Source organism: Hibiscus syriacus, unplaced genomic scaffold, assembly GCF_006381635.1.
Source record: "Hibiscus syriacus cultivar Baekdansim isolate YM2019G1 unplaced genomic scaffold, ASM638163v2 tig00111758_pilon, whole genome shotgun sequence".
In the NCBI taxonomy this organism is placed as follows: domain Eukaryota; kingdom Viridiplantae; phylum Streptophyta; class Magnoliopsida; order Malvales; family Malvaceae; genus Hibiscus; species Hibiscus syriacus.
In genome coordinates this window covers 2,343,013-2,471,005 of record NW_024063170.1, presented here as the reverse complement: position 1 = coordinate 2,471,005, position 127,993 = coordinate 2,343,013, and the positions used below count along the sequence as shown (strand labels likewise).

The following is a 127,993-nucleotide window of genomic DNA, read 5'->3' as shown; positions in this document are numbered from 1 at the left end:
GTTCTGTGGAAATTGAATTCGATGATGAAGTTTGAGCTTTAATTCTCTTATCATCTCTACCAGACAGTTGGAATGCTACTGTTACAGAAGTTAGCAGCTCGTCGGGAAATAGTAAATTGAAATTCGACGATGTTCGGGATCTGGTACTGAGCGAAGAAATTCGATAGAGAGAATCGGGTGAAGCATCAACCTCCTCAGCCTTGCACACAGAGTCCAAAGGGAGAAATTCAGAAAGAAATTCAAATCGTGGCAGATCCAAATCCAGAATGGGAAAGAAAGGTTTTACCTGTTATAACTGCGGCAAGAAGAGTCACTTTAAAAGAGATTGTTGAGCACAGAAGAAAAATACCGGCGCACAGGAATCTACCAACGTGACAGAGGAGACAGGTGATGCCATGATTCTAAGCGTTAACAGTCTGATTGAATCATGGATCTTGGATTCAGGGGCATCTTTCCACTCCACCCCATGCCGAGAAATCATGGAGAACTATGTCAGTGGTGATTTTGGGAAGGTTCATCTAGCTGATGATGAAACCTTGAAGATCGTCGGAAAAGGAGACATCCGACTAAAGCTGCCAAACCAGACCACCTGGAAGCTGACAGAAGTGAGACATATTGCTGACCTCAAAAGAAATCTGATTTCTGTAGGACAACTTGATGGACAAGGTTATAGTACAACATTTTCAGGCTGTGAATGGAAGATTACCAAAGGAGCACTCGTCATTGCTCGTGGTAAGAAGATTGGTACTCTCTATGTAACCTCAAACTTAGAAAATATCATTACTACAACAGATGCTGATGGAAAATCAAACCTATGGAACCAAAGGCTTGGTCATATGAGCGAGAAATGGATGAAGACATTTTTGTCAAAAGGGAAGCTGACGGATCTAAAGAATGTAGATGTCAGACTATGCGAGGAATGCATCTTTGGAAAACAAAAGAAAGTCAACTTTGCAAAGATTGGTAAGACACCCAAGGTTGAAAAGTTAGAGTTGGTTCATACTGATGTATGGGGACCATCTCTAGTTCTATCTCTTGCAGGCTCATTATATTATGTCACCTTCATCGATGATTCTACAAGGAAGGTGTGGGTTTATTTTCTGAAGAAGAAATCAGAAGTCTTTGATACCTTCAGAAAATGGAAGGTCATGGTAGAAAACGAGACTGGTTTGAAAGTCAAGCGGTTGAGGTCTGATAATGGAGGAGAGTACAGAAATAGTAGATTCAGAGAATTTTGCGCAAACAATGGGATCAAGATTGAGATAACAGTTCCCATGACACCGCAGCAGAATGGCGTAGCAGAGCGCATGAACAGAACTCTGAATGAATGTGCCAGAAGCATGAGGATATACGCCGGCTTGCCCAAATTGCTATGGGCTGAAGCTATCAACACTGCAGCTTACCTGATCAACCGTGGGCCCTCAGTTCCCTTGGATGGCGGAATACCAGAGGAAGTTTGGAGCAAGAAAGAAATAAACCTTTCACACTTAAGAGTGTTTGGTTGTATTTCTTATGTACACATAGACTCTGCTGAAAGAAGTAAACTTGATGCTAAGTCTAACAAATGTGCCTTTGTTGGTTATGGCGGTGATGAGTTTGGTTATCGGTTTTGGGATTACGAAAATCGAAAGATCATCAGAAGCAGAGATGTCATTTTCAATGAGAATGTGATGTACAAAGACAAGTCAATTGTAGAATCAAGTAGCTCCAATACCGAAGCTAAAATAAAGGAATTTGTTGAGTTTAAGGAGATTTTTGGAAATGATGTTCAGATCAATCCTGAAGTAGTTCAAGAAGAACCACACACACCAGAACTGAGACGCTCCTCCAGAATTCCTAAACCAACCCAACGGTATTCTCCTTCTTTGCACTACTTGTTGTTGACTGACAATGGGGAACCAGAGTGCTATGATGAAGCAATGCAAGTGGAGGATTTATTCAAGTGGAAGTCTTCCATGAAAGATGAGATGGACTCACTTATGTCCAATCAGACATGGGAATTAGCTGAATTACCACCAGACAAGAAAACACACCACAACAAGTGGATTTACAGGATCAAAGAAGAGCACGATGGGAGCAAACGCTACAAAGCGAGATTGGTTGTCAAAGGTTTTCAACAAAAAGAAGGTATTGACTACAATGAAATTTTCTCTCCAGTCGTGAAATTGTCTACAATCAGACTGGTGTTGAAAATTGTAATTGCAGAAAATCTACATCTTGAGTAGTTAGATGTAAAGACAGTTTTCCTTCATGGTGATTTGGAGGAAGAAATCTATATGAAGCAGCCAGAAGGCTTCATAGAGGTAGGCAAGAAAAACTTGGTATGCAGGTTGAAGAAGAGCTTGTATGGTTTAAAACAAGCTCATAGACAGTGGTACAAGAAGTTCGATAGCTTCATGAGTAGTAGTGGTTTTACCAGATGCCAAGCAGATCATTGTTGCTACATCAAGAAGTTCGACAACAACTTCATTATTTTATTATTGTACGTTGATGACATGCTTGTTGTAGGCTCAAACATGCAAGAGATTATACACTTGAAGCAAAAATTGTCGAAACAGTTTGTTATGAAGGATCTGGGAGCTGTAAAGCAGATTCTTGGGATGAGGATCAAGAGAGACACAAAGTCAGGGACTTTGATGTTATCACAGGCTGAGTACATCAACAAAGTACTCTCCATGTTCAACATGCAAGATACTAAACCTGTAAGTACACCTTTAGGTATTCATTTTAGACTCTCCAAAGAACAGTCACCAAAGACGGAGGAAGAACGTGCACACATGGTGAAGGTGTTGTATGCCTCAGTAATTGGAAGTCTGATGTATGTCATGGTTTGTACCAGACCAGATATTGCTCAAGCAGTGGGAGCTGTTAGCAGGTACATGACTAATCTGGGCAAGGTACACTGGGAAGAAGTCAAATGGATCCTCAAATATCTGCGGGGTACCACAAACAAAGCACTTTGTTTCAAATGTTGAGATACGATACTGACAGACTATGTAGATGCTGACTTAGCTGGAAATGTTGACATCAAAAGAAGTACTACAGGGTATGTATATACTCTAGGAGGAATCGTAATGAGTTGGGTTTCTCAACTACAGAAGATAGTTGCTCTCTCCACAACTGAAGCAGAATATGTCGCTGTTACGGAAGCCAGCAAGGAAATGGTTTGGCTCCAAAGTTTCTTGAAAGAGTTAGGCAAGAAACAAGAAAACAATATCTTGTATTGCGATAGTCCAAGTGCTATCCATCTAGCAAAGAATCCGTCTTTTCATTCCAGGATGAAGTACATACAATTAAGATATCATTTTATCCGGTCTCTTCTGGAAGATGGGATTTTGAAGCTTGAAAAGATTAGTGGAGCTCAAAATCCGACAGACATGTTAACAAAGACGGTGACTATGGACAAACTGAAGTTGTGTTCAGCTTCAGTTGGCTTGCTAAAATAACAAGATCAAAATGATGCTGCATTGATCGAGGTGTGAAGACATATTAAAATCGATCTTCAAGTGGGAGATTGTTGAAAATTCAATGCATGAGAGTGGAAATTAAAAGCATATGGGCGGCTGTTTTCTAAATCAACAAGTGGGGCGGCTAAATAATTTTGGTGCATGGGCTGCTAAATTTTTTATTATTTTGTAATAGGGATAATTACAAAATTGAGTCATTGAACTTTAGGGTATTTTTCAAAGATTAGTCCCTAAACTTCAACTATAAATACCCTAGCTCATTTAGCTTCAAAATCATCCCAAATCATTTCTTTCTCCCAATACTAGAGAGTTTCTTGTGAGTAGTGAGTGTTTTGTAAACACCTGTAAATTTTCTCTCTTAGTAAAAGATCTGCAGCAGTCTGGAGACGTAGGCAAAATTGGCTAAACTCCGTTATCAATTTCGGGTATTATTTTTCCGCTTTTATTTCGCATTCTCACTAATCTAGTTATAGAGAAATTACTCGTTACTCGATTTATTTCCCAACAGCGTGTTTGCGAATCAAACAACATATTTTTATTTCCCATTAATGAGATTATAAATGGTAAGAAATATCCCTTTATTTCTATCAAATTTCCCATACCATTTTGAATAGAGTTAATTCTATTATACATTAGATAGATACTCATTTTATCCGAATTTAAAAAAAAAATATTAATTATTACCTACCCTACTTACTATCCATCACTATCCAATATCATAACCTAATCCAACCCATCGAATTATCTTATCCACTACCAATCACACAAAAAAAACCCTAATTCAACCATAAATGAGGGAGACATTCGGTGAACCTGAGGAAAAAAAAGAAAGAGGGAAGAAAAAAACAAGTTTGATTTTTGTTTTCCGTCTCTGGACTGTGTTTTTCTTTTTCTTTATACAATTTTTTTATATTTTGTTGAAATTTCTCTCTTTTGTGTACAAGACTTGCATCTCCGTATTCAACAATGCATGATCTTCCGATCCAATAACTAATGTTGGAGGCAATGGAGAGTTCCTTAAACGGCGGCGGTGGTTTCTCTCAGTTACAGAGTTGCGGAGACAGTAACGAAGAAGAGTTCTCGGTGTTACCATGTCATACCGAAGTGGTTGTCACCGGGAATAACCGTACTAAATTGTTTCTCGTTGTTCTTCATGGCGTGGTCAAGAAGGTTGTCGGACTTGGCGGGTGGCATTGGCTGGTTCTTACTAATGGCATAGAAGTGAAGCTACAAAGCAATGCACTCAGCGTAATTGAAGCACCTACTGGTAATGAAGAGGACGACGATCTTGAATTCGGAAACATGCAGTGTAATGGATCAGACATGGTTAGTTGTTTTCTTTCGAAATTCTCAGCAGTGGAAAAGATATTTTGTTTGCTTGTGTCGTCGAGTACTCGAGCAGTGCTGTGTGTTAGACCTCTCTGCCTCGGATGGTGGTGCTATGCTTATCATCGTTAATGGCTTTTGATCTCTAGATATACTTAATTTTGTGATCAACCATTCAAGCGTATGATTTTGGATGATAATTTATTTGCAGTGAAATGTGGTTGAGCCTGGAACCTAGGATCCTCTGTGTCTTCACTTACTTTTGCTATTTCAAAAAACTTCAATGTTTCATTGCTTTTATCTTTCTATCGGTCCCATCATGCTTTTGCTTTTATCTTTGATATTTATTTGCTAGTTTCGAGTCAAACATGCATGTTCTGTTTTATTTTATTTTGGTCTCTTGTTATATTATTTGTTTGTTTCGAATTGTTCCTTCAATCTTTATTATTTTTATTTAGGTCACTGATTTTGTGTGTTATGATATTTTCCTTAATGTTCGAATTTGGCTACAACATTTATAAATATTTTATTTTAGTCATCTAAGTTTCTGTTTTTGCTATTTTTGTCCTTTAAATTTCTGTTTTCTCTATTTTAGCCTTTTAATTTTCTGTTTTTGCCATTTTAATCCTTTAAGTTCATGTTTTGCTAGATCTCTTATCGAGTAAAAAGATTTTCTTTTAAACAAATAACTCGAAGCAAGTTAATTAATATTCAATAAACGGATCATATTTTAACTTGATATTTGATTCAGGATTTCCACCATTACGATAGCGTATAAGCGACACAACACCAATTTTAGGCGCTTTGGGGTGCTAACCCTTCCCCACTCATAACCGACTCCCAAACCCGTTTTAATCAAATCTTTGGTAAACGTAGACCAACTTTTGTCTTAAAAATGATTTTTCTTAAAATTGTTTTTTAAAAGACGTTTTTAGGTATTCGGCTTACCTAACCCAAAGGCCGATGGTGACTCTTTTCAATTTAATTCAAATTAATCCAAAATCACTCAATTTTCCAAAATAAAAGTCGTAACTGTTTTTAAAATAATATTTAATTGTTTCACCCTAAAAATGGTTACGACACATTCTTAAATTGTAAACCTAGATTTAAATTAATCTCTCAAATTTTAAATATTTAATTTCATCCTCATATTATGATTTTCATTCTAAATTAATTTTTTAATTGTTAGATATTTCAATTTTATCTCCAAACTATGCCATTTATTCTAAGCTGACCCTTAAACTTTTGAACATTTCCATTTCATACTAAACTGTAGGTATATGCTAATTATATCCCTTGTTAATAAAATTGTTAGACATAATTATATTATTATACATTTGAAAAAAATAAAATTAAAGTTAAACTATGACTGAGATTAATTATATATTTGAATGAAATTCAGGATGAAAATGAAAGATTAAAAAATTCAAAGATCAATTTACAATAAAAATCATAATTTTGGAGATGAAATTAGAATATTCAAAAGTTTAAAGACCAACTTTAATAAGTCATAGTTTGAAGATGGAAAATACCTCAAATTTGAGGAGTAATTGAAAATGAGAGTCGTAATTGAGAACAATTGATGCAATTAACCTTTTTCAAATAAATTATGAATCTATGATATAAAATTCCACTTTTACTGTCATCGTTGATTAAGAAGAAAAACAAAGAAACTGTGTATAAACCAAGTTAGAACACAATCATGTAAAAGGTCATGACAAGGAAAAGAAATTTATTGGCAAAAAGAGCTGATGTAGTTGTAGCTTGCATAGAAACAAACCATAAAAGAAAAGACATGCACAGACGTGTTTTGGTTTATTCATGAAACAGATCTTAAAGAAATCTACAACCTCAAACAGGCTCTTCTCCTCTTTTCGCTCCCCACCGTCTACGACGGAGCATGGTCCGAGCTTTCTATTTAAGATGAGTTTTTCAGAACCCATTCCACCAGAGTTGAGATCCCAAATCCAGTTGCTACATATTTCTTATCATTCAAGACAGGGCCAGCCATGTCGATGTGCAGCCACTGCACCTTTTCATCCACAAACTGCAACACCATAGTTCCAACAACGATGAAATTCCGCAACATGGTCTTATCTGAGTGTGAAAACAAATATACAGATGGTAAAAATTCACGTACTTGTTTCAAGAACAGAGCTGCATTGATAGCGCCGCCTTGACGACCACCGGTATTTACCATATCGGCAACGCCTGATTTCATTGACTCCCAATAGCTTTCCTCTAATGGCATCCTCCAAATTTCTCACCACTCACCTCTGAAGCTTCCAATACCTCCTTTGCTAGATCATCACTGGGTGTGAAGACACCTGAAAGAAAAGTTTCCAATGCATTGACGGTGGTGAGATAGTCCATATATGCCCTTTGGGTTCGATTATCGAATAACAACCAATGAAAATGATTAAACACAATGTCCTTTTGAAGAGACTGAATAAGAAAAGCGCTTGAATGTTGAGATTAAAATTGTTACATTAAAGTTTCGATTTGAAACGTTTACAAGGCAAATGCAGAATTTCATTCATGTATGTGTGTTAAACATTAAGATATCCTCTCGTTTCTCCAAACGTGATTGCCATCCAGAAAATGAGCGTATACTTGCTTCCGAAACTAACCAAAGATAAGCTCAGAAAACTATATTCCGGGAATTGTAAAATTCATATGTATACCTGCAATTGAGGGACCAAGAGCAACAACACAAGCTCCAGTTAGCGTGGCCAGATCGACTATCTGCAAAGTTTGTTAACAAGTAGTCAAAAATGTAATTTTGATCCTCTATAGAAAATAAGCAATCCAAAGTATCAGGTTTACGATCCTTATAAAAAATCACAATGCCAAGTGTCTGGCTTTACCTTCTCAACACCTTGGTTGCAAGCATAAACCAGAGCATCAGCTAGCGTAAGCCTACCTTCTGCATCGGTGTTATTAACCTGCAATTCACACAGAGAGAAGAAAGTTATTTATTAAAGACAAGGAAGAAAGTACCCTATTACAAATGTCACAATAACTTAAGTTCATGTATACCTCGATTTTGTTTTCTGGTACTAAAATAAAACACACTATACCTCGATTGTCTTTCCATTTGAAGCTGTGACAATATCTCCTGGCCTCATACCTGTTCCGCTTATCATGTTTTCACAAGACGCAACAATAAAATGAACCTGCATATTTGGAAAATTTTATAAAGTGAGAGACTTGATTCAATGCAGAAATAAGAAAAAGCCAGCAAATATAAACCGATATGAACACGATAAGAAAAGAATACACGTCCTTTCCCCAGCATTGAAATATAATCTTGAAAAAGAGAGCAACCAAATGGATTACCTCTACTCCAGGAGGTTTGATCTGTCCAAGGGCTTTTGCTGCACCAAAAACAGCTGCAGAACCTCCCATGTCCACTTTCATGGTTTCAATCGAGCAACCAGGTCCAGTCTTGATGTTGTAGCCACCACTAAGAACACATAAGACAAGTATTCAAAATCAGAAAAACACAATGCCGGGTATTTCCTACGCTAACTGAATCATAAAATATATTCCTGCTAGAATACGACAATGCAAGTATTTATGAAATTACCTGTCGAAAGTCAATCCTTTTCCAACTAATGCTAACTTGGTTTTAATAGGTCCACTCGAGGGTTTGTAGCACAGATGGATGAAATGAGGAGGATTTGCAGATGCTGCAGCAACTCCAAGATAAGATCCCATCTTCAACTCCCTGCATTGCTCTTCTGTCAAGATGTTTGCAGACAGAACATCGCTGTATGTAGAAGCAATCTTTGAAGCCTCTGCTGCTAGTGCAGCTGCAGGCATGAAAACTCACATTAGTTCAAATTTCCTCATCCTTTTATTGCCCCATTGAAACGATATACTCACTGTTACTAATAAGTTAGAATTCAACCTTCTAATTACACCTTCAGGCATAAAACTAAACAACAATCATCCTCACAAATAACTGCAAAAAGAAAGGATCATCTAAAAGGAAAAAAAGAATACAAGAATAATGCTTGTACGAACCAGGGTAAGCACATTGGCCGGTGAATTCACAAGCTCTCTTCCAAATAGTATAGCATAAGACACAACTTCAGCATACTTGAGCTTCTTCTCAATCTCAGGTCCAGTTCCAAGACCAATAATATCCACAGAATTAAGCTGTGATTTCTTTGACTCGGATTTGTATCTATTATCTTCACATGTTCCCATCACAGTCCCTATCAAAATGCAAACCAATTCAACTAAGATAAACTCCAATCTTCAGAATAAGAACATAGATCATGATACTAAGGAATCAAAAGAGCATTACCAGATGTGATGGCCGAAGCAGTACTGCACTTAGACTCGGTGGAGAGACCTTCGGAAGAGGCAAGGACGACGGCAACACTACTGGCATGAGCAATCTTTGCAGCTGCAGCAACAGCCTCACCAAGCCCACGAAAAGCAGCCGGAGATGAAGCTGATCGTCCAAGGCCAAACAAACCAACCCTTTTGGAGCCAAGACCTGGAAGTCTATGAACCATTGACTGGCCTGTTTTCCCGGTGAAATCCTCCTCGACAGAGGCTTCAGCTAAGAGACCACCCAACAAGCCATCTAATTTTTTCAAAAGTGAGTTCTGAAACTTGGAGTTTTCATCCTTGATCATGTCTTTCTCAGTGACCCCAACTGCAAGTAGGTCCCCTTTCCATTCTACCACATCGATCTCTTTTGCAGCTAAAGAGACCTTTCAAGCATTTTACAAACATTAGACTAACAAAAAAAAGCTAATTTTTCCACCATTAATTTCATAATAATCCCGTTCTCGTCGATCCAATGATATGCACATCAAAATATCAACTTTTGTAAACCCTTATAAAGAATCAATCTATGATCAAAGTTCAATTCCTTAAAAAAAGGAAAAAATACAAATGAATCCCAAACAACTAGCAAAAGAAGATCACTTTTTCGAGGGGAAAAATTTTCAATCTAAAACCCATTAAGTCGATAAAAAAAAAGGGATCTTTACCTTGGGGTGCTCGATGTTTGCCGGCTGAGTAAGGCCAAGAGTGTGTGCCATGATTCGAACACAAAAAGAACAAGCGGGGATAAAAAAAATCTAGGCCCAGATGAAGACTGTAAGTAGCTGAAAATAAAAGATATATGAAAGAGAAAATTGAGAAACCAGATTAAGCTAAGAAACTAAGTATAAACGAAACTTGTCAAAAAGCTAAAGTATTGTAAGCTGACTATGATAATGATCGGTGCATCGACAAATCATCATTTCTATGGGCTTAATAAAACTTCTTTAGCCAATAAAATATTTTTCCTTATTTTTATATCTAATATTTTAAACGTCATATTTTTAGATATTCAAATATTATTTAATCATCGTTAAATATTCTCATTAATTACATATGTCACATAATTTTTAAAATCTTTTTAAAAATTAAAAAAAAATATCTTTAAAAAAAACACGTGACAGTAGTCCCGTGTGTTCCCTCTCCCTGCTCCCTGCCTCTTTCAATAGGTAATCGGGTGACCGGCAGTAACCATCACCGACACCATCATCAGCACCAACGTCGATCCCCGATCAAACTCTCATTGATCTTCGTTATAACATGTCACTGTTTACCTTAGAGAAACATCCAAAGTTTCATCAATTTATGCTACCATCTTCATTTTTTCTCGATTCCGATTGATTCTTACATCCACAAGTTACACCGGTGCAACCATTCGAATCACCGTGCAATTCTGATAAAAACTATTTTGATATCAGTGACCATTTAACTATAACTTTTTTTATTTGTTTACTATTTTTAAAATTTTATTAATCAGATCACTAACTATTTAAATATATTTAATTAAGACACATGAGGATAGTCTCGATTTGCTAGCTAGTCTCTTCTTTATACATTTGTTCACCAATATATATATAATGTGTAATCCATTTTAAACCAAGAGATTAACTAGCCCAGTGTGGAGCTCCTCTTTTCTCACCCAAGGGACTTTGGTTTGAATCCTATGGTTCCCCTTCTACCTTTGTCATTTTCTTTCCGCTGATTGATAATAGAAATTAAATATACTAAATTGATAGAATATATAAGTATAATTGACTAAATGTGTAATATATTAATTTATTAATTGTCATATCAATATTTTCGTTAAATATTAACGATTGATTGTTTAATTGAATGTATTTAAACAGTTGAGTGACACAATGACAAAATTTCAAAAATTAGAGTCAAATGAAAAAAAATACTATAGTTAGATGGCCAATGATATAATTTACCTTTAATTTTCTAATGTTTCAATTCCATCAATCGAGCTTGACGAGAAGTTATTAATATTATTTCCTTGTTATTCTTTCATGAGATACAATAATGCGACCTAAAAGTGATATACAATATGATAAAAATGTTTCATGGAAAAGTTTATTAAAAGAAAAAAAAGTATTTTGAGAGATAAAAAACCATCAACTACTATAAATTGACCTAACATTGGCAGTCAAAATCAACAGAAAATTTCCCAGGAAACTTGCATTAGTTTCAAGAATGGGTCGCCATACAAGTGAAGTATACTGTATAAAACTGGAATAATATTACCTGATTTCACCCAAAAGTGAAGGCTGCTAACAGATCAAGAAGACCCGAGAGTCAATGTACCCCAAAATTGTTGAAAAGGAAGATCTAAGCATAACCAGGCATCTCTGAAACGTTATCGGATAAGCTTCTTCTGGTACAAGTTCATCGAACCCGATGTCATTTTGCTGCTTGTTGTAAACATGGCACACCCTCATTATCGTCTTCATCGATCGCCAATTCCATATAACTTCGTTCAGATAATGTCACGAACACGAACACGTAAGAGAGCACACATGTTATCATCCGTTCATAAATGACCATACTTGTCTTCACTCTTTTGACTTCAATGGGTCTGAACTTGTCCACATCAAAGTGACATTTCAGCCTATGCATTGAGCACGCATATGTCAAATCAATAAGGGAAGTGAAATGTGAGTAAAAATAAAATGAACATCCATATCAGTGAGCTATGGACATCCGAGGCCGAAACCGAAATCGAAACCGAAATGTATATTAGTGGTAGAAAGGCTATCTAAAATATAATAAATATATAAAATTTTCGATTAAACGCAATTAAAATATTATTTTTTTAATAGTTTCAATTGAATCAAAAAATATACAGTCGTATCCCCAATTACTCATATATTTGCTTACTCTCGCCGGCCATTTTTTGTACAGTTACACGTTGCTTGTATATTGACAGTATTTCACAATCAACTGGGTTTATTTTCAAAAATTAAGAATTAGTTTAACTAAAATATTTAACCTTTGTGAACATAATAAGAATTTTTAAATTTTTAAATAAATTAAATTAAAATTTTAATCTTTTAAAATTAAATATTTTCTCAAAATTTAAGAAATTGTAATCTCTAAATCATATATTTAATATAGGTACCTAAAATATTCTTTACACGTTTGTAAAAAAAATATTACTATCCCTCCACTTCTGCATGAATAGCATGATTTATGCACATTTTCCATGCTCCACCAAACACTAATGTTTGACTGACCAATAATTAACCAATTCAGTGTAGCTTTAACATCAATAATTGATCAATTTTTTTTCTCAATATTTTTGTACCGTAGTCTTTTCTTTTTCTTGCTTTTTAGCTTTTTTAGCCGTCAATAATTTTTTTTTAATTTTTTCACTTTTAAATAAAAATCTCTGTTTTTTACACGATTTTACTACTCTTGTGACACGTTTTTTCTCTGCTCTTGTGGTTTTCGATAAGTTTTTCGCATACTTTTATAGTCGTGTTGGTGCTTCCACAAAGATACTCACAGCATTTGTTTTCATATTGGCTTGTCGATGATCACATATTGTCAGATCCCCTCTTTTGTAAATGGTTGTTTGCCGATATAATCAGAATTGTAGCGAATCAGTCTGCCAAATTGTTTGGTTCGCTCATCATTCCTTTATCACATCGTAAAGCGTATCATTTGTAGAGAAAACGAATTTTAAGAAGGTTACTGGATTGTTTTGATGCTTGAAATGTTTCAATATCTTCATATATTTGAGTTTAATATTTTTATTTTATGTATGAGTTTTTGGTAACTATTGTCTCTAATTTCTCTTTGGATGTGTTAATTTTGATTCCTCCGTTTTAATTAATGAATTTCAGGTGTCATTGTTAAAAAAAATCAAAAGCAATTAACGCATATACACGTGCTAGAAATTTAAAATTTAACTCGAAATTGGGCTTCGATTTGAAATAATTGGGTTGGAGTCGTCACCGACCACTTTAAAACGAATTTAGGTGGGTCGAACACCATCTTACCTGATCTGCGTTGTATCATAAACGTGTCGGGCTCGGGAGTCAGTACGGTCAAGGAAGGATTAGCACCCATGAACCGCCCTTTCGGTACCAATTAATTCGACGGTTGTCTTAATCGCGAAAATTAAAATTTGAAAATTCGATTCAAATTAATTACATTTGATTGGTTGAAAATATCCCTAAAAAGTCAAAAATATTACATAATAAATAATAAATAAATATTAAATAAATTAAAGAAAAAAAAAAAAAAATTAATATTTTAAAAGTAATAAAATAAACGAAAAAAAAAACCTACGAAAATACAAAAATATTAGTGAAAATAGAATAATAATTAAATAAAAATATTAAATCAAATCATATAAATAAATCAGTGGTTAGATTAAATTCTGGGTAATGTTTATAGACTGAAAGTTAAAATCTATAAAAATTAGTGGCTTTGGGTGTAATTCACCCAGAAAATCCATAAAACCAAATTTGTGAAATTCCCATTCATTTGCGCGTGCTTTATGGCCCTTTTTCTTTCTTTCTTTCTTTGCACAGCATTTTGAAATAGCTTTCGAGCTTCCCCATAAATGCCCAACACTTCAGTTAATCAACCAACAATTTCCTCTGATGTAGTCCCAGGTACAGGTTTTGAATATATCCTCAAGGAATTCTCATAATAGAATTTGGATTCCCTTACCTTGCCTCATCAAATACAAGAGCCATAAGCTGGTGGTCAGCTGCGTCTTCAAGAGATGTCAGTGCACAGTGCTCATTGTGGATTTCATGGGCCTTCTTGCGTAGATTTTGAGCTTCGTCGAATTGCGTCACTTGAACATTGGCCTCGGCTAAATACCTGCAAGTCTCAGCAACTCTAGGATCCAAATCCCCGTCAGCTTCAATCTGGATCCTCCAGACAGAGTCATAGAACTTACTGGTTTGGTCAAATTGACCCAAAATGGAGTACTTGTCCCCTAAATGCATACACCCGGAAAACTTCGCCAGCGCATGATCCAACCCATTTCTGAAATCGGCACCTCGATGGACACCTCCAAGAACAGAACCGCTTCCTCAAACCTCCCCAAACTAGTATAAATCACCGCCAGAACGTGAAAGCTCATAGCCAGCTCCAAATCTGGACCCGAACACTTCTCGATCTGTGGCGGTCGTCTTTCGATTATATGATTCTGCGAAAGAATGAGAAAAATGGGGTCGAGGAACTGTAAAAGCGGTTGAAAAGAAGTATATATCGTCTCATTTATTATATTTTCGAGATGTTTACAAGATTTTCGAATCGAGTATCAAATAGCTCGTTTTGACTCGTTAAAGACTCGAGTCGAGTCCATTCAATTCAAATATTTATCAAATCTTAATCGAATCGATATTAAATAATTCACCATCTATATCGTCTCATTTACGTCCTTATTCTTATGCAAAGCTAGCTTTCAAAAAGCTGAGCGAAATTGATAAACATAACATCAGATCACCACCGAATTTCCAGAAGCAAAGGACATCCAATTCAAATCATATTAGGAAAAAATGAATTAAACCATTTGTTTCTAAACTTCTCAACTGTTAATAATGGCTATATTGGGGGCATTTGTCAATCGTGTTTTACAAGATAATCGTTTCATAAAACTAAATGAAAAAATAAAATTAAAAAAAAACAAAAATAGGATAAAATGTTGTAGTATATGTCATTAAAGGGTGACATTATGGCTTCTCTCTTACTTGTCAGCTGCAAAGTTGAAGCCTTGATAGAATTTACAATGCCCTTTCAACAAACTCCTTATTTCAAGACAAAGTCTGTTTTTTTTTCTTTCTGTTTTTTGTTTCCTCTTTTACCTTTCTTTTTTTGTTTTAGTGATTTTGTTATCTGGGTTTCAACTTTCAAGGAATCTGGAGCTAAGGCATGGGTTTGTTTCGTAAACTCTTCTACAAGAAGCCACCTGAGGGCCTCCTGGAGATCTGTGAACGTGTTCATGGTGGTTTTTCTCTTCTTGCCTTTGCTTTAATTCGTGCTCTTTCCTCTTTTTTATGTATATAATTGGGATTTAGGTTTGCTGAAAATAGAAATTCAATGATTATATTGAAATCTCTCAACTTTTTTGAAATATGGAAAGATTGGTCCCTTTGGAAATGAATAGTATTGGGGTGGTTAAAGAATTTTGAAAAGATTGCTGTTTTTTAGGTTCTGGGTTCTGTTTGGTTGGTTAGAAAATTTGAGAAGAATGGAAAGTTTACATTTTAAATTGGGTTTAAAGTATAGGTAGGAGCAAAGAGTATAAAAACAGAATTTAGGTAGATGAATTATAGTTTATTTCTTTTAGGGTAATTGTATCACTCGAAAAAGTAAGTGCCTGACAAATTGTGTGCTATGATGGAAAATAGTTTTGATTGATGCTTCTCTATTGATTCTTGGGAAGAAGAAACCTACAAAGTCCACTTGAAGGGAATATTAGTATTCTTTCAAATCACTTCCATGAGGCTTCGTTTTGGTCTTTAATTTCCGCGAGGGCGACAAGAGAAGCTATATGACAGAATTACTCTCCGAGTATGATATGAAAATAATGGATTACCCCTGTCATTATGAAGGGTGTCCGTTAATCACAATGGAGGTGCTCAACCTTTTCATGAGATCATGCGAAAGTTGGCTCTCACTTGATCAGAATAATTTTACTAATGCATTGCGAGCGGGTGGTTGGCCAGTCATGGCTTTCGTGCTGGCTGCATTGCTGCTATATAGGAAGCATTACAGTGGAGAGCATAAGACATTGGATATATATACAGGCAAGCTCCGAATGAGTGTTTGCAAGTGTTGTTATCCCTGAATCCTATACCTTCACAATTGAGGTATCTACGGTATATATCGAGGAGGAATGTGGTCGCAGAATGGCCTCCTTTGGATCAAGCTCTCACCTTGGGTTGCATCATTCTTAGACACATTCCAAACATTGATGGAGAGGGAGGGTGTCGTCCGATATTTAGAATACATGGACAGGATCCTTCCCTTGCTGCTGATAAAACTCCAAACTGTTATACTCAAGCCTTAAAAGTAGCAACTGTGTCTGTATTATAAGCAGGTAATATCACATCTCTCTAATATATGTATTGTTCTGTTAATCTACATGCTACGTGTGGATGCATGCCAACATCTTGTTTTATATGCTTCCTCATATTTTTATATCTTATATGTGTGTGTTTGATTGGGTAACATCTTGTTGTTTCTAGTGCAGAAAGAATGTGCACTTGCTAAAATTGACATAAACTGCCATGTTCAAGGTGATGTTGTGGTTGAGTGTGTCAACTTGAATGACAAGGAAGGAGAGAAGATATTCAGGACTGTGTTTAACACAGCTTTTATTAGATCAAACATTCTAATATTCAGTCGAGATGAACTTGATAATTGTGGGATGCTAAGGAGCACTTTCCCAAAAAATTTAGATCTGAGGTTATATATATAAATTCATGTATATTTGATTGTAAGTATTTTCTTTTCGGGTGTGTGTGTTTTCTTCTAATAGAAGTTACCTTGTGGGTGAAGATTCTTTTCTCAGAAATGGATGTTGCTTCTTCCGTTACTCCCACGGATCCTTTTTGCTATGAAGAGAAAGAATGAGTTCCTGTAGAAGCATTTTCCAAAGTTCAAGAAATGTTTAGTAATCTTGACTGGTTGGATTCCAAGTCAGATGCCACATATAACATGCTTCAACAAATAGGTGCATTAAATATTTCCCAAGAGAACTCCGATAGTGACTCGAATAACAGTGTTGACAACCCTCAGCGAGGGAGAACTAGTCCTAGAACACTTTTGGAAGAAAAACTACTAGCGGCATTACCAAGTAGCCCAATGAGTCGCACAACTATGGCTTTGAAGACTCTGGTTGTGCCCTCAAACAAGTCACCTATAAGTAAGGAGGCTAAGCCCCAAGACTCTCAAATTGAACCATTCAATCAGTCTGCGGTTTCACATCAACAAAATAACCAGTCTGCTGCATTAGCCAAAGATCACCCTTCCAAGGCTTCCTCTTCTGTGTACTCTCCAGCTTCTACACAGCTTCACCTGTGACATCTCTTTAACACCATTTGGCAAGGAGGACCATGCTACTAGACAAACCCCTCCTATTAAATCTCCACCTCCTAAAATACCAACTGCCAAGGAGGACCTTACGGTCAAAGTGACCACACCTGCTACACCACCTCCGAAAACACCACCTGTTAAAGAGAATCAAATTATTAGTGGCATGCCTCCAGAAATGTCTCAATTTTTGAAGGATGCTTTAGCTGAGTTAATGACAACTCCAGTACCAATACCTCCTACAATGCCACCTTTAAGGAAATGCAACTTCCACACCGCACTTCCTGCACTTTCACTACCTCCTATTCATTCCATTCAAGAAGTAAGTTCAACTACTCCATTATCAACATCACCACCCCCACCCCACCATCACCCACAGATGGTACATTATCAAACCCCCCACCAAACACTATCACCATTATCACCTATAACTGGTCCAACTGTTTCATTATCATCAGTCGCATCACCCCAACCAGAAGCCCCAATATTTCCTCATCAGCATCTGCACCACCCCCACCTCGAGCCCCAACTGTATCATCATCAGCACCCACACCACCCCCACAACAAGCCCTAATTATATCATTAAGCACTGCACCACGCCCACCACAAGCCCCAACTGTATCATCATCAGCACCACCCACACCACCTCCCCCAACTGTTCATCATCTACACCCCCTACCACCTCCAACTGTATCATCATCAGCACCTACACCTCCCCACTACCAACCCCAATGTTCATCATCAGCACTCCCACCACCACCATCAATTGTTCATTGTCTGCACCCCACCACCACCACCCCCAACTGTTACATCATCTGCATTCCCACCACCATCACCAACTATATCATCAGCACCAGCCCCACCACCCCCACCCACAACTGGTCATTAACAACACCCTCACCCCCACCTCCACCCACAACAACTGGTTCATCAACAACACCCTCACCACCCGCCACCCCCTGTTCCTTTTGGTAAGAAGGCAAGTAGGACCTTCAACTCCTGCACCACCACCTTTTATTTCATCCACAAATGCAAAGAACAGACTTTGTCACGTGGTGATTCAAAGAACGACCAGAACAAGAAAAAGCCATTGCATTGGTTGAAGTTGTCTAGAGCCGTACAGGGAAGCTTATGGGCTGAAGCACAAAAAACAAGTGAAGCTTCCAAGTACACGTTGCTCTGCTAAGTTTGGATTTTTTTAAAAAAATAAATAAATTATGTGTCCTTTTAAGTCTTATGGAACGGTAACACTCGTTGTAGGGCTCCTGAGATCGACATATCAGAGCTTGAGAATCTATTCTCAGCAGCAGCTCCTAAAACAAATCGTAGTAAATCAAGTTCTCGTGCAGCAAAAGGGCCAAAAACTGAAAAGGTGCAACTGGTAATGCATTTTAAGATTCATTAAGGTTCATTTGCTTGATTCTTAGATGTTAACATCAATCTTCAGTTTTAAGGTTACGTACTAAGCAATTAACCCTTGTCTTCGTTTATTAAATACTGAATACAGTTTTTATCCTGCTTGTCAGTGCTTATCAGCTCATTGCCGTAGAAAATACAAAGCATTTTAATGCTCCAATTGGAAAGTTGGTGCAGATAAGCAATGACAGATACTCATACATGAATTGGAAACTTGGAATGGTGAGTTTAAAATGCAGACTTTCAGTCTGATTCATACTCACGCATGAACTAAGACTTCATACCATGTGTGCTTTATGATGATTGCCAAATGATGAACCTTATTATATATAGTATGCCTTTGTTTTAGTACCATTCCTTCTTGCAGATTGACCTTAGACTCGCGTATAATTGTGAAATCATGCTTTCAAAAGTGAAAGTGTCGTTGCCTGAATTAATGGTAGGTTGAATGTTATTATTTACAGCATGCAATCATTTACTTATCTAAAATTGTTGCTTGAAAACCTTTTTTGGGATAATTTTAACCCACAAATCAACTGCAAACTCATCCCGGTGGACTGGTTTTGTCTTTTTTCCAATTTGTTGCATATTCATGTTAGCACCTTTCTATTTCTTTTTAACAAATATACATGTAAGAACTCTGTCCTTCATCTACCCATCATTTTAGACTGTTTAAAAGTGGAACTAAGTTTTAATGGACAGGGAAAAGCTTAGTTATATGATCCTTAAGGAGAAAAGGTTGCTGTAATTTCAGGATACCAAGGGAACTGCTGTTACTACTAGTGTAGGGGACTCGAACAATTTTATTATTAAAAACTTGGTCAGAATCTGTAGTCGTACAGAGAACCAAAACATGCATAATGAATTCCCAATCTTGATTCTTATGTATACCTGGATATCAAAAAGTAATATTTCTTATCATTTGACAATGTATGTGCTATCAAATGATAGTCTAGATATTGGAGTCAATAAGCACAAATATCAATTTCACTAACAATCCATTCAATCCGATTCTGCTTGCTGTTAGCTTTATGCTATTTTCTAAACTTGCAGAGTTCGGTTCTCGCCTTGGAGGAATCAGCATTAGATGTTGACCAAGTTGATAACCTTATAAAATTTTGTCCTACCAAAGGGAGATGGAGCTAGCTGAAGGTGAAATGAGTTCTTGTTCAGGGCTACACTGGAGACAAGGATAAGTTGGGAAAATGTGAACTGGTATGTAGGATTTATAACTGTTTCCTTATACATTGTTTATTTTATTGCTAGATCCCGTCATCAACCGGAAAGGAAAATTAGGACTAGACAATCCCATATTGCGTGTTCACACAATTGGCTGATTATTCATATGGTATTTATCCAAGATATTGAATTTTAATTTATCTGCTTACAAGATATTGATGGCAAACTGCATAATCACCTTGGTTCAGCTTCCAAAGTAGTTCATTGCTGAGAATGGAAGTTTTACTTGATATCTTCTTTTAGCATCATATGGATCAGTATGTTTCTGGGACCTCTGAAACAGTTCTTCTTGGAGCTAATGAAAGTCCCCGAGTTGAATCAAGCTTAGGGTATTCTCTTTCAAGATTCAGTTTCGCTCCCAGGTTTGATCTGAATTCGTATCGAAATTCCAGGGTTGCTAAATGTTCTTCTCTTTCATTGTTATTTATGTGGCCTTGAACTGTCCTTAGGTTTCTGACCTCAGAGGTAGCCTTAATATTGTAAACTCTATAGTGGAGGAGGCAAGTTATTCAGTTTTTTGCTTGTATTCTTTTTACGGAAAGTTTTCATTATCCAATGATTGACGTCACATTATGTTAAAACTTCTTTATCAGATCAGAAATTCTGTCAAATTGAAGAGATTAATGCAGACAATCTTTCATTAGGAAATGCTTTGAATCAGGGAACTGCAAGGGGTGAGTTAACTATGATTTAGCTGGTAAAGGAACAATGCTAATGCACTATCATACTTCTTATCATCAGTATTAGAAGGCACGGAAATCGATAAGTTTATCATGGGTCTCCAAATGTGCACTCGTTAGCACTAATACCATTTGCTAATGCGACTTGCTATGAACTATATGATAAATGCCCTTAAAATACCGTTTCCTACTTTCTTTACTTTCTTTGAACCACCGACAATTTATTTGTCTTTTTTTTCTTCATTTTGTCATTCTATTTCTCGTTGATGCAGCTTAAGATGCATTCAAGTATTGAGCTTCATCGGGTTTCAGTTGGCTGCATATGATCTATTAGATTTAGCTTTACAGTCTTCATTTTTTCCTTGTTTAATGATGTTATTTTGCACTTTTTGTTCTATGTCGATGCGTTTGCTTTAGGTTCTGCTGTCGGATTTAGATTGGACAGCCTTCTTAAACTGACAGATACACGTGCACGGAACATAAGATGACTCTCATGCATTACCTTTGTAAGGTATTAACGGTGATCAATTTTTTGTATTTTTGTGACTATTATTGTCTTCTTTAAAGCTTTTGAAACCTATAGTAATTTTAAAGCATATATTATTTAATCCTTTGACTATCTCTAAAAATTTAAACATATTGAATTGATTATAGTAATTCTGGATAAAAATTCTAGGTACTTGCTGATAAGCTTCCAGTTGTACTAGAATTTCAAAAGATATTTCAAGTTTAGAACCGGCATCAAAGGTATGTTGTTCTTAACACAAATAATTTCGAGTTAGAGCTAGCATCTTACCACTAACGTGGGTCCCATCTAGATACAACTGAAATTTTTGGCAGAGGAAATGCAAGCCGTAAGCAAAGGATTGGAGGAAGTCGTTCAAGAACTGTCGAGTTCTGAAAATGATGGACCTGTGTCACAAAACTTTCGCGAGGTATGAAAGAAATAACCGTATTATGGATGTAACCACATAATCATATACCTATAAGCACATATATGCATATTTCTTTTCAATGTTTTCTTTTGTTTTCCGAAATAAAGGAGTTCCTTTTTTGCTGAAGCTGAAGTGAGATCCCTGGCTTCATTATACTCCGGGGTGGTATGTCTCTGCTTTTGTTGCAAACGGTGGCGTTCTTACGACCGTTCACCATGTTAAACCATCATTATCTGGGTTCTATTTCGACAGGGTAGAAACGTAGATGCATTGATTATTTATTCGGAGATCCAGCTAAATGTTCCTTTGAACAAGGTATTGATGTAAAAAGTAAAACCTTCAACTTTAAGCTAGTACGAAAACCACACTAGACATTGAACATAAACGAAGAAAAAAAGGAAATGCTTTTACTATCTCCCTTTGTTCATTAGCTTCTGAGGCTTCAAATGTGATGAAGATCTATTTCCAGCTAGCACTCATCAGTAACCTGTGTTTATCCCTTTGTTTTGGAACTCATTTACTTGTATATTCACTTTAATGGACGGTCTATATTATTTCATGTTACTTTTCTAAACTACTGTTGTCTATTGTAGTTACATCAACTCTGCTCAATTTTGTGAGGTTGTTTAACAAAGCTCATGATGAGAACTGCAAGCAGCTTGAGCAAGAAATGAAAAAGGCGGAAAACGAGAAGTTGCAGGGGAACCCTTTGTAGAATGAATCATAAAACATATTACAAACTTCTACGAAAGCAACAATGTTTATTGATTCTGATATCAACAAAAACTCCCTCCTCCACCGGGAAGAGAGGCTAGAGGTGCCCGACAACTACCCGAATTGGCGAGAAAAACACGGTGGGGGAGTCGGTTGAGAACCAATACACCAGAAGTGACATGTAAAATCAAAGTGCTGCATTTCATCCCAAACTCAATGCTTCTCGAAGGAAAGCCCTTTACAAACTCAAGCTGATTCATTTTACTGCCGTTTCCCAATTTTAAGTTTGCTCTTTGTTGAAGCAGAGGTGGGAGGTAAACTAGTCAGTTACTGTAGGCAACTTGTAAACTAGTCAATCGGTGAACTTGTAAGTAGCTTTCAAGAAAACCTGGAGATTTTTTTATTCTCCTTTTTTCCCTCATCAAAAAATTTTATTTATTAATTGTAGAAACTGTATACGACTATCTGCTATATATATATATAATGGGGCTCTTTCCCACAAGAAAAATCTCAAATTTCAGCTTTGATGTTAAAAGTTGTATACGTATAATTTGGTAGAAATTTGTGCATTCACATTATTTTCAGCGTTGCTTCTTTTTCTGGGGAAAAACCATAACTTTCTCTGAAAAGGTTTAGCTGACAATCTTTTAAGTCTATTTCATTTCATGGTTTGCTGTCAACTGTATGTACCCATGTGAAAGTAGTGGAAAACAACGAACTTCGTTTGGACCTAGAAGGTAATTGTACTAGAAAAATGGGGAGAATAGGATCTAATTCAGATACTTTCAAAAAGTTGAAGGACCTAAAAAATAATTAGAAAAAAATTAAGAAAAATATTTAATTTATCAAAAGTATAAGGACATGAGATAACAAACAAAGCTTTTTAAGAATTTTGACATTTCAATTCTACTTTTATCAAGTGTGATAATATGAGATATATTTTGAGTAGTAGTCTGACTATATAATCCTATGGCTGTCCCTTGTTCCCATATGTAATGGGGTAAGGGGAGGTAAGATAGTAGGCTGCCCCCAACACTAGGTTGAGAGCAGCTTCCGTAGGAGACCTTCAAATTATGAAATGCCTTCCATGAGACTCGATCCCACGACCTCAAGGTAAAGAACCTTATGCTAATTATTTATGTGTGTATTGTCCGCTATTGTGATTGTATTTATATTTATAAATTTTAGAAAAATAAATAAAGATAAAATTATAAAATTTCGACTCGATTCAAGTCTAAACTTAAACTAATTCGAGCTGGTCACTTTATTAATTGGGAAATTTGAAATTGACGTACCAAAAAAACAACACGAAACAAATTAAGAATAAAGCTTCAAAAGTTTAATCCCACTGATCATTGATCATATTAATTAAGGATATAAAAAAAGAAGCTTTTGATGTTGCATTATTAGATATTTGGCTCTGTCCTTAACCAATTTGAGTCAATACATTCAGCATATATTGGCTCATAGCTAACTTAAAAGTGTACAACCTAAGCATCCTATGTTTCTTATCCCGTGCATCCTACGTAGAGATGACAACGGGTCGGGATGGGTCGAGTTTTTGGTCAATTCGATTCGACCCGAAAATATGTATCATTCATCAGAATTTGACTAGAACCGAAAAATTATGTATCTTTTATTCAACTTGATTCGACCCAACCCGAAAATATATATCCTCAACTTTGATCTGACCTGACCTAATCTAATATAAAATAAGAACTTAATCAAAATAATAATATTTTTTAAAATAAATTACATTATTATCTCCTGGTCGGGTCGATTAGAGTTTTTTTTTTCAGCCTCCACTCGAACTCCACCAAACCCGACCGCACTCCCATAAAATATCTGACTCGACCTCAATTTTTTTTAAATCCAATGTTATCATATCATGTTGGTTCAGAACCACCAAAATTTCAAATTAAATTGTGATCCCTAATCTTACATTATATTACATTCAAAATTGGTCTAAATTCTCTCTAAACAAACTCACTCTTTGACAAAACGATGATAAAATAAAATTGTATTATGCATTTTTTACCTTTTACTGTACATTAGTATTTAATGTTTGTGATTTTTTTATAATATTATTTTTAAATTTTGAATGTGTTTTTTAAATATATAATCACTGAATAAATATTTATAAAATTATATATAAATTTGCGTTATATTGAAATTTAAACATAAAACCTCAAAATTTCTAAATAAAATCCGATACACATGCAAAAATTCCAGTGGAACCATGAACATATTCCATATAAATATGTCCAAAATCTAAACCCAATATTTGGTGTAAAAACTGGTATAATTAGGGGTGTTCATTCTATTAAAACGGTGTCCGACCGAACCAAATTACCATTAACCGAATTAATCGAATTTTTTTCTTTAACAGTTAATCGAACTGAACTTTTTTTGAAAATATTAACCGAACCGAATAAATTTTGGTTAATTCGGTTAATTTTAAATTAACGAAATTTTTTAAAATTCTCTAATTTATATAAAATTGAATATTTTTTAATTCAAAAAAACAATTTACAATTAATTTAAATAATATATAATTATAAAATAAAAATTTTATATGAATTTTTAATTAATTAATATTTGATTTAAGTTTAAAAGTTATTGGATCTTAAATTATTAATTGAGTTTTAAATGGTTTGGGCTAAGTCTATATGTTATATATAATATATTTAAAATTTAATTTCGGTTAATTAACTGATTTCGAATCGAATTAACCGTTAACCGAATTCTAAAAATTTATTGACCGTTCTCCGACCGAACTAATTCGGTGGCCGACCAAATTAATCAAACTAATTTTATTCGATCGATTAATTCAGTTAAAACTGAAAAATAAACACCCCTAAATATAAAGCAGATATATATGATATGGATACTAACAAATTCGACACTATTTGGTTGTCTTTGTTTTGGAATCTGATGGACATATGGAAGAATAGGATTACATATTGAAAATAGTTAATAAAAAATAGAAATTTATTAAATATTTATTTTTTTAAAACAATAAAATATCAATACACCTGCCGTTTAACGGCTCCGTCTCAGATTATAGGCACTCAAGATCTGATGACCTGCCTATAATATGTATTATTAACATTTTCTAAACAGATCTATATTAAAAGTATAGACATTGTACAAAAATAAAATTTAAATAAATAAATGAGTTATATTTAATTAAAATTTATAACCCACAAATATATAATTCTTTAACTCACAGTAAAATAATTTGTTAGGGTTAGAGTTTAAGATTTAAGATTTAAGATCTAAATTTTAAGGTTTAGGGTTTATAGTTTAGTGATTAGGGTTTGATATTTTGGATTTAGGGGGTGTTTGGTTCAAGGATTGTGGGATTCCCATGGGATGGGAATCATACATTCCCATGTTTGGTTGGCCGGGAATCTCATTCCCGATAATGTTTTATTACCAATAGTAGATTTTTTGGGTATATTACCGGGAATGTCATTACCTCCCTTCACTTAGGTATTGTAACATTACCGGCGTTTTAGACTAAAATGCCCTTAAATTTTTATTTTTTTTCTCTCAAAAATATCATTCTTTTGTCATTGAATAATAAAAATTCTACGAAGGTTAAATTACAAATTTATCCTTAAATTATTTTAGATTTACAAAAAAATCTATAATTAAAATTTTTATGAAGTTCAGTGGTTAAAAAAAATTTACCCTTTCATTAAACATTTTTTATATTTTTAATTTTGTAAAAAAAATTATATAAATATTATAAATTTAATTTTTTAAAGAAAATATATAAATATTTTACAATTTGTAATATTATACAAATATATAATAAGGACAATTTGGTCAAATATACATTCCAATAATTTTTTATTCCTTTAACCAAACACGGTAATCTTACATTCATGCTAAACCAACCAAACACAAAATACAATATTCTCAGTAATCATATTCCCTGGTAATCTTTTATTCCCACTGGTAATCTTACATTCCGTGAACCAAACGCACCCTTAGGGTAAAAAAATATTGTTTTACTGTTAGTTTAAAAATATTTATTTATGGGTTATAAATTTTAGTAAAATCTAAGAGTCCGTTTGGTTTTAGAAAATATAGTCTATTTTTATTTTCTTAGAAAATAGAATATGTTTAAGAAAATGTGTTTGGTTGTAAAATTGGAAAATGATTTTTGAAAAATAAAAATAAAAATAAGTTATTTTCATTAAAATTATTTTGAAAATTTGAAAAATAGGAAACAAAATATCTACATTTTAACTTACCTTACATAAGTTCAAATCATTCTAACAACAATTTTTTTTGATTGAATGGTATCGAAAACCCTCAAACTAAATTTTATAAGAATATCAATGTGGTCCCTAAATTTTTTTATACTCAATATGATCCTTAAATTGAATTTTTTAATAGTTTAATTTTGTATTATTTTCTATATTTAATGTATGAAGATCTTAATAATTGTTAATGTTTTATGTTTTAAATTTTATTTAAATAAATAAATAAAATCCTCAAACTTTTTTAAAAATCAATTAGACCCTTACACTTGGCAAAAAAATCAATTAAGTTAATATATCATATCATCGTGCATCGGTACTATCCCAGCAATATCGTGAACTGTCTATTATTGTAGATCATATAAGCTTTGTGAACTATCATATAAGCGTTATGACAATCAACGTTTGATTCCGTTGATCAAAATGTTAGATAGATTTTTTTTAGATTAAGGGTCATGTTTAGGACCTTAAATATTACTAAACAATTTTTTATTTTAATGAAATTTTTGTGTGTCATGTTAAAAAATAATATTTTTATGTATTTTTTTAATTTAATTGATATCCAATAAGATAATGTAATACTAGTACTTGTTAAAAATCGTCCGATCCAACAAAACTACATAATAGACAATGTAGACAAGTGTGGATTCTGGAAGACGAGAGAAGAAGAAAACAACAAACACTACAGTAAGGTTCAGAAAAAAACTTGTGGATAGACTCACTCGCACCCATAAATTATCGCCACAATTTCCAATCTTTCCTTCATATTCTCACTGCCAAAATTAAAATAATTTTACATGATTTCTACATTTAATATTTATGATTGAGTACTTTTTTGTATACATAAATGGTATAAATTAAGAGAAAACAACTTCAGTGACCGAAAATGCCTTATAATATACGATTTTAATCAAATTTTTTTGGATTTGTCAAAATGACCAACAAATTCGTAACGCGAACTCTAATTTCGCAACCCAGTTTCCAATTTCGCAACGCGAATATGTAAATCGCATTGCAATTTTCTAAATTCGCGTTGCGAATTTGTAAATCGCAACACAGAAGTCAAATTCGCAATGCGATAGTCAAATCCGCAACACAAAAGTCAAATTCGCAACGCGATAGTCAAATTCGCAACACTGAATTTCAAATTCGCAATGCGAAACACAATATTAATTTCGCAACACAAATGTAAATAGTATTATCGCAAATCATAACCTAAAACCCTAAATCACAACTCAGTCTCATCTCCATCTCTCACTCTCTACGACGACATCCGTCCCCATCTCCGACGAAATATGTCCTCATCTCCGGCGAAATCCGTCTATCTCCATCTCTCAGAGCAACCCTCACAACCATTCACGATCAGAAATGGAAAATCAACCACTGAGGGTTAGTTTTTTAATCTCTTATTTTTATTTTGAAATTTTTGTATTATTATTAGATTTTTCTTATATTGATGATAAATTTACTGGTAATTTCAATATATATAAAGATTAACCATTTCACTGATATTGCTTAGTAAATTCATTCGGTTGCTGCCAATATTGCTAAACTGTTTAGTCTTTAACCCTGTGAAGTTAATATTTGTCTTTATTTTATCTTTTTGTTGAAGAAATGCAATTCATTCAAGTTTCAATTTGCAGAAGAATAGTTTTTGAAACTTAAATTCGCAACATCAAAATGAAAATCGCAACACCAAAATCGTAACGCGAAAATGAAAATCGCAACGCGATTTTAGTTTCGCGTTGCGATTTTCATTTTCTCGTTGCGATTTTCATTTTCGCGTTGCGAATTTAAGTTTCAAAAACTACTCTTATTCTACAAATTGAAACTTGAATGAATTGCATTACTTCAACAAAAAAACAAAACAAAGACAAATACTAACTTTACAATGTTGTTAATTTAAGTTTCAAGAATAAACTACTACTCTTTATGTTGTCCTTGAACCTGCACTAAACCTATATGTTGTACTTTTAAATGTTTATATAAGTGCTTACTTTTGGAATGTTATTTTAAATGTTTATCAATAAAAGTCCTAACTTGAAACATTTCGTAATCTTTTATCCTCTTTGCAATTATACGCCACGTACAGTTTTTGTCAATCATACACTTTGTTTCGAAACGATCTTTGCTTGATTTGTTAACTTTTAGTTGATAGCCATCTTCCACACATTTCGTATACAAAGCTATCTTCAAGTCTTCCTTTGTATCAAAACAATCATATTTCTTGATACGAATAACTTTTGTGTAACAATCAACTGCTATCTTTACCAACTCTTCTTCCGGTATCTGTAGTAATTCTGGCATATTCCAGTTATACTCCCGTGGCATGTTCTTCTTTTTCTTTTCTTCGGGGACTTCTTCTTCTTCTTTTTCTTCTTCAGGGTTATATGAATTACAGAATGGATGTTCAACATGTTCATTCACAGTCGTAACTTCCTCCTCGTTATCATCAACAACATCTTCCTCGGCAGCGGCTGTTTCATCATCAAAATTCGGGTATTGACCAATATCAAAATCATTACATGCAGGGTCTGTTTCTTCTTCCATTACATCATCAAAATCCGAGTATTGACCAAGGTCAAAGTCTGGGTATTGACCAAGATCAAATTTCGAATACTGACTAGTACTCATAATTTTTTCTGTTGGCTCATAATCGTCTAACTGGTCAATACGAAAACCGTAATTTGGTGCTGAAAGTTGATTGGGATTTGGATTAGGAAAAGATTGTGGGTTTTGAGAATGTGTTTGATATTGTGTTTGGTATTGGAAATATGGTGAAACAAAATTTTCTTGGTGATGAAATTGTGGTGGAACCATTATATTTTGAGGTTGATAACAACGTTGTACATTGTGAGCACCATAAACTGGAGTTGAAGAACTTAGTTGATTACTACCCGCTACTGACTCAACTTCACTACTTCTAGGTTCAACAACATACAATGTAACATCATCTTCTCGCGAAACACTAATGTAAGCAATGAATCGTTCAACATCTTCATTGTCGGTTAACAAATAAACTTTACATTTTCTCTGATAAGATAGCCTAAATCCACTTAGAGGCTCTAAATTCAATTTCTTTGCAACACGTAACATTAGAGTTTCATAAGTTAACTTTTTTAATGACAGTTTTAGTTGAAGATTCATGGGTAAAGGCACATATTGTAAAATACCATGAACATTCTCCCATGACCCTCCAAAACATAAATCTATCCAAACATGATCAATATTAGATGATTTCATTCTACAAATTGTAAATTAATTTACTAAACAAACAAGCTATAAATTAGATATCATCACTAACTTAGAGAAAAACATACAATTATTAAGTTGATAGTTGATAATTTGGGAGAGAAATCATTGAAAAATTATATAGAAATAAAATTATGTAAAAAAAATTAGAGATGGGGAAGGATGTAGTTGGATATAGGAACGGATGTCGCCGGAGAGAGTGATAGATGGAGATGGAATGAGTTGCGATTTAGGGATTTAGGTTATGAGTTGATGCTGCTGCGTTGTTATATACCCAAAACATTTGTGTTGCGAAACTAAAACCTGTTGCGAAATTAAATTCGTGTTGCGAATTCGAAAATCTAGTTGCGAATTTGAAATTCTGCGTTGCGAATTTGACTTTTGTGTTGCGAATTTGACTATAGCGTTACGAATTTGACTTCTGTGTTGCGATTTACAAATTCGCGTTGCGAATTTGACTATCGCGTTGCGAATTTGACTTTTGTGTTGCGAATTTGACTTTTGTGTTGTGAATTTGACTATCGCGTTGCGAATTTGACTTATGTGTTGCGATTTACAAATTTGCGTTGCGAATTTGAAAACTAGGTTGCGAAATTGGAGTTCAAGTTGCGAAATTGTTGGTCATTTTGGCAAATCCAAAAAAAGTTGGTTAAAATCATATATTATAAGACATTTTCGGTCACTGAGGTTATTTTCTCATAAATTAAAATTAACTTATACTACTGCTTGTTTATGTAAGTTTATATAATTACAAATATTGGATAAAACACACATCATTAAAATAAATAAATTTATATAACTTGTATATTAAATATTTTGTAACTTAATAAGATTATATTTTAAATATGAACATTGATAACATTTAAATAAGAGAAAACGAACCAACTTATTTTAGTTGTTAAAGGAATTGATGTTATTCTTAGGGGTCACGGTTTTGAGCACCAACGACTACAATAAGGTGATTAATGTTCATTGTCAAATGGTTGATAGTATTTAGAACTTATACTAATTTGTAATCACTTTAGTTTGATAAAAAAACAATAAGAAGTTTTAGCAGAAAAACGATGGATAAAGAATACATATATTTTTCCGATTATAAGATAATGTTTTATTGAGTCATTTGATTATTAAAAGTTATAAAATGATTCACGATTATGGGGTATTACTTTATTGAATCCCTAGACTATTAAAAGTTATAAAATGATCATCCAACTATTCATATGTTCTAAATCGATCCTCTTTCGTTAAAAAAATGATGTCGATTTGAGTTGAATGTTAACTTGTTGGCTGAGATATGATAGTCATTTGAGATTTTGCTATAAAATTTTATTATATTATAATCAGCAGATTAATATTAAGCTCAGACTGTCGTCGAATTTTTAATAGAAAAAATTGAGTTTATAAAATATGAATAGTCATATGATTATTTTATAATTTTTAATAGCCAAAGTATTAAACAAAAATAATATCTTATAATCAATCGATCAATTTATAATTTTTTATATTCAATAACTCAATAAATTAATATCAGATAGTCGTTTAACAATTTTTATACTTTAGCAAAAACGAAAGAGTTGATTCTTACAACTTGAGTTGGGAAAAAAGATAAAATAAGTGGAACTTTGTGAACGTGACCGTCGATTCCATTTAATGTATAAAAATAAGGCTTAAATATATAAAAATTACTCTAATATATGCTCATTTTTTTCAGTTTAGTTCTAACATTTTATTCCGTTACTTAAAATGGGTCACGCCGTGACGGAGCGTTAGTTTTCTCTTTTAAGTGACACATGTCACAATCTAGTAATTTTAAATTTTCTTTTTAAAAATAAATATTAAAAATATTATTATATTTATAAAAAACCCTTATTTCTTTTAAATTATAAAAAAATCCAAATCCTAACATCGAAGCTTACTCACGACGGCGGACGACGACTACGACGTGACTCACTAGTTGGGTTTTTAGCGGACGGCGACGAGGAAACTAAATATAGTGGCGGTGAGGCGAATGGAGGTCCGAGGCGGCCGGAATCGTCCAAAATCTGAGGCGTCGGGGTGGGTTTTCGGCGAAACTTCAAGGGTTCGATTCCGTCGAACGGCGACGGCTATCCACGAATTGTTTTGGGGCTTTGATCATGGCGGCGAGGCGCTTCGATTGGGCTGGGCGGTGACAGGAACGGACGAGCTACGGTGGCGGTTGGCGTGGGTTTAGGGGTTGAAACGAAGGTTTTCAAAGTTTTAGGATTATTTCGAAAGTAATGTGTTTTTTATTTTAAAAAATATATAATTTTTGGATTTTTCTCATTCTGACCAACATTCTCGTTGTTCTGAGCAGCATTTTCATTTAAACTTGAATTGTTATTATCATTGGTGTTGCTCTGATTGTCACTGCTGTTGTCTCTCCCATTTACATTTGCGTCATTGCAGGTATCGTCGCCACTCTCATTCTGACCAGAACCGACATTATCATTAGTGTTCAAGGATGATGTCCTCCCTTTGGCAAATGAAGAATCAAAAGAATGAACTTCTTCACTCTGGTCAGTATTTGAACTCCCAATTGTGTTTAACGAAATAAGTTTTTCTCGTGTACCCTCTACTCCAGAGTTATTGTTGGATTCAGCAATCTGAACTCCATTTTGGCTTGTAACTGAAGATGGAAGAATCGCTGTCCGATCCTCTCTGTGCATCAAAGTTCTCAATCTGCCCATTTGATTCAACGGATTCAGAGTTACTGGTAAAGGTTGCAGAACCTCTGTTAGCTCCATTCATGTGCTCAATCAAAGCATCAATTGCATTTAAATCTAACCGTCCGCCATCACCACCTGATTTGGATTTCTCCAATTGCTGATCATTTTCATTCTGAGAATGCTGGTTAGAATGAGAATAATCCAAAAAATTATATATTTTTTAAAATAAAAAACACGTTAATTTTGAAATAATCCCAAAACTTGTAAAACATTCATTTCAACCCCTAAGCCCACGCCGACTGCCGTCGTCGCTTGTCCGTTCCTGTCACGCCGACAACATTCATTTCATGCTGGTTGTCGTTTGTTGATTTTTTTCTTTCTATTTTTCTATTTTTTATTTTTTAATAAGGATAATTCTGTTTTTGTGACACGTTTTTCTCTTCCTTTGTGGCACATTTTTTGTTTTCTTTATCGATCGTTTGATCGTTCTTTTATTTATGTTTTCTCAAGGTGAGAGTTGACGATGACACGACTGATCAAGATGACGTTTATTTGTAATCTTTTTGATCTTTTCTGCTTTGGACAATTGGATTGAATTTGGATACATGATTTTGTGGACTCTGATTTACAGTTCTATGTGGTCTTTCAATAGCTTAATATTATTTTGTGGTTCATTTGTCAATGCTATCAGATTTATTCTTATCTATTTTTTGTTCGATTCTTTTGGTTAGGCTTTTAATATTTTTCATATATGGTCCTTACATGATCTAAAGTGACTAATTTCAATGTTACATGAAAACGTTTATCTATTTTAAGAAAGTTTGTTAAATTAAGTTTTGAGTAGTGTGGATTTCAAAATAATAATGTTAAAATATTTTTAATTATAAATTAAATAGAAGTTTTGTATTTTTTATTTTTTGATAAAAATTTAATGTAATTATTGGATACTGAAATATATTCATATAAAAATACAAATAATAATGTAAATATGAGCTAAATTTGTTAAACGGAATTTCATATTTAGATAGATACCAATTAAATAAGAAAATATATGAAGATTCCTTGGGAAGGTGCTTGGAACGAAAATATAAGTTGCCCATTGGCCACCGTAAGAGGTGCGTGATATCAGTGAAGTCGTCAACTTATTTCGTTTTTTTGGCGGCCACGCCTACCTTTAACTACCAACAATAAGATAAATGCCAAAGAAAAGAATAATGAAAAATAAAATTAATTTTAACATGAATCAAAATATTTCAATAATTAATGAATTATTGTTATTTCTTAACGTCTTAAGTTCGAGCATCATATATACAAGGAATAGTATCATTCATTGTCGAATGATTGAGAAAATATAAACATATATTAGGGTGGATGTACTAAGCTCCCTATGAGCCAAGTGTATCCCTATTATTTTGAAAAAATCAGTCCAATATTTTAAGAGAATGATTAAAAAAATAAGAAAATTTGTATACTCATTTTCCAGAAATAAATATATTAAAATTTTATACTTTTTATTTTTTTAACTTTTATATCTGCCACTAACGTACGCTACCTTATATTCACTTCATAATTATAAAAAAAAATAATGATGTCCTTTGGGAGTTTGGAAGTAGATTTGTTTAGAGTTGTTTAAATCAGTGAAGCCAACACTTGATTCCCTTAGTGAAGCCAGAAATAAAAAAACATATTTTTTTACAAAATAAAAATATCATCAGCGGATGAAATAGGTATTGGTTATTATTTACAATACAGACAAATTAAGATAAAATTCAAAATTCATATTTTGGGTCAGACTAAATTTGCTCAAGACTGAAATATATTAATTCCAAGCATAAAGTTGGACCCAAATACAGCACTATGTTTGATTTTGAGGTCTCCTACTCGGAACTCGGAAGTTGGGACTCTATAGTGTAAAAATTAAAATTTGCTTTGGATTAATACATCTTGTGTCCTCTAACTTTGACTTTGATATCTAATTTGCTCCCTAACTCTTTTCTTTATGCAACTTAACACATAACTTTGGCATTTATCAACGCTTTGGCCCTTAACTCTGCTTTTGATATGTTTTTTCTTGTGCAATTTTAGCCCCCAGCTTTGTCTTGTATCCGCACTTTATCCTTTGACTTTTGCCTTCCATTACACATTTTCCGTAAATTATTTTTGGTGTAATTTGACCACTAAGTTTAGATTGTTCTCAATGTTTATATAGAAGTTATTGTCTATTTTTTTATTTATAATTTATAAAACATTAAAATTACTTTAACCTAATATAAAAAGTAAATATAATTATGATGAAAACATATTTTTAAGGAACAGTAAAAAAGAATTAAAGTTAGACACGTTGTTTTTATCTAATATTAAAAAAAATCATAATAAACTTGGAGCCTTAGTTGATAATGGATGACTCGATAAGTATTGAGTGAAGTGAGTCTTTGTAACAAGGACTGATGTAAGATTTTGGGTTAGGGAGGTGAATTTAAACTTATAAAATTTTAAGAGAAAACTTAAATTTATAAAATTTTAGTAGGCGGAAATATATTTTTAATAAAAATAAGTTAAATTTCTTTAAAATATATCATAATTTTAAATTCTTAAGGAAACGGCTGTTTCCATCCACCCTGTTGATCCCTATTTGTAATATTGAAGAATAATATAAATTTGATAAACTAAGCACCCTAAATTAACTAATAAAAAATGATGTTTGAATCTACAGACAGCCGTGGACTTTACAACTGCAGCTTGGTTGTTGTCTTCTTTTTATTTATGATAAATATATGCTAAACTATAATGTGGAAGTAATGGGATATATGATATTATCTGTTTAGTTGTTTTTAATTAATTCAACAGTCCTTATCAAGTATTAATTATTTCATTTTGAAAATTCTTTTATTCCAAATACTTTAATTGTTTATTTTTAAAATGAAATGATAATGTAGATTAATTAAATATCTTTTCGAGTTACAATAATTGAATTTTCAAAAAAATATTTTTTGTCATTTAATATTTGATTGAAATAAAAATTAACATTCGATATAAAATATAAAACTATTTACCAGTTAACGAGAAATGAATTAATCTTTATAAAATGACTAATCATATCTTTTTAGTAAGATATTTTTTCCCAATATTTCACTATTTTTTTTTCAGTTAACTTACACTGATATAAACAAATTTAAGAGAGAAAAATCAATTCACACCGATATAAATAGTTAATAGTCTTTTTCTTTTAAAAATGTGATACATCAAACATGAAAACTTAGGAAAAAAATAATTTACATAAGTATAAATAAATTAATAATATTTTTCTCATAAATAATAGTAATTACATTATTATTATATTTTGAAATTAATATATTAAACTTTTTATAATAAATATATTATTTATTATATTTGATTTATATAAAAGGAATAATTTCTGAATATTATTCTCTAAAAAAATATAATTCATTACACTTTTTCTGAAATGTAGTTTCAATAATATAAATCTATTTGGAATACCAAGTAGTTAAAATTTATTAAAAGAAAAATTTTAAAATAAATTAATTAATATTATCATGCTAATATATCATATTTTTATAATATATATATATATATATATATATATATATATATATATAAGAATTATAAGTATAACAAATATTTGGAAGATGAACATGAGATTAATATGTATATAATATTTTTACTATTTCATTCATTATCATTTAAATAAATATATGTTTTTACATGATATATAGTACGTATGATATGATAAATTTAATATTTATAATTAGAGGGAAAAAAACTTTTTACGTTCGCCGGCCGTATCATTAACCCAATAGCACAAAAGGATATCCTCCCGATAATCACATTTTCCTCTAGTGGCAAGAGTTATAAAAATGTTAATGTGCTGCAGTTTTAATATACGGCTAAAAAAAGATGTTATTAATTTTTTTTTATTTAAATAATAAAACCGGTAAAAAATAATTGAAAACATTATTATTTCTACTGATTTTATTATTATTGGACTTTTTACTTGATTTAGTAAAGCGTTACTGGTTTTGTTATTTTTTCTATCGATTTTGTTATTGTTATTGTTATGCACTTTTACCGAAAATATTAAAAAATTGATGTTTTAGGTAAAAATAATAATATTTTAAATAATTTTTTACCGATATTGTTATTTAAATAATAATAAAACCAATAACATCTTATTTTAATTTTATAGTAAGGTGTCACATTGTAAAATTTTCCCAATAGTCAGTCAGGAGTCGGGACTAGAAATCATGAAAAATCTTTGCACATGTCATAATCCTATTGCCTCAATCGCCGCCAAACCCCATAAGATTTCATGTCAAGCGGACTTCTAAAAGTAACCATTGGATCAATCTATGGTTAAAATGAGTATCCCAGCCCTATATAAATCAGAACGCTTTTGCTTTCATCCGCGTCTAGGAAAAAAAATAAGAGGGCAAAAGCTTTTACCACCTGACATTAGAGATAGAGCAAAGCTTTCGTGTTTTTTTAATTCTTTTCCAAAAAAGAGAGAAAAAAATCTCTCTAGGGAATGCCAGAGAGATGAGAGGAGCATCGTTGAGAACGCGCGAGTTTTGTGGTCTTTCAAAACGGTCCATCGGTGGCCGGAATTGTCACCGGAAACACGTTGAAGATGGGTGATCGATTCATTTCTCATATACAGAAAAAGGGGAAAAAAGAAAGATCTTTGGTTAATCTCATTCTCTGTTTTTAGTCGTCTGTTTCTTATAAATTATCTCTTTTGAGTGATTTCTATAGATCAAACGATCAAACGAGTTTTCTCCATAGAAAATATGAGCTTGGTTACGGAACTCTCGCCAAAGTGTATCACGCCCGATATCTTCCGACGGGGAAGAGCGTTGCCATGAAAGTTGTCGGTAAAGAAAAGGTGATTAGAGTCGGGATGATGGAGCAGATTCAGCGGGAGATTTTCGTCATGAAGATGGTGAAACATCCCAACATAGTCGATTTGCATGAAGTAATGGCGAGTAAATCCAAGATTTACTTCGCCATGAAACTCGTCCGAGGAGGCGAGCTCTTCTTTAAGATCGTCAAAGGTTGACTCAAGGAAGAAACTGCCAGAGTTTATTTCCAACAACTCATTTCCACCATCGATTTCTGCCATAGCCGCGACGTTTACCATCGTGATTTGAAGCTGGAGAATTTGCTCTTTGACGAATAAGATAACCTGAAAGTCACCGATTTTGGACTCAGTGCTTTCTCGGAACACTTAAAACAAGATGGGTTATTGTACACAACGTGTGGAACATTGACGTATGTTGCACCTGAAGTTATCTCTAAGAAGGGATATTGTTGGGAAATAAAACGAGAACTAGTAATTTCCCTATAACCAGATTATTGAGAATGCGAAATAAAAGCGGAAAAATAATACCCGAAATTGATAACGGAGTTCAGCCAATTTGCTTACGTCTCTAGACTGCTGCAGATCTTTTACTAAGAGAGAAAATTTACAGGTGTTTACAAAACACTCACTACTCACAAGAAAACTCTCTAGTATTAGGAGAAAAAAATGATTTTTGGGATGATTTAGAAGCTAAATGAGCTAAGGTATTTATAGTTGAAGGTTAAGGACTAATCTTGTAAATACCCTAAAGTGTACATTGGATAAAATATAATTAACCCAAAAATATTTTAATTAAAAAATTAGGGCACCGAATTCGGTGCCCCCTTTATTGAAAAACACCAAGCCTTTGTTGAAAAAAGCAATCGCCCCTTTTTTGACTTTTGTGTTTAAAATTCTCCCACTTGAAGACTGATTTTAATCTTTCTTTACACCTCGATCAATGCAGCAACATTTCTAGTCTTGTTATTCTAGCATGCCAACTAAAGCTGAACACAACTTCAATTTGTCACCGTCTTTGTCAATATGTCTGCCGGATTTTGAGCTCCACTAATCTTTTCAAGTTTCAAAATCCCATCTTCCAGAAGAGATGTACATTGTTCTAGAATGAAAAGACGGATTCTTCGCTAGATGGATAATACTTTGACTGTCGCAATACAAGACATTGTTTTCTTGTTTCTTGCCTAACTCTTCCAAGAAACTTTGAAGCCAGACCATCTCCTTGCTGGCTTCCGTAACATCGATATATTATGCTTCAGTTGTGGAGAGAACAACTATCTTCTGTAGTTTAGAAACCCAACTCACTGTAGTTTCTCCTAGAGTATAGACATACCCTGTAGTGCTTCTTCTGATGTAAACATTTCTGACTAAGTCAACATCTACATAGCCTGTCAGTATAGTATCTCCACCTTTGAAAAAAAGTGTTTTGTTTGTAGTACCCTGCAGATATCTGAGGATCCATTTGACAGCTTCTAGTGTACCTTGCCTGGATTATTCATATACCTGCTAACAGCTCCCACTACATGAACAACATCTGGTCTAGTACAAACCATGGCATACATCAGACTTCCAATTGTTGAGGCATACGACACCTTTACCATGTGTGTACGTTCTTCCTCCGTCTTTGGTGACTTCTCTTTGGAGAGTCTAAAATGAACACCTAAAGGTGTACTTACTGGTTTAGCATCTTGCATGTTGAACCTGGGGAGTACTTTATTGATGTACTCAGCCTGTGATAACATCAAAGTCCCCGACTTTGTGTCTCTCTTAATCCTCATCTCAAGAATATGCTTTGCAGCGCCCAAATCCTTCATAGCAAACTGCTTCGACAATTTTTACTTCAAGTTTATAATCTCTTGCATGTCTGAGCCTGCAACGAGCATGTCATCAACGTATAATAATAAAATAATGAAGTTGTTGTCGAACCTCTTGATGTAGCAACAATATCTGCTTGGCATCTGGTAAAACTACTCCTACTCATGAAACTATCAAACTTTTTGTACCACTGTCTAGCAGCTTGTTTTAAACCATACAAGCTCTTCTTCAACCTGCATACCTGAAGATATTAATTTTTTATCCATATTATTATTATTAATATTATTATTACTATTATTATTATTATTATTATTATTATTATTATTATTATTATCATCATCATTATTATTATTATTATTAAATATATATTAAACATATATATAAATAATAATTACATACCAATTACAACTGGACCGGCCCAGTTACAAACCAACCATAACCGGTCCAAATCAAACCAGAAACCCTAAACATTTGGGTTTCCAGTTAGGGTTTCCTAACCCTAATCTAAACCAGCCGCCTCATCACAACCGTTGGATATGGCACGATCCAACGGTCCAGATGGCTCCAGAGGGAAACCCTAGGGTTTGATACCCTAGGGCCACGCGGCGCCGCCCCAGTTTCCACGCGGCTGCCGACACTTTCTCGCCGCCTCCGCCGCTGCCATGTCCCGAATGAAGACTCCAGAAGATCAACGCCAGCCGTCCATGCAAGGCTACGGGGTGAGTCACCACTGGTAGTCCGGTGACTCACCGAGAGCCCTTCTTCGGACCGGTCCGACAGCTACAACGGTGGTGGCTATAAAAGCCACCACCCCATCTGCAAGAAAAAAACCAGAGAGACAAAAACAGAGACAGAACCGGAGAGAAAGAAAAAAAAACAGAGAAAGAAAAAAAAAACAACAACAAACTAAACCAACAATCTCAGTCAGCATCAACACAGCAAGGAAAAAAGAGAGAAGAGAGGAAAAAGCTTACCCTGTCATCGGAGAGCCCCAACCGTCACCGGATCTCACCGGAACCTTCGAAACACCGAAGGTACTTTTGTAGATTCGCTCCGATTGGGAGTTTTTTAGGAGGAAACAATACCGGAACCGTCATTAGGACGGTCCGATCTATCTATTAGTATAAAAAATAATTTTTCCGGCCACCGGATGCGGTGGCCGGCGGTGATAATCACGGCGGCACATGGTGGCCGACCGGTGACCGGCTTCCCTCCGGTGAGGGAAGCTAGAGAGAGGCGAGAGAGTTTTAAAACTCTCTCGGTTTAGAGAGAGAGAGGGAAATGAGAAATGAAGGCTGGCCCTTCGGGCCAGCCGGGTTTGGACCATATATAGTCCTTCCCGAACGACGTCGTTTCGGGAAGGACTATGCGCATAATTATAAAATAGTTAAATCCCGTCCGTAGTCCTCCCAACTTGTAAATTTTATATTTTGGTCACTAAACTGAATTTATAATAATTTTAATTCAGTCTTTGAATTTTAATTTATTCATTTTAGTCCTTTTTATTAAATAATATATTTAGGATAAATGACAGATTTAGTCCCTTAATTTTAATAAATAATTTTTTTAATCCCTAGTTCATATTTTTAATTTATTTTATTATAAAATTCGAATTTTAGATAATTTTATTTTGGTCACTAAATTATTAAATTAGAAAATAAAATATTTAATACCTATAATTTCAATTAATTAGGAATTAGATTTAGTTTTATTTTTATTATAATTTAGTTATTTATTTTATATGTTTTCATTTTACTGCTTAAAATATATTGTTTTAGTGATATTTTTATTTTATTATATTGTTAAATATTTTTATATATTCATAAATATACATATAATAAATAGTAATTTTTAAAAAATTTATTTTTAATATCAAAGAAAAGGACAGTCTTAATACAACTGGATGTCCTATTTTGATATTTTAAAATTAAAAATTAAACAATATTATTTATCAATATCAAAGAAAAGAGCTGTCTTAAGGTACCTAGAAGTTCTTTTCAGATATTTTTAAATAAATAAATATTTTTATATAATTTTGAAATAATAAGATTAAAAATTAAATATATTTTTTGAATTTTTAATAATAGAGACGATTTATAATTATAAAGTACCAATTTTGGGCGTTGTAGGGGTGCTAATCCTTCCCTAAACGTAATCGACCACGAATCCCTTTTTACTAAAAAGAACGAATTTTTGGTTATAAAACGCAGATCAGTTCATTTTTTTTATTGATGTTTTCTTAAAACTCTTTAAAAAAAATAATTTTTAGGTATTCGACCTACCTGATCCAAAAGGCCGATGGCGACTCTCAAATTATTTTCAAAATTATTTATTCACATCAATTTCCCCGCCAAATTTAATATTTCGTGCCCGGACGAAAACCGGTTACGACAGCTTGGCGACTCTGCTGGGGAACACTGGTCAAACTTTTAAAAATCTATTATAAATTGTCTCTATTAATTAAAAATTTATATATTTAATTCTTTCTTTTCAAATTTTTATTTATTTATTATTATAATATTTATATGTTTTATTTGCAAGTATTTTATTTCAGTATTTATTTTTCTGTTATAGGTATGAATATTTCTCCTCACACACAACACTTGCATTGCATAACATAAAACTCTATAATTGAGTTGTCCCTTTTAAGTGGGAGTGAAAGCGACGTCTTCGTGAGAATTTATTCTCCGTGTCAGACCTAGCAAGTAACTTCCGGGGTTCATATGCTCTATGTCTTCGTGAGAATTTATTCTCCGTGTCAGGCATAGAGAAATGTATCCCCTCGAATTGAACTCGATCCACTTTAGTCTGTAATGGACTAGGATTGAGGGTTAGCAGCCTAAGGGGGCACTAACATGGACAATTCGAGTACCTTTACTCCTAGATCTGAAACCCTGCATATAAAAAACCTTAGAAATTCTTCCAATCCGAAGTCATGCCGAAATTTTATCCAAAATAGGTGTACACACAGGAGAAATGAATTCTGTCTTTTCTGTTAATTTATTTATTGTTTAAATTACATGTTTATTTAAATTATTTAAATTCAGAAAAGCATGTTTAAATAAAGAATATTTATGTTTCTTTATTATGTAAACTAATTTATTTTCTTTTTGTGTGTTCTTTATTTTTCTGTTTGTATTGCATCATACAGGATAAAAGACATTGATCCTTGTGTTAATTGTCTCATTGGAAAGCCTTTATCTATGGATAAAAAGTGTTCAAGTCAAATAATTCTAAACTCAGAAGTAAGACAGTGGGCTGAGGATTTACAAAGACAAGAAGGAGACAGTCTGCAGGATGATTATGTATCTGACTTGGCCAGTTATGCTTCAGTTTCACTAAAAAGAAATGATATGCAAGATTTGCGAAGCATTTGGGAAAGTTGGGATTCAAACAAAAAATTGCAGTTTTATCAGACTTACGGAGACATCCCATATTTGCTCTATGTTGAAGTTGATGATGAATTACTCAGAGCCCTAGTTCAATTTTGGAATCCAGGGTACAATTGCTTCACTTTCAATAAGGAGGACTTGGTCCCTACTATTGAAGAATATACAACTTTGTTACATCTTGAAGGTGCTTTGGAGAATCGAATATATTCAAAGTCAATTAAAACTCAACCCTTTCGAGTTAAATTAGCAAAGATTGCCGGGGTACGAGAAGAATGGGTAGCATCCCGTACAAAACAAAAAGGCGAAAGCGAAGGCATAGCTTGGACCAACATCAGAGAACTTATTCAAAGCCATCCAGATATTAAAGTACGATTCGATCTATTTGCTCTGGGTATATATGGTATGGTCATCTTCCCAAAAGTATTGGGATATGTTGAAGCTGCAGTGGTAGACTTGTTTGAACAGCTACCGAAGAAGATTATTCCTATTCCTGCAATCCTAGCAGAGACCTTCAGATCGTTGAATGTTTGCAGAAGGTTAGGAGGTGGACGATTCTCAGGGTGTACCCAGTTGTTATATGTTTGGATCCGTAGTCATTTCTGGAGAACAGAAAAGGTTTCATACCGACGCTTTAATACGGATTATTCACCATTAAAAGAATTTCTGGAGCAGGAATGGCCGAAAGAAATTAAGAAGGATATGTGGATTAATGCCTTTAGAAATCTGCAAAGCAATGACATTGTTTGGCGAGCCCCGTGGCAAATACAAAGGGAATTCATTTACAGATGTGGTGATTACAATTGGATAATGCTGCTTGGATTATGGGGAGGAATTGGATATGCACCACTTCTGGTTATAAGACAGTATGAAGGTCGTCAATTTGTACCTGTCACTGCTGGATTACAGTCATCTGAGTTCGCATTCCACAGCAAAAATTATAAAAGAAATATCATGGAAGCCGTTACAGCTTGGAAAACAACTTTTTGTATCCGAGCTAAAGCAGCAAAAGAAATGCTAACTCCTGATTATGAAGATTGGAGATCCGTCAGAAAAAATGAAAATATTCCTCTACCAGATCAAAATGAGGATATTTCTATGGAAGATCGCATTAAGGTGGTTCCATCAGAGATTGAAATCTTGAGAGCTGAGTTTGAAGCAGAAAGAGATGGCTGGTCGAAAGAGTTAGAGCAAATGAGACAAGATAAAGCTATGTTAGGGGTTGACATTGACTTTCATTCATCACAATGTACAATGTTGAGAAAAGATAAAGAAAAAGGTGAAGATGAGTACAAAGCCTTACAGAAAAATTACCAGGAGTTATATAAATCCCGAAAATCATCAGGACCCAGCCAATCGACGGTACAGATGACCAGAGAATTGAACATCGAGAAAAGACGAGTTGAAGATCTGAAAGGAAAGAATAGCCGTCTACTCAAAAGCCTTGAGAAAGGAAAGCAAAAAATGGAAGATTTTGAGGTCAACAGAAGAGAGCGAATTATAAAACACAAGGCTGAACACCGTGAGATCATGAATGAAATACAAAGAGAAAATGATCGAGCCAAAGATTTAGAAGAGATGAAGAATGACATCTTTGTTAAATTTGAAAGTGAGAAAAATATCATGTTCAAGGGATTTGAATCTGAAATGAACCAGTTGATTGCTGAGCTTGAAGTCAGAGACCAAAAGATGGAAGAATCCAATGTTGAAAAAGAAAAATGGGAGCTAGAAAGAAAAAATTTCAACACCAGACTTGAGGTAGAGCAGGAGGTGGCTAGCAATTGGATGCAAAGATGCAGAAACAAAGATGTTCAAATCCAGAAGCTTAATCAAAGAACGCAAGAAGCACGAACAAAACTTGAAGAGGATCTGGATCAGTCTAGAAATAAAAACTCAGAGTTTAATGCTTACATTTTGCAACTTGAAGAATCATTGTTTCAGGAAAAGGTTCGTCTAGGACCTAATGATCTCAAAGAAAGTAATGAGGAAAATGCTTCACTGCGAAGACGCATTAGAGATCTTGAAAAAATTCTGCACAATTGTCAAGTCAGAATCACTGAGTTAGAGCAAACTCTTGAAGGAACAACTGAACAATGGCAAAAGTCAACTGAGTTCTATGTCGAAAGAAGTGAAGAAAGAAGCAATATGGTGTTTGAGGCCATGGTACAAATGAGCGAAGTTGCTAGATATGTTGGGGAACTAGCTGTTGAAGCCAAAATAATTGAGCATCACGTTGATCCAGTTTCTAAGTATGGAAAGAAGGTTTCATGGTTAATGAAAGAAGTTATAGAGCTTAATAGGAAAGCTATGCCTTATCTGTAGTGATGAACTATTATAAAGAAACTTTTGTATGCCGATGAAAGTTGTTCTATGACAGTTGACTTTTTGGGATCAATGTTTTTTACATACATGCATTTTGCATACATTCATCATTCATTTCATAATTTTCGCTATGAATTATTATTTTATTTATTAAGATAAAATTCATTAATTAAAATTTGAAAAAATAATATTAAAAGATTTTTCAATCGCAGTTACTCTGGCCAAAAGAGAAATACTACATCACTACGGTACTAGACAAGCTACTAAGAGAATTATGGATGATAAAATACAGCGTATTGAGGAACAGCATCATAAAGAACAAGAAGAAATGAGAATGAAGTTGGAAAAAATTGAAGCCAGTATTGCAAATTCACAAGACAGTATGATGAAGAAGATAGAGGACATGTTTAAAAGGCAGGCTATCAGTGGAAAAATGCATGAAAATCCTGTATCTTTTGATCAAGATCCTATGTATCCTTTAGGTTTTCCACCAGAACCAATTTATCATTCTGGTACTACCCCTATACAAATCAATGCTCGTACATCTGCATTACAAGAAGCCAAACCACATGAAGATCAACAAGTGGATCCTGCATCTTCAAGCAAAAATCCGCTTATATCAGATGTGAAAATAGGGGATCTTAATACTGATCATTTAATCCCAGATTTGAATGAGCTGAATGAGAAACAAAAAGTAAATGAAGAATTAACCAGACAGATCAAGAACTTAGAAGAACGAATGAAATCTGTGGAAATAACTGAATCATTCTATGGGTTTGATGCTAGTGAGTTGAGTTTGGTTCCAGACCTAATCCTCCCTATCAAGTTCAAAGCTCCCGAATTTGATAAATATAACGGTACTACATGCCCTTCATCCCACATTACTATGTTTTGTCGAAGAATGGCAGGATATGTGAAGGACGAGAAATTATTAATTCACTGCTTTCAGGATAGTTTGACAGGACCGGCTTTAAAATGGTATACTCAATTGACTAAAGCCAACATTAGATCCTGGAAAGATTTGGCTAAAGCATTTTTAGAGCAGTATCGCCATGTAACAGACATGATTCCTGATAGATGGACTCTCCAGAATTTGGAGAAAAAGAATAACGAAACATTCAGACAGTATGCCCAGAGATGGCGTGACACTGCAGCCCAAGTTCAACCACCTTTGTCAGAAAAAGAGGCCACAGTGATGTTTGTCCATACATTGAAGGCCCCTTATTTAAACCATCTAATGGGGAATGCAACCAGAAATTTTGCAGATTTGGTCATTTCTGGAGAATTAATTGAAAATGTCTTGAAAAGTGGCAAGATTGAATCAAATGATGGGTCTAGTTCCAAAAGACCTACGTACCGGAAAAAGGAGAATAAAGTCAACAATGCAAATTCTTACAGCAAAGATTCATCGAAAAGTGTTACAATAACCCAGCCAAGGGTTAAGAAAGAGGAAACAAACACTAATCGAGCAGAGTCCAGAGGATCTCGAAAGGAAAATGAAAGGTTGTCTTTTACACCTTTACCAGTACCATATGCAGAGATCTATGATTCGCTGTTAAAAGCAGATGTTATACGGCCCTATCCCTTGGTTCCCATGCAACCACCATTCCCTCCTTGGTATGATACAAAGGCACACTGTGTTTACCATGAAGGAATTACAGGACATTCTATTGAAAACTGTCTAGCATTCAAAAGGGTGGTTCAAAATTTGATCAACACTGGGAAGTTGGAATTCAATACACCATCCGCATCAAGTCATCCATTGCCAAATCATGGAGATAAAAACGTGAATGCAATTCAGGAAGAGAACAGAAAGAAAACAAAGACTGACATTTCTGAAATTAAATCTCCGTTTGTTTGGATATTCCAACAACTTTCTTTAGCCGGTATAATTCCACAACAATTCAGGCCAAAGCAGAATGAAGGCAAGAATTATTGTGAATATCATCAGGAGAAAGGGCATAAAATTCAACTATGTCTTGAGTTTAGAGATTTGGTGCAAAAATTGATGAACAACAGAGAAATAGAATTCTTTGAAGAAGAACCCGGGAAAAAAGAAGATGATGTTTGCTCATCAGAGGATTCTAAACCAAATCAAAGAATAAATGATCCTGTGATCATTAATGTGAAATCATCCACGGTGATTCCTACACCAATAAGGCCAAAAGTAGTTATTACCACTCCTCTACCATTTCCATACAAAGATACCCGCAGGGTACCTTGGAATTATACTACCAATGTTTCAATGGTAGGAGGATCTGTTTCTCTAGAAAAAACAGAAGAGAAAATACAAAGTCTGAGTACAACATCAACGTCCGAAGCAGTGAGCGAAGTCGGTTTCTTTACGAGAAGTGGGAGATGTTACTCTCCCGAAACATCTAATGCTTCAGAACAAGTGAAAGCAAAAGGAAAAGCCATGGCAATACCTCAGAAGGTATTTGAGGATGAATCCCTTCCAGCATTCAATGAGCCTGTGACAGAAAAACAAGCTCAAGAATTTTTAAAATTCTTGAAACATAGTGAGTATAGTGTGGTTGAACAACTACACAAACAACAAGCGAGAATTTCTATTCTTGATCTATTGATGAATTCAGAAGCACATAGAAATGCTTTGATGAAAATTCTCAATCAAACATTCATCCCTGAAGATATATCCCTCAATAAACTTGACAGAATTGTGGGACATATAGCTGCTGACAATTACATAACATTCACGGATGATGAAATACCAGAAGGCGAAATGGGGTCAGTAAAAGCTTTGAACATCACGACACATTGTCATGGTCATGTGTTGCCAGGAGTATTGATTGACAATGGGTCTGCTCTCAATTTGATGCCTCTAGTCACACTTCAAAGAATGCCTCTGGATCAATCACACATGAAGAGTTATCAGAATGTGGTGCGAGCATTTGATGGCACTCAAAAAGAAGTGCTTGGGAAAATGGAAATACCGTTGTTAATCGGCCCAGTCGTGTACAATATTGATTTTGTGGTGATGGACATCCACCCCACATATAATTGTCTATTAGGGAGGCCATGGATTCATTCAGCAGGAGCCGTTCCTTCTTCATTACATCAGAAATTGAAATTTGTTGTTGATGGACAACTAATATACGTCAGTGCTGAAGAAGAAATCATTGCGTCTGTAACAAGCGATGTTCCATATATCGACACCAATGATGAGGCTCTTGAATGCTCTTTTCGAGCTCTTAAATTTGTAAATGCAACCTTTATTGCAGAAGGAAGCCAAATTCCATATCCCAGATTGTCTGATTGCACCAAGATGATGGTACAACAAACTTTAGGCATCGGAGCTAAAACTGGGAGAGGTCTAGGAAAGAATCTTCAAGGGATTTTAGTTCCTGTCAGTATAAAGATGAAAAAAGACCGTTTTGGGCTAGGGTTTAAGCCCAATCTTCAGCAAAAGAACAAAGAGATGAAAAGAAGATGTGAAGACAGAAAGGCAAAATTGAAAGGAGGAGAAATCCTTTGGAAACACATGTCTTTCCCACAGTTGAAGACCACATTCAGATCAGGGGGAACAATTAATGTGGAACAGCAGCTTGTTGAAGCCTTTAAAGAAGAAAAGTTGACGAAAGATCAAGATATAGTTGAAGAAGCTATGAATGGATTATTTATCAACATGATCACAAATGACAACAAGACTGGCAAGTACTTGGATAAGATTCGCCCATGTTTTCCTGGAGAAACACTCACCAATTGGATCGCTGAAGATCTTCCTATAGTTTTTAATATTAATACAGAGTAATATTCAGAACTAATCTTTATGTTTAGCTCAAAAATATGAAAACTTTTTGTTATCTTGTAAAAGAAATTATGTTAAATATAAGGAATTTTCTTTAAAATTTTCAGATGGCAATCATTCTTTACATTTTATTACATTTTTACATTTCATAAATTTACTATATTCTTTCGTAAATATGTCCGATTTAAATTTGCAGGTGTCACAGTGTTAATAACATGTGTATTCCTAAATTTAATCCAGTGATAAATTTAGAGCATCCTATATGTCTGGAAGAAATCAATGGTTGTGAGGATGAACTGGAATGTGATGTTCCTACTGAATTATTAAGATTGGTAGAAAAAGAAGACAAACAAATTTTACCCCACAAAGAAGAGGTTGAGACTGTGAATTTGGGAACAGATGAAGAAATAAAAGAGGTGAAAATTGGTACTACTCTGACAATACAGATAAAACAAGAATTGATAAATCTCCTTCAAGAGTTCAAAGATATATTTGCCTGGTCTTATCAGGATATGCCTGGTTTGAGCACAGATATAGTGATACACAAGCTTCCAATCAATCCAGAATATAAACCGGTTCAACAAAAGCTCAGAAGAATGAGGCCAGAAATGTTGTTGCAAATCAAAGAAGAAGTGATGAAACAGATCAATGCAGGTTTCCTACAGGCAGCTAAATACCCAGAATGGGTAGCCAACATTGTTCCCGTACCAAAGAAAAATGGAAAAGTTCGAATGTGCGTGGATTACAGAGATCTCAACAAAGCTAGTCCGAAAGATAGCTTTCCCTTACCCCACATAGACACATTGGTGGACAATACTGCAGGGCATGCATGGTTTTCATTTATGGATGGCTTTTCAGGATATAATCAGATAAAAATGAATCCTGAAGACATGGAAAAAACAACATTTATAACCATGTGGGGCACATTCTGTTATAAAGTGATGCCATTTGGATTGAAAAATGCAGGGGCAACATATCAAAGAGCCATGGTAACTTTGTTTCATGACATGATGCACAAAGAGATTGAAGTATATGTAGATGACATGATTGCCAAATCCAGAACTGAAGAAGAACATATTCAAAATCTGAGAAAGCTTTTCCAGAGGTTGAGGAAGTATCAATTAAAGCTCAACCCCGCAAAATGCACTTTTTGGGTAACTTCTGGAAAACTTTTGGGATTTGTGGTCAGCAAAAAAGGAATTGAGATTGATCCAGATAAAGTCAAAGCAATTCAAGATCTTCCACCACCCAATACAAAAAAAGAAGTTCGAGGCTTTTTGGGAAGATTAAATTATATATCTCGATTCATTTCTCAATTAACTGACAAATGTGATCCAGTGTTCAAATTACTTCGAAAGAACAATCCTGAAGTCTGGAATGAAGAATGTCAAGAAACTTTGGATATTATTAAGAAATATTTATCCAATGCCCCAATTTTAGTATCACCAATGCCTGATAGACCATTAATTCTCTACTTGACGGTCTTCGAAAATTCGATGGGATGTGTACTAGGACAGCATGATGAATCAGGAAGGAAAGAAAAAGCTATTTATTATCTGAGCAAGAAATTTACTGATTGTGAAGTTCGATATCCACCAATACAAAAATTATGTTGTGCTTTGGTGTGGGCTACTCGAAGACTCAGACAATATATGTTATACCATACTACTTGGTTGATATCAAAACTTGATCCTTTGAAATTCTTAATGGAATCACCAGCTTTGACAGGCAGAATGGCTAGATGGCAGATGTTATTATCTGAGTTTGATATTGTCTATGTCAACCAAAAAGCGATAAAAGGAAGTGTCATAGCTGATTTTCTGGCCAGTCGTGTATCAAATGATTATCAGCCTTTGAACTTTAATTTTCCCGATGAAGATCTGTTGTGCATATCCATGAATGAAGAAGTCAGAACAAATGATGAATTTGCAACTTGGAAGCTTTATTTTGACGGAGCATCTAATGCTTTGGGACGAGGAATTGGGGCAGTGTTAATTTCTCCAGAAAATGTTTATTATCCCTTTACAAGTAGACTGGAGTTCTTTTGCACCAATAACATGGCGGAATATGAAGCTTGTGTCATGGGATTGAAAGCAGCTATAGAAAGAAAAATCAAATTTCTCAAGATATATGGAGATTCATCGTTGGTGGTGTATCAATTACGAGGAGAATGGGAAACAAAAGATCCCAAATTGTTGGAATATCGAAATTTTACCCTCGAATTAGTGAAAGAATTTGAGAAAGTTACCTTCAATTATCTCCCTCGAGAAGAAAATCAAATGGCAGATGCTTTGGCTACATTAGCTGCTATGTTTCAGGCAACTAAGAAAGTTGATATGATGCCAATCAAAATGCAAGTGTATGAAATTCCTGCACATTGTTATAGTGTGGAAGAAGAGGTAGATGATAAACCATGGTATCATGATATCCTGCAATATATCAAAAATCAAAGTTATCCACCAAATGCATCAGAAATTGATAAAAGAACCTTGAGAAGAATGGCTGCTGGATATTTTCTTGATGGAGAGATTATGTATAGAAGAAGCAATGATCAAATGCTATTGAGATGTTTAAATACCAGTGAAGCTCGAAATGTCATTGAAGAAGTACACAGTGGAATATGTGGAACACATGCAAATGGTCTTTCTATGGCCAGAAAAATAATGAGATATGGATACTATTGGGCTACTATGTACACAGATTGCATTGATTATGCAAGGAAATGTCATAAATGCCAGATATATGCAGACAAGATTCATGTACCCCCATCTCCTTTACATGTAATGACAGCACCCTGGCCATTTTCTATGTGGGGAATAGATGTCATTGGGGCAATCACACCAAAAGCATCGAATGGACATTGTTTCATCCTTGTGGCAATTGATTATTTTACCAAATGGGTTGAAGCTGCTTCATACACCAATATTAAGAGGTCCACAGTCTGCAAATTCATAAAGAAAGAGATAGTTTGTCGATATGGCCTACCAGAGAGGATCGTTACAGATAATGCTCTGAACCTGAATAACAAAATGATGACCGAACTTTGTGCACAGTTTAAGATCAAACATTCAAATTCAGTGGCATATCGTCCAAAGATGAATGGGGCAGTTGAAGCAGCAAATAAGAACATCAAGAGAATCATTACAAAGACTACTGAAACTTACAAAGATTGGCACGAGAAGTTATCTTTTGCTCTATATGCATACCGAACTACTGTTCGAACATCTACTGGGGCAACACCGTTTTCTTTAGTCTACGGGATGGAAGCAGTCTTACCAATTGAAGTTGAGATTCCATCGCTTCGAATATTAAGAGAAACAAAATTGGATGAATCTGAATGGATCCAATCTAGAGTTGATCAATTGAACCTTATTGAGGAAAAAAGATTGAAAGCTATTTGCCATGGACAGATGTATCAAAAACGGATGATGAAGTCTCATGATAAGAAAGTACATCCAAGAGAATTCCAAGAGGGTGATCTAGTACTAAAAAAGATCTTGCCTATACATAAAGATTTCCGTGGGAAATGGATGCCTAATTGGGAAGGGCCATACGTTGTGAAAAAGGCCTTTTTCGGAAGAGCGTTGATCTTGGCAGAAATGGATGGAAAAATTCTGAAAAATCCAATAAACTCGGATTCTGTCAAGAAATATTATGCTTGAAAAAAAAATAAAAAAAAAATAAAAAAAAAAAGAAAAAAGAAAAAAGGGGGGTCAAGGTGAAAACCCGCAAATGGCATCTTGTAACCAAAGGAAGGATCTGAGTTGAAAACCTGAAAAGGCGGCTCAAATGCAGTTTGATATTAGGCATCTGGCAATTGAACTCTCTTAAGATTTTGACAGTTTGGGAGAAACTTCACATCTACAAGCATTTTGACAACGTTTGAGATCTTCCAGACAAAAGCTTACATCATTACTCTAAATTGTGTCAACTTGATTAATTTCGAAATACTTATGCTTATAATTTGTTGAGACATTTGAATTTTTATTATTCTTATGCTTGCCATAACTTTGAATACAATTATATCTATTTCAAGTTCAATTTATTTGAGATTCAATTTATTTTTGGAAATTCAATTTATTCTTTTCTATTGAATTAACATAATTTTGAAATAATTTAAAGATTTCTGAATATCACTTTATGTTAATACTTTTGAATACATGGAATACAAAGTAAGCAAATCATCACTAGCTTAAAGTCATGAACATCAAGATTATTACACGGGATCCTATCTACAACAAGGTTAAATTTGCCAAATCTACTCATCAATTGCTCCAATCGATCACCATTCAGTTTTTGCACATCTGTTTTCAAAGATATACTAAGACAGTAGAAGGCAACTTTTGTAGCATTGATTCCAGCAAAAAGAAACAAGACATTGATATCACTAGGAAACATGTCTCTATACAGATCCTTGTATATGGTTTTTTTAGGAAACCTAGAAGCATTTCCACATCATCAGGTTCAAGTGGAGTAACTTTATTCCTTCCAAAATATACTAGATTCCATTTTCAGCACTCATCAAGAACATACTTCTGGACACTCGAAGGTGGTTAATTGTCATAAGCTTCAAAAGCCTTACAGATACTTTCTATCAATTTGGCACTTCCTGTACATGTTTATAAACCGTTCAACTTTGTTCTTGGATCCCATGAAAGCCATCATTTCCTTGTCAATGGAAAAGCATTAGCACATGGAGGAAGCAGAATAAAAGAAAAATCTATTCTTAATTGGCAGAATTATGAATATAACCCTTTTCAGTGTAGTAGCATGGAAATACTTCGAATCTACAAATTCTGGCTCTACATCAAATAAGTGTTGTGATATCATAGACCAATCATTGAATTTGGAAGATGAATTTGTCAATAGCATCTTCTGGAAGTGTTCTTTGAGTTATATGATCTGGTTAGACAGAACCAATCATTGAATTTGGAAGATGAATTTGCTCAATAGCATCTTCTGGAAGTGTTCTTTGAGTTATCTGATCTGGATTGGCAGAACCAATCATTGAATTTGGAAGATGAATTTGTCAATAGCATCTTCTGGAAGTGTTCTTTGAGTTATATGATCTGGTTAGACAGAACCAATCATTGAATTTGGAAGATGAATGTGTTCATAGCATCTTCTGGAAGTGTTCTTTGAGTTATCTGATCTGATTCAGTAGGAACCTCAGAACCTATCGTTGGAATTGAAAGATGAACTGCATGATCATTTTCATTAAGAAGCTTATTTTCAAGTTTCTTCTGCTTCTTCCTTTTCAAAAATCATAGCCCAAATTTTGCCTTTGCTTGTAATTGGGATCATTGCATAATGACTTCCTATCTTTTACTAGAAGAAGTACATCAGCAGCCTTAGTCATTTAAGCAGCACATATAAAATTTGCCAATTCTGCAATTGATGAATTTGGACCACATCTTACATGGCTATTGAAGTTTCAGCCTTTGAGAATCCCATTTTTGTCAAGTATAACAGTTTATTCTCCTCATCAGAATCAGAATTCAAGATTTCTCGGTATTAAAAGAACTATCGATATCTGTGAAATCATCTTGAAAGGTCACTTCATAATCAGATGAATTGTTATCAGAATCAACATGTTGCCTGAATGCAAGCTTTTCAAGAGCCTATACTATTGAGTTTTATTCTCAAGAGGTTTTGTGACATTATATCTACATCTACATTTGTCAAAGATGATAGATTCTTTGTTTTGAAGAAGAAAGATCTATTGGGTTTTTACAATTGAAGAAATACTCAATTCACCAATCTGAAATCAAATAACATAAAATTCATGCATCATATTTTAGGTGTTTACAAAAATAGGTGCATTTTCATTCATTTTTATTCTTGTTGAATTTTTAACAGGAATTTCAAAGATTTTAGCAAAGATTCAAATCTATCATTTGATAGATTATCTTTGCCAGGTAAAGTTCATAATGAGAAGAACTCATCTGAAGAAGGAAGAAGAAGTTCATAATGAGAAGAATTTGTTCAACCTTTTACCTGAATTCATCAAATTGATGGATTATCTTTTCCAGAGAAGGTTCATAATGAGAAGAACTCATCTGAAGAAGGAAGAAGAAGTTCATAATGAGAAGAATTTGTTCAACCTTTTACCTAAATTCATCAAATTGATGGATTATCTTTTCCAGAGAAAGTTCATAATGAGAAGAACTTATCTGAAGAAGGAAGAATAAGTTCATAATGAGAAGAATTTGTTCAACCTTTTTTCTGAATTCATCAAGTTGATGGATTATCTTTGCCAGGTAGAGTTCATAATGAGAAGAACTCGTCATCTGAAGAAGGAAGAAGAAGTTCATAATGAGAAGAACTTGTTCAATCTTTTGCCTGAATTCATCAAGTTGATGGATTATCTTTGCCAGGTAGAGTTCATAATGAGAAGAACTCGTCATCTGAAGAAGGAAGAAGAAGTTCATAATGAGAAGAACTTGTTCAATCTTTTGCTTGAATTCATCATTTGATGGATCAACATTGCAGGTAGAGTTCATAATGAGAAGAACTCGTCATCTGAAGAAGGAAGAAGAAGTTCATAATGAGAAGAACTTGTTCAATCTTTTGCTTGAATTCATCATTTGATGGATCATCATCCCCAGCAGAAAGTTCATAATGAGAAGAACTCATCTGAAGAAAGAGAAGAATTTATTCAATATTTCCATCATATTTTAGGTGTTTACAAAAATAGGTGCATTTTCATTCATTTTTATTCTTGTTGAATTTTTAACAGGAATTTCAAAGATTTTAGCAAAGATTCAAATCTATCATTTGATAGATTATCTTTGCCAGGTAAAGTTCATAATGAGAAGAACTCATCTGAAGAAGGAAGAAGAAGTTCATAATGAGAAGAATTTGTTCAACCTTTTACCTGAATTCATCAAATTGATGGATTATCTTTTCCAGAGAAGGTTCATAATGAGAAGAACTCATCTGAAGAAGGAAGAAGAAGTTCATAATGAGAAGAATTTGTTCAACCTTTTACCTGAATTCATCAAATTGATGGATTATCTTTTCCAGAGAAAGTTCATAATGAGAAGAACTTATCTGAAGAAGGAAGAATAAGTTCATAATGAGAAGAATTTGTTCAACCTTTTTTCTGAATTCATCAAGTTGATGGATTATCTTTGCCAGGTAGAGTTCATAATGAGAAGAACTCGTCATCTGAAGAAGGAAGAAGAAGTTCATAATGAGAAGAACTTGTTCAATCTTTTGCCTGAATTCATCAAGTTGATGGATTATCTTTGCCAGGTAGAGTTCATAATGAGAAGAACTCGTCATCTGAAGAAGGAAGAAGAAGTTCATAATGAGAAGAACTTGTTCAATCTTTTGCTTGAATTCATCATTTGATGGATCAACATTGCAGGTAGAGTTCATAATGAGAAGAACTCGTCATCTGAAGAAGGAAGAGAAGTTCATAATGAGAAGAACTTGTTCAATCTTTTGCTTGAATTCATCATTTGATGGATCATCATCCCCAGCAGAAAGTTCATAATGAGAAGAACTCATCTGAAGAAAGAGAAGAATTTATTCAATATTTCCATCATGATCAAAGTAAAGTCAAAATGGATAAAAAATTTTATTATCTTTTCATCTTTGCCCTATTCTTGTTAACACAAGAATGAGCAAAGAGGGGCAGCTGAAGATATTAATTTTTTATCCATATTATTATTATTAATATTATTATTACTATTATTATTATTATTATTATTATTATTATTATCATTATTATTATTATTATTATTATTAAATATATATTAAACATATATATAAATAATAATTACATACCAATTACAACTGGACCGGCCCAGTTACAAACCAACCATAACCGGTCCAAATCAAACCAGAAACCCTAAACATTTGGGTTTCCAGTTAGGGTTTCCTAACCCTAATCTAAACCAGCCGCCTCATCACAACCGTTGGATCTGGCACGATCCAACGGTCCAGATGGCTCCAGAGGGAAACCCTAGGGTTTGATACCCTAGGGTTTGATACCCTAGGGCCACGCGGCGCAGCCCCAGTTTCCACGCGGCTGCCGACACTTTCTCGCCGCCTCCGCCGCTGCCACGTCCCGAATGAAGACTCCAGAAGATCAACGCCAGCCGTCCATGCAAGGCTACGGGGTGAGTCACCACTGGTAGTCCGTGACTCACCGAGAGCCCTTCTTCGGACCGGTCCGACAGCTACAACGGTGGTGGCTATAAAAGCCACCACCCCATCTGCAAGAAAAAAAACCAGAGAGACAAAAACAGAGACAGAACCGGAGAGAAAGAAAAAAAAAACAGAGAAAGAAAAAAAAAAAAAAAAAAAAACAACAAACTAAACCAACGATCTCAGTCAGCATCAACACAGCAAGGAAAAAAAAGAGAAGAGAGGAAAAAGCTTACCCTGTCATCGGAGCCCCAACCGTCACCCGATCTCACCGGAACCTTCGAAACACCGAAGGTACTTTTGTAGATTCGCTCCGATTGGGAGGTTTTTAGGAGGAAACATACCGGAACCGTCATTAGGACGGTCGATCTATCTATTAGTATAAAAATAATTTTTCCGGCCACCGGATGCGGTGGCCGGCGTGATAATCACGGCGGCACATGGTGGCCGACCGGTGACCGGCTTCCCTCCGGTGAGGGAAGCTAGAGAGAGGCGAGAGAGTTTTAAAACTCTCTCGGTTTAGAGAGAGAGAGGGAAATGAGAAATGAAGGCTGGCCCTTCGGGCCAGCCGGGTTTGGACCATATATAGTCCTTCCCGAACGACGTCGTTTCGGGAAGGACTATGCGCGTAATATAAAATAGTTAAATCCCGTCCGTAGTCCTCCCAACTTGTAAATTTATATTTTGGTCACTAAACTGAATTATAATAATTTTAATTCAGTCTTTGAATTTTAATTTTATTCATTTTAGTCCTTTTTATTAAAATAATATATTTAGGATAAATGACAGATTTAGTCCTTAATTTTAATAAATAATTTTTTAATCCCTAGTTCATATTTTTAATTTATTTTATTATAAAATTCGAATTTTAGATAATTTTATTTTGGTCACTAAATTATAAATTAGAAATAAAATATTTAATACCTATATTTCAATTAATTAGGAATTAGATTAGTTTTATTTTATTATAATTTAGTTATTTATTTTATATGTTTTCATTTTACTGCTTAAAATATATGTTTTAGTGATATTTTATTTTATTATATTGTTAAATATTTTTATATATTCATAAATATACATATAATAAATAGTAATTTTTAAAAAATTATTTTTAATATCAAAGAAAAGGACAGTCTTAATACAACTGGATGTCCTATTTTGATATTTTAAAATTAAAAATTAAACAATATATTATCAATATCAAAGAAAAGAGTGTCTTAAGGTACCTAAAAGTTCTTTTCAGATATTTTTAAATAAATAAATATATTTATATAATTTTGAAATAATAAGATTACAAATTAAATATATTTTTTGAATTTTTAATAATAGAGACGATTTATAATTAAAAAGTACCAATTTTGGGCGTTGTAGGGGTGTTAATCCTTCCCTAAACGTAATCGACCACGAATCCCTTTTTACTAAAAAGAACGAATTTTTGGTTATAAAACGCAGATCAGTTCATTTTTTTTATTGATGTTTTCTTAAAACTCTTTAAAAAAAATAATTTTTAGGTATTCGACCTACCTGATCCAAAGGCCGATGGCGACTCTCAAATTATTTTCAAAATTATTTATTCACATCAATTTCCCCGCCAAATTTAATATTTCGTGCCCGGACGAAAACCGGTTACGACAATACCAGTTTTTTCTTACCTTCCTCTATGAAGCCTTTTGACTGTCTCATATAGATTTCTTCCTCCAAATCACCATGAAGGAAAGTTGTCTTTACATCTAACTGCTCAAGATGTAAATTCTCCGCAGCTACAATTTTCAACACCAGTATGATTGTAGACAGTTTTACGACTGGAGAGAAAATTTCATTGTAATCAATACCTTCTTTTTGCTGAAAACCTTTGACAATCAATCTTGCTTTGTAGCGTTTGCTCCCATCGTGTTCTTCTTTGATCATGTAAATCCACTTGTTGTGGAGCGCTTTCTTGCCTGGTGGTAATTCAGCTAATTCCCACGTTTAATTTGACATAAGCGAGACCATTTCATCTTTCATGGAAGACTCCCACTTGACTGAATTATCCACCTGCATTGTTTCATCATAGCACTCTGGTTCACCATTCTCAGCTAGAAGCAAGTAGTGCAAAGAAAGCGAATAACGTTGTGTTGGTTTAGGAATTCTGGAGGAGCTTCTCAGTTCTGATGTGCTTGGTTCTTCTTGAACTGCTTTAGGACTGATCTGAACATCATTTCCAGAAATCTCCTCGAACTCAGCAAATTCCTTTTTTCAGCTTCAGTGTTGGAGCTGCTTGATTTTATGGTTGACATGTCTTTGTACATCACATTTTCATTGAAAATGATATCTCTGCTTCTGATGATCTTTCGATTTTTGTAATCCCAAAACCGGTAACGAACTCATCACCACCATAATCAAAAGATATATTTGTTGGACTTGGCATCAAGTTTACTTCTTTCAGTAGAATTTATGTGTACATAAAAAATACAACCAAACACTCTTAAGTGTGAAATGTTTATTTCTTTCTTGCTCCAAACTTTCTCTGGTATTCCACCATCCAAGGGAACTGAGGGCCCATGGTTGATCAGGTAAGCTGCAGTGTTGATAGCTTCAGCCCATAGCAATTTGGGCAAGCCGACATGTATCCTCATGCTTCTGGCACGTTCATTTAGAGTTCTGTTCATGCGCTCTGCTACGCTATTATGTTGCGGTGTCATGGGAACTGTTGTCTCCATCTTGATCCCATTGTTTGCGCAAAAATCTCTGAATCTACTGTTTCTATACTCTCCTCCATTTTCAGACCTCAATCGCATAACTTTCAAGTCAATCTCATTTTCCACCATGGCCTTATATTTTCTGAAGGTATGAAAGACTTCTGATTTCTTCTTCAAAAAATAAACCTACACCTTCCTTGTAGAATCATCGATGAAGGTGACATAATATATTGAACCTGCAAGGGATGGAACTGGTGATGGTCCCCATATATCAGTATAAACAAACTATAACTTTTCTGCCTTGGGTGTCTTGCCAATCTTTGCAAAGCTGACTTTCTTTTGTTTGCCAAATATGCAATCTTCGCATAGTTCGACATCTACATTCTTTAGATCCGACAACTTCTCTTTTGATAAAAGCGTCATCATCCCTTTTTCGCTCATATGGCCAAGCCTTTGGTGCCATAGTTTTGATTTTCCATCAGTATCTGTGGATGCAATGATATTCTCTAAATTTGAGGTTACATAGAGAGTATCAGTCTTCTTACCAGGAGCAATAACGAGTGCTCCTTTGGTAATATTCCATTCACAGCTTGAAAATGTTGTGCTATATATTTCTCCATCAAGCTGTCCTATAGAAATCAAATTTCTTTTGAGGTCAGGAATATGTCTCACTCCTTTCAGCTTCCAGGTGGTCTGGTTTGACAACTTTAATCGGATGTCTCCTTTTTCGACGATCTTCAAGGTTTCATCATCAGCTAGATGAACCTTCCCAAAATCACCACTGGCATAGTTCTCCATGATTTCTTGGCATAGGGTAGAGTGGAAAGATGCCCCTGAATCCAAGATCCATGATTCAATTAGACGTTGATGCTTAGAATCATGGCATCACCTGTCTCCTCTGTCATGTTGGTAGATTCCTGTATGCCAGTATCTTTCTTCGGTGCTCGACAATCTTTTTTAAAGTGACCCTTCTTACCACAATTATAACAGGTAAAATCTTTTTTTTCCCGTTCTTGATTTTCTCTTTCTGGATTTAGATCTTCCACAATTTGAATTTCTTTATGAAGTTCTCCCTCTAGACTCCGTGTGCAAGGCTGAGGAGGTTGATGCTTCACCCGATTCTCTCCGTCGAATTTCTTTGCTCAATACCAGATCCCAAACATCGTCGAATTTCAATTTATTGTTTCCCGACGAGCTGTTGACTGCTGTAATAATAGCATTCCAACTATCTGGTAGAGATGATAAGAGAATTAAAGCTCGAACTTCATCATCGAATTCAATTTCCATAGAACTCAACTGGGTTGTGATTGTGTTGAGTTCATTTAGGTGTTGAGCCACTGATGGCCCTTCTTCCATCCGCAAATTAAATAATCGCCTCATCAAATGAACTTTGTTTGAGGCCGATGGCTTCTCATACATACTTGAGAGAGCCGCCATAAGACCCACCATTGTCTTTTCCTTTGCTTTGTTGAAAGCAACATTGCGGGATAACGTCAGTCGGATAATTCCGAGGGCTTGTCTGTCGAGAAAAGCCCAATCTTCATTCTTCATGCCCTCTGGTTGCTTTCCTGAGAGAGGTTGATATAGATTTTTCTGGTATAGAAAATCTTCAATCTGCATCTTCCAAAAGCTAAAGTCTACACCATCGAACTTTTTAATTTTCACCTTCCCTTCGCTTGCAGCTATCGCTCGCACTCGAATCTGGTTTCTTTTGGATCGTTTCTGATAATTCTTGCGAACCATCGTGTATTAGAACACCTTCATCGACAAATTCATATCGTCGACAAATTTTTTACTATTAATAAAATTTACTATCAAAAGCTCTGATACCAGTTGTTGGGAAATAAAACGAGAACGAGTAATTTACCTATAACCAGATTAGTGAGAATGCGAAATAAAAGCGGAAAAATAATACCCGAAATTGATAACAGAGTTCAGCCAAATTGCTTACGTCTCCGAACTGCTGCAGATCTTTTACTAAGAGAGAAAATTTACAGGTGTTTACAAAATACTCACTACTCACAAGAAAGCTCTCTAATATTGAGAGAAAAAAATGATTTTTGGGATAATTTAGAAGCTAAATGAGCTAGGGTATTTATAGTTGAAGCTTAAGGACTAATCTTATAAATACCCTAAAGTGTGCAGTGGCTAAAATGTAATTAACCTAAAAAAATTTTAATTAAAAATTCGATGCCCCATTTGTTAAAAAACACCAAGCCTTTGTTGAAAAAAGACATGCGTCCCTCTTTCTGACTTTTGCGTTTAACAGATACGACGAATCTAAAGCGGATATTTGGTCTTGTGGGTTGATTCTTTATGTTCTTGCTGGGTTTTACCATTTCAAGACGATAACTTGGTGGCAATGTATAGAAAGATTTACAGAGGAGATTTCAAGTGTCATCTATGGTTTTCCCCTAAAGCTCGCAGGTTAATCACAGAGCTTTTAGATCCTAATCCAAGTTCACGAATCACTATATCAAAGATCATGGGCTCCTCTTGATTAAACAAAAAAAACAATCCCCCGATCCGTTAGGACCAAGGAAGAGCTTGAATTCGAAGCTTTCAATGGCGACAAATCATCAAAGCCCGAGACTTTGAACGCCTTTCACATCATTTCTTTGTCTCAAGGATTCGATTTGTCGTCGTTGTTTGAAGAGAAGAAAAGGGAAGAGAAAGAGGAGCTTAGATTCGCCACGATGAGGCTGGCGAGCAGCGTCATATCGAGACTAGAAGAGGTGGCCAAGTCGGTGAAGTTCAACGTCAAGAAAAGCGAATCAAGAGTGAGATTGCAGGGTCAAGAATGTGGGAGGAATGGAAGATTAACTATTGTTGCTGACATATTTGTCGTCACGCCGTCGTTTCTGGTGCTGGAAGTTAAAAAAGACAACGTCGATACACTCGAGTACAACCAGTTTTGCAGTAAAGAGTTCCGACCAGCGCTTAAGGACATCGTTTGGACGTCGCCTGCTGAGAATCCGACACCCGCTTAATTTAACTTCTTCAGAATTTGATAAACTGAGGACGCCATGTTCTTTTAGTCACATCATTTCCATCATGTTTACGTAGTGTTTTGATTACTAGGAATTATGTAAAGACTAAGGGTATTTACTTAAAAATATTTTTGAAAAAATATTTTCTCATTTTTTTAATAAAAATATTTTTTGAAAAATATTTTTCTCATTTTTTAATATTTGGTTGGAAGAAAACAGATCGAACAATGTAAAATATATTTTTGATCAATAATTTTTTTATATTTTCTAAAATTAACTTATGATTTAATTTTTTGTAAGTTATTTTTTAAACTTTTCAGTTTAAAACATAAATACTCAAAAATATTATTTTATAAATTTAATATTATGATATTTTATTATCATTTTAATAAAAATATTAATTATTAATATTTTTAATAATATAATATAACAATATATTTTTTTGAAAAATATTTTCTCATTTTTTAATATTTGGTTGGAAGAAAACAGATTGAACAATGTAAAATATTTTTTGATCATAATTTTTTTATTTTCTAAAATTAACTTATGATTTAATTTTTGTAAGTTATTTTTTAACTTTTCAGTTTAAAACTAAATACTCAAAATAATATTATTTTATAAATTTAATATTAATTGATATTTTATTATCATTTAATAAAAATATTATTATTAACATATTATTATTTTTTAATAATATAATATAACGTATTATTACACTAATATATTCAATTATATTATAATAATGTATGATAATATTATATTCTTATTTTAATAATATATAATAAATTATTAAAAAGTTATATTTTATTAATTCTTAAAAATAATATTATTGAATTATTAACAGTAATATTTTATTTATATATTTATATTAATATTGTAATATTATAATATTATAAAAATTCCTTAAAATATATTTATTAATAATTTTAAAATATAATATAATATTTTATTTTTAAAGATATTCATATAATTTATCATATTTTTATTTTAATAGAATATACTAGAGTTAATATTTTTATTTAAAAATTATAGAAATAATATTTAAATAATAATATTAGCATAAATATATATTAAATAAATTATTTTAATATTTTTAAAATAATAATATTAAATTTTTATAATAAATAATATTATTTATTATATTTATATTTGCAATAAATAATTTCTAAAAATTTATCAGCTATAAAAATGGTTTACACAACATTTCCAAACATCATAAATATTTTTTAGAAAATAATTCATTTTACAAAAATATTTTCTAAAAATATTTTCAGTGAAATAAACGACCCTAAGTTTATTGTTGTTATCCATCTCATTCTAATCTTTTTGTGTTTTTGAGTTAATAATATTACCAATTTAAATTTGAGTTAATAATATTTTTTGAGATATAGTCCTAAATTTCAGCCTATTATCTTCCTTTTCAATTAGATTTATTCTTATTTATCTCTTTGAATTATACTAACATTATCAAATCAATGGTTTCTTATCACATCACTATCCGTATACAGCTTTTTGCAGTGCCAGCACCGCATCCAAATTTAACACTTTTCTAAAGATAATCAAAGTATCTTGTTCTTAATATTTCCACTCTGCGGACTTCTCAACACCCCTCTGGGATGAACCGAACAAAATTCGCCAAAGTGATCAAGGTATGCAAAGTGTTGCCGGAACACATATCCGATGGCAAGTCCCGTTAACTTATTCGACGAAAGGTCGAGAAGCTGAAGCTTTCGATTACTGCCAGTTTCTGAGGATACTTTCCGTGAGTTATTTCCCACACTGTAAAACTTCCAACTCGGGCAACTCACCAATGAACTCGGGAATCTGTCCATGAAGCTTGTTTTTGAAAAGATTAATCAAGTTTTTTAGGATTGCAAAGTTCTCTGGAATCCCACCAGACAACATATTGTTCGATAGATCCATAGATTTTTCGTAGGGTCTTGAAAAGTATGAAAAAATTAGTAAAAATAAAAAATCAAAATTTTCATTTCGTTTTGTTTCACGGCTTCGATTACGACGCTGTCTCAGATGGCAATATTATACTAAAAATCCATTAATATTTTTTTTAACATTAAACCTAGATTTATTAGAAAAATATTCTCAAACTAGAACTATCTCAAGTCCTATCTAGCTTGAGAACATGTCTCGCATTCCACATAGCACGAAGAACGTTTGACATGGACGCCATTTTCAAAGGACGTAATTTAATATTGATATTTAATACCTCGTGTTTTGCATAAATCGAGATTCTCAAGAAAATGAACATCACGAGAAATTTATCGCAAGTGATATTCCAGGTACTCGCGTTTCCAAATACGAGGTCTTTTTTTTTCCAGTACAAATCTCATGTGCAATAGTCATGCTCGGGGGCATTGTTTGAGTATTTAATGTCAAAATTTTGGACAGTTAAAAGGTTAGAGGTAATATTTAAAATTTTCTTTCAGTTGAGACAAATAAGATATCATAAGCGAGTTAAAAATCGTGAAAATAATTCCAAAGCTTGTTTTGTGCATGATGGAAATGACAAAATGGTTGGGTAGACATATTCGAGAGTTTTTTATGGTAGTTAATATGAAAAATTGCATAATTCTAAGAGTAGGTTAGTATTGTAACTGATTTTTGATTGAGAGTAATACGACACACACAAGACATTGTAACGGGGGTAAAATTCGCGTTCAAATGGTTCTAAAGCTTGGTTTTTCGCATGAAGAATATGCTAACAAATAATCGAGATTAGGGCATGATCGATTAGGATATTGTTCTTCGAGTGTCCGGGATTCCTACATTATCATAAAGCTTCGTTATCTAGTTTCTTTCTCGTTGGTCGACCAAATCTTCATCACAATAAATCATCGTTGAGCGTGGACAAACCCCCCTTTTGGCATTGTAGAGCAAATTTGGACGTATTGTAGGTTCATCATCACCACATCCGAATCCCTTTCGTTCTAATCGAAGAAAACTCGTACCGATACACATTGGATACGGTTTTTAGTAAGTACACACGATCAATGAACTGTACGTTGTCAATCCTTACAGAAGAACAAGCAGTAATGACATACGAACACGAATATTTGAATGTTTATAATACTCCACAGTAGCATGTTCTGTCAGATAGATTGACGATATAAGCGTTGTGATGTATGCCTTCGAATGGCCTGCGATATTCCAAAACACGAAATTGATTTTGTTTGCGAAATACGCATGTCGCACCTCCTCACGTTTGAGTGCTGCAAAAAGGCTTGCAATTTTTTATGAAGGTCTGGATAGATTATGTGACCACTACAATCCATCATCTGCTTGCCTTACCAAGGTTGCAACATGGTTGCCAAATGATAATATGTCTTTGACAACAGAAGTGATAGGCAAATGTCGCACTCCCTTCAGTGATGAATTGATTGCCTTAGCCAAGTTCGTTGTCATGTGACCATATCTGTAGCACCCCAACCCGACCCTACCCGTACAAGTCCGAGATGTCACATTGACTTTTTAAAAACTTTACTTGTACAAAATAATGAATAATTTTAAACTTTCACCAAAAGACTGGATAATTTACATAAATTATTTAGCGCATAGCGGATTCAAATCTTATTTACATGCCAACTACAATCAGTATTACAAAATACTTACTATTCAATTCTTTTCTGATCTGATCTTTGGAAAGCAAAAACAAACCTGTCTTGCTTAACTTTTATCATTCTACTTCTTCTCGGAATATACTGTGAAACAATCACACGCTAAGTTATGACTTAGTGAGGCATATAAAGCATATATAGAAACCATATAACATCTCATATAACTAATGCCTACATGTATATATGCCTCATTATCAACATCATTATCATGATATCTATCATTATCAACATCAATATCATTATCATGATCTCTATTATTATCATGTAATACATTTCACTCAGCAATGCACACAGTATCACATATACTCTTGGAATATATTTCATATAACAAAGCATATATCACATATAGTATATTTATGCATCTCTTTTAATACCCCATGTATTAGCTCTGTTACTTTTGATTCAATGTAAACAATAATAACATGATATCATATAATAATGCAAGCACTTTTGATATCTTTTATAGCCCATGCAAAATACTGATATCTTTTATAATCCCATGTATTAGTCCATGTATTAGCCCATGTACAGTACTGAGAACTCAAGGTATGCGAGTACACTGAGGTTGTGCACACATATGCTGTCATCACATCTCGTATAAATGTCCCGAAGAACCTATAATCCCAAAGGATGTATGTGTCCCGAAGGACCTATCATCCCGAAGGATGTGATATGTGTCCCGAAGGACCTATCATCCCGCAGGATGTCATCTGTGTCCCGTAAGACTTATTATCTCGAAGGATGTCATATGTGTCCCATAGGACCACTCCTTAAGAACTATATTAATATTCCAATGGCCCCATAAGTGTACCAAAGTACCGTGTATATGTTCCAGAGATTACATATATGTCCCGAAGGACCACGTAGAACTCTCGACTCTTGGCATGCCAACTATACCACTAGCTCTCATATCACATAACATGGGCATTATCATTTATAACAGTTCACATCACTTGTATCATTCTTGTATGATCTCATAGATCATTGTATAACATTCTCGTATGATCTTATATATCCCTTTTCATATAACCCATCTCACATAGGTTCATATCATATCACATATATCACATGTGTATGTAATCTTGTAGATCATATCATATAACTTATAACATTTCTCATGTGTTCATATAAACACGTATGTCATATCTTGCTCACATATGAATGTATTCACATATATTAGATTCACGTATCTCATATATTATTCTCATATGTTCACACCAATCATGTCACATAAAAGAACATGTCAAACATATAACACAACTGATATCATATTCTCATATATTCATGTAGTTCAGTATCACATATCACACATACATGTAATCATGTAAATCATACACATATGATAACATATGACCCATATACCCATTTTCATGTACTCATGCACACATAAGCATCATATTAATGCTTGTACTTATAGAATCATGCATTCCAACATGGGAAATAGACTTGTCGCAAATCCTACCCAATGATGTATAAAACATCCATATATAATATTATGCATGCATCACAATCAAATAACATTTTAGGAGTCACTTCTTACCATAGTAACTTCGTCATTGGCTCATCTCAAGCCAATGTTTATTCTATACATAAGTATAATTAAACTTGCACTCACCTTGACACTTTATATATCCAAAAGATGTTCCTCACTATAATCCACAACATCCTTTTATACTTGACTTGTTTTAGTCACATTTCAATCACGATCTGTACAATCACAATTTCATAACGATACATATGTTAGTATTGTACTAACATAAAATCCCGAAAACAAAATCCTTAAGATACTTAACACTTAATAATTCCTTTTAATATTGGCACTAACTTTTCCAATTTATATAAAATGGTCATTCACCATTTTATCACTTAAATTTTAAATACCAGAAATTTCAGTACTGGAATTATTACCAAACAATTACTTTTACAAAGGTACAATTACCTTTAAGCACCCCAACTATGTAATTGTTGCACTTAAATCACTAGTCTTTTCAAATTTAAAAAATGGTCATATTTCACATCTAAATGCTCATTTTAATCCCAAAACAATAATTTCCAGCATAATACATCAACTATTAGACAATTATACAACCATTCCCAACTTTTTCCAAAATTACAAATTGGTCCCTCAACTTTTCAAAAATTACAAAATGATCCCTGAATTTTTCCAAAGCTTGTAAAATACTTTCTACATCATTTCCAGACCTTATATAATTTTCCATAATTTTTCTCATCCTTTAAGACCAAAGCCTAATGGTTTAAAGTTCCAAAACTAGGTTTTTCATGATTTTACTCGATTTTGATTCGATTCAAGCATGAAATCAACTTTCAATCAACCTATAACATCTTTACAATCAGATTCCTAATAAAATTTCATCAGAACACAAAGTTCCCAAACTTATAATTTGGCCAAATATTACATAATAATTTCTAGGAAGATTGAACATGTTTTAACCATAAATCAAGCTTGAAAATGAATCTACAACCTCTGATTCATCAAGATTTATCATCAATTTCATGAATCATATCATGAACATAAACCCTTAGATTTGGGATCTTTGAAATTCAACAAGATTAGAAAGAAATATTGGTACCAAATAATAGCGTTTTTCGCGTAGATCACTTTCCTATTTCACGACATAACTCAAATTCCAAAAGAATTGACTCAAAAATAGAAAAGAAATATTTTTTTTCTTACCTTGGAAGAGAACTCACGTGAAGGGAGAAGATGAAGCTTTGATAATTCATCATCTTTTTTAATATTTAATAAATTAAAATTTCATTAAATACTAAATTACTAATTTACCCTTAAAATTAAAATATCCATATTAATTTACCCTTAATGAACTTGATATTTACATTAATACCAAGCTACAATAACCTATTATCTTCCAATAGTCAAAGATAGAGAAAATATTTTCCCACTTTACCATTTTGCCCTTGCAATTTCCAAAAATTACAATTCAGTCACCTTCATCCAAAAGTTCAAATTAAACATGAAATAAAACCATTAATATATTTTCCAACATTTTAAAAATGAAAAATAATATTTTATTTTATTATTTTCGTGACCCTTTTGTAACTTTTAAAAAGTACATTTTGGTCCCTAAACTTTTTTAAAGTTTATACTTTGGTCACCAAACTTTACCAAATTTATAATTTGGTACTAAATAAATCCATTTATGGAATAAATTTCTTTTTGGGAAAAATGCCATTTAGGTCTTTAAACTTTTCCTAATTTTCTACTTTGATACTCAAACTTTCAAAATTGTTTTTGGTGAGTAGCCCACTTTTTGGGATGTTACAATATCATCTGCCCAATTAAATGACCAAAGCCATTTCTCCGTCGGGATTTAGCAAGGTAGTTGTAGCCTTCCTGATTCATGTGTCTCAATTCTTCAAAAGCTTGTTAACCTCGTGTACAGAATGAGAGTATCTTATCTATTAAAAATACAACAATTAATTATAAATAATAAATGACAAAAATATATGAATCTAAATAAATTGAAAGGCGTACCCATTCGAAGTACCATTACACGTTCATCTTCTAAATTATGTATATTTATGGTAATGTAGCGTAAATAATACCGATGATAAATATGGAGAGCTATCAAGACAATCTCATACACTCGGTGTGTGTATCTGATCCTTGCGCCTCTGTTAGAATAAGACATATCCCTGCAGGATGCTTTCGAAAGATATGTGGTAGAACATATTTGTGCAAATACTTGAAGAAGAATGTCTAAGAGTCTATATCTTCCTTTTCGACTATTGCGAATGCAATGGGAATTGTTTTCTATTGTCGTCATGTGCCACTACTAACAACATTATTTGTTCCCGCTGACATGTCAAGGTCGTTTGATTCTTCATTGAAGGGGCCCACCTCATCACCATATGGGCCGATCTCCCTTAATAGTTCTTCGTCGGAAGTATCCCCATCAAACTGGAATAGTTTAACGTTGTCGACTAAGGGAAATCTTTGAGATCACCTGTATATCAATCATGAGATCGCTCACAAACTATACTATGAAGATCAAAGTCGACAAAACCAGCACAAGAATGTCTTCCCATAGATGTTGACAAATATTCGAATGGGTTAATCGCTTCATTTTTTGCAACCTCGTTTCCCGCTAAAAAGATGATGCACCCACGCCGCTGCTGTATGGATTGTACGTTCTAAGTTTCAAATTCAAGTAAAAGTCCAAGCTAGTTCATGTCGCTACTTAAATTAGCTATCGGATTATGGACATTATGATTGAAGTTAAAATCAGGCCATCTCCAATTTGGGACAACAGTGACATTATTAACATATGGGAAATTTGCAAACAGCTCAAGTAATACTCCTAAGGAATATTGTATGTGGCAATCGTTCATCATGTCACATCACCATCATCATTAACGATGTATATTGAATAGGTTAGTGGTTCTATCTACGTCGGTAGTCGATACTTCAAACTTGCTTAGTTTTTCCGCGACCATATTAAACAACATTTTTGACTTTCTTCGTCAATTTCTTATGAGTTAATTTCGTCGGCAAGGTCATCTTCATTGTATGTGTGGACCGAAGACGATGCCAAGAAAATCATCGCGCATAGTTTTACCATCATAGTATACCAAAGTAGTAACATTTCCTCTCCTTAAATATTCTGAAAATATAAACGATCATACAAAGAGAATATCAAAATATGCACGAAATTATAATGTCTTCAAAGTATGTAATAATCAAGAAGCGTCAAATAAAACTTACGAGTGAGATGAACCTGCTGATCAATTTCCTTCTTTGCTTTAACTTTGTGTATATAGTTTGTTTCTTCACCACATTTGCTTAAAATGAATGGAATGGAATCTCATTTTTTTAATAGAATAGCTGGTTGACGAGATGTGGAGGGGACTTGGGCGACCTGTAGATAATATTCCTGACTTGACTTGATGTGGTAAGAACCTCGTGTTTTGCAAAGCATGAGTTTTTGATATTCCTAACGTGTACCTCACGTCTTGCACAATGCGAGTGCTGATATATTCCTGAATCCCAGCAGCAATATTCCCGACTATTGCCTACTTAAATTCCTTTTGTTCCACCGAACCAACCATGTCTGCAAAACCTGCTAAAAACTTATAGTTTGAAAAATGTCATCTTTGGCGGGATATGGATTTCCTTTGCATATTTTCGAAACAGTGCTGCATTTTCCTTTTTATTTTGTACAGAAGGTACCAAGAACAATGTTAAGGTATCTTCTACTAGTAGAATCTAGATTTTCGTTTGGGCCTTCAAGCTTTTTTTTTCCAGGCGAACACATTTGGAGAAACCTTTCTGAGCCTTTTCCTTTCTGCTCAATGCCGACTGTACAAAGAAAGAAAACTGAGTTTTCCTTTGTGTTCTCTAGCACTGTGGTATTTATTATGGATGTCAACATCTATTTCTTATTTCCCTAATGTGCAGTAAAATTAAAATGTAAAAATAGCTTAACTTATTTACATAAATCGTCCCTTTACAATTTATCATATGTGTTCACATCAGTTTCAATTGAAAAATAATTTGCAAAACTACGCTTGTAATTTCAAATATTTTCACAGATGTTTTGTTTAACATCCCAGATTACTCAACTAAAATTCTATCAACCATTTTTAGCTTATGGCTTTTTAAAAATAATAGCTTTATATTTGGTACAATTATTGATTTTAGATTTTTTGCATTAATTAATATCTCGCATCTTGTGGAATGCGAGTTATGTCTGAACTGTTGGATTTTATTGATTTAAAGTGTCGCACCTTTCAATGTGTACCTCACGTACTAGGAAAAGCGAGGTCCATCGAATCCTCTCTTCGGGATGGGTGCGAGGCTTGTTATAAATTGGTGCCCATTTTGAAAGTTTTCCCAAACTAATTCAAAGAAAAATGTCAAAAAAATGTTTTTTTAATATAGTCGAATTCCCGTAGAAGTCTTAACAAAAATTCTACTCCATGGTTGCTTTAACTCCGTCCTCGATTTCGTCAATGCGTAGTTGAGTTGTAAGAGTTTTCATAAAGATGCCGATTAGGATTACATTTCAAGAATGTTTCCATGAAAAAATATCAGCATCATGTCATGGTTTCAACTCGAGAAGATGATTCACCAAAGATGACTTCATGCTAACAATCCTGAAGCTTATTAGCGAAGACATGCTTAAATTTTTTAGTGAAAAAAATTGGGACTTTGGTCTACATTTATTGAAGCAAGCGACTGATAGAGGTAACATCAACGCCATAAATATCTATAGCCTTATTCTAGTTGTTCTGGGGGAAAATTGAGGGATGAGGACTTCGAATTGTGAGAGCTCAAAATAAATTTATTGTTCTTTGTCTGGAGATGAACTCGTTTATACATTACAGTTGTGGCATCATCACCATGTTGCCTTTCCAGAAAAAATCGAAGATTGCAATTGTCCTACCAACTATGCGCATAATTCAGACCTCCAACGTTAGTACCGATATTATGACAATCTATGTACTTGTTATGCTTCTTGTTTTTTGAACCATAATCAAGTTTGTTTCGTCAAGTTGTACGTGACTGTCATGTTCAATATATTAGTGTTTATATAACAATCTATGTTTAATATTATTGGCGTATTAATGTCTATTTGCATGAGAACCCACTTTTTCAAAATGTTATTACACCAAATATTACATAATCAAAATAAAATGTAGAGGTTATGTAATTTTCTTAAATACTATGTAATAAAGATAAAATTATTAAATTCGTTCGAAAAGACCTCGCGTTTTGGAAAATGTGAGGTACTTTGAATAGCACTCACGATAAATTTATCGTGAATGTTCATTTTCTCGAGAACCTCGTTTTACGCAAAACACGAGGTATTAAATATCAATATTAAATTATATTCTCTGAAAAGATCATCTATGTTGAATGTTCCTCGTGTCGTGTGAAATACGAGACACATATACTGTTTGAAGATTTTTTTCTAACAAATCTACTAAGGTTTTACTGTTAAAAAATAATTAATGGGAGATTTAATATAATATTGCCGTCTCAATTATTATTGTTCCTACGACTGCAATTATTCCACCGAAGACGGGAAGTTCTGCCATACGACAGCCTTAATATACGGCTAAGGAAAGTCGCTACCGGAAATGTTATTATTTTTTTAACATTTTCGGTAAAATATTACCTAAAATATTATTTTTTTTACCTAAAACATTAATATTTTTTAACATTTCCGATAAAGTGTATAATATTAACATTTTAGATAAAAAAAATAATATTTTACGTAACATTTTATCGAATATATTAACAAACTCGTTAAAACATCTAATAATAATATTTTGATAAATTTTTAACAAAAATATTAAAAAAATAATAATATTTCTAATAACATCTTTTCTCTATTGCACGGTAGACTTTCCCACCGAAGACTGCCTTTTAGCCGCCTTAAATAAAAGTCTCCATCTTTTTTTTTTTTGGAGTAATTTTTTTTTTTTTTTGGAGTAACCTTCTTTTCTTGTTTCGTCTCTATTTGCTAAGAATCTTCAATCTAATACTATATGGGTCCCTTGACAGCATACAGGTGTTTGGTAGGAGAGAGAGTACCCATCGTCATCTTGAAAATTATGCAAAAAAAACATTTAGTATAAGGACATTGTATGCAATTTCACCGTTTTTGAGTGCCGTCAAATATAAATGGGATTCAAATTGACAGTCTTAGATGTCCCATACACGCAACTTGATTCACACTTCAAAATTACGTATCATACATGTATAATAGTAGTCATGTATATCTCGTCCGTTACATCTGATTCTACCTTCAACTTCTTCATGTCATAATTCCGATTGCTAATCCATCTGCTGTCACTAACTAAATCCAAAAAATAAATGCAATTGTTCTCGTTCTTGTTCTTGCTCCCGCTTCCAGAACGCGACACAATGTACTGCCTTACCGACATCGTGTTTGGTTTTGTTCTACCCTGGTCATCATGAAAAATTCTGAAAGTGCAATATCAAAGAAGAAGCTGATCAATAATAGCGTAACTAAGTGGGATAAGTAGTGGAATTAATACCCCAAATAAAAATAAAATCAAATGGGAGCATTATCTATAAAATAAGAGATGACTTCTGCAACAAGAAAACCATAAAAAATGATTCCACTATATATAAATGCACTAGAAAACCCTAAAAGAACACATTTGATATGAGGCTCATACATTTACAGATATATAACCAGAATTACAGTTACTTTGGGAAATGTAGTTGATGGAACAATGCATCTGGGTACACTGTAACTTTGATTTAACTAAAGAAAATTTCATGGAATGTTTTTGCCGTCCACAACTTTGAAACATAAAACAGATCAAATTCTCAAGTTGAGTAATTCACCTTGGTTTTTAATCGGACATATATGGCAATTATCGGTGTTTCTGGTGCAACATGTCTTCCGCCAATGCGAGGAATGCCGGTCCTTCTGGAGCATCAAATGAACAAAGGAGGCAAATAAAATAATATGAATTAGGGCAAAACGTTCTTGATATTAATGCAGTTGTTAAATTATAATTATCTAAAGCGTACATAAGTTTTCGCAGGAATTATTTGGATTCACCAAAATTTCTCAAGCTATATACTATCAATGTCTACCATATATCCCCATTCTTAACCTTCCTCTAACATAAAGGATTCTGAATCCCACTTTTTTACTTCTAGTATTCAACAACTGATTTTCGAGTCCACCTATTCAAGATTAGAATCTAATCATCCGACAATGGTTGTCTAAATCTCTATCCGTATTAGATTCTTTTTCATACTTTCAAATCTAGCTTAACATGTTCAAGAGATTGATAAACGACAATCACTAATGAATTGAATCGAACATATAAACCATTGACTAAGATGGTATAGTGAGGGATTCTATCATTGGTAATTATACTCTAAACACAACTTTCCAGAATCCTTTACATCTTAGTCAATGATATATACAGTCGATTCAAACCATTAGTGATTGTAATTTAAAGCATAAGTTTCATCTCATTCTAGCCTCCGTGCATACTGAAACTAAGATATACTAGCACTGAAATAACCTCAGACCACTGATTTCAATCATATTTGACTATAAAAAAGAATCTCTATCTTTTACTAGACAATTTCAATTGCTTGAAAACATAAGCCTCTTGTTTAAAAATATGATCTTGAAGATATTCATGAATGGCCAAATGAAAACCTCAAGATCTGCTCCAATATAAAGGGGCATATCTCAAGTTCAAGCCAAAGTCACATTGCATGCATGATCATAGATTACAGTGTGTTCCCTTCATTTGGACTCGCTAGGATCCATTGCTTCTCGGTTAGAAATATGCAGCCAATTCAAACTCAAAGATGGTATTATATACTATACATGCATCATGAATGTAAGCTTAACTGCAAAGGATTGCAAACCAAGAAATTGGCTTAAAATCAAAATTTGGACATACGGGATTGACTTCTTTGTCTGCAGTGAAGACCAATGTCTCTAGCAATCACATTAACTTTAAACATTATATATACGGGATTGACCAGGAAATTACAGCAGCAAACAAGGTAGTTTATATGCAAATAATTGCATGACATATTTACAATAAATATGAAAGTAGAGCAAAATCCAACGAATGAATGAAACCCTAACTTGCATCTGGAAATTTCCTGCAGCCATACGTTCAATGATGAAAGAAAAAAGAGAAGATTCGCAGAAGAATAAGAAGAAATATGATATTCGTATGTTTTTTTTGCAATCCCAGATACAGTTAAAAAGGTTCAGCAGATAATAAAATAAAAAATAAAACAACTATCAGAATTTAAAAAAAAAACCCAGAAACTATCATCTTCTATTTGATTTCTTGGACTCACATTCGAGGTCAAAATTCAAGCAATCACCAGCAGAAAACAACAAAGCAAAGAAACCCCAAAAACCAGAGCCCGATTTAGGGTAAGAAACTGAGAAATAGTTGTAATAATACCGTATTTACCATGCATGGTCTCCATGGAAACGAAGAAGGTTTTAAATAAAGGGAAAAACTCGAAGAAAACGAGAAGGGTTTTCTTTCGGATAAGAACAGTAAGCAGGCGTTCTATCTTCTAAGAAGCATTTCGTTCTCTCTTGTAAAAGAAAAAGGACCATCAAAAGTCACGCTTTCTTTCAAGTTTCATCGCTTCCATCAAAGAATTCTCGACATTTTAATCATTGAAATATTCCCAATAAAAAAAGAGCAGCAAAAAAAAGTACTGTTGAATGTTGATATGCTATAACGCCAGCAAAATTAGTAGATACCGATCAACTCCTTTGTGAGCTTTTATCAATTTGCAAACAGCCCACCACATTAATGAAAAATTGGGGATTTGGAAGTCTTGTTGATCAAACAAACGAAAGTGTTTGAAAGAAAAAAGGTTCTTAGATGATTTGTGATGACATGCATAAGAAGATGAAGAAGAACTGAGGGGAGCACAGCAAAGAGAAGAACTAGTTGACAGAAGAGAAGTGAGCAACCACGGGAGAAGGTATGCCTTTTGCATACAATTGCCTGCGATTGCTCTCTCTCTTCTGTCAGTCTCTCTTTGTTTGCTGCATGCCCCTCTTCTTCTTCACAACTGCCTTTGAACAAATTGCTAAAAATTCCTTTGAAACCAATCCTCAATACCTGGGAAAAAAGATTGAAAAGTATATATTAAACATACCCTTTTCAGATAGCTCCTTTTGTGTAGACTATATGGAGATCTGAAACCAATCTCATTTACCAATTTTAAGATGAGATAAAAAAGGGGAAGAAAGAGAGGGCTTTCCTTATAATCCAATGAATCACTCCCGCAAACACCCAAAAGCTTTTAATTACATCATTTATTCAGTTCAAAACCCTACTTCTTTATCTTATTAATTTCTCTGCAGTCTTCCCTTTCTCTTTATACTTTGCCCAGCCGCTGTATATAGCTATGCCAGTCGCTTTTGTATATTTCATCGCGCTTCTGCATGCCAAAAAGAGAAGGGCAAAGGACACAGACGGAAAATAATAATAATGTGGTAGTAGGTACAATTTTGATTTGAAAAACGTCCATTGAATTTTATCAACTAAATCATCTGTCCAATCACTACTCGACGCATAGTCCTATCACGCTCTCTACTTTTTTCTTTTCTTTTTCTCACTGCACCATATGTGTCGTTTTGTTAAATTGATAAGAAGTAATGGCGTTATTACATAGAAACCCAATAATTTTTTTTAAATACCTCCAAACCAGATTTGTTGAAAAATACGTCATACGACGAGCGTTAAGGCCTCGCTCGTGGATGCATTTTCAGAGGATATAATTTAATATTAGTATTTAAGATCTCATATTTTATATAACACAAGGTTTTTAAGATATTAAACAGTCCCGAGAAATTTATCGTGAGTGGTATTCAACGTTTCTAAAGAGAAAGATGTATATTACTTTTTGAATTAAATTTAATAATTTTATTTTTATTACATAATATTTAATAAAATAACATAACTTCTATGCTATATAAAATTTGAACATACTATTTTTATTACATAATATTTAGTATAATAACATAAAAAGTAGATTGTTATAAATATTTATAGTCAACATGATCTCTATGTACAACGTCACAAAAAAAAAACTTGCTTCATGGTTCCAAAAACACCAAAGTTGGTGGTATGAATTACGCCCATAGTTGGTAGGAAAATTGTAGGCTTCGATTTGTTTTGGAAATACAATGTAGTGACCATGCCACGACCTAAAATGTAAAAACGGATTCATCTTAGGATAAATAACTTGTAAATTTATTATTGTGAGATCGAGAGCTCTCACGATTCGAAGTCATTCATCCCTCAATTCACCCCCAGAACAAATTAGAATAAGGCCATAGTCATATATGACATTGATGTTACCTCTATCGATTGCTTGTTTCAAACAATGTAGGCCGAACTTTGAATTTATTCCACTAAAATAATTATACATGCATTCTCTATATAACGCTTCAGGATTATAAGCAGCAAGGCATCTTTCGTGAAACCTCTTCTCGAGTCAATATCACGGCATGATGCTACAGTTTTTTATCGAAATGCTATGAAAAATGTAATTCTGATCTGCAGCTTCATGAAAACTCTTGCAAGTCAACTGCGTGTTGACAAAATCAAAGATGGAGTTAAAAGCAACATGAAGAAGAATTTTTGTTAACACTTCTCTTGGGAACTCGACGTTATTAAAATACATTTTTTTAGTATTTTGCTTTGAAACAGGTTTAGGAAACCTTCCAAAATGGGCCCCTATTTATAACAGTCCTCGCGTTTCCCAGGACGCGAGGTATATTGAAATGGCACGACGCTTTAAATCGAATAATATCCAATGGTTCATATATGAACTCATGTTGCATAGGACACGAGATACGTTGAATTTGAATTGAATAAAATCCAATGTGACATAATTAACCTCCCTTGTTGCAAAACATGAGGTCTTAATTATAAAATATAATCATATTATTTAATGTTAAAAAAACTCAAAAAATCAATCATTGTAAAAAAATATAGAGTTATTATTTTACAAAATCCAGAAGCTAAAATGAGTTGATAGACATTTTGTTGAGTAATTTAGTTAAACAAAATATTTGTGAAAATATTCGAGGTTACAAACGTAGTATTGCAAGTTATATTTCAATTGAAACTGATATAGATATATATGAAAAATTGTTGGCGTGATACAATTTATGTAAATAACTTAATTGATGAGTACATTTTAATTTTAGCACACAACAAGAGAAGTAGATGTTGCATTCTATAATAAACGGATACCAACGTACTAGAGAAACGCAAAGGAAAACTTCATCTTCTTCCTTCGTACATTCGATACAGAACACAAAGAAAAAAGCTCAAAAGCGTTTCTTGAAGGGTGTTCGTTTGGACCTAAAACCTGGAGGAATAAGTTTCTCGACAGGCCCAAGTGGAAAACAATGCCACCATAAGAGGATGTCTTGTGTTATGTTCTTGGTACTGTCGATACAAAATGAATAGGAAAAAACACAACACTGTTTTAAGAAGTATGCAAAGGAAATCTAGATGCCAGCAAAAGAGGATATATTTTTAAAACTAGAAGTTTTTCGAGTAGAGATAAATCATTTATGAAGAAATAATAAAAAGGTTTCACAGAGATGGTTAAGTTTGGTGGAACAAGATGAATTTAAATATGCAAATATAATCTGAAATATCTACTACTGCCACGTCAGGAATATCTATGCAACTCGCGCTGTGACAAACGCAAGATCCATTTCATTTCACATGTCAAACTACCAAGTCAAATCAACTATTGCCACTTTAGGAATATCAGCGAAACTTGCGCTGTGCAAAACACGAGGTGTTTGCCATGTCAAGTCTGGAATATTACCTGCAGGCCACCCATGTCCCTTCCACATCTCATCAACAAGCTATTCTATTAAAAAAATGAGATTTTCATTCCAATCCGTATTTCAGCAAATATTGGTGAAGAAGTAAACTATAAACACAAAGTGAAGGTAAAGATAAGGAATTGATCAGTAGGCTCACTCGTAAGTTTATTTGACACTTCTTGATTATTACAAGTTTGAAAGCATTGACATTTTGCATATTGTGGTTCTCTTTGGAAATCATATATATTTCAAAACATGCTGAGGAGATGAACTGTTACTGGTTTGGTATACTATTATGGCAAAATGATGCGTGATGAATCTCTTGGCATCGTCTTTCAGTCATTACATACTATGATGATAACATTGCTAAAGAAATTAACTTATAAGAAATTGATGAAAGAAGTTAATAATGTTGTTCCACATGGTCATAGGAAAAATTTGAACCGTTGAAGTATCGACTACTGACTTCGTTAAAACCACTAACCTAATCAGTATACAACGTTAAGGATGATGGTGATGTGGACATGATGCTTGATTTCCACATGCAATATTCATTAGGAGGGCCACTTGAGCTGTATGTAAATTTCTCATATGATAATGATGTTACTGGTTTCCCAAATTGGAGACGGACTGATTTTGACTTCGATCCTAATGTTCATAGTTCGACAGTTAATATCCATAACGATATAAACTTATTAAGAGTTACTGTTTGGGGCAATGATGTAGGTACATCATCGTCTTCAATGCCAATGTATTCTTGCATCGCTAACTTGGACTTTGACCTGAATCTACCACCTTCAACGTACAATCCATACAATAGTGGCATGGGTCCATCATATCCTCAATAAGAAATAGGGTTCTAAGAACATGAAGCGTTTAACACATTTGATGATTTCTCAATATCTATGGGGAAATATTCTTGTACTGGTGTTGTCGACTTTGATCTTGGTAGTACGATTCGTGAGCGATCTCGTAATCGACGCACAGTTATTACTCATGTTATCCCAATAATCGACAACGCTGAACTATTTCGATTTGACAGGATAATTCTGATGAAGAATCATTAAGGGAGATCAACCCAAATAATGAAGAGGTAGGCCCTTTCAATGAAGAACCAGAGGATCTTAATATGCTAGAGGGAGCAAATAATGATGACTTTCCACATGCTACACCTCATTTTCTTATTATCAGTCACCATCCCACTTCACAACAGTTGAGATGGAACCTTTAAATGCTCTGGACTTTTCATAATTCACACAACTTGATCAATACAAAGAATATGGTGATGATGAGCTCTATGTTGGAATGACATTCATAACAAAAGAACTCGTTATGGTTGCCATTAAGAACTATAATATACTCCACTCAGTTACGTTGACTGTGAAAAATAGACGCAGACAAGTACATAGTTGAATGTGTCCACAATTCCGAATGATGTAATTGGAGGGTTCGTGTATCACGTTTGAAAATGATCTATAACCTAATAAAGTTAACAAAATATCATCAACCTCATGCTTGCACCGCCAGCAGGTTCACTCAGGATCATCCAAACTTAGATGTTCACGTGCTTTATGATGCCTTCATACCACTGATTTAAGTAAATGCACGTGTAACAGTTCTAGTTGTATTATTGTAATCACATCTCAATACAACTACACAGTTAACTACCATAAAGCATGGTATGCTAGGTATCATACTTAACAAAAATTGTATGGCTAATGGGAAGAATCGTACAAAGAGTTACGACCATGGCTGAAATTGATGAAGAAACACATATCGAGCATGATTGTCAAATTGAAAACTATGCTGACGTACAAAAATGATCGTGTTGTAAAAGGTGCGTGCTAATTTTATAGGTTTTTTTTGGACATTTTCGCAATGTGTTAATGTATTTCGGCACTACAAGCTGATGGTTCAAATCGACGACACTTGGTTGTATGATAGATACACACAAATAATGTTGGTTGTAGTGGAATAGGAAAACAATTGAAAAATAATTTATTGGGTTCGATGAAGCTCAGTCGATCAACCGAAAAGTGCCATGAGGGGGTGAATTGGCTTTTTGAAATTTAGAGAGTAAGGAGTATAAAGATATGAAAATTTACACAATGATTTATAGTGGTTTAACTCCCTTAATGAAGTCTATATCCACTACCTAAACTCACCGCTTAGGATTTTCAAACAAATCCACTAATTTGTTCTTTATTTTTTAATGATAAAGAGATAACCTTTATAACTCCATAGCTTTTGAAAGGATTAGCTAGAACCAAAACCCATTTACAAAGAAAAAGAATTGTAAATAAGAAAACCTCAAAAAATGATGGTTTTTACAAATTAAAGCTCATAAAAACACAAATATTTACAAGAGAAAGAGAAATAAAGAATAAAAAGCTTTTCTCTTGTGTTTGATTGCTTGGATATGTGTTGCTCACCTGCATCAAGTGTCTTGAACTTGTTTTTATATGTTGGAATGAGTTACTAGCCATTTGGGAAGGTTTAAAGCCATTGGAAGACTTTCTGCACTCAGAGTTTCGAAACTTTTCGAAAGAGTCGTTAGAAAAATATGACCGTCAGAGTCAAAGTATCAAAACTTTAGGGAAGGTTTCTGTAACACCCCAACCCGTATCCGACTCGAATACGAGTCTGAGATGTTACTTTAACTTTTCAAATCATTTACTTTACAATATAACTGAAAATTCAAATTCACATTTAAAACAAAACTGAATAATTTACATTAAATACATACATATGATTTCACAAAACTGATCAGAGCATATCCAATTTAAATCTTTAATTACATGCCAACTAAAAATCAGTATTACAAAATACATATGATTTAATTATTTTCTGATCTGATCTTTGGAAATGAGAAGCTGACCTGACTTGCATATCTTTGCTCCTTTTTCTTCTTGGAACCTACGTGTGAAACATTCACACGCTAAGTCGTTGACTTAGTGAGGCATATAAAACATATAATAGAAAGCTTAAATACATAACAAAATCAGAACATGTCATACAATAATATAATACCTAAAACTATAGATCGTTTCATATAACAAAATGCATATACGTACATATACCATCATGATCAATATTAACATCATTATCATTATCTCTGTCATTAACATTAATCCATTTAAACATATAATCTGGTATTTAATCTCTGTAAAACAAGATATAATATAGAAATCATAACACATTTCACAAAGCAATACATATAGCATAACATATAGTTTATTTATGTTATTTCTTTTAATAGCCCATGGTACACTTCTGAGAACTAACGATATGCGAGTGCATTGATGTTGTGCACAAATACTGTCACCACAGCTCGTATAAAATGCATCAAAGTGCCACATAGAATAACATATTACACATAACTCATGTATCATAATGCATATAACACTTAGACATATAATTGTATTCATGGACTCATGCAATGGAAACATTGGAAATAGACTCATTGAAAGTCTAATTTCCATAAAACATCATATACGTATTAGTATGCACTCACCTTAGCCTCATTTAAAGACTTAGCCAAAGTTAAGCACTTAACACCTTAGATCGGTCTTACAACTTTGAATTGTCTGGAACTTGCTTTCGATCAATATCTATACCAATATACGATCTAAATAAATATCGGAATTCATCATACTATAAATCAATGACTAATAACTTGAGTAAAACAAAGTACTTAATTCATAATTTCCATATGAATAGTATCGATACCTAAGGTATAGTACCGATACTTCCGTATCGTGGTATCGATACTACATTTCAGTATCGATATCCTTATAACATTATGGAAATCGACCCTTAAAATGGTACCGATACTTAAACATTGGTATCGATACCCATGGTACTAGTAATACTATTCCAGTATCGATACTCTATGAAGGATTTATCCACTTTTTCCTTCTGGTATCGATACTGTTCATTCACTATCGATTCCTAACCCAAATCATCACCTATATTTACTTTGGAGTATCGGTACTATTCATCCAATACCGATACCCCTTGCCCAGAATTCATATTTTCCCTTTCGAAATTCTACCAAAACCAACCATAACCCTTACTTCTAACTCCTTGCAAACCTTTAAACTATAACATACTTATTACAACTAACTTACTACACTTTAACATCCAAAATTCCTATAGAACACTTAGAACTAAAAATCATATCAATTATTCAACATGTTCTAAATCCATTTCTATTACTTCTAACTTCTTACTTAGACCCTTTACAAGTTAAATTTCACTTCAAAATTTATTTACTAACTATTTCTTAACAATTCACTTTAAAAACCCTTATATTAAATCTCTTGTAATTTATAAATCCTTTAGTTTCTACTTCTCTTAGTTTCCTTAAGCTTTCTTAACACTCCAAGAATCAAAACCAAATTTAAAATGAAAGGCATAATCAACTTGAGACCAACTTACCTTACTCATGGAGTCACGAGAAGATAAGAAGAAAAGAAGAAAAGAGCTAAATCAATTCTCCAGATTTTTCTTTTACCCTTTCTTTCTTTCTCCACGTGTATAAATAATACCAAAGAATGAATTTTTAATTCATTCCCTTACTAAATAACCATTATGCCCTTTCCATTTCTAAACTTTTCTATTATATCCAACACCAAAATACTCTAATTAAGTCTCTGAACTTTTCAAGTTTTTTGAAATTAATCACAAAGTTTCAAAAATTTATATTTTAGTCATATCCCGATTTTTTGGGATGTTACAGTTTCGAAACTCTTGAAAAGTATTGAAACTTTTTAGAAAACTGTCTTGGAAAGTTTCAAAACTCTTGTAGAAGTTTCGAAACTTCTGGTAAAAAATACTCATTTTAAGGTTTTGATTGGACTTTGAATTATTTTTGAAAACTTTGAATAGATTCAATTTAGTCCAAAATTTTCCCCTTATTTGTTATATCAAAATATTAGTTCTACAATCTCTCTATTTTTTATATAACAAAACTTTTGAAAAATAGTTTTTGACAAAAAGCTCACCCTTATTAAAACATTTAATGAAAAAGAGAATTATTAGAAAAATATTAAAGCTCCCCATTTTTCATTCTTGAAATTGAATTTTTCAAACCTATACTTCTCTCCTTTTTTATTATATAAAAAATAATTCAAACTTTAAGGTACAAAATAACAATGGAGAGTAAGTAGAAATTTTAATATTAAAACTATTTGAAATATCGGAAGCTCCCCCTCATACAATTGTATTCCAAATAAAAATTTAACTTTAAAAGCTTAACACTTAAAAGACATTGAATTTCAACAAAGATAAACAAACATGTTAGTAGCACATGGAATTCAATCTATCCAAGTCTAATATATTTTATACAATACCAATTTTTATATTTAGTGCATGTGCATACAACTATACAAAAATGTTATGTATTTAAAAAATTGATATCAATTGTTAGAGATATATCATTTGCAATAAATCACATGCATAAACATTTAAATTAAGGTCAAAAATTAAAATTTGTAAAAACAAAACATTAAAACCAATCTTGACCAAAATTCATTATGATGAACAAACATTCACGAAAAATCATTAAAACTTTAGAAAATATCACAATTCTTTTTAATATTCATGAGATAAAAAACATAAAATCATTTAAAATAAAAATTCATGCATGCTTAAACCAAATGAGCAACCAATTATTCAAGATAATCAAAATAAGCTTAGAGGTTACCCATTCCATATCAAGTGTGGCTAGAGCATTTGAATATCTTCACTTTCATCATCATTGCTCTTACACAACTACAAGAGACATTCAATTGGATTTTGGTATCCAAATTGCTTTTGATCACTGGACGTTAGTTTCAATGCCCCTTGTTCCCTTTGGAACTCATACTTGTCTAATTTTAAAACGTTTTCCTTTCTTTAAAGGGCAAGCATGTTCCAAATGACTATGAAAATGACAATGCAAACATTTTGTCAATTTTAAACATGAGTTGTTTTTAGAAATTAATTCTTTTTTTTGTTAAGCTTTCAAGCTTAAATTTCCAATCAAGATTTTCTTTTTCTAAATAATTTTTAAAAGTTTTATTTTGTTTTTCTAAATCAACTTTTCTTTCAAAATCAAATCATTTTCAACTTTAAAATTTGAAATTAATTTCTTATATTTGGAATTCATGGTTTCAAATTCCAAATACAACTCATCATAGACATCTTGTAACTTTTTAAATGAATAAGAATTTGAATTAAAAGAGTTAGAAGTTACCATTGAATCTTTTTTAATGGCCATGACACATAGGTTGGCTAATCACTCCAAGCTGCCACAAATTCCTTCTTTTTGCTTGATCCCTTCTTCTTTAGAAGATGATTCATACTTGACATGTCCCATCCTTAGGCACTCAAATCTTATAGGGGGACCTTTTTTCTTGCTCGATTAATGCTTCTTGTCTTTTTTGGATGTCATGAATCATTTAAATTTCTTGAAGAACTTGACCATTTCTTATTCTTCATCCTCTTTTTCACTTGAGGTGCTTTCATCTTGAGTGAGGATTCAAGGCAACACTTTTTCTTTATTTTCTTGTTTATTATCTTCTTCTTGTTCTTTCTTATTTTCCATCAACTCATAAGTGAGGGAGCCAATAAGTTCAATAAGTGATAGAGTTTTTAAGTTATTTGCTCCAATAATCACCGTCTTCTTCGATTACCAATATTTTGAAATAAAATATATCATATTCCTAACAAGTTTCTCGTTAGGGATGATCTCTCCATATCCATTGAGACCATTGACAATCACAAAAAATATATCCGTCATAGCTTTGATGTCTTTATTTGTTTCATCTTGAAATTCTCGTAGCTATGATTGAGAAGATCGATTTTCGTTTCACTCACTTCATCAATTCCTTCATGAGTGACTTAGAGTTTGTCCCATATCTACTTGGAATTTGAACAAGAGGAGACTCTTCCATATTCATTTAGGCTTAATGTACAAACAAAATGTGCATGTCCTTAGCATTGAGTTAGAATCCATTCTTCTCTCTTTCACTCCGTTCGCCCATAGCTCTAGTTGTAGTAACCAAAACCCATTTACAAAGAAAAAAATTATAAACAAGAAAACCTCTAAAAAAGAAGGTGTTTACAAATTAAAGCCCACAAAAACATAAATATTTACAATAGAAAGAGAAATAAAGAATAAAAAGCTTTTATCTTGTGTTTGATTGCTTGGATAGATGTTGTTCACATTTTTCAAGTATCTTGAACTTGTTTTTATATGTTGGAATAAGTTATTAGCCGTTTCCAACCGTTTGGGAAGGTTTGGAGCCATTGGAAAACTTTCTACACACAAAGTTTTGAAACTCTGGGAAAGTTTCGAAACACTTCAAAAGAGTCGTTGGAAAAATATGACCGTTGAAGCCAAAGTATTGAAACTTTAGAGAAAATTTTGAAACTCTTGAGATAGTTTCGAAACTCTTGAAAAGTATCAAAACTTTTTGGGAAACTGTCTTGGAAAGTTTCGAAACTCTTGTAGAAGTTTCGAAACTTCTGGTCAAAATACTCATTTTAAGGTTTTGATTAGACTTTGAATTATTTTTGAAAACTTTGAATAAATTCAATTTAGTCCAAAAACATTTTGCCCTTATTTTTTTATAATAAAATATTAGTTCTACATAATTCCCATTGTGTTCGTAATAATCGAGAAGAAATATATAAACTCATGAGAATTCTTCTTTAAGTACTTGTACAGATATGTTCTATCACATGTTTTGTGTGAGCGTCCTGGTGGGATAAGTATTATTTATGATAGAGGCGTTGAGATCAAATACGCAATCGAGCATATGAGACCGTCTTGAATGCCTCCCTATATTTATCACTAGTATTGTTTACGTTATATTGCTACAAATTATTTACAAAAGTTTTGGAACGAAGATGAACGTGTAATGGTGCTTCACATTGGTACGTCTTTCATTTTTTTGGATTTAAATATCTTCTCATTTATTATTTATAATTAATTGTTGCATTTTTAATGGGTAAGCCACTCACATTTTACACACGAGATTAACGAGCAATTTGAAGAATTGCGACATAGGAATTAAGAAGGCTACAACTACCTTGCTAAAATCCCGATGGAGAAATGGTTTCGATCATCTGATGCGGGCAGATGATATGGTCACATGACAATAAATTTAGCTGAGGCAATCAATTTATCACTGAGGTAAGTGTGACATTTGCCTATCATTTCCATTGTCAAAGTGACATATCATCAGTTGATAACCCTGTTTGCAACCTTGGAAAGGCAACCAGTTGATTGGATTGCAAACCTTTCTGTAACACTCAAACGCGATGAGTCTGAAATATGTATCTCACGAACAAAATAAATTTTGTGTTTTGGAATATTCCAAGTCATTCGAAGGCATACAACATAACTCATACGTTGTTAATCTACGTGACAAAACATGTGACTGAAGAATATTCCAAACATTCAAATACGTGTATGCACACATCATTTCCGATTGTTCTTCTGTAAGGATTGACTACATGCAATTCATTGATATCGGGTACTTACGAGAAATCATATTCAATGTGTATCAGTATGAGTTTTCTCTTATTAGAAACAAAAGGGATCCGGATGCGGTTTATGATGAACCTACAATACAACCATATATTGTGCTACAACTCTAAAATTAGTCGTCTATGCTCAACGAGGATTTAATTCAATGAGGATTTAGTCGACCATTGAGAAAGAACCGAACAGCCGAAGCTAGGTAGTATTTGTAGGAATCTCGGACACTCAAAAAACAAATGTCCTAATCAATCACACTCTCATATCGATTAGTTTTTTTAAAAGAACACATTTTTATGTTTTAAATATATAATTATTGCGTGTGTGGTGTACTATTCTATGACACACAAATAAGTGCAAATATAAATAATCAAACAAGTAATATAGTAGTGAGTGACTATTGTCATCACAGGGATTGGAGGGATTTCCAAGTTAAGTTACTACACTAAAACTAAAGACAATAAAATATAAAATGATATAAACAAAGTGATGTGAATAATGTGGAAAGTAATGATATGGGTGAAATACTAAGACAAACAGTAAAGTAAATCATGCTATGTCAAAATTGAGTTGAGAAATGAGAGTACAAGATAAGACAACGATACGACCTTACATGTGTGGAACTCTTAAGATGGATAAATGGATGGGTCTATCTTGGAATCATATGTTTTGTCTTCAATGAATACTTAACATTTTATAATTAATACGATGCTCGAAAAAGTTTTCTAAGTTGTTTCTAGCTATCTCTAGTAAGAAACCTAATAGTAAAAATACTACAACAATATATTTCAGTGTAAACCCTATCAAGACACTATCGATTAAGCCCTACTCTTTTTAGTCGTAGAAACCCTTTCCTTATTTTTAAGGTAAGTTTGGGTTTTGCTTACTAGTTCAACCTCATTTTTCACATAGATATAACCTTAACTCTCTCGATATCAAGTATCAAACATAGATAAAGGCTATCTCTCGAAAGCTTTTACAAATCTAAGCAACAAAACAATGAACAAAACATGTATATAAATTGGAAATGTTGAATCATTAATTAAACACAAAACATATTCATCCAAGATAAACCCTAGCCAACTTAATTTAATTCATTGTTGGGTAATTAACATCCATAATAATCCATTTAATATAACCCATATCCAAAAAACGATGAAAAAAAGTAAAGAACAACTAAGGGATGAAGAAAACTCCCAATACAAGAGTTACTGTAGACTACCCTGAACCACCCAAGTGTCGTTGATTCTCTCACAGGCTAGTAAACTTTATCCCCTTGGAGCTCCAACAATGGAAGTCACTACAATGAAGAAGAAAAGAAAGAAAAGTGGATGCCTCTCACATTTCTCTCTTATCTCATAAAACCCCTTCTTTTTATCCCCTCATAAATATGGTGTCTTTTTCTTTATAAATTAAGACCTCCCAAGGTTAAGTGCCCTAATTCCTTTTGTACCGTAAGAGAATATTCACATTTGTAGGATGAACAGCTGGTAGAGGGCATTCACGTATTACAGTTAGCAGCAACAATAAAATATCTTCATATTTTTGTCATTTTCTGCGCCCAGAAATTATGTCCAGACTGTTGCAACAAATTTTCCACCCAGGAATGTTATCCAGAATGCTGCGACATTTTCTATTTCACCTTCAGTTTTCTTCACCTGCACAAATTACCACCAAAACACTACTTTTCTCTCATCAAAGCATAGTTTATAAGATAATTAAAGACCAGCGAGCAAACTACACCATAAAAATGATAAATACAACTAAATGCATTTAAATGATCTTTTAAACAACCAATAACCTAAGTAAAAAGACACGAATTATAGCCTTTTTACAGGGTTATCAAACCTATAAACTTGAGATATTGATTGTCCTCAAGCAATAAATAGTAATCAACAAAAGATATGTTATGGCAAAGTTCAATCCAAGGCAGTTGTAAGGTATAGAATTCAGCCCTCAGAAACAATTGGCTTAAACATGCTAGATAAATTAAGAATTCAAGAACTTTTCCCTAGAAAAATATTCTCCACATGTGTGTGCTTGATTATATCCAATCTATGTTTAACAAATTTAGAACAATTCTAAGCAAGTTCTCTATTTTGCATTAGCATTTATTCAACCTTTAAGCACAAATTTACTCATATTTCCTTAAAATTCAAAAAAAAAAATCACTGTTATGAGGAGAGTTAACCTATCGCAATTACTTTCCTAGACTTAAAAATGAAGTGGAGTAAACACCTCATTCCCTAGCCTATTGAGTAAAGTCATCCCATGACTAATTTCATTCACTCATATACTATATGTGCCATTTACTCAAGGGAGTTTCCAAGCAATGTCATAGCAAAGATGAGTGTTCCTCTACAGTCATGTCGAAGCATTTATTCATAATTCAACACATTTTATATGCACAAGGGAGTTTAATTTAGCCTTTCAATATATCATTTATCATTTAAGTTCATTAACATCAAGTTATACTAAGGCATGCAAGAGTTCTTTTATAAAAAGTTTCTAATTTCCTTAAGCATAGAAAACATACAATTGTGTATCAAATATTCACAATGAATCAAATCCTAAAGTTGGTTCTATTAATCTTAACAGTCATGTACATTCAATCACATCCATAAAAAAATTAATCATCATTGGGCATCATTAAATTATTCCAGAAACTACCTTAAAAATAACAAATGTTATAGCAAAGTTCTGTTAATGACTATCAATGCAAATGCCTAATTATGAAAACTATCTCAAAACCTTGTTGCATGTGCGATGTATTATGCTATGGCATGCAAACATGTGCAAGCATACACAATCGAATAAGTAATATAGTGATGATTGAGTATCGTCTCCACAGAGATTGAATGGTTTTCGAGTTAGTTTAATGCACTTGAACTATAAACAAATATGTATATATAATGGTATGAACAAGGTGATGAGAATGTTGTAGCAAAGTATTGAAGTGTGATGAGTGTAAAATGATATGGAAAAATTGAGTTGAGAAATGGGAGTACGAGATAAGACAATAAAACACCTCACACATGTGGAACTCTTAAGAAGGATAAATGACTGGGTCTATCTTGGAATCCTATGTTTTGTCCTCAATGAATGCCTAACATTTTTCAATTAATACGATGTTTGACAGAGTTTTCTAAGTTGTTTATAGGCTATCTCTAGTAAGAAACCTGATAGTGAAAATGATACATCAATACCTCTCAGAATAAACCCTAGCAAGACACTATCGATTAAACCTTACTCCTTTTAGTAGTTAAAACCCTTTTCTTATCTTTAAGGCGAGTTTGGGTTTTACTTCCTAGCTCAACCCCATTATTCACGTAGATCTAACCTTAACTCTCTCGATATCAAGCATCAAACATAAATAAAGGCTATCTCTCCAAAAGCTTTTACAAATATAAGAAATAAAACAGTGCACAAAGCATGTATATAAACTGGAAATGTTGAAACATTAATTAAAACACAAAACATATTCTTCCAAGATAAACCCTAGCCAACATAAGTTAGTCCATGGTTGGTTAATTAACATCCATAATCATCCATTTAATACAACCATATCCAGCAAAAGATGAAGAAAATAAAGAACAACTATAGGAGGAAGAAAACTCCCAAGCCAAGATTCATTGTGGACTGCCGTGAACCACCGAAGTGTCACTGTTTCTCTCAAAGGCCAACAAGCTTTATCCCTTTAGAGCTCCAACAATAAAGGTCACTACAATGAAGAAGAAAAGAAAGAAGAGTGGTTGTCTCTCACCCTTTTCTTTCTTATCTCATAAAACCCCTTCTTTTTCTCCCCTCATAAATGTGGTCTTTTTTTTTGATATAGTGAGGGCTCATAGGGTTGAGTGTCCTAATTCCTTTTGTATCCTAAGGAATATTCCCTTCACATGTGTGGGCTGGACAGTTGGTAAAGGGCATTCACGTGTCACAACTTGCAACAACAATAAAATATCTTCATATTTTTTTCATTTTCTGCTCCCAAAAATGCTGTCCAGAATGTTGCAACAATTTTTTCACCCATGAATGCTATCCAGAATGCTGCAACGTTTTCCAATTTTTCTCCAGTTTTTTTCACCTGCATAAATTACCACCATACTACATTTCTCCCATCAAAGCATCATTTATAAGATAATTAAAGACGAACAAGCAAACTACACCACAAGTATGATAAATGCAACTAAATGAGACTAAATGCACATAAATGAGCTTTTAAACAACCAATAACCTAAGTAAAAAAAACACGAATTATAGCCTTTTTATGGGGTTATCAATAATCCGATCAAATATAATGTTAAAATTTGTTTAAGTTATTAATTAAGCTTCAATGATTAGTTTGTTTAAGTTATCATTCAACAATATGATTTTCACCCTACCCCGCACATGCCTATCAAGCTATGTTAGCATCTTCTTCGTGTAAAAACCAAGTTTTAGAACCATTTTGAACACGAGTTTTGCCCCGATTATAATGTCTCGTATGTGCCGATATTACTCTCAATTGAAAGATAAGTTACAATACTACACCTCTACTCTTATACATTATGCAATTTTTCAGATTAAATACAAAAAAACCCTCGAATATGCCTACCAAACCATTTTAGCACTTTCTTCATGAACAAAACAAGCTTTAGAACCATTTTCAACGCGATTTTTAACTCACTTAAAATATCTCGTATGTCTCGATATTGGCATCAACAGAAAGATAAATTCGAATACTACGCCTTTAATCTTATAAATTATGAAAAATTTGAGATTAAATACCTGAACTTGCCCCCGAACATGCCTATAAGCTCATATGATTTGGGCTGGAAAGTAATACATGCCTTGCTCTTTGGAAAACGTGAGGTACGTTGAATATCAGTCTCGATAAATTTCTCGTGAAAGTTCAATATCTCGAGAACATCGCGTTACGCAGAACACGAGATATTAAATACCAATATTAAATTACGTCATCTGAAAAGTATGTCCACATTGGACGTACCTCATGCCTTGTAGAAAGCGAAGCCTTAATGCGCGTTTCGATGTGACTATCAGACTCATCTTAAAACTACTATGACAATGGATTACTCTGTTAGCTCCTATCCTAATAAAGTTTAGGGTAAATTATGTATATAATACTTAAATTATTAATTTTATTTCATTTTAATATCAATTTTTTTTATTTTTTCAAAATCATACTTAAAAGTTAGTTTTAATTTCATTTAATACATGCCATTAAAATTTTTAACTTTTTTTTTTCATTTTAATATTCCATTCAAAATTTAACATTAAAAAACTAAAAATTTAAGTACTAAATTAAAAGAAAATTGATAATTTAAGTACCAAATACATTAAAATTTTAACAATGAAATAATAAAATAAAATAAAAACTAAACGTTCAATAAAATTTAAAATAAATTAAAAATTTAAGTACTACATACGTAGTTTATCCTAAAGTTTATGGCGTCGTGATAAGCATCGTCGGAAGTAGAGTTGGTAGTTCTCTGGAAATTGTCAAAGCTGCACTTGAAGCATGATGGCATTGTTGCTTTGTTTTATTTTACTACCATTTTCTTTTTTGTAATGAAAATCCATTTTTTCTAATAAAAATACTATAACTTTATCGATTTAAATGAGATAATACTTTAAGCCACGTCAGCATCTTATGGAATCCACGTAAGCACACAAACATAAAATGGTTTTCCCCCCAAAAAAAACCTAAAAGCAATTCAACTGGAAAGGAAAAGGAAAGTAGTTCAGAGCATTGCAACAGCTTAGAGAAAAGAAAATATTTTTTGATTACGATAAAAATAATAAAACGCCAAAAAGAACTCAAGCAGACATCTACCAAAGGAAACAATCCCCCAACCGCTTAATCCTTGTGCTGCTGAACAACTTCAACGGCCTCGTGTTGCTCACCATAATCCTGCAGGAAAGAACCAGGACTATCATAAATACCTAAGCATGGTTAAACAAATAGGATAAACTACGGATTTAGTACTTAAACTATCAATTTTGATCCGTTTAGTACCTAAACTTTCAACATTTTCAAAATCATACCTAACATTCAGATTTTGTTTCATTTTAATACCCCACTGTTAAAAACTCAATACGTTTAATACCTAAATTATCAGTTTTAGTCTATTTCAGCACCTAAACTTTCAATTTTCAAAATTTAACGTTAAATTTTAAAAAAGAGTACTAAAATGAAACAAAAACTAAGCTTTAAGTATAGTTTGAAAAAATTGAAAGTTTGGGTTCTAAAACAGACCAAAATTGAAAGTTTAGGTACTAAAACAAACCAAAATTGATAGTTTAGGTACTAAACCTTAATTTACCCTAAATAATATTGCCAGACTATATAACTTACCCAAGGTGAAAAATATAACAAAACAGAACAAAATGGGATTGACTAAACAATATAGTGCAGATAAACAGAATGTATTTCCATGCAAATATGTCCATACCTTGACAACTACGCAAGAGCAGCCAACTACCTTCCTTGCTTTGCCCTCGGAATCTATCTTGCACAACTGCATCCAGATATGAAGCGCAATTGGCATTAAGAACAAAAGTAATCTCATTCATTTTGACAGGCATAGTTTGTAGCAATATTCACAAATGACCAATGTGGTCAAATTGAGCAAGTTAAAGACAAATTGATAGGCATGGAAATTTTACTTACACCAGCCCACTCGCCCAGAGTTTTTGAACTAGGCGCACGTAGCACTTTAACATTATGGTCTGCACAGAGTGCCTTGACCAGTTTAACATAATCTGGCTGGTCACAGTCCTCGGCCAAAACACAAAGATGTGCATTGTGCTTTTCAATTGCTTTGGCAGCTTCATGCAAACCACGTGCAAGCCCACCATGTGCTTGCGACTTCCTTATCACAAGGGGCAAAGCCGAGTTGATATCCATTGGCTCTCCAATGGCAGCTGCAACCTCAGATGGGACAGCAACTGCAACTTCTTCTCTGCGAATTCATCAGCCAAGAGTACATCATAAATACATGAAAGAATAAAACCCAAATCTAATAATGATGAGATCTCCCAAAAGGAACACATAAAGCCCTCAGACAAGAGGAAATGATGGACTTTGAGAAAGTTATTGCCAAAATCATACCCTAATTACACATGACCTCAAAATCGACATAATTTCTGCAACTACTTGATGAACAAAGACATGAACCGCATGGTCTAAAATAAAACATTAACTAAGCTTATTATTTTCCACCAAATCATCTAAAAATAAAACACAATGCAACCCTTTCAGCACACAAAGATACAATAGCACATTATTCCACACTAAAGCAACTTAAACCCGACGTATATATATATAGGGAGAAAACGCAAACAGCTTGTCGTGATATTGTGTACGGAGATGTTAAAACAAACTCATCATACGAATCACTTTTAAAGACATGAATCTAACATTCAATTAATATGACCTTGACATTTATATAGGAAGATGTCACTTACCCGGACATTTTTGGGCTGAAATTGGGATAACTTTCTGATGAAAGGAAGTAAAAAAGAGAATCAAAACAAATCCAGCTTAGCAGACCTATTTAGCTAAAATAAAGCTGAAAACTAAACAAAATGAATGTTTCGTTCCTCAGTAAAATAAAATCAAATGAAGAAAAACAATAGAATAAATTGGTATGAAGAAGATTAAGATCCAAGAGAAGATGTTAACCTTGAGAGTGAAGAAAATGAAAAGCAGCTAGGGCTATTCCCCTTCGGCTGGGTGGCGGAGGAATGTCGAGGGTTTTACCGAAGTCGTGAGATTTATAACGCAGCCCTAATTTCTTAATCTTTGATGGGCCGTGGACTGATTTCCTCATCTCTTCTCTTTGGACTGGACTTGCGTTTTTCTTTTTGCTAAATTTGTGATTCGTTACTTTATTTTTAAGTTTTATTCGCAATTTAACCTCCTAAATTATATCCATTTCAATACTTTAGTTTCAAAAAGGTTTTTGAATCGTCTCAATATTTAAACTATAATTTAATCCTAATTTATTAATCTTATGTATGTTTACTTATATAATAAATAATAGTATCTATCATATCTTATCGACTAACATTCAAAAGTAGATGATAACAAAAATCAAAATATTGATACCTCAAAATATCTATCTAAAATGTTCTAAAATTTTAATCAAATTATCTCAAATTTAAAAACATTTAAGTATTTTTAATAAACCCTTCAAAGTTTTACATTCTTTTATTAAACCCCCCAAAAGAAATTTAATTAAACTCCCATATTTTAAAATATCTCATTAAAATACAGCACTGCAAATATGATTTGCTTTTACTTCGTTTAAGAAGATCTGATAATTATGGAAATCGGTATAAGCGACGTGATATTTGGGCATTTGAGTCGTATTATCTTAGCAAAAATGGAATAAAGAACAAAGAAAATAAGCTCCCATGGTAGTGCTCAAAGGGACGGCATTACTAGTGTATATATTTAAACCCAATATAGGTCATGACTACAGCAATGAATCTGACCAATACCTTTCAGTGGCAAACATTGACCCTTGAGCAAAGCTTGCTGCACCCCATTTTTCTAATTACTATTGAAATATCAGTCCAATAGTACTTGCAAATGGCTTCCAATGTTTAGCTTATGACAAGTAGTGTAACGCCCCGAACCCCGGGCTAGTAATTCAGGTCAACTCGAGATCCGTAAATCAAGCCCTATAGACCCAATAAAATAGTTTGGACCAGATTCTGAAAATTAAAATAGAGGGACTAATTTTCTAATTAGTAAGAATAGGAGAAGAAGAACAAAATACAGCACTTCGTTCTTTGATAATTCTCTGATGCGACGGTGAGAAATGAAATCAAAAAAACAAAAACCATGCATTTGTAAATACCCTATATCATTGCATCATACATACAAAACTCTGTTAAACTAATATTGCATCAACCCTTCACTTTTCTCAGTACTTGCCCGAGAAATATCTGGACATATGCACGGGGATGCTTTAAAATAATAGAACATGTAAGCATTGGATGCATCTACCACAACGGAATAAAAGAAACACAGCTACTAACACGTAAAGAAAACTATAAGCATCAATGAACATAAACGGAAAAGATGTGGTTGCAAACTGACAGGATAAACAGCATAACAGAATCATTCATCCAACTACAGCACCATCAATTGATCTTTGAACTCAGTGTTCCATAACAGGATTCATTCCAACTTGATATACTAAACAAGATGCAAATGAAGATTCATCTAACTTCATGACTCAACTAGCAGATATTTTTTATAGGAACATGACTCAAATTCACAAACATAATATAAAGATAACACTGTCTGAAAATCCATCACAACACAGTAATAAAGCATATTAATAGTCATTCACTATTGAAATTACATATTTACCAGATTTCTAGGTTTAAACAAGTACAACTCAATTCTACTTCAGTAAAGATGGAAAGTGCAATTCAATTCTGCTTCAGTAAAGAAGGGATGATGTAATGAGGGCAACAAGTTGTTTAGCCTTATTTCTTTTGATTACTGTTGTTTTTCTTCTTACCCACATCACGCATTGCGATGAATCAATCTCATCTCATCAATTTCGACCGAGTGGGAGTGATCTGCACATATAAGTTTCCTTAAAATCTGTCTTCTTCGAAGAAGTAAATATGGAAGCATAAACTTCCTTGGTAGCATTTGCCGGTGCCACATCAATGGCTCTAAACTTCTTCACTCCAACATTACTCGATTTCTTTCCATTCTCAGGTTTTTCATTCCCTTCCAATTTACCACAATCCTTTGTCCCATCCACAACATCAATTCCCCTTTTTTCTTCTTCTCCATGGTGGTTTTAGCTTTCTCTTCCTCCATCCTCTCCCTCAAGATCGCCACCTCCTCCTCACTTCCATTAATCACCATCTTATCAGACTCCACAAACTCCTTATGACAAACCAAACAAGCTGATGACTTAACCTCCTTTAAAGCCTTAGCACTAACAATATGACCACAATTCTTCAACGCAAAAAACCTATACTTCCCATTGAATTCAAGCCCCGTTATCGGGCACTGAAACATGGCACCATCAGCGGCATCCGCTTGCTTCCCGGAAATCTTCGACAACTTAATATTAATCATGTCTTTCAAGCCCTTTATATGCCTAAACTCTTTGGGCAATTTCTTACCCAACAACGCTTCAACAAGTGTTTCCTTATTGAAAATATTCCCTAATTTATCAATCACGCAAGGTTCTCTCAAAGGTTCAAAAGATAATGCACAATTGAGCCACTTACCGAGCCTTTTCTCATTAGGATCGATTTTATCGGGCTTCTTTTCTGCGTACATCTTAAGATAACAGTCGCGGGACTCGGCTCCAGTGGCGCCACCATCGCCTCCGCCTCCAGAGATGCGGGGGAGGAGAGAAAGTGTGGAAAGATGGAGAATTTCAGGAGTCGGGAGAATGGTGGAATCCGAGAGGGGTTTTCCATTGAGGGCAAAATAGAAGGAGGAGATGGATTTCGTATTCGGAAGGAGAGATGATTTGAGGTGACGAAGGGTTAGGGTTTGGGTGGATTCTAGGGTTACAGTTAGGGTTTGGTGAGTCGGGGATCGTACAAAAAACTGTAGCTGCATTTTTAGGGGATTTTTTTAGGGAAAAGAAGGATCGATTCGTGAAATGGATCAGGAACTTGGAATTATATGTTTGTAGCTCTAATGGCGGTGGCGAAAACGGCGGTGGTTTCCGTGATTCTCACACTAATTTTGATGTGTTCGACGACGAATTAGTTGAAGAGACAAAAAGGACATATAGTTAATAGCAAGATACTTGAAAGAACAATTAACCCATATTTAGGCCCAATATTGGAAAGCATAGCCCAGATTAAAACCAACAAATATAGATAGGATAAAATACATCACAAGTCACTCAATTAATCGTTTATTACGAAGATATCAATTTATCGTTAAAAATGAAAATGACATTAACTTTTTAATTAATATAAAATTAATCAATTTATCAACAATAACAATTATGTCACTTTATTTACTGATTATTACAATCAAGTCACTTAATTATAACTAAAAAAAATTAATATATGTTACAATAACAAAGTGGTATATTTATAACATTTTACTTCATTAGTCATTTAATATTTTTTTTAAAATTTAGTGATATATTTATAATATCAATGATAATCGAATTGTTTAAGATTTTTAATTATGCTAATAATTAGAATCAATTCAGGCTACGGTGATAGAAGATGAAGACGATGATAGAGACTGATGACAATATTAAAGAGAAATGAAAACAAAATCGAGAATGAATAATAATATTAGAGGGAGGAAAAAAGGGAAACAAGGAGATAACAACATTAGAATGATGTAAAAAGAGAATGAGTACGAGCAAGGATGAAATATTGATAGGAAAAATGTTAGAATAGTGGAGTGATGATGAACAAATGATTTCAGAGCAGAGCATTAATTAAAATGATATAGTTTTTAAATATAAAAAGATTAATTTATTAAGGCTTAAATGCAACATTGCTCCCCCAAATTATATTATTTATACCGATTTGTTCCTCAATTATTTTTCGAGATATTTTACCCCCTTAACTTTAAATCGTTACTTCGTTTGTCTAAAAATTATTAACTCCCTTAAAATAAAAAAATCATAGACCAATGAAAACACACCACGTCATCTTTTAATCTTTATTTTTTATCTGAATAAATGAATAGTTTAGGGGCAGCTCGGTACAAATGATTTAGTTTAGAGGGTAATGGTGCATTTAAGCCATTTATTAAATTATTTTTAATGAAAATTAAATTGATAGAATGTATAAATTTTAAAGAATAAAATTTGTATCGAACATAATTTGTATAATTTGTAACTGACGAATAACTTGATTATAATAAAATATAATTAAGTGATTTGATTGTTATTTTTTTAAAATAAAACGAATTAATTATAATCTTTAAAATCAAATGACTTGAAAATTTTATTAATATTTTTTTGATAAGTAATTTTATTATCCAAAGAAGAAAATACAACAAACATCCCAATTAGGAAACAAACGTTACTTACAACAAAAATCAATCAATACCCCAATTTTTACATAAGTTCATATTGACATAGTCAGTTCTATTGAAGTTTCTGTCACTGAGATTGAATCGAACAAGGTCTTTAATATTTTTTAAGACTTGATCCACTGTTCTCGATTCTTTCCTAAAGATTCTTCGATTTATTTCTTCCCAGATCGAGTAAATAAAAGCTGTCCATGAAAGCTTCAAGACGGTAGTAAGAAGAGATTTGCCTTTCCAGTGTTGAGCAGCCCATCCTAATCTTGATTCCCAGGTAGTATGTAGGATGCACATGTTAGAAAGACTCATGATAGAGTTCCATAGAGAAGTAGTAAAAGAACAGTCCATAAATAGGTGATTTCTAGTTTCATTCGACTCACGACATAAGCAACATAAAACATCAGAAATAATTTCCATTTTAGAGAGCCTTTCCCGAGTAGGTAATCGGTCCAAAATGACCATCCATGAGATAATACTCAGCTTGGGAATGTGCAGTGGAAACCAGACAACTTTATGCCATGATACCTTAGCATTTTGTACTCTCAATTCCTCCCATATTTCTCTGGTCTTCGAAATCCCTTTGTTAATAATAGGGAGGGCTTCAGTCCTTAATTTGATAAGCTTCCTTAAACACCAGCTGAAGGAAGAACTTGCACTTATGTTAACAAAATTTCTGCTTTTAAGAACATAACAATAAGTCCAACCTACCCACAAAGATCTATCACCAGCAAGTAATTTTGAATGAGCTGAACCATGCAAGTCATATTCCATGTTCTGAAATTTTTTAAGCCAAGACCCCCTTCAGATTTGGGTATGCATAATTTATCATATCCAATCCTAGCTCCTGATGCAGCCTTATCCGTTCCTTTCCAGAGGAATCTTGAGCAGAGTTGTTCGAGTCTTTTGATAATTTTCAGAGGAAGTAGAAATTGCCTACTCCAGAAATTCACTACACTGTAAAGTACAGATTTGATGAGCTCTAGCCTTCCTGCATAACTCAGAAATTTTCTTGACCAATACTGAAGTCTTTGTTTGATGCTTTCAATAAGAGGCAAGCAGTCAATTTCAGATAACTTTCTGGTAACAAGAGGAAGACCAAGATATCTAACAGGTAAGAAACCAAGTTTGAAACCTGTGGCAGACTTAATATTGTCCAAAATTCTAGAGAAGATTCCAGCAGAGAATAATTATGTCTTACTAACATTAAGCTTGAGGTCGAACAACTCATAGAAATGATTTAGAACAATAATGACTCCAACAATTGATTCGAGATTTCCTTTGCAAAAAATTAAGAGATCGTCTGCAAAAGATAAGTGAGTAATGCCAAGCTTTTTACACTTAGGGTGATACCCAAAAATGCCTTTTGCCGCAGTAATATTGAGCAACTTAGAAAGGATATTCATTGCAAGCACAAATAAGATTGGTGATAAGGGGTCACCTTGTCTTATTCCTCTTTGACCCTTAAAATACCCTATAAGACTCCCATTGAAGGATGTAGAATATCTAGCTTCTTTAAAACAAACTTCAATCCACTTGATAAAAGGAGAAGACAACCCTATTGCAATAAGAACAATGGATAAAAAATTCTAATGAAGGGAATCAAAGGCTTTATGAAGGTCTATTTTGAGGACACACCTTGGAGAAATGCATTTTCTTCCATAGCCTTTTACCAGTTCTTGAGCAAGGAGGGTGTTATCAATTATGGATATGCCTTTAACAAAAGCTGTTTGGTTAAGAGATATAATCCCAGGCAGCAGCAAAGTCAGTCTTTTGACAAGGATTTTGGTGATAGTTTTATGCACCACTGAACAACAGGATATAGGTCTATAGTCCTTGACATGATTGGTTTTGAATTTTAGGGATCAAAGCAATAATAGTGGAGTTGAAAGCAGGACTGATATAAGCCTCGTGGAAGAAAAAAATTACAGCATTGATAACATATTCTCCTACAACAGCCAAGGATTTTTTGAAAAAAAGAGGGGTGTAGCCACCAGGACCTGGAGCTTTGTCATTCCCTTGTTTAAATAAAGCCTCTTTGATCTCTTCAGTAGTGATGGATTTTATTAAGTCAGAGGTAGCTTCACTGGAAATATTAACTTGGAGCAGATTTTTTAGATATGAAGGGTTAGTTTGAAGGACTCTAGGATCAGAAGTACCTAGTTGAAGTTTGAAGAAGTCAATGATTTCAGAAGACATAGCATCATAGGACCCAAGTCTTTTCCCTTCATTATTAACCAATACTCTAATGTTATCCCTTTTGTGTTTTGAAGCAATGGACGTATGAAAGATTTTAGAACATTTGTCACCTTCTTTGATCCACTGATTTTTTGCTTTCTGCTTAAGAAACATATGCTCATTCTCCTCTAAGGCATTTAGCTCCTTTTGAGTTCTCAATTCTTTGTCCATAGAACTGATGCCGTTAAGAGTTTCGATTTGAATTTGCTCCAACTCTGTCTTCTTAAGATTAACTCTAACAGAAATGTTACTGTAAAAGTATTTGTTTAATTTCTGCAGACAAGGTTTGAGTCGTTTAAGTTTAGAGAAAAGTTGATGCATAGGGTTACCATAGGAAGGCTGCTGCCAAGACTGGTGCACAACTTCAAGGAAGTTTGAGTGGTTGGTCCAGAAATTGAATATTTTGAAAGGTTTGGGTCTCTTTGTTAATACAAGCAAGACCCATACAATGATCCGATGGGCTAGGGGAAGTGAATTCAACAAAAGAATTTTTTAAAGTAGTAGCCCAATGAGAATTGATGAGGACTCTATCAAGTTTCCTTGCCAGAAAAGAATCATTTTGTTTGTTGCTCCATGTGAAGGTTGGGAAAAAAAAAAGGATGATCATGTAAGGAAAGATTATGAATAATAGTTTGGAAGTCAATCATATTAGCAGAAAGATAAGGTCCAAGGATATCTGAATCAGAGCTCTCTTTGGAATCCAGAAAAATATTGAAATCCCCTTCAAGAATCCAAAGAAGAGAGCCAAACATGAAATCAAGGTCTCTAAGAGTATGCCAAGGAATTCTTCTTGTAATACCACAATTGTTGCCATAAATTACAGTGATGAAAAAAGGAGAGTCATTAAAAGAGCATTTGACAGAGATGCTTTGAGCAGAAGAGTGACAGAATGATAAATCAACTCCTTTTTTCCACAGAAGCCAGATTCTTCCATTAGGAGCAAAGTCATAGTTTGTGAAAATATTCCAGCTCTCAAGGGTAGAACTTAGTATTTTTCTAGAGTTTTCAACTTTGACACAGGTTTCTAACAAGCATAAAACACCAACATTATACAGATTTGCTCTGTTTAACACTTTTTTTCTTTCTGTTTTTGAGGATTGTTGAATCCTCTAATATTCCAGAAGTAGATAATCATTGAGGAAAGGAGGGGTTTTTGTCCTTTATAGCTTTATCTGAGGTACTAATGAACTTTGAAATTTGGTCTTTCTTTTTTGTCTTTAATTCCTTGATCAATTTTGCAACTCCAGAAGCAACAGGTCTTGGCTTTCTGACTTGTACCTCAATTAATGGAGAGTTCTCATCAATTGTGGTAAGGATGTCAAATCTATTAGTCGAGCCTTTCAACACAGTTTTATTTTTGGCTTTAAGAGGTCTACCTCTCTTAGATATAGTAGGAGTCACAGTCACTTTGTTTATTGTTTCTTGAGAAAATACAGGTTTATCACCTTTATTAGAGTCAGCACAGTTGGCTAAAGTTTTTTCCATAATAGTTTCATCATTTGTGGATTGAAAATCAGAAGATTCACCCTTAGAAGACAAGTCTGAAATGGGTGGAGGAATGGAATTTAATTCTCTTCCTGGCTCTAAGTCATTAAGATCAGTAGTTCTAGAAGAAGATTCAAGTAATGATTCCTGCAGTTCAACTAAAGCTTCAGAAGGTTTAGTTTCATAGTTAACCTTAGAAGGTGGCTTCTTTCTCCATATTTTCGAAGGATGAGGAGCATTAGAAGTTTTAACTAAACAACTCTTATCAGAATGCCTGAAAATTTTACATTTTTTACATCTAGGAGGATACCAAGGCACTTCAACATAAATTGTAGTAGAAAGACCATTGTCAAGAATAACTTCTATTGTCTCTGGAATAGTTTCCTTAGCATCAATTTCTATGCATACTTTAGCAAAGTTTAGCCTAGACTTACCAGCAGTAAAAGCATCCATAGTCAGAGGAACTCCTAAGGCACTAGCTATATAGCTAAGTCCTTCCCTAGTAAACATCTCAACCTTCAACCTTCAAATCAATTCCTCCTCCAGCTGCCCCTGATGCTGCAGCTCCGGATTCGATCCCTTCCACCGATTCAGCTCCCGAACCGACGGTTCTGGATTCTAAAAAAGAACTGGCACATGAAAAAGAGGTTGGATTTGATTTGAAGAGGGGGCTAGTAATGGAATTGAGGATATCGGCTCAATTGATCCGTTAATCCCGGGTTTAACCGAAGTGGTTCTCCAGGAAGACTACGATAACAGAATTCAAGGCAGCCAGGCGGAAGCCGATAGAGGAAGGGATGATTGGGATAGTGACAATGAAGATGATCTACAAATAGTATCAAACTACAACTACCACGGTCCGATGGCTATGGAAACAGGAGGAATGATGGGCGAAGATGATGACGACGATGAAGATGGGGACCGGTTTTTGATACTAGATGATGGAGATGCAAGGGGTGAAGAAGGAGTGCAGGCTGCGGATGTGGAGAAGAAAGAAGGCGGAGAAGCAGGGAAGGTTGCTGGCGCCGGTGGAGGAATTGTCCTTTCACCGAAAAATGGGTACAGCAGTCATGGGTACCATCCGTTTCATTCTCAGTTTAAGGTCAGTGTGTAAACATGTTGATGCTGTTCTTGTTAAACAAATTGGAAACAATTAGTACAGGAAAGGGGTTTTTGTTTGTCATATGCCCCGATTGTTTGATGAATCATTAGGCTTAATTTATTATAGTTATTGGTTTGCAAATTTTGTAAAGATTGAAATGATAAATAATAGTCAGAAAATTTGACTGTTGATTACATTGTGTCATTTTCTGTTTCGATGTCATAATTGAATATTGGAGATTGTACCATTCAGTCAGTAACCATTATGCTTATCAATGATGTCGACTATCCAGTCTGTTTGGCTAGCCTTTGGCTTTGCTCGTGGCAGGCTCAGAAGCACTTCCATTGATACTAATAGGAGCGTTTCTGTTTCACTCTAAATCTCGCTTACTTCAAAGGGATTCAAACATTTTTCGTGTATTGTCGGCTGATGCAATACTAAGTTGTAAGAAAGGGCTCTTTAACTAATCTTCCTTCTGATCCTAAGCTTGAACTAGACAACTCCCAAAAAAAAAACAGAAAGGAGAAGATGAAAGTTCAGTCATAAGTTCTGATCTCTGAATGTTAGGGGCTTTTTAGTTAATGGTCTCATGAGTAAAAACTTTGTAGACGAGGTACACAACTACAACCACAGTTAATGCATTTTCGAATATAAATGTGAATATAACTGTCTTCTACACCAATACATCTCTGTAAGAGCTTTTGAAGATGAAAATTTACGTTCCAAACTTTTTCTTTATCTCTGTGTAAAGGAATCCGTGTTCATGAGCAGCTCCAGATACTTCTGCTAAGAAAAAGGGCAAACAGAATATCAATGAAAGAGATGAACCTTTAGCCAGTAACATTGCTCTAGCAGATTGAACGCAAAATGTTTTCTGTTGATCGGACTTTCAAGGCTGAATGTAAAGCCCTTAAGAAGCTTAGGCATTGGAATCTCGTCAAGGTCATTACTTCTTGCTCCAGCATTGATTTTCGGGGTAACAACTTCAAAACCTTCTTGTTTGAGCTCATGCCGAATGAAAGCTTAGAAACTTAAGTGTCGTTTGGTTGACATGAATCCTTAAAATTAGGGGAATTGGAATCTAATTCGATCACTTTCTCATGTTTGGTTCAAGTTTTCCAAGGGAATTGAAATTCTTTATGGCTTCAACGTTCCATCAAATGAAAGAAAGTGAATTCCATCAAAGAATAGATAAAATTCAATTCCCTTGTTGGAGGGAATTGAAATTTGACCATACCACCCTCATCAATCTTTTGGCAACTTATTCATATATTGAATAAAAATATTTTTTTATTATTTCGGGTCGGGTAGGGTTTTTAATTCATATATTCGGGTCGGGTCGGGTGAAACTTTGTTTTGGTCGGGTCGGTTCGGTTTTTTTAAGTGTGATATTCGGGTCGGGTCGAGTTCGGGTTTAGGGTGAAAAATAACCGACCTGAAAATATATATAATTTTACCTTATATATTTATGAATAATTACAATAATACCCCTCTATATATAATTTTTTTTTTCAATTAAGTCACTTTTTTATTGAATAAAAATAATTTTTTTATTATTTCGGGTCGGGTCGGGTGAAACTTTATTTTGGTCGGGTCAGTTTTTTTAAGTGTGATATTCGGTTCGGGTCGGGTCGGGTTTGGGTTTAGGGTGAAAAATACCCGACCCGACCCAACCCAAAAAAGATATAATTTTACCTTATATATTTAGGAATAATTACAATAATACCCCTCTATATATATATATTTTTTTCCAATTAAGTAACTGTTTTTATTGAATAAAAATATTTTTTTTATTATTTCGGGTCGGGTTTCTAATTCATATATTCGGGTCGGGTCGGGTCTCAGATGGAGGTTCCCTTGTTCTCGGGTCAGGTCAGATGAACTAAAAACCCGACCCAACCCGACCCATGGCCATCCCTAATTGAGATGATTTTAACTTATGATGTTTATTAACATGATTTTTATAATTTATTGAAATGAATAATCAATCAATAAAATTAAAATTTATTTTTTTTAAATTTTTTATAATTTATTTTTATAATTTATTAACATGTAATTTATAAAACAAACTTAAATTAAGCAAGAAAAAAATAAATAAGAAGGGCAATCCTATCATTTTACATTACTGAAATCAAATTAATCTGACATGTCTGCGAACCAAACAACGTATAGAATTTGATTCCAATTCAATTTCCTGCCAACCAAACAGAATATAGAATTGGATTTCAATTCCTTCACAGATTCCAATTCCTTCACAGATTCTAATTCCCTCAAAAACATTTCAACGAACCAAACGCCACCTTAGTTACATCCCCAGTTCAACCGAGTTACACAATTCACCTATTTTAAATCTAATACAGAGGCTCAATATAGCCATTGATGTTGCCTCATCGTTAGATTATCTTCATTCCCAATTTGGCAACCCGGTGGTCCACTGTGATCTAAAGCCAACCAATATTCTTCTCAACACCGACCTTACAGCCCACGTAACTGATTTCGGCCTAACGAGGTTTCTCTCCGAGACAACCGAGCAAAGCAGTTTGATGGGAATAAAAGGAACCAATGGATATATTCCTCCAGGTAATTATGTTAGTAAAGTGGATGCATTTTTGTATATGATAAAATGATATTCATCCTAATGATCAATGTTTGAAATTCCAGAATACGGAATGGGAATGGAAATATCGACACATGGTGATGTGTACAGCTATGGCATCGTTTTAACGGAGCTGTTTACAGGCAAAAGACCCACCGACAGCATGTTTACTGGAGAGCTGAGCCTACGTAAGTATATTAAGACGTCCATGCCTGATCATGTGACGGTGATAGTTGATACTTGGTTCAATTTTGAAGATGAAGCAGCAATCAATCAAAATGACCAAAGCAGCACAGGCATCGGAAGCATATGGAAATGCTTGGCTTCGGTGCTTAAAATAGGTGTGTCATGCTCGGCTGATTGGTCGAGTGAATGTGCTGAGAGAACTTCACAAGGTTAGAAATATGCTTCTTGGAGATCAAAGGAGAAGAGCGTTGCAAGCTTCATCACATCAGAGAAGACCTTAGAAATTTGAAACAAATAGAGTTTAGAAATATGACATTTGGGGTGTAGTGCTAGACCTGTTCCTAGTCAGTATTTTCTCAATTAAATTAAATAAAAGGGGTAAATATGATTTTAGTCCCTCTACTATAGTAGAATTTGAAAGGCAATTCCTCTAATTTGACGAAGTCTAATAATCTATTTCTATAATTTTGTTCATAGGTCCAACTTGATAACATTGGCAGTAGCTTTAGTTAAAATGATGATGTGGATTTTTATTTTGCTTTTGATTAAAAAAAATACCTTAGAGCATGCAGTTCATCCAAAGGCGATCTATCAATCGGCTAAGATGTTTCACACTGGTGTTGCTCTTGAAAACACTCTTCCTATAGTAAATACTATTTTTCATGCTCGAGTTCTTATTTTATTTTATTTTTCAGGCTACTGCATTATACAAACTAGGATCCGGTCGTGGGTGACGAAGATGGAGACGTACACGCAGACCTAGGCTTTCGGTGTATTCCTTGTTGGTCTAGGCTTACGAGTTAAAATGGTGGGACATGAAGCAGTGGAGGAGGAGACGTTTGCAGAAAGAACAGAGAGAGAAATGGGGAAGAACGATGTTGATATTCTTTGCTTGGCCATTTAGCTGCCATTAAACTTGTTTCCTTCTTTTAATATTACATTAGTTTCTCAAAAGAGGCATAAGTTCATAAGAAATTCAATTTTCTCTTTCCATTATTCATTCTTAAGGATTTTACTCTTTGGAAGAATCCATAAATCCGTTCATATATGTATAAAACAGGGTGACAAACAGAACTCCAAAAGCCAATTGCAAACAGCTTAGTAATCATATGAAAAACAAAAGCGATCCTTCCAATGGTATCAACATTACTCCATGCAATGACATAATAAAGCTCAGAAAAGGAAATAATCCATAATCTTTTTTATGGTATACACTTGCATGTCTGTAATGATAGCTGACATGCATAATTCACAAATCAAGTTTATTTGCAACACATGAAGACAAACATTAAAAAAAAGAACATTGTGTAGGGCTTCTGCAGCGTTCAAGTGAATCGATCGGGGTGGAAAGCTGCAGATGACGCTGCGGATATTTGATTCGAACTTTCGACTTCAGGTGGGTTCTAGTGCATTCCTTCCCATGTATTTGATGCTTCCAAACACAAAAACATAGGAGAATTAGTCTAGCAGTATATGTATGTATGTATACAGATTAGAGAAGTGAATGGAAACTAAACTGAGGTTAGAACCTACCAATTGCTGAAAGTGTCCAGTTCATGTCATATCCAAGGGCCCAAAAGAAGTAACCACCAAGGTCTTTAGTCTTAGCATACTCAACCTTCTTTTCCACTGATGTCGGTCCATCGTAACCGATCCAATCGGTTCCCGAGTAAGAATATTCCGATACAGTCTCCCCATCATACACTACAGAGGCATGGTGTTCATCGTTGTATGCTACAATATCACTGTACAACAATATGCCGTTGTTTCCTGGGCCAATTCCATCAGCAGGCGCTCCGATACCGTGGTTTTTCGGGTCCTTTAGTTTCCATGATTTCCATAAAGTGGCATCCCCATAACCAGCTTCCTTGGAGGGACACCAGCATCAATCCAGGATGATATACCAGCTTGTGCTTATATTGCTAGTTTTATCATAAGTAGAGCATGTTCACCGGTGACTGAAGTGTCCCAACTTCCATGATAATCAAAGCACATAGGATTCACAAAATCGAGGTATTTCGCAATGGCTTCAACAGGATATGCTCTTGGCGTATCGATGAAGAACCTTGAAGCAAAGTAAACAGCAGCACTTAAAAGAAGGGGAGGCTTTCCAGAGTCTGAAGCCTCACTGTCGACAGCCTTCCACCATTCTTCAAAAAAAATCGAGAGGTTCGACATGTCACTCGGGTTACTAGGAAACTCCCAATCAAAGTCAAGGCCATCGAAACCATATTTTCTTGCTGTTGTGATGGTGGAATTGATGAAGGCAGCACGATTATCACCGTCACTAACCATGTTGGAGAAAGTACCCGGGCCGGAATTCGCTCCTCCAATCGATAACATGGCTTGCGCCGGAGGCTTTTTCGCATGAAGGGTGGCTGTAAAGTTTCCCATCCATTGATCATCAGGTTGGGTGATTAACAGACTGTAAGAAGAAGCATCAATGCCAACAAGGCATAAAACACATGTGTGAAGTAGGAGGTAGGGATTGAGGATGGAGGAAGACTATAAGCTAGCCATGAAGGCCAATAGCCACCTTTGATCACATCATCGGCATAAGGTGAAGGACTAGGAGCCAGTGGCTGAGACGGAGATGGTGACGTACATGCAGGCTTTGATCGTGGTGTAGTCGACGTCGGTCCAGACTTACGGGTTAAAAGGGAAGGAAATGAAGCGGTGGAGAAGGAGACATCTGCAGCAAGAACAATGACAGCAATGACCAAGAAAGATGTTGATATTCTTTGCCAGGCCATTGTGATAGTTACAAGCTCCGAATCTAAATGATTGTTTCTTCAGTTTGTAGTACCAATGGAGAGAACATGCTGTATTATATAGAACAGAGAATATATGAAAATAGAAATATGAAAATCAAGGCAACGATTCCATCGATTTACTTGCTTCTTCTTGTTTTTGGATTTTCCTTTTGGAATTGTGATGATACATGTTGCTTCCTAGGCTTGCTGTTTGCCAGCTTTCTTGTTGATTTTCTCGGAGGATTCTTCAAATTTAAACACATTTGGAAAACATTGAATTGTGGTACAATTATTGAGAAAACCAATACTCAAATCCATTGAATACTTCTTTTTAAAACAATAACAACAACAACAACAAAACCCTATTCCCATATACAATGGGGTAAGGGGAGGTAGGGTAGTAGGCTGCCCCCAATACCAGGTTGAGAGCAGCTTCCGTGGAAGACTTCCGGCAGTTAGAAAAATTAAAAGTAAAGATAGAAATGCCATGCATGTATAAATAAATAAATAAATAAATAGTTGAACAATCTTTATATGCAGTCTACATATGTGCGTCTGAAATGTGAAGTAATCCCTGCAAATAAATCCCTGCATAAAAATCTCTGCATATAGACAGAAACGTAAGACCCGACTAATATTTAAAAAGAGCAAAACTTAAAGTAAAGGATACACAAAATTCAACGATAGCAAGCAACGAGAAGGAATAAAGTCAAATGTGTTAAAACCTAAACTAAAGCAACACTACTCCGCTACCGTAGTTCTAAGCCTTCATAAATTCCAATGACAGAAACGTATAAAAAGAAGAAGTCATGGAAATTACTACAAATGCATAGAAAGAAGACAGAGATGATATACCCTATGGATGTGATCTGTACTACTCAGTTACCCTGATCTTAAGTCTCCATACTTTCCTATCAGAGGTCATGTCTTCAGTAAGGGCTAAATCCTTTAAATCAAATCTCAAGCAGTCTTCCCACTTCCGCCTTGGTCGTCATCTCCTTCTGGCACCGTCGACTGTAATCGACTCCACCCTCCTGACCGCATCCGATGGTTGTCGCCTAAGGACATGCCCAAACCACCGTAGTCTTCCCTCCCTCAATTTTTCGGGTATAGGCACCACCCCAAGGACATCCTAATAGCAGAGTTTGGTGTCATGTCCCACAGAGTCATACCACATGCCCATCGAAGCATTCTCATTTCTGCGCCCTCCATCCTCCTTACGTGATCCTTCTTGATTGCCCAACATTCTGATTCATACAGCAACGCTGGTCTTATTGCCATTCTATAAAATTTTCCCTTAAGTTTTAGAGGCACCTTCTTGTCACACAAAACTCCGGTAGCAGCCCTCCACTTTAGCCATCCCGCCTTTATACGGTGTGTAACGTCATCATCCACACCCCCATCTTTATGTATCATAGACCCTAGGTACTTAAAACAATCCTTTGAGGGGGAGAACGTGTCCTTCTATGCATACTTCTACATCTTCATCGTTTTGGTTCCCACTAAAGTTTGAACATAAATACTCAGTCTTTTGAATATTGATCACTAGACCATGTCCTTCTAGACCTTTTTAAAAGAGATTACTAAATAAACCAATTTAGCTGGTGCTAAGCTTGTTTCCTTCTTTTTCCCGTTACATTAACATCTTTTAAATTTATCTTTCTCATTATTTTTTTTATAGAATCTATTAATTTTATTTAAAATATGAAATATTCAATTACAATACAGATTTACGATGATAATCGTAAATTAAACATATATTTAGGATAATTTTCTATAGTCATTGAAACAAAACTAGCAACTTAAGATCACATAAGAACCATGCAAAATATTAAAACCTAACCAAAAAACTAGAACAAAGATAGATATAAACAGAACCGATTGTATCATCAAACAAACCATAAAAAGAAATAAGCTACTAAAAGACCACCGACAAACCGCAAATCAAACTCAAGAGACATGAAAAACTATCGACGAACGCATAACGGGTATACAAATCCAATCCGAAAGTCCAAAGCAAGGAATATCAATAATATAACATATAAGCATAATCTGTGGAAAAGTCAAAGCACGAACATGCATTTCGGTGGAAAATTATAAAATATATGTATATATATTAAGGGCACCGAAAGCATTCCAAGTTGCAGCTAGAATTGTTGATTTTTCAACAATGGTAGAATTATATTTTAGCCATTGTAATTTAGAGTATTTACAAATTAGTCCTTAAGTTTCAACTATAAATACCCTTGCTCATTTAGCTTCAAAACCATCTCAAAGCATTCTAGCTTTCTTTCAATACTAAAGAGAATTTAGAGAGTTTATTGAGAGTTGTTTTCTCCTTTTTATCAAGAGAGAATTATCATTGTTTTCTCCTTGGTAGATCGAGAAAGGTTGTAATTCCTATTTTTCTCATAGTGAAATTCTTCTACCGTTGCCCGTGGTTTTTACCCTATATTATTTAGGGGTTTTTCACGTAAATTTTGTGTCTCTTTTATCTTCAATTTTTATTTTTTCAAATTATCAGTTACGATTTTTCTCTATCTGATAGCCGTCTTCCGCAACAATTGGTATCAGAGCCAAATTTGAGTATGTAATATTTGCTTATTGTCTTTGTGGTTGCCACCAAAAGGCGGATCCTCCAACATAAGAAAGTAAGAAGTTATTACCCATTCTTTGAAAGTTCCAGAGAACTATTCACGATAGTGAAATAGTGTGAACTATCCGTAAAAGAAGCTATGACAACGAAATTTGATATCAATGTTATTAAAACCAGACCGGACCAGCCGATTCGACCGGTTGAACTGTGAACCGGTGGCCTGTCCGGTTCGGTTAACTCCCAAAAACCGGATTAGCACAGAATCGGTAAAGAACCGGAAGAACCGATTGAAAACCGGGAAAACCGGGGTGAACCGGCTGAAAACCGGTAAAACCAGTTTGAACCGCCGGTTCACTTTTTTTCTTTTTAAAAAAAAATTAAACCAAACAACGTCGTTTGTTCAACGAGCTGAGTCAAATTCGAGTATTGCTAAGCTCGACTAAAACTCGAAAACTTTAAAAGTAAGCTCAACTCGACTCAAAAACTCACGAGCTAAAAATTATCAACTCGAAATATAATATTAAAACTTGAAATCGAAAAGGCTCGAACTCAAAAAAAAAATTTAGAAGTTCGATTGAAGGCTCCATGATTTTGAATGTCAAATTACCTCTATTATTTATAGAAGTAAGTTGGGATGCTCTTCTATGTTTCTTAGCCATGTGGGATTATTTTGTTCTCATATTTTTACTCTTTAAACTTTTGGGATACTCTTCTATGTTTCTTAGCCATGTGAGATTGTTTTTTTTAAAACAATTAAACCAAATGACATCATTTGTTATGATTTTTTTAAACCCCAATTTTATTTTTTTGATTATAGTTATATAATTATATTTATTATTTAATATGTTTTACCTTAAATATTATGTTGTAGTTGATTTGAATCATTTTGTTTCACTTGATTTTATGGTTTTTCATTTATACATGTTATGACTTGTGATATTTTTATACCTTTTAATATTGTAAACTTAAAAAAAGTGTTACATATATATTAATATTGCTTTGAATATTATGTAAAATTAAAAATATATATTATTTTATATAAAATCCGGTTCAACCGCGGTTGAACCCGGTTGAACCAGTGAACCAGTACCTTCACCGGTTCAATGTCCGGTCCGGTTTTGAAAACTTTGTTTGATATTGAAAAATTCAATGGGAGAAATTTCTCATTGTGGAAATTGAAGATGAAGGTCATCTTGAGGAAATACGGTTGTCTAGCAGCTATCAGTGAAAGGTCGGTGGATTTCACAGATGACAACAAATAGATCGAAATGGACGGGAATGCTATGGCAAACTTTCATCTAGCATTTAGCAGATAAATTATTGTCAAGCAACGAGGAGAAGAAGACAACTAAGAAGATATGAGATCATCTCATCAAATTATATGAGGCCACATCGCTACACAATAAAATTTTCCTTAAGAGGGAATTGTACACTCTCCGAATGCCAGAATCTACTTCAGTGACGAAGCACTTAAACACGCTAAACACTTTATTTTCTCAACTTACATCCTTAAACTGTAAAATAGGAGAACAAGAACGTGCTGAACTTCTACTTCAAAGTCTACTAGATTCGTATGATCAACTCATCATCAACTTGACAAATAGTAATGTCACCAGTCTAGTCTTCGATGACGTTGCAGCTGCTGTTCTACAAGAAGAAAATCGGCGCAAGAACAAGGAAGACAGACAAGTAAATCTGCAACAAGCAGAAGCATTGACAACGATGACAACGATGAGAGGGAGATCAACAGAACGTGGCCAAAGCAGCAGTCATAAATATGATAGATCGAAGTCGAGGAGCAAGAAGAATTTAAAGTGTTACAACTGTGGAAAGAAGGGTCATTTGAAGAAGAATTGTTGGAGTCTAAATAAAAACTCCAATCCACAAGGTAATACCGCAAACACTTCAGATGATGGAGATGCTCTATGTTGTGAAGCGTCAACCACCGTGGAAGGTAGAAAAAGATATGCAAATATATATGGCTCATTGATTCGGGAGCAACATATCACATGACCTCAAGAAGAGAATGGTTCCATCATTATGAACATGTCTCAGGAGGATCTGTGTATAGTTGCAATGATCATGCCTTAGAGATCGTTGGCGTGGGAACCATCAAATTGAAGATGTATGATGGAACAATCAAAGTTGTTCGAGATGTGCGGCACGTGAAGGGCCTGAAGAAAAATTTATTATCCTATGGATCGTTGGATAATAATGCAAGCAAGATTGAGACACGAAAAGGAATCATGAAGGTGTTCCGTAATCATGAAGGTGTTCCGTAGAGCGCTTGTGGTGCTGAAAGGCGAAAAGATAACAACAAACTTGTACAAGCTGAAGGGAGAGACTTTGCTAGAAGCAGAAGCCTCTGTTGCCTCATGTAGTTCAGATTCTACAATGCTATGGCATCAGAAACTTGGACACATGTCAGAACAAGGAATGAAAGTTCTTGTGGAGCAAAAGCTACTTCCAGGCTTAACAAAGGTATCACTTACTTTGTGTGAGCATTGCATAACAAGTAAGCAGCACCGATTGAAATTCAACACGTCAAATTCTAGAGGCAAAAATGTTCTAGAATTGGTTCATTCTGATGTATGGCAAGCACCAGTTACATCCCTAGGTGGAGCAAAATACTTTGTCTCATTTATTGATGACTACTCTAGGAGATGTTGGGTGTATCCTATTTAAGAAGAAGTGAGATGTGTTTTCAAATTTCAAAATCTTCAAAGCGCAGGTGTAACTTGATTCTGGAAATAAGATCAAGTGTTTCAGAACAGATAATGGAGGAGAATACACAAGCGAAGAATTTGATGACTTTTGCAGGAAAGAAGGCATCAAAAGATAGTTCACAGTGGCAAACACTCCTCAACAAAATGGAGAGGCAGAGCGGATGAACAGAACCTTGTTAGAAAGAACAAGAGCAATGTTGAGGGATGCATGCCTAGAAAAATCATTATGGGCAGAAGCAGTCAATATCTCCTGTTATTTGGTGAATCGAGCTCCATCAACTGCAATAGAGCTGAAGACACCAATGGAGATGTGGACTGGTAAACCAACTGATTATTCAAACCTCCATATATTTGGAAGTATTGTGTATGTGATATACAACTCCCAAGAAATTTCAAAGCTAGATCCAAAATCCAGGAAATACAAATTCTTGGGGTATGCTGATGGAGTCAAGGAGTATCGCTTGTGGGATCCCACTTCTCGCAAAGTGATCATCAGCAGGGATGCTATCTTTGTAGATGATAAACTAAAAAGAAAAGAAGATGACAATATCACTGAAAAGTCAGAGACTACACAGATAAATGTGGAAAAGGAGTTTGAACAAGGAGATTCTTCTGAAGCAGAACCAGCACATGATGAATAAGAACCAGAGAGTTCTGAAGCACCAAATAACTCGTCAATCAGATCGTGTGAGAAGACGTCCCAATTGGCACTCAGATTATGTAATAGAAGGTAATATTGTATATTGCCTTTTAACAGAGGACGGTGAGCCATTAACATACCAGGAGGCAATAAACAACTCAGATGCTTCATTGTGGATGATGGTGATTCAAGAAGAAATTGAAGCCCTTCATAAAAATAATACATGTGACTTTGTGCCACTACCACAAAGAAGGAAGCCAATTGGTAACAAATGGTGTGACGATCAAGTTGAGAGGTATCGTGCAAGACTGGTGGTCAAGGGATATGCTCAAAAAGAAGGTATTGATTTCAATGAAATCTTTTCTCCTGTGGTTCGACTAACAACAGTTCGAGTAGTTTTGGCAATGTGTGCTACATTGAACTTACATCTAGAGCAACTAGATGTTAAAACAACTTTTCTTTATGAAAATCTTGAAGAAGAGATTTATATGCTCCAGCCTAAAGGTTTTGAAGAAAAAGAAAAGAAGAACTTGGTTTGCAGGTTGAACAAATCTCTGTACGGTCTAAAGCAGGCATCAAGGTGTTGGTATAAGAGATTTGATTCCTTCATTATGTGCCTTGGATACAACAGACTTAATGCAGACCCTTGTGATTATTTCAAGAGGTCTGGTGATAATGATTTTGTTATATTGTTGTTGTATGTGAATGACATGTTGGTTGCATGACCCAACAAAGATCATATTGAATAATTGAAGCCACAACTGGCTAGGGAATTTGAAATGAATGACTTGGGATCAACAAACAAGATTCTAGGGATGCAAATACTCCGAGACAGAAGTAATAGGAAGATTTGGCTTTCACAAAAGAATTACTTGAAGAAGATCTTGTCACGATTTAACATGCAAGAGTGTAAGCCAATTTCTACCCCTCTTCCTATTAACTTCAAATTATCTTCCAGTATGAGTCCTAGCAGTGAAGAAGAGAGGATGGAGATGTCTCGAGTACCGTATGCATCAACAGTGGGAAGTTTAATGTTCGCTATGATATGTACAAGACCAGACATTGCACAAGCAGTGGGAGTGGTTAGTCGGTACATGGCGAATCTAGACAAAGAGCATTGGAATATAGTAAAGAGGATCATGAGATACATCAAAGGGACCTCAAATGTTGCATTATGTTACGGAGGATCAAATTTACTTATCAATGGGTATGTAGATTCTGACTATGTAGGGGATTTGGATAAAAGCAAATCTACTACAGGATATGTGTTCAAAGTTGCTGGTGGAGCTGTAAGTTGGGTTTCAAAATTGCAGTTAGTTGTGGCTACATCCACAACAGAAGCAGAGTATGTAGCAGCTACACAAGCCAGTAAAGAAGCAATTTGGTTGAAGATGCTATTGGAGGAGCTTGGGCACAATCAAGAGTATGTCTCTCTATTTTGTGACAGTCAAAGTGCCTTGCATCTAGCAAGGAATCCAACATTTCATTCAAGGACAAAGCCCATACGAGTTCAGTACCATTTCATTCGTGAAAAGGTGGAAGAAAGGACAGTAGATATGCAAAAGATCAATACCAAAGACAACATAGCAGATTTCATGACGAAGGCAATAAACGCTAATAAATTTACCTGGTGTCGATCGTCTTGTGGCCTGTCAGAAACGTAAGCAACATGAAGGTACAAGGTAGAAAGAATGATGTGCAGATATGATTTTGTCAATCAAATCTTCAAGTGGGAGATTGTGGAAAAGTCAAAGCATGAACATGCATTTCGGTGGAAAATTATAAAATATATGTATATATATTAAGGGCACCGAAAGCATTCCAAGTTGCAGCTGGAATTGTTGATTTTTCAACAATGGTAGAATCATATTTTAGCCATTGTAATTTAGGGTATTTACAAATTAGTCCTTAAGTTTCAACTATAAATACCCTAGCTTATTTAGCTTCAAAACCATCCCAAAGCATTCTAGCTTTCTTCCAATACTAGAGAGAATTTAGAGAGTTTCTTGAGAGTTATTTTCTCCTTTTTATAAAGAGATAATTATTATTGTTTTCTCCTTGGTAGATCGAGAGAGGTTGTAATTCCTATTTTTCTCATAGTGAAATTCTTCTACCGTTGCCCGTGGTTTTTACCCTATATTATTTAGGGTTTTTTCACGTAAATTTTGTGTCTCTTTTATCTTTAATTTTTATTTTCTCAAATTATCAGTTGCATTTTTTCTCTATCCGATTGCCGTCTTCCGCAACATAATCTTGATCAGTCGTAACGATGTTAAATCAACACTTTAAAAAAATAAAAAAATAACGACCAAACGATCGAAATACGTGTCAAAAGGCAGAAGAAAACGTGTCATACAAACAAACTTATTGAAAAAGGACAATAAATAATTTCGACGATCTAGAACTAACATTAAAATTAGTATCACTAACGATCAATAAAATTAAAATGAAAAAATAACGAACGGTCACCGAGGGAAAAATTTATCTTTCTCATTATCCGTTCCAGTGATTTTAGTCTTCAGATGAATCAATAAATACATTCATATAAATGCAAAACTTCCAACACTTGAGTAATCATATGAAAGAAACAAAAGCGACCATTCCAATGGTCTTAACATTGCTCCGTGCATTCTTTAAAAAAACATTACTCCGTGCATTCTTTAAAAAAACATTACTCCGTGCAATGACATAATAAAGCTCCAAAATCTACTCGCTACGTATTCATTTTTGTTAAAATTTATAAATAAAAAATAGAAACAGAACAACACAAAATAAATTATATATGAACGATAAATTTTAATGCAATTTAACTGTTTTCATATTTTTTAAATGAAGAAAAATAATTTATAAACGTAAAGATTGCATGAAATTCAACTAAAAAAACACAATAAACTCTATATATAAAATCTAAGTATATTTCACAAACCCAGAGTTTTGTATATTTCAAAAAATTGATATTTTAGTTAAAACTCTTACTGTAAAATTTAATAAATATCTATAAATAATTGATGATTAAAATTTATATTTTTTATTTAAACAAATTTAATTAACAAAGAATTTTCTATCATTAAGACTTTTTTTCTAATTATTAAAGAAGAGCCTGATTAATGTTTATGCTTATAATAAGGCGGTCCTGAAATATCTCTATCTAAGAGAGAATGTATATTGATCGGAGGTGAATCGTAGGTGACCAGAGATAAGCAAAGAGGATCAGCAAGCTTGGCAAGTGCATCAGCTGGGAAATTTCCTTCTCGGGGTGTCCAAATAAAACTCGTTGACCAATCGCAATGTCAAAGTCGTTGGATTGCTCTCACCAGAGGGATTGAACCGGAGGCGGCATTCAGATCCTGAATGAGCTTTATAACCTAAGCAGAATCGGACTGAATAAGGAAGGTTCTAAAGTCATGTAACCAGGCAACTTGGAGTCCAAGATGTCGTAACCGGTTTTCGTTCGGGCACGAATTTTTTACTCAGCGGGAAAATAATGTGAATAAAAAATGATTTTTGATTTAAAAAATATTTTTGGAGTCGCCATAGGCCTTTTGGGTCAGGTAGGTCGAATACCTAAAAAATATCATTTAAAAGAGTTTTTAAGAAAACATCAATTAAAAGATAAACGGGTATGCGTTTTAACCAAAAATTCGTTATTTTTAATAATAAAAAAGGGATTCGTGGTCGGTTACGTTTAGGGAAGGATTAGCACCCCTACAACGCCCAAAATTGGTACTTTTCAATTATAAATTGTCTCTAATAATAGAATTTAAGAATTCAAAGATATATTTAACTTATAATATTTTTTTATTTCAAATTTATGATTTTATGAAAATATATTATTATAAATAAGATATTTATTTATTTAGAAATATCAGAAAAGGGCTTCTAGGTGCTTTAAGACAGCTCTTTTCTTTGATATAAAAAATAAATAAAACATTTATTAAAAGTTAATATATGATTTATAAAAATAGGATATTTATTAAAAATATCAGAAAACGGACTTCTAGGTGCTTTAAGACAGTCATTTTCTTAATATTGAAAAATAAATATATATTAAAATATGATTATTAAAAGTATTTTATGAAATATAGGATTTTAATAGAAAACAAATAGAATAAATAAACAAATATTATTTATTATATAAATAATAAAAATAATAATAATGAAATAATAATTAAAGCAATAATAATAATAATAATAAAATAATATTGCAAATAATGATTAAAATAAAAGGAATTAAAAAATATAGTATTAAAATGTAAAACATTAAAAAATCATAGTCAAAAAATGAAAATTTAATGATTGAAATGTAAAATTATAAAACTAGAGTATTAATTCGAAATATATAAAAGATGGGCATTAAAAGTGTAATTTAACCATAATTCATAATACGGGACTAAAACAAAAATATTAAAATTATTGAGGACTAAATATATTATTTATCCTAATTATATATGCAGTTAAGGACTAAAATAAAATTAAATAAATTTAGAAGACTAAATTAAAATAATCAAAAATTGCTTTCAGTGACTAAATTGCAAGGATTACAAACTAGGATGACTGCGGAAAGGTTTTGTCCATGCACGAAATTACAGATATACCCCTCCCAAAACGACGTCGTTTGGGAAGGGGTATAAATACCCTAAACGGCTGGCTCGAAGGGCCAGCATCCTCATTTCTTCTCTTCTTCTTCTCTCTCAGAAATGAGAGAAGAAGAGCTCTCTCCCCTCTCTCTTAATTTCCCTCATCGGAGGGAAACGATCTCCGGTCGGCCACCACCAAATCCGCCGCCAGCCACCACATCCGGTGGTCGGAAATTATAAAATACCCTCAAATCGACGCTTTATTTACCCTAAACCCCAATCTAAGATTGTTTTAACCTAAAAGCTTACCAAACGTCGTAGATCTGAGATAATTTCCTTCGTCGTTTCGATTCTCCGGTGACTCGTGGAGGCTCTCACGACAGCGATTTCCTCGGTAAGTCTCCTTTTCTCCTCTCCTCTTTTATTTGGTTGTTGTTTTTGCTTGTTTGGTGGTTGCTCTCTGTTTTTCTCTACCGTAGCTCTCTGTTTGTTCTTGCTCTCCATGCCTGTCTGCGATTCTTCCTCTCTGTTTTTTTATTTTGCAGGTGAGTCGAGGCTTTTATAGCCTCGACGAAACACTCCTCAGACCGGTCACAGAAGGGTTTCTCGGTGAGTCACCATAGAGCTCGACGTGGGGTGATGACGAGGCATTTCTGGAGGCTTCTTTGAGGTGGCGGTGTCGTGGCTACAGCGGGGTGGAACACCTGGTAGAGGCGTCGGCTGCTGCTGGAGACTATTGGAATCATCAGAGGCGGTTGGAAGCTGAATCGTTGGCTGGGGCGGTTGGAATTTTCAGAAAACCCTAAAAGGGTTAGGGTTTCTCGAGCCATAGGGTTTGAATGTAATTGGGCTATGTAATTTTTTATTTAATAATAATAATAATAATAATAATATATAATAATAATAATAATAATAATAATAATAATAATAATAATAATAATAATAATAATAATAATAATAATAATAATGAAAAAATTGATGTCTACAGCTGCCCCTCTTTGCTCATTCTTGTGTTAACAAGAATAGAGCAAAGACGAAAAAGACAATAATTTTTTCATTTGGCCTCTTTTGAGTAGGATGTAAATGTTTGAAAACATCATGCACTGAAGGGCTTATAGATGACCCGAAGGTTTTGAAAATATCATGCACTGAAAGGCTTATAGACGACCAGAAGGTTTTAAAAACATCAAAAAGCTCCCGAAGGCTTTTTGGAAACATCATGCACTGTAGGACTTACAGATGACCATAAGGATTTGAAAACATCAAAAAGATCCCGAAGGCTTTTTGGAAACATCATGCACTGTAGGACTTACAGATGACCATAAGGCTTTGAAAACATCAAAAAGCTCCCGAAGGCTTTTTGGAAACATCATGCACTGCAGGACTTACAGATGACCCTAAGGCTTTGAAAACATCAAAAAGCTCCCGAAGGCTTTTTGGAAACATCATGCACTGTAGGACTTACATATGACCCTAAGGCTATGAAAACATTAAAAAGCTCCCGAAGGCTTTTTGGAAACATCATGCAGTGCAGGACTTACAGATGACCCTAAGGCTTTGAAAACATCAAAAAGCTCCCGAAGGCTTTTTGGAAACATCATGCACTGTAGGACTTACAGATGACCCTAAGGCTTTGAAAACATCAAAAAGCTCCCGAAGGCTTTTTGGAAACATCATGCACTGTAGGACTTACAGATGACCCTAAGGCTTTGAAAACATCAAAAAGCTCCCGAAGGCTTTTTGGAAACATCATGCACTGTAGGACTTACAGATGACACTAAGGCTTTGAAAACATCAAAAAGCTCCCAAAGGCTTTTTGGAAACATCATGCACTGTAGGACTTACAGATGACCCTAAGGCTTTGAAAGCATTAAAAAGCTCCCGAAGGCTTTTTGGAAACATCATGCACTGTAGGACTTACAGATGTGGGAAATAGTTTACTAAGTAAGAAACTATGAAAATCGTTTTCTTACTTTTCAACAATTTCATTTTTAGAAAAGATTGAATGAGAAACTATGGAAATCGTTTTCTCATTATTTTTCAAAATAACATGTTGATTGGGTAACATGACCCAATCTCAAGATAATGTTCATTCTTGTGGATTGCGTCCATCTATTCTTCAGATGTTTGCGTGATTCCTGTATTTGCAGTTTTGAATTCTACCTTCTTCTTGTAAGGTATTGATCATCATGAATCTTCTTTTTCATATGAAGATCTGCAAAACCTTATGTTTGAATGCAATCATATGTATCAATGTAATGCATTGTCTATTGTGTAAATGATATTCTTATGAATGCATGAATGTTGATGCAATCTTCATTTGACTTCAAAGTGGTGAACTTGGTCTTCATTCACTTCATCATTTATTGCCAGGGTTACCTCTGGATATCAGTGTAGAAACTTATGCTATCAAGCTTGCATTTCTGCAGACTCATCTGATCAACTTGTATCTTGGTGCCTTCTTTGCTTTATTTAAGTCTTAGAAGAAATGTTTCATTTGTGGAACTCTTGCTGTAGTCAAAATTATGACCCTGATGCCCCATTTTATCTTTGGTAACACCGGCTTTCTTTTTCTAGACTTGTGTAGAAATCCAATAAAGCTTTAAAAAGAGAATCTATCATCTTTGCAAAGAGAATCTATCATCTTTGAAGAGTGTAGATATAGATATGCCTGACTCAGCAGGGATTAATTAGGATAGTAGAGTCTGTTCTAATTTAACTCTTGAAACACATCACAAGGAAGATTTATTCCAATTCCTTTCATGTCTCCACATATAATCAGATCTCGAATAAGGCAACTTGGACCATATCATGTCGAGATGCTTAACAACAACCTGTCATTCAACCTTAGTTGGCGCCACTAGTTTCTTGTTTAAAATTTCAGTTCTCTTTCTGTGGAAAGAAATCTTCATCATATCTCATTTCTAATCTTGGGGTTGAAGAAGACAAAATTTATCTTGGATCAATAAAGGAAAAACATATGATAACAACATTGGTTTAGCATCGGAATAACTGGTTTGTAAAACATTTAAAAACACATTCATCATTTCCTGTGGTTTCTATTCATATGTAAAACATTTGACAACACATTCATCCTTTCCTATGGTTTCTGCCAAGATTTCTCAATCATTGAAACTCTTTGCATATTTGTTCAAAGCTTTTGTATGATGTCACAAGATCACTTGAAAACAAAACTCAATGGGAATACAAGTGAGATGTTGGTATGACCAAAAAGTTGGTCAAATTCACAAAATGTGCTAGTGTCGAATTGAATAGGAGACACTAATTGATCTTGATATCATCTCGGGCAAGGGCAAGTGTAATACTGATCACGTTTTCTTCTGTAATGAGCATTGTAGAAAGTAGAAACACTTCAGCTATAGGATCCATGTACAGAAAGATATCCGTGGAATTCTTGCTGTTGGGGATGAAACGCACATGATAAAACCCAAAATAGATAAAAATTAAGTTCAGCCTGGCTGGCAATGATAACCCCAGTAACAGCGGGAATAACAGTAATGTAAGTGAGTCGAGTCTCCCTTTCCAATGTCATTGATTAAGAGAAAACTATTGTGAAAAACGGCTTCGTAATCACAACAGTATGGTTGTAACTAACTGCCAGGAATCTCAAAGAAATATTTCCAATCATCACCGACACACAAAATACAAAATTCAAAGCTGAGATCTTGAAGAACTGAACCCTGGATCGAGTAGTCTGCCTGGGGACCATCTTTATCCATGATGTAGTTTAATAAAGAACACATTGTCATGTGACACATGGTTTAAGAAGATTGGGTATTTGAAACCATACTTGATGAGTAGATATTTGTTCAACAACAAGATTCTAATGCAACTGCCTGATGAACGAAGCAATTATGTGTAGTCAGCTCGACTGTCACTGTTTCATCATTTTCATTCTTCATATCTTTCTGTCTCATTGGAAATATTTGATCAAGTCAATGATCTTGACATAGGATGATATGGGCCTTCAGCATGCCCCAACATTGACTAATACAAGTGTTCAAAATGCATCAACAGTCCTGATTCTGATTGAAAAGGGCTTTCATCATGCCCCAGCATTTTGCTGATATAAATATTCAAAATACTTCAATATTCCTGATTCTGATTGAAAAGGGTTTTCAGCATGCCCCAACATTTGCTTCTTGTTAATTTGAGCCTTCAAAATGCCCCATATGGATCTGTCTGAAAGAACCTTTAAAATGCCCCAACATTTGCTAATACAGATGCTAAAAGTATGCTCGACATTACTTCTTGTTGAGATGAGCTTCCAAGAATGCCCTACATGGATCATTTCTGTCTGAAATGGCTTTCGAGATACCTCAAATCTGTTTATCTTGAATACTCTCATTCTGGTGTCACTAAACAGCAGTAACTGGAGGAATTCTCTTCATGTTGTCACAAACTTAAGAAGTGCTCAATCATTCTGACAGAAACGTCTGAGATATGTGAATGAGGTGATCATCTTCTGGATATGGAGGAGTCTAGTCAGACAGAGCGATATAAATCACTTGGTAATCCATTCCAGGCCGACACAGTGGCTTATCATCTTTCAGTGAAGGCCATCTCTAAAATATACTTTTCTGTGGGAGAGAAACCAATTTATGCGAACAATAATATGATAAAATAGCAAGATTACATATAGAGTGGTACAGGCTCATCAAAAATCCACACCCATGCAACATGTTGATTCTGATAACAACTCATATGATTATGAAGTGATCTTTCAAGATAATTTCACAGATATTGATTGTTCTTTCTGATACCGAGGAAATCCTGAATTCTGATTATGATGAGGAGAATAAACTATTATACTTGAAAAAATAGGATATTCAGAGGTTGAGGCTTCAATAGTCATGGAGAGATGTGGTCCGAATTCATCAATTACAGAGTTGACAGATTTCATATATGCTACTCAAATGGCTAAGGCTGTTGACGCACTTCTTTCAGTAGAAGATAGGAAGCAATTATGCAATGACCCCAATTACAAGCAAAGACAAAACTCTGGCTATGATTTTTGAAAAGGAAGAAGCAGAGGAGGCTTGAAAAGAAGCTTCTTAATGAAGACTATCATCAAATTCATCTTTCAAATCTAATGATTGGTTTTAGGGTTCATACCAAACCAGATCAGATAACTCAAAGAACACTTCCAGAAGATGCTATTGGGTCTCCTTATTTCTACTATGAGAAAATTCATCTTTCAAATCCAATGATCGGTTTTAGGGTTCATACCAAACTAGATCATATAACTCAAAGAACACTTCCAAAAGATGATATTGGGTCTCCTTATTTCTACTATGAGAATGTGGCACTTACTCCAGTTGGTGCTTGGACTGAAATGTCATGGTACTTATACGATGTAAATCCAGAATTTGTAGATTTGAAGTATTTTTGTGCTGCTGCACGGAAAATGAGCTATATTCATAATCTGCCAATTGAGAACAGATTTCCTCTTATTCTTCTTCTTCCACGCACCATGCATGATACTTTTCTATTGAAAGAGAAATGGTGACCTTTCTGGGATCCAAGAACCAAGTTGAACTGTTTACAAACATGTACAGGAAGTGCCAAATTGACAGAAATGATCTGTAAGGCTCTTGAAGCTTATGACGATGAGTCACCTTCGAGTGTCCAAAAATATGTTCTTGATGAGTGCTGAAAATGGAATCTGGTATGGGTTGGAAGGAATAAAGTTACTCCACTTGAATCTGATGAGGTGGAAATGCTTCTAGGTTTCCCTAAAAACTATACATGAGGAGCTGCTAGAGACAAGTTCCCCAGTGATATCAATGTCCTGTCTCATTTCTCTGGAATCAGTGATGCAAAGGTTACCTTCTACTGTCTTGGCATACTTTTGAAAACAAATGTGTAAGAACTGAATTATGTTCGGTTGGAGCAATTGATGAGTAGATTTGGAAATTTCGACCTTGTTGCCGGTAGCATCCAGTGTAACAACTATAAACATCATTGTGATGGGCTTGAAGATTTGTGTTGGTGCATTTACTTGCAATGACTGCTACAACGACTGTCTCTTTTGCTACTCCAAGATATATCATACTCTTACTGAACCATGGAAAAGTTTAATTGACGGTAAAACTAATTATCTTCAACTTTTGGAATCCTGTAACCAATGTTACCCTATATAAAAGGCCTATAAGGGTAGATTCTGTTCCAATGATTTATTCTGTGCCATAAGTCCTCAAATTCAAATTCAGTAATCTTCTGAAGGACATAATGGATATTATCTTGACAAAGAAAATGATCGGCATAGAAGAAGTAGCAATGATGTATCAAGACTTGAGCTAGCATCACGGTATAACCAGAGTGCAGGTAGTGACTTGTTCATGGCTCTATGATGTAATCTTCTAGAGAACATGAATTGATGGTTGGGGAAAATAATATGTCTGGTGATGCTTATCGCCCTCAGCATGAGATAAACGATAATATTTCTTGATGAATTGCTAATGATGTCATAGGAGAGTGTCACAAGTTCAATTCTCCAGACTTTCTGGCTTCTTGGACTACTTGCCTTCAAAAATGTGAAGTGCTTCATCATTCTGGCGTTACTTTTTCTACAATAGAGGTAGAATAGGCAACAACTTGCTTCAAAGACCTTCTTCATTTAAGACTGTTCTGTTTGAAAATGTTTTTCCTCATTTCTTTATCGAAGAATGAAAGAATTTTGTAGAATGTTGCCTATCACAGGTTCACAATAAAAATCAAATCATAAACAAGGAGTTTAATGAATATCAAATAAATCAACTACACTTTTAAATCATTCAAAAAATCACAGTCCTATGGCAAGTGTCAAAATTATTGATTGATTTGAGGTGTAGGTTGATTTTGGTAAAGTAGGTTCTTTCAAGTTGGTTCAGTATGTCGCTTCGAGCTTCCACTAACTTGAAGAAATTGTAACACCCCCAACCCATACCCGACCCGGATATGAGTCAGAGATACTACATTGACTTTAAAACACAACTCTTAACAAATAATAGTAAAATATTTGTACTTATATTAAGAAAATACAATAATATACATACTGTAATATAAGTTTACCAAAATATTCAGAGCATACACAACTTAACTCTTTAATTACATGCC

At 34.1% G+C, this 127,993-nt stretch overlaps 3 protein-coding genes and 5 pseudogenes across 4 annotated transcripts; 4 read left to right on the top strand and 4 right to left on the bottom strand.

Annotated features, from left to right (window-relative positions):
• Positions 1 to 4,350: 4,350 nt before the first annotated feature.
• LOC120169250 lies at positions 4,351 to 5,076 on the top strand. Its single transcript, XM_039177444.1, has one exon. The coding sequence runs from the start codon at positions 4,461 to 4,463 to the stop codon at positions 4,923 to 4,925; it is 465 nt and encodes a 154-aa protein (XP_039033375.1). The 5' UTR covers positions 4,351 to 4,460; the 3' UTR covers positions 4,926 to 5,076.
• A 1,531-nt stretch (positions 5,077 to 6,607) lies between these two features.
• Positions 6,608 to 9,996, bottom strand: LOC120169373 (annotated as a pseudogene).
• Positions 9,997 to 14,987: 4,991 nt separating this feature from the next.
• LOC120169362 lies at positions 14,988 to 22,266 on the top strand (annotated as a pseudogene).
• Positions 22,267 to 36,946: 14,680 nt separating this feature from the next.
• LOC120169361 lies at positions 36,947 to 62,420 on the top strand (annotated as a pseudogene).
• A 16,014-nt stretch (positions 62,421 to 78,434) lies between these two features.
• Positions 78,435 to 95,676, bottom strand: LOC120169234 (40S ribosomal protein S12-2-like). 2 transcript variants are annotated; one of them, XM_039177432.1, is made up of 6 exons: positions 95,611 to 95,676; positions 95,394 to 95,427; positions 94,597 to 94,888; positions 94,379 to 94,444; positions 93,754 to 93,837; positions 78,435 to 78,447 (listed from the first exon to the last, which is right to left on the bottom strand). In XM_039177432.1, the coding sequence occupies exons 2-5, from the start codon at positions 95,399 to 95,401 to the stop codon at positions 93,784 to 93,786; spliced, it is 420 nt and encodes a 139-aa protein (XP_039033363.1). In that variant the 5' UTR covers positions 95,402 to 95,427; positions 95,611 to 95,676; the 3' UTR covers positions 78,435 to 78,447; positions 93,754 to 93,783. The 2 variants fall into 2 exon arrangements, with proteins under 2 accessions (XP_039033363.1, XP_039033362.1); XM_039177431.1 differs by lacking the exon at positions 78,435 to 78,447 and having other exon boundaries at positions 93,689 to 93,837; positions 95,611 to 95,675.
• A 1,536-nt stretch (positions 95,677 to 97,212) lies between these two features.
• LOC120169267 lies at positions 97,213 to 98,688 on the bottom strand (annotated as a pseudogene).
• A 5,872-nt stretch (positions 98,689 to 104,560) lies between these two features.
• LOC120169360 (receptor kinase-like protein Xa21) lies at positions 104,561 to 108,486 on the top strand. Its single transcript, XM_039177516.1, has 4 exons — positions 104,561 to 104,800; positions 107,161 to 107,380; positions 107,462 to 107,791; positions 108,374 to 108,486. The coding sequence occupies exons 1-4, from the start codon at positions 104,561 to 104,563 to the stop codon at positions 108,484 to 108,486; spliced, it is 903 nt and encodes a 300-aa protein (XP_039033447.1).
• A 279-nt stretch (positions 108,487 to 108,765) lies between these two features.
• LOC120169258 lies at positions 108,766 to 110,357 on the bottom strand (annotated as a pseudogene).
• Between the last annotated feature and the right edge of the window lie 17,636 nt (positions 110,358 to 127,993).

Bases quoted from the DNA above. Each gene is read 5' to 3' on its own strand.
- LOC120169250 (XM_039177444.1), top strand. From the start codon at position 4,461: ATGTTGGAGGCAATGGAGAGTTCCTTAAACGGCGGCGGTGGTTTCTCT.
- LOC120169234 (XM_039177432.1), bottom strand. The intron at 94,445-94,596 runs GTAAGTAAAATT...ATCTGGATGCAG, and splicing joins CTCTGGGCGAGTGGGCTGGT to TTGTGCAAGATAGATTCCGA. The intron at 93,838-94,378 runs GTATGGACATAT...TCTTTCCTGCAG, and splicing joins GCTCTTGCGTAGTTGTCAAG to GATTATGGTGAGCAACACGA.
- LOC120169360 (XM_039177516.1), top strand. From the start codon at position 104,561: ATGGCTATGGAAACAGGAGGAATGATGGGCGAAGATGATGACGACGAT. The intron at 104,801-107,160 runs GTCAGTGTGTAA...AATCTAATACAG, and splicing joins CGTTTCATTCTCAGTTTAAG to AGGCTCAATATAGCCATTGA. The intron at 107,792-108,373 runs GTTAGAAATATG...TTGTTGGTCTAG, and splicing joins TGCTGAGAGAACTTCACAAG to GCTTACGAGTTAAAATGGTG.